The sequence below is a fragment of the Nipponia nippon genome, unplaced genomic scaffold, assembly GCF_047370975.1.
Source record: "Nipponia nippon isolate SJK-2023a ecotype South Korea unplaced genomic scaffold, ASM4737097v1 scaffold_2, whole genome shotgun sequence".
Classification (NCBI taxonomy): domain Eukaryota; kingdom Metazoa; phylum Chordata; class Aves; order Pelecaniformes; family Threskiornithidae; genus Nipponia; species Nipponia nippon.
The window spans coordinates 33,174,767-33,312,069 of record NW_028262336.1 but is presented as its reverse complement, the minus strand read 5'-3'; the positions used below and the strand labels follow the sequence as shown (position 1 = coordinate 33,312,069).

The window sequence follows — 137,303 nt, the reverse complement described above, 5'->3', positions numbered from 1 at the left end:
GAAACGCAATTTCGGATGCTAACGATTCTGAGGGCTTTGTCAGTGACTTGCTCTGAAACACCTAGAAGCAGCAAATGTTTAGAAATATCAGGAACTGAAGAGAAGAAAACACAGGAAAAGGACAAAAAGAAAAAGAAGAAAAAAGGACAGCATGTCTTCCCCCAGGATGATAAAAAAGGTACTTTGTTTTCTGGTGGTAGTATAATGAGACTCTCTTGAGAAATATAGCTGTTCCCTTTCTTTGGCATTTTTTCAGTAATTAGGAAGACAGAGGAAACAGTTTTTCAGTGACGAAAAATAATAAATCGTGTTTCAAACCCTAGGAAAGGGAGGGAAGAGAGAGAGAGATTTCTATTGTGTTATCCCACAATACTTGGCGATCCAAGAGGCAAGGGTAATCACCTAAGATATGGGAGCAACTTTGCAATCCTTATTCCTCAGTTTTAATCTGAGAATTTGAAAATGGCTCTCCCACATATACTGCAATTTCTGCTTTTGACCATGCATCACATAATGAGTCTGAAAAAGCCTTTCCTGAGGAAAGTTACTCAAAAATTACATGTCTGCACAAAAGTGTCAGTTTTGACAAAAAAAACCCATGTTTTGGCCAGCTTAGTCATGGTGTATCATGTAAAATTTAGTTTGTGCTTCGATGGAATGACCATATAGTACACATATGTTCCCTTTATGTAAATGTTAACAGTGAAGAATCTTTTCATGTCTGCATATTTTTATATCTAGATCCATACTTTCTTAAATCCCACCATGCCATGTCAAAAAATGAGTGTAAAACCAATAACCCTTTTCCTGCTGAGCTTCAAAATTTCATCTAGAGCTACCAAACCTACAAGATGCAAATCAACCCAAAAAAGGGAGTGGAACCACTGATTATCTCTTCTATTATATGAGTTACATGGTGCTGTCAAGAAGACATACTGGCATGAAACTAGCAGACCAGAAAGAATAACCACGTTTTAAAAATCTATTTAGCAGAAGAATCATTATTGGCTGCTAGCTGTGTTGGATATTTTAAGTGGTTACTTTTGCTTGTTCGTGGCTACTTGAAATGATCAGTTTCCCAGGAATGCAACTATAACCTGCAGTTTCACCCTGTATAGACATGTATAGATTTGACAGTATTTTTGTCAGCTTTTGCAGGAAGGTATTTTCCCATTTCTTTTACATCCTCTCATTCCGTTCTGGCAAAATGAAATAGTAAGGTAATGGTTGTTCTCATTTTGCAAATATTTGTGTGATGACGCTTATGGTCATATTATAGTCTTCCTGCAGTGGAATCGTATCACAGAGAACACGCAGGTGTGATGCTAGCGTACCTTCTATTTGCTTTGGTTTTTACCTCTGGTGAGTTTTTTTCACACCTGTTAACTTTGCTCACTGCAGAAGGTCTTGAATGTGTCTGACCTCAACTGACTGCTACAATTTCTTCTCTCTTTACTTGAACCTCTATGATAGTCCTTCTTAATCCATTTAAAACATACGTAAAAAAAAAATAACTGCCCTGCCCAAATCACAGTCACTCCTCCTTTTGATTCCTAATCTCGGATTCTTTCTATCTTTTCCTTTAGCTGTCACATCGAATTTGATAGTCTGTCGTCCCTATGTGGCTCTGTATGAGTAAGGTCCTACCAGCTTGCCCGCGCTTTCTCTCCTCTGTCAGCAGGGCCATCAGAACAAAGACCATCTGGTTTGCATCCTGAAACACCGGAGTACGTCGGGTGTTTCAGGAGCAAGAGCAAAGGACAGACAGCGTGGTCATTCTCCTCCATGCCATTCCAACTTCACTCCGTTATCACCAGTCTGCCCTGTTGTGCCCAGTTGTACAACTGACCCGCTTCATACTTCCCTCCAACTTTCTGCCTCGCAGACCAGGCACATGGGGGCCAGGGCCCAGGCCAGACTCCAGGCACTGCCGTGGGAAGGGAGCAGCAGAGCTGGGCTGAAGCTGTGGAGGACAGGGAGGGTGTTGCGGCTGCTGCCAGCAGGGAAGGGGAGAGAGGGGAACAGGTGCTGCTGTGGCAGGGAAGAACCCTTTCCCCACTGAAGCCACTGCCCCACGCATCTCTGTCTTCCGAGGTAGCTCTGTTTTCCTTTCCGTAGCTTTCTACTATTCTGGCTTAGGTCATGAAAGCAGCGAGGCCATGGTGTGGTGGTGCCCTAGGCAGTGTCCTGCTTTACTTTTCCTACCGCTGATTTGATGTTGCTTCCCGTCTGCAATGGGGGGTTCTGGTTAGGGCCTGCTCTTGTAAACACTTTGTGTGCAGAACACGCATTGAATTCAACAGAAGTGCTTGAAAAGATCTGTCCTTTTCCTCTGGTGTTTTTTAGATTAGGACCTTGCCTATTTTATCCATAAAATGTTACATGATCTATAAATTATTGTCATCAACGTCTAGCAAACTACTGCCTGAAATGTCTTGAGAGCTATAGTGAAACTGAATATATGCCTGAAAAAGGGGAATACACTCAGATTTACGGTCTTGACTATTTTCAAATTCTGATTATGTTTTAGGAAAGAAAATGAGAGTAATTCACTTAGAATGCTGGCCATAAAGAAAGGCAAATGGCAGTAATACACCTAGAATGCTAGCCCATAAAGATTTTTCTCAATTGCTGTATAGAAACAGTGTACACAACTGCGTAACTGTTCTATTCTAATAAGCATGTAAGGGTTCAAAATGTACTTCAGTTCAAAGCTGGCTTGAAAATTCTAGAAAGCTGGTTAGAAATCCTAGCTGCAGAAAAAATTGACCATCTGCTATTGTGAACACCTTAGCTTTTGAGTGCTTGCAGACCTGTAGATTACTATGTTGGGGTTTTTTTCTATCATGCCCCATTCAAAGTGTAGGTCCTCCCTCTTGGGAGTCTTTCTAGATGGTTGAATTTGGTTCTGCAGTCTCCAGATCATGCCTACATTAGTGAACTGCATGATTTACAGAGAGAGAATTTATTTCCATTGGTACTGGAGTAATATGTTAACATACTTTAGTAAGTTATTCCCAGAGTATTACTGCTGTTTGCCTCAGAAGACACCACCTACGTAGTTACCCTTACTAATGGAAAGTGAGCATGATGGCTGTTTCGAATGAAAATGGCTTCAGAGAATGAAAGGGGGAAACCTTGACCTCCTGTAGACCTAGGTAGCTATGGCCCAGTGCAGCCACATAAATGCACACACAGAGACATAAAATCTTTAATGGATTTATCTGTGAAATACTTGAACATTGGAGTCTTAGTATAGATCTTGGGCATTTTATCAAATGTACCACAGTTAAGTAGCTTGGATGAGCAGTATATGAGCTTATGTGAGCAGTGAAGACACACAGTGATTTTGCTGTCTCAAATCATTGCTATATATCAATGTCAGTTTACTTTGGTCTGAATGCAGGAGGAAAAAAATTTCCAGCTGAGAAGATAACACATCAGAATTCTTCATTTTTAAGCCCGTGGAGTAGTATGATTTCCCAGAAAAAAAATGCAGTGGCTCAGCGAGTATCATCAGCAAGACTTCACAAAATTAAAGAGCTGAAGAATGAAATATTTGATTTACAACACAAATTAGAAGCATCAAGCTTAGAAAACCATGTTTTGAAACAGCTTCAGTGTCGACACTCAAAAGCAATAGGTAGATATGAAAATTCAGAAAGTAATTTGCCAGATCTTTTAGCAAGTCATTATAAAGAGGTGAGAGCTTTAAGGAAACTCTTGAAGATGTCTCAGGAGGATGAGAGAAATACATCCAGGAAGCTCAGAAAAGTTGAAGCAGAGCTGCTAAAAGCTAAAGATGCTTTGCAGGCCTTGCATATGCTTTCAGAAGACAAAGCTCTTGCAGAGAGGGAGGAACTTGATCATGGATTATCAGTCCTTACAGAAAAAATGGAAGTGAATAATAAGAGAATACAGGTAATATGTGCATGTCATTGTATTTGTGGAACAGTACTAGAAGAGGTTTCTCTTGAAGAGTAGTGGAAAGTTTTTAGCTACTCCTTGTCACATTAATGATTCTGATACAATCCTGTAACATTGAACTTTCTTCTTAATCCAGAGCTGTCCTGAGTGTAAGGTACTAAAAATGGCAGTAGTATCTCCTTTCAATATTTTAAAATCTGAAAGAGATCTATGAGTGGATTAAGTTTGGCAATAAAGATGTTTTAGGAATTAAGTCATATGTCTTAACCCTGTTAGGTCAGAAGCATAGCATACAGCTGGAGAGCAATCTTCAGCAGAGCATCTACTCTTCTCCCTGCCAGCAGCATGGGGTGCCCAGGCTTGCTTGGGCCGTCTAGCCGCAATTGCACGGACCCTAATTTACCCTGGCAAAGCACAGGGTTAGTCATACATGGAGACCACCAGGCTGCTGCTGATCTGCTACCTTGAACAACCAAAGCTGGCTTATCTGGAACTAGCATGATTATTTTTATGTATGTGGTGCTGGTGGGCAGTAGGGACATACCTACATCTCCTGTTCACTAATTACTGTCACTCACTGTAGGGTGGCTGCTGAATTAGGCAGCAGTCGGGTGTCGTAGATTTTAGGGTGCGTTCTACTGTTGTTTTATTATGCAACTGTAGTAAAAGCCTGGTGGGAGTTTAAGGGGAGATAATTCAGCTTCTTTTAATATCTCATGCTTCTGTACTCTTATTGAACCTTTCACAGAAAGACAGAAATACAGTTTTTAATACAAAACTGGAAGAGTGAAATTTCCATTGTCCTCCGGGAATTAATTTCTATTTTCTATGGCGTACATTATGCATAGAATTAAATAAAGAGCCAGGTAATCATAGAAGCATTTCACCGTCTGAACAGCTAGGTCTGAAGCACATTTATTACATGAAAGAAAATGAAAATACAAACAGCTGAATTCAGACCCTCTTTTGAAAACTTTCTATTTAAAGAAGTCCTAGTGAGAAGCTATAAAAAGCTTGCAGGATTGGGCGTCCACCTTACAATTTTAGTAACTATAATTTCAGTGCATGGCACTGGGTTCTGATGATAAAGTACTCAATAAATTACCTGGTTTTCATTTACACTAAGCCTCCTTATGCTGCCACAGTTAATAGGTCTCAGTGTGAACAGAAATGTTGTCTTAACATTTCTCAAAGATTATTGTATTCATTAATCCATCAGAAAGGTAATGTACAGTCTTATTTTTCATGTTTAAATGCCAAATATACTTTTTTGTTTAGTAAAATCAGGTTTCAAACCAGGCTTTTCTCATTTTTGAAGTCATTTTTCAGGTACTTCATCAAAACTTCATGCATTGTTTAAAATAGAATATAATTATCAGAAGTTTACTTTTCATTATATTAGCATGCTTATTTTTTAGACCTGGTAAGAACTGAGATTTTCAACAGTCATAGCGAGTACATCCATGTTGTAAAATATATAATTTTTTTAAGAGCCTAGAAAAGCAGCTGAAGTTGAACAATAGCACCTTTAGTCGTCAGTTGGCAAATGAGAACAAAAAAGCTGTGGAAGCTGGGATAATTACAAAGAACTTGCAAATGGAAATTAACTCTCTTCACCAAAAAATTAAGGTATTCAAGCTTTTAAACGGGTTTCTGTTCCTACAAGAAAATTCAAATATCTGTTATCCATTCCTTCTGCCTCTTTTATATTATTTAGTAATGGAATTTTTGTTTCCTAGTTGAGTCTATAGTCTACCAAAAAAAGTCAAAATATAAAATTATGACATTATTGTAGGGTCTATTTGTCAAAAGTTCAAAGCGGTTCAATAACTAATCGAAACAGAGATTGATGCATCACAATTTGAACAAATAATCCCCACCAACTTGTTACCATTTTGATAGATCTAGGTCAATACATTCATCTACTAACTTTAAATGAGCTCCCTTGTAGAAACACTTTCAAATCAAAATGAGGCAAATATTACCATCTGCAAAACTGGAGTTTAACAAAAAGACTCATGTAAATGTTCCAATAGTTTGTTTCAAATAACAGCTTGGGTTTTAGATAAATATTTTTGGGACAAGTATGTCCAGTTGCTTGTAAAACAAACATGCAGGAAAACCTAAAAGTGGCACTAAATAGAAATAGAAACAAAACTGCCATGAATGGTATGTCATATGAGTTGTAAACAAGAAAAACAGAACACATTCCAGAAAACATTAAAATCCTTGTGGCTTTTTAATAATTTAAACTGTGTTTGTAACACAGTTAGTTAGAAATATACCTTTTTTATTTCTATATGAAGTGACCAGTCCATCTGTTGATTCCACTAGGGAGCTTCCTCTTTCTAAATGGAATCAAATGTCTGTGAAAGATGTTGTTTTGGGGAGTTTTCCCAGACATTGTGAAGGGCAGAACAGGCAACTACTGAGGATTCATGGAGATCTGCATTTCTGTACTGGGCACTGTCTGTCCCTCTTACCTATGGATCGGTTGCAGAAACTTTCCTCCTGATGCTTGGCAGCAGCCAGGCTGCCCAACTGCAAAAGCCCAGTGAGCTGTTGGGAAAGGGACAAAGTACAGTGCTCTTCCCAGGCACTGTATCAAAGGCCCCTGAGCGGCACTTGCGGTACTATTTCCCTGCCAGAGTCTGATCTTCTCCTATATGTGCAGATCTGGGAGATGGGAACAATTATAGTCCCAAGAATGCTAAGGTAAAACTGTTCCAAAATACAGATTATTCTAAAATACAGTTCTCACCTTAACGCTTCTCCAAAATATTTCTATTATTTCATGTGTTTTCCACTCAGTTTTCTATGTGTGTCCAGTTCTCTTAATGTTATATTTAGATTTAGAAAACCTTCTATTGTTTTATCACAAAGACCAGACATGCTTACTACTAACCTTATTTCTGTGCCAGAACAGAGTTGTCTTTTACACAGCCATAGTTTTGGGCACCTGGCTTAGTTAGACTATTCAAGGTATTCAGACACACAATTCCCTTTCAGATCAACCTGTATCTCCAAATTAAATGCAGCTCCTATTTTTCACACTAAAAATTGATATGATGAGAGTGTTACCGAAATCTCTCTTCTGTGTTTAAGATAGATTTCAGTAAGGAAAGAGGACTCTTGCTAAATAAATTTTTTAAGTGTGCCTCTGCTCCTCTCCCAAGCAATAGGTTGTAAACCAGAACTGAGCACATTGTAACCAAGGACACTGAGTAAATAAAAAAAATTAAAAAAGGGAGTAAAGCCAAAAATTACTTAGATCTGAAAAGAAACCCTAAAAGAACAACAAATGAAAAAATCATTAGAGAAGACTTCCTCTTTTGACCATTGCATTAGAAAAAGATCATGTAGGTGTGCTCTTAGCCTTAAAAAGGGAGAATTTTGATTTGACTCATGAAAGAAAATGACAGATTCCTATTTATGTAAATGACAAAGTCACCACATGGCCTGGCACAAAGCAAAATCACTGACAGTTTTCTCCCAATATGGGAAAATTAAGTTGGTAAAAAGTAATTCTTAATGCATATTAGAAGTTTAATAGTGTTTATTTTTTCTTAGGAAAAGGATCGGCAGCTTTATGTAAAAAATATCTATGCAAATCGGATGCCTAAAATCCCAAAAGACAAGGGTGATTCAGTACTTCATGAAAAAAGTACGTGTATATTCATTTTCCTTTGTTGTTTAATTATGTGAAACTTAGATTGTTTTAAAACTGGGACATATATTCCAAAATAAAAGCCAATATGATACTTTTATATGGGCTAAAAATATTCTGGCACGTATAATACAAAGAGAAGTCCTTGGTGTTTTGCTCATTTATTTTATGAATACAAATACATGACCTCTTTTTAATATTTAACCCAAATTCCACCATGAATAGTATTTCGTATACACAGTTTTAGTGTACTAACAGTGACACTGAAGTAGTGCTGGTATTTTAAGTGTCTATTTGCATCAAGAGCTGTTTGCTTATCTGTTTTTTAACAAGGTGAAGTTATCAGTCCGCAAAGCTTTTGCAGACTAATTCTTGCTCAGGCTGTTCCCTTTGACTTGGCCTAGAGAAGTGGCCACTCTAGACCTAGAATTCCCACAACATGGCTCACTAACTCAAAGCACCTCACAAACAACCCTCCTGTAGCAAGTTCCTAGTTTTAGTACAGACTTTCAAACTGCTTTTATATGAGCAAAAATAATGAATTTAATCGGGTTGTTAAAAACTGTTTTCTCATCTTTAAAATCCTTAGACCCTGTAACTTACAAATAGCAGAGATGCATCGACATCCATTATTGCAGCTTCTGCAACTTGCATTTTGTTGGAGTGAAAGGAGAGGAGAAGTTTTCAGATACAGCATTTAGGAAGTTTAAAGGCCAGTCTGATGATCATACTGTCAGCTTATCTGAGAGAAGAGAAGGTTTATCCTTAGTAGTCCTTCGGTTTTTAGCATAAGTAAATCTAAATGGGCAACCAGATATCGTAATAACCCAGTTATCCTATATCCTCTTGATTAATTCTTTCCAAAGAATTGATGTTATTTGGAGTAATATAGTAGAATGATAGAAAAGAACAATAAAAAGTTAATTGTATCAAGGAAGAAAGCGCTCTTTATTAAAGAGTATTTCTTTTACATGGATGCTCAGACAGGTATCGGAGGGAAATATCTATTATATGCAACTTTGTCTATCAACCATTCCAAGAGCAACTACCTTGTGTGGGATTCAGCTGCCTAATTATAGGCATCCAGTGCCATCTGAGATGCCCTTGCACATTCTGCCTGGCCCTGTGGTTGTTGTTCTAGAAGGACATGGGTGTCCCATCGGTCCTGTGTAATATCGGCCAGCCTTATGTGGATACCTTGAATACTCGAGGGCATCTCAAATAGCACTAGGCGCCTGTGTTCAGACAAGTGGATCCCACCCCTTGAACTGAGGGAGCAACAGCTAAAAACAATTACAGATCATACAGGACAAGAACTGTTACGTTGCCCATGTGCTCACTATATTTATCAGGGACAAAAATGTAATAGTTTTCATGAAGCACTTACAAATTTCTGATTGTCATATGCTTTAGATGTAGTATCTAGAATTTACTGATAAATGTGTTTCTTACAGAAACTAATAAACAGATTTCAAGTACTTTCCCCACATTGAAAGTAATATTTTGCCTCCTACTCAGGATCATAAACGTTCTGTCAATATTCTAAAGGAGAGCTTTCTGCACAACAAAATTACACCCTTAATTTTGGATAATGATCTGAAGATTGAGTTTCCTGGGTTCAGTACCTCTTTAAAATACTCATCAGATATTTCTGCTCCTAAACTGAAGGAGGAATTGGAACTTTCTTCATATGGGTACAGAAGAGCACTTAAAATTTACATGGTAGCAAACATATTTGCTGGAAATATTGCACATGCCCACAGAATTCTTTGAATTATAGTATCAGTACAAAGTCTTATCGTAGTCAGTTGCTTATTTCTTTCCTCTTTGTTGCCTTTGCAAATCCATTACTCTGCCCTAACTACAAGCGAACTACAGGGAAAAGGTGGGTAATTCAAGTTGTAAAATTAAGAAAGATGAATTCCTACTTCTCATTCCAAGTCAGACATGTTTTTTTTATGAAGGCCTGAATTCCAATTTTAGTTACATCACATAACCAGCTGTGTTTTTTTTTATTTTTACTGACATATGGATTCGTACAATATTGTTATTTAAATTACAGTACTTAAATCACTGTTTACTGTTTAAGTTCTTCTTTTCCTTAGGCAAGATAAGGGAGCTTAGTTGGAGAGAGATATTTTGTACTGAAAGTGTTCCAAGCAAAGTTGTCTGATCTTTTGGTATTTTTGGCCAATAAAGGTTTCATTCTCTGCCAGTTAATGCGAACAGATGATTTAGAAATCTAGGACTGGAATTACTGGCAATTGTTTTTCCTTTTCACTATTGACTTGAATTTTCCTATAACAGACTTAGAAAGACCGGCTTCTTCAAGTACTTATGTCCTGTTCTGCATTTGCAAAAATTTTTACGCAGCAGGAAAGAAAAAAAGAAATGTGGGGCTGCACTTTTTAACAGTCCTGATAAATAGCTGAAGGTAGGCTTGCTTAGGTTATCAGAGAGCTCTGTGTACATAAAGAAAATTGCTTTATTGAATGAAGCCATTAAATTCGTTGGCTCTCCCTGAGAGCAAAGGTTGCTCCGTTGTGGGAAGGTCCCAGCAGCTCATCTAGAGGTACAGCTCCCCCTAGTCCTGAATCTGAGGAACGCTCCGCTGATTGCTGCTGAAAAAGCTGCTGAAGTAACTGCTTGCTGGTTCCCTTTCAAAAGGGAAAACTAATTCCCTCCGCATCATCAGGGCCATTCCTTCAAGAGTAATCTTCAAATTAGTTATCAACATCCTTTTTACCACCAAACGGCAAACATTTGAAAATCACCATTTTTATGGATAGTCTTCCTCTGATTTCAGAGATCAAAACTGCGAATGAGGCCAAATGTTGATGTAGGTAAGATCACGTTTTTGCTGCTGTGCTAGCAACTTTCTCAGCTACTGTACTCATGTCAAAACGATTCTAAAATAGAATAAAAGGACAATATCATCACCTTCCCCATTCCATCCCATCTCCATTCAGCTATTTCTGTAAATGCCTCATTCAATCACTCCCTTCGAATCTCTTTTCAAAGACCATAGATATTTCAGTGTTAAGCATTTCTTCTGGAGAGTTTGGTTCCATAAAGCCCTACATAAGTGCTTAACTTCTTTGATAAATGTGAGTAACCAAGTCAGAAGGCATAAAAGCAAGCATGTTTATTGTACTCTGTAAGATCCGACTCCAGGAACCTGAAAACTGAGGCCTCATACCAGACCTCTTAAATTTACATCAGAATGTTACCACACAAATTAAGCCCACATGGGCTCTAGGGTATAGACACGCTTGTCTGACTTTGCATGTTCTATCTGAACAGGACTTTGTAGATCTAAAACTTAAGTATATTTATGATTTACTGATGTATGGATGAAAGCGCTTAAAAGTCCGGGTAGCTATGTTTGTGTTCCAGTTTCAGCACATAAATGCTCCAGATCAGGCAGAACAAAGAATTTCTTTATTAAAGGGCATTAAGACATGCAGCAAAAAAATGTTTAAAGCCTAGGCCATATACCAGTATTATCAGTCATCAAAGATATCTTTTGTTTATACCAACAATGTAATTCCAGAAACTACTGTATTACTAATAGTTGTCCTTTTTCAATAGGTCTTAGTGTAAACAGGTCAGTACAAGTAGATAAACAGAGGTTTAGATCACTGCTGCTGTCACAGTACCAAACTCAGGAAACAGAAAAAAGTCCAATTCAGCTAACAAAGGTACGAAAGATCTGGATCCAATCCCTTGTTTAAACTCTCAACTAAGCTGTATGTTATTCTGTAAGTTTCAGTAATATGCCTGAATAGCCTGATCCGTCATCTTAACTTTCTAGGACGTGGATTTTGTGTGAATGTAATTATATTACAGAAAATATGTAGGACAAATGTTGTGATACAAAATAAGAATATAATAGTAATGGAGATTACTAATCTTTTTATAAGTATTGCACTGCCTGTGTACTTTTAGAAGTCACTAAACAAGTATTCCCTCATTATTTTTACCTTTAATTGCCAATTATAGGAGAAAAAGTCTTCCGAAGATAAGAATCAAAAAGCTAAAGCAAATGAAGCATACACAGATGCCAAATGTAGAACAGAAAACCAATCAACCAAGAAAATACCAAAGCCAGAAACTTTTAATAGAACACACAGAGGTATATTTTAACATTTTTCTCAGAAATTCATTTGATCTTTTCAAAAGTTGAATGAACTGATGGTATTGGTAATTTACATAGGTCTGACAGCCATTAGCTGGCATCTGACTGACAGGAACTAGTTCAACAAAATAATATATTAAGGGTCACTGAAATCCAGCTGCTGGCAGTGCTGCACCGACAGCAGAGCAGCTCCACAGTATGAGGCATCTTCATACTGCTGTACTTCTAAAAGGAGTTCCTTTAAAAAGGCAGTGCTTTATCTGTAAAAGTGTACTTCAGTTAATAGTTTGTTCATTCCATACTAATCAAATACTGATCTCAAATTGTTGGTTGTGAGTCTTCATCATAGCTGATGTCAACATATACTTCTGACTCAGGATCTATTGCTGAGAAAGGAAAAGGACTTCTTCAAGGGCTGGGAGTATCTCCTCATCACAACGATCACTGTAAATAACTTTTATGTAAATCTTAGCCATTGATTGTGTTCTCCTGTAATGGTTATATGCAAGGGACTCATCCATAAACACCTTTATTTTGAAGAGATTCTATAGAACAGAAGAAACCTATGCATCCATTCCTTTATCTGAGTTTTTCTTTCTAAAAATATTCATGTTATTTTCATTATAGTGAGGCTTGTAGAAAGAACCAAGAACTGAATGCAATCATGCTAAATACTTCACAGATGGTAGGAGACATGATGTGACCTAAAGGCCACGCGTTTACAGAGGTGAAACAGGTTGTTGAGGTCACTTACTAGATCAGCAGCAGAGCTAGTAATCTGGAATGCATTAACTTCTCTATTTTGCACCCCGCCTTTTCAGCCTGCAGCCTTTCCAGATGCCACCAGATAACTGAAGTCACCATTTGTCTTTGAAATCTCCTTTTAAAATTGACAGAAAACACAGGTCTTCTGATTCTGCCTGTGAATCTCTCTCCTCACTATTTGCCAGACTCTCTTCTGGCTTTCTCACACTGCCAATATCAGACTTATTTATTAAAGTCTTATTTAGCTATTTTAATTATTGTAACTTCATACTTCTCCTTTAAGCTTGGGCTCCTGTCTCATTTTGGAGGCACTCTGAGTCTCTTCAAAGCACAGAACCTGTTATAATTTGTCCCCTGCAGCAGACAAATGTATTTATGTAGGCATTCAGTATACACACAGCTTTTTCTACTAAAAAGTGGACCCAACTCAGTTATAAGTTAGAGTTGCAGTATATTCTGTGCCATGCAACAAGCAACTGTGTTGTCAATTAAGAGAGAGAAAATCATACATATATTTAAGTTCCATTTAAAAGCAAGAAAATTACCATTAGAGATTAGATCTCATGTGGTTTCTCTGTTGCATTGTACGTGACTTTTCTGGCCCTGTATTTAGCCATTACTGATTATATTTGCATGCCAATTCATTTAATAAAATGAAACATAATGAATAAGGTAAAAATAAGGATTTTTACCTGGATTCAATGGCACAATGATCTTGTTTAAACCTCGCCCCATCCTGTTATACTTGTTAGTAAATAGCATTGTCATAACCCTCAAGACTGAAATACCATCAATAACAACTTAAGCAATGAAATAAGGAAGTAAAACTTGCTCTCATTAATGCTTCATGACTCTTTATGTTCCTAGGCACTTTAAGAACATTCCTAAAAAACACACTATTTCATTTTAGAGTATTTAAGGGAGGGCAGACTACAGCTAGAAGAATACACTTGCTTGGAATTTATGAAAGAAGAAGAAAAGGAGACAGACTTGCTTAAACAGGAGCTGAAAAAACTGATGAAAACTGAACAAACTCCTCTACGTGACAGTGTGAAAGAGAACAATAAAGAGGAAGATGCAGTGGAAGAATATGAAAAAGAAGAAAAAAAGCCAGAGGAACAGGTAAATAACAGCGAGAAGGCAGGGAGTAAATGGTCCAAGAAAAACCAAACTGCAGGTATAAGAAACCACACATTCATTAGGCTGAAAAAAACATACATATTCTCAGAAGCCACTGAGAATTTGCATCATGGGCTTCCTACATCAGATACAAAATCCAAAAAAGGCAGTCTTTGCAACCATAGACACGCAGGTCAGGACTGCAGCGAAACAGCTGCATCAAAAGTGAAAAATTCCTTTGGGCTATATGAACCGTCTTTTGGTAAAGTTACCGAAACACGGCGGAAGGACAGTTCCACTGAAGCGGAAGGCTGTGCTCCTGTGACATTTGCTGACAGGAAAAACAGTCTTATGAAAGAACTCTTTGGAGCAGGCTGTGTTTGAAGAGACAACCATTCAAGTTCTAACACGAGAAGAATGAAGAAAGAGAAGTGAAGGGATGCAGGATTACACAAGCCGAATTTCAAACCACCACTACTAACTAGTTCAAAATGTAAAGCATCTGACACTAATGAAATCGTCATGAGAATACACCAACTAATTATTTTATTTGATATTTAGTTAAGTATATCAACTTATCTTTACTCTAGAAATACGGATCATTTTTTAAAAAACCAATATTTTTACCTTCATTAAATGCATATTAAGTCTTACAAGTAGTGAGAATTTCTTTCAATGATTTTTCCAATCAGTTGTCACAAGAGACCATTCTTCTCTTCTTGGTCTGTGCACATGCATGTGCATCTTAGTAAGAGTGCCTTAACGATTACGACATTTTTACCTGTTATCAGGTGTTAGTTAGTTAACTATCAAGTTAGTCCTTGTTGTGTAATTTCCAGTTTTTTGCATTCTCTCTGCAGTTTGAATTTTGAAGGTGATTATTTGTTAGCTAGCTGAAGTGAGCAATCTGCTTTCATAAGGTTCATTATTGGGTTAGTACCAACAATGCAAGAAAAGAAAATAATTTTTTATTTTCTTCGCTCCTGAAATAACTTCCAGAATTCACACATAATAAAAATAATTTGCTATCACATTGTTTTCACTAGCGTTATAAAGCTCTAAAGCGTCATTCTTTTCCACTGTTAGAACTTATCAAAGCAGTTTGTCTGGCAACTTCCACAGCTGACATCCAAAGATGAATGTGCAAGAGTAAACTATTGTTTTGGAGAAGTCAGGCATATCCTGTTCTCAAAAAGCCTTTAAAAATCCTGTGTTTAAGGTTATGTAAGCGAGGGTAGGAGGATTACGTTTTGTTCCTCATAGTAATTCATGAAACGTTTGCTAGAATGTGAAGTTAGGGGAAACTATGTGTGTTCTATTAATTTTAAAAGACAGTAGCACTTAAAAAAAAACTTAAAAAAATTATACCGCAAAAGGTGATCAAGACATTTAGATCCGAACCTACTTGCAGCATATTTCTTTTCAAAATTTCGAAGGTTTTTCTTGAAGTAGTGCTTAAGCTGTACAGTGGACGGGTTTCAAAGAATGACTTTGTGCAGTCAGAAGAGTAGGCGTTTCTTCTCCATGAGGTATCAATGCTTCCACAACACCATTACTGCTGTCCCAAAGCTAAGAGCAAACAAGCGTACGTAACCCAGCACTCCTACTTGTGCTGACTAGATGGCCAAAACCCTTTCTGCCCTTACTCACCCCAATGTTTGACTACGGCAGCCAACAAAATGCATATTTGATGACCCCATGCTAAGCGTGGATAAACAGCAAATGCCATCGTGGAGATTTTAAATGATGCTGCTTTTCTTGACTTCACTGTGCTAAATTCCGTAACAAGCTAAGTAGAAATATCATTAGCCACATCTTCAGATTCAGAAATATGTCAATGTCATAGTTAAATAAACTGTTCCGAATACTTAAAAAAACACAATAAATTAGGCCTGTTGATTCTAACAGTATCTCTTTATGCAAGAACATGGTAGGGGGGTGTTGGTTGGGGTTTTGGGGGGTGGAGGCGTGGGTTTTTTTTAGGAAAACTGTAATTAACATTGAAAAACGGATTAGAAAACTTGAGATGGGTTGAAAAGCTTTATTTCATTAATAAAAACACAACTATACATAACATTCAATCACAACTTTTTTTTTCTTGATGATATTTAATGCATCTATTTTCATGTGGGCTAACTGTAATCCCTAATATAAAATCAATTTTTTTAAAATTAACATTTAAAAAAAAAAATGTTCACAAACAAAGCAACGTTTCATGCATATATATATATATATACACAGACACACGATGTATCATGACCTTTTGAACTGATTTCTAAATGCCGTGCTAATTATGGAGGGGCCCTAGCCCCTTCCGGCAGGAAGGCAAAGGACCCGAAGTAACAGAACAGATGCATTCCACTGTAGAGAGCGGGCAGCTGAGCCAGAATCGCCAAAGCCCAGCAGAAGAGGGAAAGGTGTCCCCTAGGGCTTTGTTCAGGCTCACGTCAAAAAACAAAAGGGGGTGTGGAACAAGAACTTTTTAAGCCACCCGTTTGTCTTGCGAGGCAGCAACGACAGGGTTGCAGATACCTCTGTAGCATGGAAGATAACGCAACTTTGTTGCTGTTGTACAGGCACTGTACTAGGAGGAATTCTGTCCGCCTTTAAATTCAAAATATTGTGGCTACTTCCTGTACCTAAATACAGCAAGAAGGATTTACTCCAAAAGAGAAAATTGTTTTCCCTCCTCCTCCTGCTTGCTACCATTCTGTTACTACTTTAGACATTTAAATCACTGATTTGCCTTTTTACATTTACATAGCCGTTTCAGGTTACCCTGGACTGTCAGTAATATATGCTAAAGCCCTTAGAAATGTAGTCCTCTGAAGGCACAGCACTGTCTTCTACTTTCCCTTTCTTAACACGGAGCTTGAGAAGGCTGGCCAGACCTTTCTTCCCAAAACATAGAAGGAAACAGTTTCAGTGATCCTCACTCAGTTTGGGAAGCAGAAAAAACATCAAGGAAGGACAGATCACTTATCAATAAAAGTAGGAAAAAATTCAAGGGTTCAATGACATTTTCTAAGACAGCCCAAGAACACACCAATTCTAGTGTAAAAAACAAGGAGGGAACTAATTCTGTTTTACCCTAAGCCAACGAAACCACCTACCTCTATCCTCTAGTACCACTTGTCACCAAATATAATCCCCACCTTTGGGTGAAACTGGCATATTATACAGCAAAGAAACAGCAAAGCTCCCAAATTAATTCCTAATGCCAGTGCATTTCCAGCTTAAAAATACAAATCCAACACTTTCAGATTTTGGCGAATATATGCCATGACAAAGTCTTACAGTTCTGCCACGAATCAGTGTTCATACTTGTCAAAATAGACACAAAATGAGGTTCTATAAACAGCAATGCTATTCTTTGAAAACTGACCACCAAACAGAAAAACAAACTAAGGAAACAGAAGATAAATCCAAAGGAATATTCACTGATATCCAAATGAAGTAACAAAGATTATCTCAGACCTAGTCTCATGAAAGACAACTGTTCCTTTTTGTTTTTTTTAATTAATTTAAAACGGTGATAATGAAAATGTAGTTGAGGACTCCATGGATTACTGGGATTCCTTCAGCTGAAAGGGTGTAGCATGATAGCTACAACTTTATTACAAACCACAAGCCAACATGTAATTCCAACACCACCTGAAAGAGATATAAAAGACGATTTAAATCATTGCATCAATAACCCTGAAGCACAAAAGCTTCTGAAAACAACTTTGGAAGTGTAAAAAACAAAACTTAAGAGTTATGAGGTGAAAAGGAACAAAACATCTTTCTTTTTATATACAAATATCTCTCTTCAAGGGATGGCAGCTAACTCCGTGCTGGTCCCGAGAAAACCTGAAGATTGTCTGGGGAAAAGAGTACCAAATAACACAAATATGAGCCAAAGTGCGGTATGTAGAACCCACAGCTTCTAAAAACATTTGCTATGTACCTAATGGAAAATGTCTAAGGCATGGCAAGTAACAGAATACTTTGCCAGAATCTAAATTCAAGATTTGAGATAGGTAAAAAGTAAATTTCCTCCGAAATTTACATCAGTCTTTTTAAAAGTATTAAATGCATACTTCTCTCCTTTCCCCTTGCTCCCCATACAGCTGTATAGAAAAAGGCTACTGAGACCTTTGCTACTGACCCGGGTGCCTTGCACCGCTGTTTTAAAGGGTCCTGCCATCCCAGCCAGCAGCACAGAAATCCCTATTGGTATGGTGGAATGGAGGGTGTGCCCTGACTGTCCTACAACACAGCACTTCCACCTTGCAGACTACATAGAATCATGCTACATAGTATCATGGAATACATAGCTATTCATAGCACACACGTGAAGAAACTACCTTTTTGGTGATTTTTAGACATTTTTGTGTTTATCACCTAGAATTCAAAAGTGATCTCTTTACTGTGATTATCAGCCAAGACAAAGAAAAGGAGATTTGAAGGCAGGCAGGGATGTGAACCTTTTAAAATCCCTTCAAATGCTATTTAAATAAATGTCTTCCGAGGGCTATTTCCCCACCCTGCACAGAAGCAGACTCTTCTCTTGTCCAGTGAGCTTGCTGGATACAAATCATTCTCTAGACAGCTATTAAAGACACAACAGCATACAATTCCAACAACATATTTTGCAATTCCTTCTAAGGCAGTTGGGACTTAGAAGCCTAACATGACAAGTCACCAGCAGCATTTTAGCTTGATGGTAAATTTCCACACCACATTGTCCTGTCATTCTGCCCATCTACCTTATGCTGTTAGCATAGACCCAGCACACTTGTCACTGAGAAACAGGTATCTACAAACTGTAGTATCGTTCTGATCATTAATTCGCTCAGCTGCCCAAAAGAAAAGGATTTAAGTAGGTAAAAATGCAACAGAAGTGCAATGGGAAAAAGGGTGGGAACAGACAAGACAAAATGCCAAGAGAGAGCATACCTTAAATTGTTTTGGAGTTACAGTACTATGAAACCCCAGCAATTTATAAGAAACGCATGTAAGTGATACAGACCTATGAAGTATTTGCCCATTTTTAAACCCAATTCTGCTATTTCAGTGGACTCCTTAATATAAAAATATTCCTGATTTGAAATCTTCTCCAGGGTCTATTGCATATAGATAAAGATAAAGCTGCTCTGTTTGAGAAGAAATAAAAATGACAAATAGCTCATTTCATTGTCAGTTAAATAAACAAGAATTGAATACATAGGAAACAGCTAATCAAATGTTTGAAACTCCTCCCTGTGTTAAGGGAGTTAGAAGAAACATACAGAAACAGTGCTTTTAATCTGTGCATGCTCTTCATCACCACATTGTTAGCATCCCCATGGGCTTGGGAAATGGATCTTTTCTACTGTATGGTCCTTACCTGCCACCCCCGTAGGAAAGGCTACCAAGCGCTCCAGCGGAGCAAGCCATTTGCTCGGAAGCACTGTAACTGGCTCAGAATAGTACTTCCAAATGAGACAGATCATCAAGGCAGCCTAGAATTGAAATTTTTATTAGTTTGGATAATAATACACATCAAAGTACATTTCCACGGCTATTTTGAAGCAGTAATTCACAAATTCTAATTAAAGGGAATAGTTTCTTTGTTATTTTACACTGTTCTTAAGCAAACTTAGTATGACCTTAACTTTATGCACAATATTAAGAGGTAGCAGTGAGACGTTGGAAAATACTGCTTTCTTTTGAGACCCTGGTTCAAGTCTAGCACAGACAAACACAGTAACAGTAACTGTTAAATTCTGGTGACTGTTTTTAGCCATAATCCTTGCCTGCTAGGAATCCAACTAGCTTTAACATTACCCTAAAAACATCTTCAGGTTGACCACTGTCATCCTTATTACCAGACAATTCTTTGGCACCAAGTCTGAACTACAGAGACAATCTGATGAGGCACTGTGGCAAAATGTGCAGCAGCTGCAAGTGGAGATTTGCATCCTCATCAAAAGCACGTTTTGTTTTCAAAAACATAAGCAAAATATATTTACAGGTATCAGAACCTTCTCGGTTCCAGTGCCGTATATAAATGAAAAAAAGAAACAGTGATGAAAGAGCTAAGACAAACTCCTACCTTGTCATCTCAAAACCAGAAACACAGGGCTGAAATGAAACTCAAACCTCCTTCCATCCACAACTACCAGACCTTACCAGCAACATCACTCCTTTCTGTTTCAAGAAACTGTTTCAGTTTGGCATGCACTGTGTCATTAGAACGTCAAACACCTGTGTGACTAATCATTGTCCAAAAAAATGCAGAGGAGAATGGTAACACTACTGGGGATTTGGTTTAGTAATTTGTATTCCTAATAAAATATGTACTTACTTGTAAGATGTAGAACACAATATTTATAACCCACTTTATTTTGGCTAATTGGGCAGTTCGTGCTTTCACTGTTAAAAAAAAAAAATTACTCTGCATTATTTATAATAGTGTATTAGACTTCCATAAAACTATTAATGTATTAATATTTCACTCTTCAAATCAGGACATTACAGTGTTTAAAAATCTCTTTCCAAATGACTCATAGCTATATGGAAAGTACCCTTCTGCAAGAAAGTGCTAGGTCCTTATCACACCGTAGTTTCTTATTAACACTATTATGAAAAGTTGCAAAACACTAATATCCTAGACAGAGAAATGTCACACGTAATCAAGAACACTATTCCCAAATGAGAACAGCCACTGTGGTTACTAACTTAAGAACTTGCTTCAGACGAAGCATAAAGTAAACTTTCCCCTCTCCTAAAAGGGGAGAACGATGGCTTTAGCAGATGTACTTTTTGCCTTATTCCATTCAGGACCACAGTTAAGACTATTCCTTCATTGAATGAACGTTGGTGAGGTTCAGTATTAAAACTTCCCATGCCTATTTTTCTTCTGTTGCAGTACCTCAAACCAATAGAGAGAAGCCCAGTGAAGAGAGCACATCTTCAAACATAACGGCGGCCTAAAGTTTTCTAAAACGATGTTGTTGGTTGCTAAGTAAACTACTCAAATCTAGTTTAACTGAAATTATTGGGTTAAGAATTACACTACTGAAAGCAATCCAAAACTGCCAGTTGTAAATATTGTCCTTTCTCCAAGCAAGGAGCCTATAAACATCCATCCATTCCGCTCAGAGGAGGCAGACAGAGCAAGTAGTCTCCTACCTTGTTAGGATCGGTTAGTGAGTTTGGGCAAAGACAAGAGCAAAAGCTCTGGTGCCAAAGGTTTACCTGTACTTTCTACCACGAGACGATGGACTATGCTACTCCCAATGGAGGCAAAGCACTACAGCTTTATCGCAAAAGCTGCTGCGTAAGATCAGACAGGATTGCAAATTGACAGGAAAGATCTCATCTGGTTACCTTATAGATCAACGTTTTCTCTCTAGCATTTTGTAGTACACCAACCAAATAGCCCCAGCCGAGCAATGCACCCTTTTGCAGTGAAGATACGCAGCGGAGGTCTTCCTCGACTTACTCAAAACATGATTCAGTGATGAGCATCACTGAGAAAGAGTAAATAATTACACAGTGAAGCCCAGGAAATTCTTTGTAACAAAAAATTTATATCTAAATCCCTCCCTTAGCAGTGTATGCAGAACTATGCACAATTGAAAGACAAAAGCAAGCTCTCCAAAAACTTTAAAGAAAAGAAAATGAAAGAAAGAAAAGAAGAAGGGAGAACTGGAAATGGATAAGAGAGGGAGGAAAAAAGTTGAAGGAGAAATATACTTAAAATTGAAAACACTCTTGACAAAATGTTTTTCAGAAACTAGAAAAGGGAGTAAACATTGCACTCTACCGTGAGTTTTAAGCTTGTCGGTCATTTTGTTAATCTTTCTTTCCAGACGGGCATATCTAGCAAACTCATCCATCATACTAATGGTTGAGAGTTCTTGCTTCATGTTCTGAATTTCAGCTCTCATTTGGGATTCCTGCTCTGCATCCTTTTGTAACAATCTGGATATCTAAGAAGTAAAGAAATAGTATCAGTTATTTATCCAGAATTCCACTGGTTTTCTTTAATATGTATAAAGTATGATCTCCTGTTTACATACTCCAAAGCCTCCCATAAAAAAGGCCCTTTCATCAAGACACGGGAAAACCTTGGCTTAACAGTTGCAACATGTTCTAAAAGCCAAAGAATTTTTACTCTCTTGTTCTGACTGAAGCAAACAAAAAAGGGTTTTACCGTCCCTGTAGGGCAGTGATTTTCAACTTGTCTAACTATGGTTAACTGCCTTTTCCTTCTCTATTTCTGTCTTCATCTCCTCATCTCCCCACTCTCGACGACGCTGCCTTCTGAGACCTTTCAAACCTCCCAGGCCCTGCCTGCCGCTGCGTCCTGAGCTGAACTGCTGTCTTCCCTCCTTGCAATTCTCATCATGCACGGCTTGGATGAGAAGCACCTGATACGCGCAGGAGAGGAAGGGCCGGGGAAGCACTCCTTTTCATCACTACTCTTTCCAGCTCCAGCAATGTCCCTTACTCATTCATCATTCCCTTTTCCAGCTCCAGCAGCTTCAGCAAGGGTTTAAACTAATTAATGTGGAAACTTTATTCACTGAAGCCCAGTTTTAGACCTCACCAGTAATGGATGGCTCACCCATCGGGAATCACTCCTCTAGATTACAGATTGCCTAGCCTGGGGGCTGTTAGAAACACAGGAATTGCCATACTGGCTGAGAGTTGTCATCCATCTAGTGCAGCATCTGACCGCTACCTCAAAACCAGAAACACAAATTTGCATTAGTTACTTTTCCTACATCTCACCTGTGTGTTTAAATATGGCTTTCTTATAACATCTTATTGGTTTCTTGGCTAAAATTATTTCCTACCAACGTAAATGTAAAAAAGTAATCACGCGTTGTGTTACCAAACGTTTTCTCCCCTTCTTTTACTTTTCTGCTTTCTTTTCATGAGGCACCACCTGCTTGTTGGTTCATGAACTCCCTTTACCATAGAAATGAAGACACAAAGAGCATAAATCCTTTTTCTTGCTGTTCCTTAGCAAATCTTTCTAGCTTTCTCATGACACGTGTAATTTTTTCCCCACAACTGATGTTCTCATTGACTACACTACTTTCTGTCAGGAACCACAGCAGAACATTGAGCAGAGATTTTCATTAGTCATCTTTAGTAACACTGAGTTCAGCGTCCCAAATTGCTAAGAGTAATTTATGTTTGCAGGATTTTTATCCATTATCAAACAGTGTGCACTGATCTGTGTGACAGTGAAGTTATTTACGCAAAAGAGCAGAATGATAGGCATTTCAGCGTGCTTGCTCGCATGTAAGTTTATTTGGCAGTCACAGAGTTTACTGGTCCATAATTCTGTTAGCCACACTTCCACAGGAATGCATAAGATCAGACCAGGGGCATCCCGCTTAGTGACTGTGGCTTAAGGTTTTCTCCCATGATGCCTGGCTCCTTAATCACAGTATCCACTGACCTCTCTTCTCAACAGCGTGGGACCGAGCAAAGCTGTCCTTTATGTTCCCTGCAACGTCCTACGGGCTGGAGCCTCATTTGGGACACTGGTAACTCATGACCCAGAACTTGGCCTCAAAGACCCGCTTAACCAAGGCTGCTGGAGGCAGCCGCTGTCACGGTGCCCGGTTTCACCGTCTCCAGTTCTTCCCGGCACCAGCCGCTCAAGCTTCTCCTCTCCTGAGGCAAGGAGCAGGGCCAGGCCCCGCTGGTGGCAGCCGGGGATGCGTTACGGGCACCGCCGGGCACCGGGAGCCCGCCGGGCACGGCGCCGCCTCCCCCGCCTCCCCACTTCGCCCCAGCTCTCGCCTGCGGGCGGGGGTGACGCCACCTCCGCAAGGGCCTCCGTAACGGCCTGCCTCACCCCCTCCTCCGACACCCCAGGGCCCGCTGCAGGCGCTCGGCCGCGGCCCCGGTTTAGTAACGGCCGCTCCCCCGCCCACCCCCCCCGCCTCCCCCGGCCGGCCCGGGGGCGGGGCGGGAGCGGTGACGTCACTCACGATGGCGGAGCAGGAGGGCAGGAGGATCTTGAGAGCGTTGCAGAGGAAGACGGAGCTGAGCACCAGCAGCCAGGCGCCGCTCTCCGCCATGCCGCGCGCCTCCGCGGGCGGGCACGCCCCTTCCCACCCCCCCGGCACTGAGGCGCCTCCCGGGCGGGCGGCACCGCGGCGGGGCCGGTGCCTGCCTGAGGGGAGACGGGGGACAGGTGCGGCCACGTGACGGGGGCCGGCCAATCAAGAGTCTCCCCCCTCCTGCGGCACGGGGAGGCGGTGGTTAGCGCAGATCCCGCCTGGCGCGAGGACCCGGCCGGCCCCGCCCCGCGGAGGCGCCCCTCGGGCGGGGAGGAGAGCGGGGAGCGCCCCCCCGCCGCCGTCGCCCCCTCCCGCCTCCCGCCCCCCCTCCAATCCGGCTGGATCCTGTTGCGGTGCCGCTGGCGCTGCTGGGATGGGGGGGGGCGGTTTCCCTGCGCAGCGGGGCTGGCTCGCAGGCAGGCGCAGCCGCTCGCCGTGAGGCACCCAGCGCGCGCAGCAGCCAGGCGGGAGCCGCCGCCGCCGCAGCTCCGGGAGTCGCGGGCGGGAGCCGCCGCCGCCGCGCAGGCTCGCCATGCCGAAGAGAAAGGTGAAGCGGGCGGGAGCGAGAGGAACCGCTGAGGGGGAAGCGCGCTGCCCGGGGCCGCCCCGCCGCGGGGACGGGCGCGGGGGGAGGGCGGCCTGACGGCGCGGGGACGGGGCTCGGAGGGAAGCGGCCGCTCCGCGGGCACCAGCGCGGCGGCCGCCAGCGCTCGCTTGACTGGGGCCGGCCCCTTCCCCTTGGCCGCTAGCTCCGCGCCCCCCCTGACGGAGGGCCCGCCGGGGGGCGGCGGTGTCTGGAAGGTTCGGCGGGGGCTCGCCGGGCGCCTCGCCGCGCCTCTCCGGGACTCGAAATCCGAAAGCGGCGGCGGGAAGGGGCGGGCGGCGGCGTCACGTGCCCGGCCGCCCTCCCGCCCCACCGCCGCCGGCGGCGGAGGCCTGAGGCGCCTGCGCCGCCTGACGCGGGCTGTTTGTGTTGGCAGGTGACGGTGGCGGACGGGGAGGCCCCCGAGGAGGTAGGTGTAGGGGCGGGGCGGAGCGGCGGGCCAGGGGGGCCCGCCCCGGGCCGCTCCCGGCCCGCCCGCCGCCCGCTCACGCCGTTTCCCTCTCTTTTCCCTGTCTGCAGCCGAAGAGGCGATCGGCGCGGCTGTCCGCCGTGAGTACCGGGGGGAGAGGGGGGTTTCCCTGCCGGGCTGGGCGGGGGTGTGCGTGCGCCGCCCTGCACCGAAGAGGGGATTACCGAGGGCCGAATCTCTCCCTTACTTGTTCTTTCTTCTCAGAAACCTGCTCCTGCCAAAGCAGAGCCGAAACCAAAAAAGTTAGCGGCAAAGGTGAGAGTCACTTGGGAAGAGGGGAGGGAGAGGAGGTGGTCGAGTTCGTTGTGCGTCCCGTCATCGCGTCGTGTCGGCGATGCACGGTGTCTGAACGTTCCGGCTCGTCTTCACACGTTCCTTGTGGGAACATTCATTTACCTGAAGTATCATTTTCAGGTGCTTCTGTCAGTATCTGCAGGTACATTCCACCACTGTTGGAGTAGGTCCTTGTTATTGCGTAGAAGTGTGGGCACCGATTCACGGGTGTTAGGTGGTAGTTTGGTACTGAGCGGAACTACTTGAATGTCGAAGCAACTGTACATAGGATTGTATCTCATCACTGTAACAAAACGGGATAAAATAAGCTCACAATTTAAAGCAGTGTGTTAGGACAGGAAAAAAAATATTTTAATCACTTAGGCAGCCACTGAAAAAGATCCGAGTCTCCATTCATGTAGTCTAGCTTTCAGGTCTTTGTGTGTATGTGTAAGTAAGCATGGTTTCGTATGATCTTTCAATTTTTCAGTATTTTTTCAGTATTACAGCCTTCGCAGTGCCAATAACTGAGGTGTAAAATTCTTCGTTTCTTGGGAGAAATAAAAAGGGCTGTGTAGCTGTTGGCTTGTTGGTATATGTGTTTTTAAGTGTTCCTTTGTGATTATAAGCTTTTCTTTTTAATGTATGGATTAAGAGCATTTCAAATACACTAATATAGAACTCTGCTTTGCAGACTTTCTGATGTTTTCATTTTACTAATCCTACTGAACAGTTACTAAGCAGTAATACACCTCCATTCCAGTGTTTTAAATATCTGTTCCCATTTTTGAAGTTGTAAACCTAAAGAATTTGAGGAAGCTTTCCAATTTTACTTCAGTTCTGGTTCTCTTTTTTTCCGGTGTCTTTGTATGGTGCATCTAATTCTTAATGCTGCTAGTTGATGCTGACTGATACGCATGATGCTGACTTGCTGCCTATAACTACTTCTAGAAAGAAATGTTTCCACAGTTCATAGCTGGGAACATGTTCATATAAACCAAGTACATCACAAACAATTGTCAGCTTAGAATATTAAGGAGAAGACCTTGCATGAGGCCCCCATGGAATGCTGCTGTAATGTGAATATGCGAATGATGGGTTTTTTTGTTTGGTTTTTTTTAAATCGCTGTTACCATTGACAATTCAAATAAATATGTAACTTGATTTCCATTTGATCCTCTTTGTTCTAAAACTCATGCTGTCACTAAAGTCTTTTGTCAGTTGGAAACTTTCTCATTGTTAATGTAAAAATCTCTTTTGTACTGATTGCGTTTTACTTCTCCAGCTTCAGTGCTTTCCTTCTCATTTTAGCTATCTCTGGACTTTCTTGAAATGGGTTGCAGAAATATTTCACTGTTATCTTATCCCAGTTTGATTCTCTCATTTTATTGACTATCTGAAACTGTGATTGTTTGTCTGTGTATAGTTTGGAAAACTTTTTGGCCGTTGAACTATCTATTAGCTCATTGGTTGTTGGTAGTAGCTCTTGCTGTTTAGCAAGTCCGTCTTGGTTTTGTGTGTTTTTTATTATTTTCAGAGTTTACCTAATAGGTCATAGGAATTTACTTACTGGAAATTTATTTCATTGTAGGATAAATCTGAGGACAGGAAGGCTCAATCAAAGGGGAAGAAGGGGCCCAAAGGAAAACAGACAGAAGAGACAAACCAAGAACAGACAAAGGACAACTTGCCTGCAGAAAATGGGGAAGCTAAAAGTGAGGAGGTAAAGTTGTCTGTATTCTTTGGCGCAAAGCCGTTGGATAACTTACTGTACTGGTTTATCCAAACATCTATCAGAAACATACGCAGTTCTTCATAATAGAATCTATTTCTGCCAAAAGGAAGATGTAGGCTATTGAAACATTAGTGGATGTACCTGGAAGATTCTAGTTGCCCCCAAAAGAGTTGCAGTGACATGTCCCTGCAATAACAGTCCCTGAAATTAAGGAAAAAGGTGAGAATTTTACCAAAGTTCCAATACAGGATAATGTCTTTCAGAGAGGGGCTGTTTTCCCTGCGGGTAGGTCTTGGCAAAATAACACATCCAGGGTGTACAGAGGGGATGTTGCTCGGGGTGGGGAGCGGTCTGTCTTCGGAGGGTTTGGTTTGTGTTTTAGTCTGCCTTTGCTGTTACTGGAAGACGGGTTCCTTCTTGCTACAAAACTTTTTTGACAAATGCAAAATTCATTTTCTTGGGACTGGAAACCATTTTCGCTGAAAATCCAAAGTTGAAATGATTTAACCAAAGCTGAGATAATATTCATAGGAGTCAGAGATACAGACACTGCTGGTAGACGGGACAGGTTGGTGCAGGGATGGAAGACAAAGTGCAAAAACTACTAATAGTTGTTGTTGCTGAAGAAAAGAACATGCCAAATCAGTCTTGGCTGTAATACTGTGCTAACATGGCCCTGTTGCTGAAGTTTTTGGAGTCACTGATCATCTAACTTAAAGCATCCTCCACACTGCATTCTTTTTCTGGAATGTGGACATAATTTAGCTTTAAATTTAGGACAAGATCTGTAGGGAGAAGCAGTGCCTTTTACTAGGGCAGCTGTTAACAACTGGATGAAACACAAGCTTTCGTGTGGTAACAGGCCTAGAATTCATCGCAGGTTTCTGCAATATTGAATGCCTCACTCATTTTAATTAGTTCAGTGGAGTTTGCTGATCAGATAGTCAGATGACTTTTTAATTTAATTCATGATTCATGCTTCCTGTCTGGTTGTTGCATTGAAAAGTAATTTTTTTTTAAATAGGAAAAAAAGTCTATCTGAATTTTGTCGCACTGGTCTATCTGTGCAGATAGATCTTCAAGCAGAGGAAAATAGTATTTGGTTTTTAGGTAGATGATGCATTTTGGTGGGTGAGGAAGGTACAGGATGGTACTTGAGTGTACAAGAAAACTTATTTCGGGGTAACCGTTTTTCATTTGCAAGCTTACGGTGTGATCTTAGTGAAAAAGTTGTGCTATAACTAGGAATTCTTTAGTTGGCTTAACTTTCTGTGTAGCTCTGGCTCTGTATTATTATCGCATAACTTGGTCTTTTCATTTGTGCATGTAGTATTTCAGCAATACCAGCGAAAGTTAAATTTGGCAATATTTCTCAGCCGAGGTGTATTTAGTACACTAGTGCGGAGATGATGCAAATTTACAAGGAACGGATGATGACTTCTGGGGCACATCTTCATGCTGGTCTCATGTTGGTCACACCAGCCAAAGTTCCAGGCTTAATGTAACACCAGAGCCTGGAAGAGGCAGAGGTATAGTCTGTCCTGTTGGACGTTCCTGTTTTCAGCTAGGACAACAGTGTCAGCAATGCTGCTGTTAATCCACGATCTGGTGAAGGGCCAGTCATGACTTCTGGTGACACTCACAGACGCCTGCGAATGGAAATGGCTTCCGTACTTCATCCTCCAAAAACTTCCCCCAGGCGGCAGTAAAGACCAAACAGGTGTTAGGGTTCCCGGTTGGGTACTACTGCGATTGAACAGTCTGTTCTGCTGGTGGTGCTGCAAAGCTTTCGAATAATTAAGTAAAATTTTTACGTCAAGAGATATGTTACATTCCTTTTTTTTAACCTACGTTGCAAATGCAGCGAGTTTTCCGATCTAAATGGAGTTGTAATTTTAATCGATTAAGTTTGTATTAACTTGTTCTGAAGTTGAGGGATGGCATATAGAGACTGGACTTGAAAACAGTATAGCTGTGCAGCTACAGTTCAGTTGCACTGGATGTATCTTTACAGAATTATGTTTAATGCATTACTGTGTTTCTCAGTCTTAGTTACTTAAACGTGGTAAGATTTGAGAATATGTTAACAGTGCTGCACTGAAATGTAAATGCATGAAGTGTATCTATAGTGTCTTTTCTAAACATGCTATATGCAGGGATTTTAGCTTAGTAGGTTAAAAAGCCCCCTTTTCCTGTCATAAAGGCAGTAATTGTTGAAATGGGCTTTCTTCTTTAAAAAAAAGAAAGCTGCCTTTGCAAGACAGCTTGGTTTTAGTAGGTCATTATCCAAGAGAAATAAGCAGACCATGACACCAGTTTATTAAGACTATAAAGCACGGTACGTAGAAGCAAGTCGTGGTTGTTCTGTATGTCAAGTTAGCTAACTTGTGCATTAAAAATACTACGAACTAGGAGGCTGAGTCACTTAGAAACTTTCTGCATTGAAGTGTTCTGTTTTTTTGTCTTGTTTTCAGACCCCAGCATCTGATGCAGCAGTAGAAAAAGAAGCTAAGCCCGAGTAACATCTGGTACCAAGTCTTTAATTGGTGGTCCTTATACCTTTCTTGTACAATTCAGAGGAATATTTTTATCAACTATTTTGTAAATGCAAGTTTTTTAGTAGTTCTAGAAAACACATTTTTAAAAAGGAGAGAATCCCAACTCAACCCTTTTTTTTACATATTTAGATAAGTCTAAATGCTTTTTTTAAGTGGTAAAATCATGTACTGGTTGTCTGTTTTCTATGAAACCAGAAATTAATGGCGTGTTACATTGAGGAGAAGGCTTTGAAGCCTTGATTAGGCTTCACGTTCCATGGGCTGTGAGGGACAGTTTTTCTATCCAATTAAACGAAGCATAACACAGATCAGACTTTGGAATTCATAATGATATGTTGAGAATGTCTTAACATTTTAGTTATTTATCTGTATCTATGGTTGTACCAGCAGTAGAATTGCTTATCTAATAAAACTGCTCCCTAGTGTTGGATTTCTTGCTGAGTGATGTATATCTGTGACAAAATTATTTTTGGTAGTTGCAGCTTTATTTTTTCCAACAACTTTGTAGCTGTGATGCGAAAGATTGGAAACTTCTATTATGACTTTAAATACGAAGTACAAGTTTCGGCTTGGTAGATGTAACTTGTTACGTTAGTATTCGAGATACTGGAACGTCACATTCAGTTTTAAAGGACAGCTTGTCTACAAAGATCAAACAAAAATATTTGAAATAGTCTTAGAAAAAAATCCAGAATTATACTTTTTAGATTTAAAAAAACTATGTGAATAAAAACAATTGTAAAATTGTTCATAGTGTCTGTGATCACCAAACAAAAGCCAAATAAATCTTGATTATGAAAGGATGTTTCTGTAGCTCCTGCATTGACTATGACAACTCACAATCTAAGTGGTGTAGTTTTTGATTCTTAACCATGTTCTTGATAGTGTTAAAAATGTACTTTTCAAGAGATAGGTGGTAATGCAGGGAGTGAGTAGCAAGTAGAAAACTGTAGTTCCAGTCTTAATCTGGACTTCCAGTTTGAAAACTGATAGCCTAGTGCTGCTTCTGTTACCTTAAAAAAAAAAAAAAAGTCAATAATTAGTAAGCATCAGATGTTTTCATCTGTTCGGCATCTAAGAGTTTGCATGTGCACTCGCGTGTAAATAACTGCTTTAAGGAAGATTCACAAAGCAGCCCTCTTGAATGTTAACTGATCAGGTGGTGTTGTGTTGGAACCGTATTGGAATTTCCCCAACTCCTGCCTTAAAATCAGTAAAGCTTCAGATGTCTGGGGAAAAATGAACCTAGGCTGTGAACTCTTCCCCCGGTAGCCGAGTTTACGTAAAGGAGGATTGCATCAAATGCCATCCATAGAGGATGAGCCGTGGGACAGCCTGGGCAGGAGCAGGGAGGGAAGCACAAGACAACTTCCCTTTTGGTGCTGATGAGCCGTTAGGTGAGCTTACTCTGCTGTGAGCAAGTGTACCCGCTCGATAAGGTTGCGGGTTGGCAGAGTGGCATTTCAAATAAAACATACCTGTGCGGAGAGGTAATTTGTGTAGTACAAAACTGTCCTGATTCTTCCTTGCTGGATTTGAGAAAATTAAATCAATCTTGCTCAAGATTTAACAGCCTTTCATCAGAAGGGGGCATATTAAGTATATATTACTTAACCTTAAAAAAATCAAATCTAGTACAGTATTACTTCAGTTTTCCCACAAAGCACGAGGTTGTTTTGGTTTGTTTTGCGTTTTTTTTCTCCCCCATTTCACATTATTTTGCTGAATTGCAGCAGGTAGTAGCCTGGTTTTATCTTACCAGTCTATTTGATGCCAGTCAGACAGGTGGCAACCTTGTCTTGGGAGGAGTCAAGATCAAAAAGTAACGTTCATTGTTTTTTTTTTTTTTTTTTCTCCCCCTTGACCAAGAACTTGTTTATGCTCTTAACACCTGCAAGCACAGTATCTGCTTCCTGTACATTTTTGGTGCCTTTTTCAAATCGCCATGTGGTTATTTCTAAAAAACACTTTAGTTTCACCTCTAACTTGTTTTCTTAAACAAAGCTTTCATTTGAAAAAGCATTTTACCATTTTTACCTCTTCAATATTTAAGCAACGTTTACCTTTTCTTTAGCTGATCTATAGGATGTGCTCCAACACCGGACCACGATATGCTTCTGGTCCAGTTCCACCACGGCTCTGTTCCTAGCAGAGCGCACCTGCCTTTGGCAGCGGCTTTGGCTTCAAGTTCTTGGATATTCCCAGACTGTAAATTTATGCCATTTTTTCTAACGGCCCCTGCCTTCCCCCCCAGTGCCCCTTCCAGCTACCTTATTTGTTGGTTTCATTTAGTAGTAGCCTGACATAGCTACACGACGTTCTTGACTTCCTGGTTTTAGCAGGTTAAAAACACCAGTTAAATGACTAATAAACTTGCAGGTAAAAAGCCCAAAATAACCTCTCTTACCTCCTTGTACTGAATGCCTACTTTTCATGTGTTTTGAGTCTCTGATGTTGAGATCCTGTTGACTTGCAACATCTCTCTTAGCGTCTATTATCCACTGTTTAAGTTATTGTAACTGCTCCCTAATATTTACTCTTGGGGACAAAAAGTTATTTCTTGCTTTATTATGGCAGTGAAAGGACTCAGCGAGGGTAAATCAGCGACAGCTGCTCTCTCGCAGGTTAGAGGAATTTTCACGCTGGAAGAAGGATGGGACGAGGTAGTCGCATCAGGAGCACAGGAGCCCTAGATCTGTTTTGAGCGGCGCAGCCCACTTGATGCAGTAAAGAATGAAATAGGCTTTCCTAATCACATAAAGGGCGCCTAGTAAATACGTAGGTGAATCAGCTATGAATTTGGATTGATTCTGCAGTAGACAGATACTATTGCCCTTCCCCGCAGAGCGTGACGTGCCAACACGTAACCATAAAAACCCACCAGTTTGGCTACTGGGAAAATGAGGAATTGTATATATTGGCACTAGATGTCAGTTCTGCCTGTGGAGAATTGGAGTGGAAGGCATTTTAGTTTGTCTGACAGGAATTTCCACGGGCATGCTTCAGAAAAAGCATTCTTTCCTGTACGATACCAGCTACATTTGCTCTCTGCGACTGAGGAATGGAGTGACATCTCGTGCGGATTTGCATGCAGCGCTACAGAATAGATACGTAACGGAGGACCATCCATTTCAAAATACACCATGAAGAGAACAAAACGTGTTTCTTTGAAGTTACTCAATCGTATTCGTATGCTGCTACGAGTTGTGCTGGTTACGAGAGCGCTGTTTCATACGTGTTCACGCTGCACCATTCTGGAATTCATTTTCGAGCATCGGGTAGATCACAGCTCTTTAAAACACGAACGCAGCCAGGACGCTGAAGTGCATCCAAGTTTAGCTAATGAATACTGATTTGTTTGGCAGGGAAATCTGGAGGAACACAGGTGGCCTTTAAGAATGATCCAGCTCAGGCTTGCCACAATACAGGAAGCAGAAAACCATGGATCTCTTTTGAAGAGAGATTTTTAATGGACGGGATACTGGGGTTTTTTGTTGTGTTTTTTTTTTTTTTTCTTTTTCTTCTTGTACCTGAGCTGTGATGCAGGGGCACTGCCCAGGCAGGTGGTGAGGAGCAGGGAGCGGAGGCAGCAGGCTGCCTTCTGGGATGCGTCCGGGGAAGCTGCCCGCGGCTGGGCCTGCACCTCAGGTGTGCAGCAGCTCTTTGTCAAAAGCTGAAAGCACGTCTGAGGTAGCGAGATTAGTAAAACACACGCATATTTCTACAATGATACGTGTAAGACTATTTTACTTCACAGGTTCTGAAAGTGCGTACCAAGCCACCGCAGGTGCAGAACGGGAAAATAAAGGAACAGCTCAGATTTAAAATACAGCTCGAGTGTAGCCATTGCTACATTTATGTTAGAATTCATGCTGGGCAGAAGTGAGAAACAACTGTAAGAAGGAAAAAAAAAAAATAAATCCGCCCCCAACAGGCTGCCGGAGCCGGGGTGGGGGGGGAGGGCCGTGGTGCTGGCACCAGTTTGCCGAGGCAGTGGGGGGCACTGGAGCAAAGCTGCTGGCGCCGGTCCCTGACCTGCCGTGTGGGGTGGCCGGGGTGCCCCCGGGCATCGCACCCGCGGAGCCCCGGTGCCGGAGGAGGGGACCGGTCGGCCCGAGGAGATCGGAGATCGCCTGAAGCGGCCAACAGGAGCCACAGGAGAACCGGCCCCGTGTACGAGCGCTGCCGCGCTGGCTGCAGGCGCGCTTGTGCCACTGCCCGAGCCGTTCCCCAGCGCCACCGGCCCGGGAGCGCACCGCTCTGCCCAGCTGCCCGGCGGAGCGTGCACGGCAGCCTGCCGTGGGGCGCGGGTCTGGGCGCGGGCCCCGCCGCGCACGCCGCCCGCAGGGCCCTGGGGAAGCGCCGGCCCCCGGCTAGCAACGGCAAACGAACGGCCGCACCGCGCGCACTGGCGCGCGCGCCCCGTGACACCTCCCCCCCGCCTCACAGGGCGGCCCCGCCCACCAGCGCTCCGTCACCAACCGCCTTCCTCGCTCAATCCTTCCGCGCCCGGGCCTCGCGTTCCCCCGCCGGCCGCCCTCTCCTCTCCTCTCCACTCCACTCCACTCCACTCCCCTCCCCTCCCCGCCGCCCGCCCCGCGCGTTCCCCTCGGCCGCACGCGCACCCTCTCCCCCGCCCCCCCCGCCGTCGCGCCCCGGCCCCCGGGCGCCCGTGCCGGGGACTACTTTTTCCCTCCGCCCTCCCTCCCCCGGGCGTGCCCGGCGCAGGTGTCGGCGGCGGCGCCGCGGCCCGTGGGGCGGCGGCGATGGCGGCGGCGCCGAGGCTGCGCTAGTGCCAGCGCAGGGGGGAGGAGGAGAGCCGGAGCGCGAGCGCGGCGTCCGGCGGGGGGCGGGGGCGGCTCGCTCCCGCGCGCGGAGGAGAGAGGAGGGGGGAGGGGGGGGCGGTTGGCTGGCGGTTGGCGGTGGGGGAGGGGCGGCGCTGACAGGGCTATGCCGAGCCGGGCCCTGCCCGCGCCAGGCGCTGCCTGAGCCCTAAGCCCTGCCCGGGCAGCAACGGTCGCCGCCAGCAGCGATTGTGCCGAGCGAGCGAGCGGCAGCCGCCGTGCCGGGGCCGCCATGGCTGAGCCCCCGGCCTCTTCCAACTCCGGCGGCGGCGTGTCCCTGCCGCTCATTGAATCAGGTAAAACCGCCGGGGCGCGGGCGGCCGCGGGCCAGGGCGAGGGCTATCGCCGGTGCCGCCGCCGCCGCTCCCTGCCGCCATCTTCCTGACCGTGATTATGAATTACAGTCACCCCGGGGGCTCCCCCCCCGCCCCAGCCAGCCCCGGACTCATCCCCCGTCTCTCCCCGTGTCTCTTGCAGAGCTCTACTTCCTCATAGCTCGGTTCCTGACCACCGGGCCCTGCAGGAGAGCGCTGAAGGTGAGTACAGGGGCGCCGCACACTCACCTGGGCGCAGAGGCTCAGACCCCTCGGCCATTCGCTGCCGCGGAGAGGACTGAAGGGGAGGTGTGAGCAGCCGGTCCCCCCACCCCCCTCCCCCGCCCGAGCCCTTTTGCGGCAGCGGCCGCTGGGGAAGCCAGAGGCTGGCTCGTCCCTAACACTGTGGTTTTTTCCCCTTTTCTTTGCAGGTGCTGGTGCAGGAGCTGGAGCAGCACCAGGTCTGTGTCGGCTCTGATGAAATCATCCCTCTTGCTGTAGTCAAAAGTTTCCTTTACTTTACAAGTCATTCAAGTTTCTTCCGCTCTACTGTCTTAACTTTTTCCCCTCAACGCACATTGTTTTGGATGTGATCTATCCCTCCTTCCCCTTTAACCACTCAGTTTTCCTCTTTTTTTTTTTTCCCTCCATTTAGTTGCTTCCTAAAAGGTTGGATTGGCAAGGAAATGAGCATTATAGAAGTTACGAAGAATTGGTGAGACTTTTTTTTTTTTTAAAAAGTTTTATGTGGGATGATAACATTGATATTAGACCCTTTACCTTTAAAAGCAGGCCCAAAGCTTTACCTTCCAGTTTCATTCCGGCTCTGTTAAGACATTGGAGTTATTTTGGAAAGGGCCTTTAATTTCTTTACATTAGACTAACAAAAACAGCAGTGGTGTTTTAAATTGCGGATATTGTTTACATAGCAGAGGTGGAGCTTGGCGTTGTGCATTGGTACATGCCACTGCCTACGTATAGGGAAGAACCAATCTGAAGCAAGGTTTCATTTCAGAGTTTCATGAGCAAGTTTGTTAGGCGCATTTTGATTTGACGGTATTTATTTTCTGGTTGGCTTCCTTCATCAGTCCCCTTCAACAGATTAGGAAATGAAGTCGCTGTTCAGAAATCAAGGCTTGGCAGTTCTGGTGCCTATGAGTGTGCTCGTTATCTCTGGCTACTCACTGGTCATAGCTTTGTTTCTAAATATTAGAAGGATGTGAGCAATCTCTTAACAGCGTGTACTTTATGCCTTCTACAGCTGATGTTGTTTGCTCTAAATGTTTTAACTTCTATCTGTTTCAGAATGGAAAGCTGTCTTTCTCTTGGTGTTTTATTTTACTGCTTCTTAAATGGCAAAGTATATTTGGCAGTTGAATCTTGTGAAGTGATGGCCTGGTGGTGCCCGCCCAGTGTGGTTTTATCCTACTTTATTGTAGTTGATCTGGTTTTCTTTAAACGGATGTTCACTCTCACTTTTTGTCCCCCTAAATTTCAGGCATTCCAGGTTAATTGACTCACTTCTCCTTTACCCATCAGTTTGTGTACTGTTATAGTTCTCCTTGTCCCTCTTGTGTAACACTTGAAGATCTTGGAATTGTATTTGCATAGAGAAGGAATGAAATTTTGTTTAAAGCATTTTCTTAATTACTTAAGTTCTGCTTAAAATGATAAACTGGCTTCCACTTCTTCCGCTTGTCAGCGTGGTCAGTTGAGCAAATGAGGTTTTAAATTAATGCTTTAAGTCACTAAAAAGCCTAGTCTTGCTGAACAGGAATACTTTCAAGCTCTGACTTGAATTTAGCAAACATGAAAGTAGTATTAAGTTTAAAAAGGATCGTTTGGGGTTTTTTTTGTTGGTTGGTTGGTTTTCTTGACCCCAGTTCTTCTGGCAAAAAGTGGTGGTCTTGGGAGATGCCATGTGTGGATTCTTCTGACTTAAGTGCAGTCTTTTTTAACTGTGTTTATTATGCATATACAGTTGTCAGATTAATGCTTTAATATGTGCTGCTTCTACCTCACTTTCCTACACAATTTAAAAGAAATCTCTGCATAGGCTAATAGTATTTCAGAATATCCAAATTAATCTTCTGAAGGTTTTAGTTTCTGCTTTTGAGGGGCTTTGGGAACCTCTTGTCCCACTGGTCTCACTCCGAATTTGCAGAGACCACAGACAAATGCAATCATGTGGTGCAATTATTTCTTTTCCTCTTTGTCCATCATGGAAATGGAGCAAGACTTTAACATAACTGTTCCTTCCAAAATCAGAGTAAAACTACTTTAAAAGGAAATTAATTGCAAGGTTTTGTATGCATACTTCTGTCAGGGATTGCATTTGGAATATATACTGCCTGATGATGGCATGCAAACAAAATGGTTTATAATGCTTGGCGTAAAGTATGCTGAGCTTTCTGTCCTGAATGTCATGGCTAGTACTGCTCTATAGCAATTCAAGAGGCAAAATTTATAAAGAATTGATGAAAAAGCGTATTTCTTAATCTTTGGAATACCAAATATATTTCTCTTAATCAACCTTAAGCGTCTGATGAGCTGATTCGCTTTGGATATATTTGGCTGTGTGGTAATATTAACTATTTCACTTATATTCCCCCCTCCCTGCCCCCCCCCCCCCCCCCCCCCCCCCGGAATACAACCTATACTCCTGCAAGCTTTATACATTGTTTGGTGTTTTATTATTAAAACAAGCATTAGGTTGTGGCTTAAATCTTACATTCTCAATACTCATGTCCATTTGGGCAACTTCTTGTTGAACAGATCTTACATGACAGCATGTGGTATTTTTATTCCCGCTGTTCCGATGACGAGATCAGCTTTGTCAGGACTTTCCTCATCTAAGTTCAGTTGGTAGGCTAAGGGAATAGCATCATAAGCATGAGCTAGTTTTGCCTGTGTTCTGAGCTACGTGGGCAAGAGGCCACATACCTGCGTTGGTGTGGCCCTCTGCCTCTCCTGGGTGTATTGGCTGGGAATAGTCTGGCTGCTGAAGTAGCAGTGTGGCTTCTGGGTCTAACTGGTTTTTATGAGGCCAGATCAGAGAGTGGAGTAAGCATGGGTGCCTGCTGATTCAGACCTCCCCAATAGTTTAAATTGATGATTCTGGTGGTTTGGTGTACTTGAGTCTCTGTAAACTCTACTTTGCATATTTAACCTCTTCATTATTGTGACTGACTTTATAGTTAGATAAGGATTTATTTTTTCATTGAACTCCCAGGAAGAAGAGGGGGAAAAATAATCAAAAACCACACACATCTGTTCTTGACTGAGACATCTGAGTGTGTGTGGTGGTGTATTTTTTTTAGATTGTTAGATGTAGATAGTATGGGATCCTTCCTGAATGGATGGATGACTGTTTTGATCCTTTCGGTTTAAGGAAGTAGGGCAGTCTTATGCTAGGTAGTACTGGTTCTTCAAGGAATCTATTTTCAGAGAGATTGTACTCAAACCTACTAGTTTGCAGTTTACCGAACAAGTACTGTGTGACTGAAGTACTAGTTGCATAAATTCTTGTGCTGGATTACAGCAAAATTCTCCATGATCTTGAGTTATGAGGGTTTGAATGATATTTTTTATTTTTAATAAAAATAATTGGGTGAATTGGGCAAAGACACTCATTGTAGGGTGCCACACAAATGGGTGCCATATGTGTGAATGCTACAGTCTTTCAGTAGTAAAATACTGATGTGCAGTAAGTAATTTTACTGCCGTTATTTTTACTACAGCTCTCCCATTCTTGGAGAGTACTTGTTGAATTTGTTAGATCAGAGCTTAACAGAATTGATTTTGTTTTGTAAGTTGAACTTAAAAATATTTAAACAATGTTTAATATACCTGTGAATATTCGATGGTTTTAGATTCATCTGTTCTGGATGTACCATATATATTTTTAAAACTTAAATTTCTGTCAGGTGCTGTCCAACAAACATGTGGCTCCAGACCATTTGTTACAAATTTGCAAGCGTATTGGCCCTATACTGGATAAGGAGATACCACCCAGCATTTCGAGAGTGAATTCCTTACTTGGTGCAGGGAGACAGTCATTGTTACGTACAGCAAAAGGTACGGTTTGTTTATTATTTGAAATGGGTATGATACATTTTCATAAGTGTATGGTGAAAACTTTTGGAATACTTAAGTGGTGAGCTTTCACCACAATTGGCCCCTACTTCTTCTGTACTGTGTTTAATCAACCAAAACACTAGCGATCTGTGTATTAATGGTATAACTATATATTGATTGTTGTGAAGAAAAGGTTTTAAGTTGCATCACAAGAATTATTGTTACTCCGAGTGCTGAGGCTGCTGAACATGGCCAGTTTTCAGTATTACTGTAATATAATGAATCATCAGGGCACAGGTGCTACTTCTCTAACATCTCCCGACGCTCCCAGTAGTATATTGGCCCGTGCTGGTTTTGAATGCGGTAGCTGTTGTACTCTGTTCAGTGCAAATGTGAGACAGTAACACCAGTTTTCTAAAAGTTTTCTTGGTTAATGCAAATGGCATCAGAATTAGTACTTGTGAGTTCTGTACATACACAGGAGAAAGTCCTTGCCCGTAACGTAAAGAGAATGGTTGGCAATGCATAAGCACATACTTTACTTGATAGAGTAGATTTTAGCTTTAGGCATATCTCTCTGAATGTTTCTCGGAGGGGGTGTTGATGTGTTTGTATGAAGTTCTGTTGGGTAGCTAGGTGCTGTGGTGTGGGACTGGTTTATGGGATACTATTGTGTTTTCAGTTGTCGGTCTTAACTGCTTTAAAGGATGCACACTGAATGACAGTGACTGTTCTATCCTGAAAATCACAATTGCAATTATTTCAGCATGAGTGTGCCAAAATAACTGTCAGCGTGGGAATTTTTTTTTTTTTTAAGAATTGCAGAATTGTCAGGTTGGAAGGGACTTCTTGAGATCATCTAGTTAAATAATTTCATACTAATAAATATTCAATAAGTATTTATATTTATGAATAAATATTCATGAAGATGTTAAAAATCTTAAATGCTTTGCACTGAGAATGAGTAGGAAAAAATTCAGTTAAAAGGTTAGTTTTGTGTGACGTGAACTTGCAGGGGCATCACCATTTAGGAGTAATTTCAAAGTTTGGTTGTTGGTTGTATTGGGGTTGTTTTTTTTCCTCCTTCTGTTACTGTATGAAATGGATTTTTCTCTCATCTGATGCTACACTGTTCCTGGAAAGTTTTGGGGCATTTGGTGTTCCTATTTTTTCAGTTGTTTCATTACTGTGTTTGAGACCGCCTATAGATACGTTCTTTACCATGTTTTGGAACTGCAGCTCTCTTGGCATTTTTAACATGTACTTATGATGAACTTCAACCAATTGGTTTTAAAGATTGCAGGAACACTGTTTGGAAGGGCTCTGCATTTGCTGCTCTTCACAGAGGAAGACCTCCTGAAATTCCTGTGAACTATGGCACACCACCAAATCTTGGTAAGCTCTTTTCAGCACTCATCACTGCTGCTGTGAGCATGCGATGTGTATCTTGATACTGGCCTTGTTACAACTTTGAAAATTGCACCTCAGAACTGGATCTGGAGGCTTATCTGGAGAACTTCTTTCAACTTCACTGGAGCTGTGTATTGGATACAAAGGTTTGCTCACAGCACTAGTGAGACAGTAGCCTCTAGATGACTTTTTTCTTTTATAAAGCCACTGTATTAAGTAGATAAACCTTCAGAAAATACAAATCCTTCTCCTTTGGATAGAAGGACTCTTGTATGATTTTAAGGTCTAGAAAGCCATGGGAAATTAAAGATAATGTTTAGCACTTCCTGTTTAGAGACTGAAGTTTTGATTGGAGCAAGTTTAAAATACTGTCTTGGTTTTATACCTAGAAAAAATTGCAAATACAAAAAAACCTGACTTTATGAAATCTGAAAGTCAATTCTAGTAAGTCCTGAAGTAATATATTAATGGAAGTTAAATAAAATCATGTTTTAGAATAGACCTGCTTTAAACATCAATACATTCATTCTCTGATTTCTTTGTGTTCTAGTGGAAGTACATCGAGCAAAACAATTAACTGGATATGCAAAGTTCAGTACTTCATTTCCAGGAAGTATGTATCAGCATGTCAAGATGCACAGACGGATTCTTGGCCATCTTTCTTCTGTATATTGTGTTGCATTCGATAGGACTGGACATAGAATATTTACTGTGAGTTGATGAAATAGATCCGAATCTGAATATAGTTCTAGATGAATGCAAGGAAGAGAACTCTGAAATGCATGTTACGCTAAAACTTCTGGAGGTGGATATTGGTAGAGTTAAAATGTAGCTGATTAGTTCCATGGACATGCTTAAGCAGAACAATTTGATGTAATTAAAGGTCGGAAGCATGTAAGAAATTGTTATACTTAATGTCTAGTCAGGTTGACACTGATGTAGGAGCTTTATTCAGTGATGCAGTTTGGTCATAGAATCATAGAACGGTTCGGGTTGGAAGGGACCTTAAAGATCATCTGATTCCAACCCCCCTGCCATGGTTAGGGACACCTTCCACTAGACCAGGTTGCTCAAAGCCCCATCCAACCTGGCTGTGAACACTTCCAGGGATGGGGCATCCACAACTTCTCTGGGCAACCTGTGCCAGTGCCTCACCACCCCCATGGTGAAGAATTTTCTTCCTTATATCTAATCTAAATCTACCCTCTTTCAGTTTAAAGCCATTGCCCCTTGTCCTATCACGATGTGCCCTTGTAAAAAGTCCCTCTCCAGATTTCTTGTGGGCCCCCTTTGGGTACTGGAAGGCTGCAATAAGGTCTCCCCAGAGCCTTCTCTTCTCCAGGCTGAACAACCCCAGCTCTCTCAGCCTGTCCTCATAGGAGAGGTGCTTCTGCCCACTGATCATCTTCATGGCCCTTCTCTGGACTTGCTCCAAGAGGTCCATGTACTTCTTATGTTGAGAGCCCCAGAGCTGGATGCAGTGCTCCAGGTGGGGCCTCACAAGAGCCAAAGAAGAGGGGGAGAATCACCTCCTTCGACCTGCTGGCCACGATTCTTTTGATGCAGCCCAGGACACAATTGGTCTTCTGGGCTGCAAGTGCACATTGTCAGGTCACGTTGAGCTTCTCATCAGCCAACACCCCCAAGTCCTTCTCCACAGGGCTGCTCTCAATCCATTCTCTGCCCAGCCTGTATTTGTGCTTGGGGTTGCCCCACCCCATGTGCAGGACCTTGCACTTGGCCTTGTTGAATTTCATGGGGTTCGCAGAGGCCCACCTCTCAAGCCTGTCAAGGTCGCTCCCGCATGTCGACAACACCACGCAGCTTGGTGTCGTCAGCAAACTTGCAGAGGGTGCACGCGATCCCACTGTCCACGTCGCCAACAAAGATGTTAAACAGCGCCGGTTCCAGTACCGATCCCTGAGCAATGCCACTCGTCACTGGTCTTCACTTGGACATCGAGCCATTGACCGCAACTCTTTGAGTGTGACCATCCAGCCAATTCCTTATCCACCGAGTGGTCCATCCGTCAAATTCATATCTCTCCAATTTAGAGACAAGGATGTCGTGCGGGACAGTGTCAAGTGATTTGCACAAGTCCAGGTAGATGACGTCAGTTGCTCTTCCCTTATCCACCAATGCTGTAACCCTGTCATAGGAGGCCACCAGATTTGTCAGGCACGATTTGCCCCTAGTGAAGCTATGTTGGCTGTCACCAATCACCTCCTTATTTTTCATGTGCCTTAGCATAGTTTCCAGGAGGATCTGCTCCATGATCTTGGTGGGTACAGAGGTGAGACTGACTGGCCTGTAGTTCCTCAGGTCTTCCTTTTTTCCCTTTTTTAAAATGGTGGTTATGTTTCCCCTTGTCCAGTCAGTGGGAACTTCACCAGACTGCCACGACTTCTCAAATATGAAGGATAGTGGCTTAGCAACTTCATCTGCCAGTTCCCTCAGGACCTGCGAATGCATCTCATCAGGTCCCGTGGAGTTGTGTTCCCTCAGCTCCCTTAGATGGTCTTGAACCTGATCTCCTACAGTGGGTGGTTCTTAATTCTCCGAGTCCCTGCCTTTGCCTTCTGTGACTTGGGCAGCATGGCTTGAGCACTTGCTGGTGAAGACTGAGGCAAAAAAGTCATTGACTACCTCAGCCTTCTCCATTGTAGGTCTCCCGTTTCCTTCTGGAGAGGGCCCACATTTTCCCTAGTCTTCCTTTTATCACTGATGTACCTATAGAAGCTTTTCTTGTTGCCCTTGACATCCCTGGCCATATTTAATTCTATCGGGGCTTTAGCTTTCCTAACCTGATCCCTGGCTGCTCGGACAATTTCTCTGTATTCCTCCCAGGCTCCTTGTCCTTGCTTCCACCCTCTGTAGGCTTCCTTTTTGAGTTTGAGTTTGTCCAGAAGCTCCTTGTTCATCCATGCAGGCCTGCCATTTTTGCCTGACTTCTGCTTTGTTGGGATGCATTGCTCCTAAGCTTGGAGGAGGTGATCCTTGAATATTAACCAGCTTTCTTGGGCCCCTCTTCCCTTCAGGGCTTTATCCCATGGTACGCTACCAAGCAGATCCCTGAAGAGGCTGAAGTCTGCTCTCCTGAAGTCCAGGGTAGTGAGCTTGCTGTGTGCCTTCCTCGGTGCGCTAAGGATCTTGAACTCCACCATTTCACGGTCACTGCAGCCAAGGCTGCCCTTATGACTTTCTTTCAGCTTAAGTAGCGTACATAGTTTTAAATAAAGTGTAGTGGAAAAACATCGTTAGGTTCTTTAAAAGAAACCTAAAACTTTTATCCTGAATGTCTTTGAAAATCCTTGCCGAGCATAATAAATATTTCTTTCTAGGGCTCAGATGACTGCTTGGTAAAGATTTGGTCAACTCATAATGGCAGGTTATTTGCCACATTACGAGGACATTCAGCAGAGATTTCCGATATGGCTGTCAATTATGAAAACACTATGATTGCAGCTGGAAGCTGTGATAAAATGATCAGAGTGTGGTGTCTGCGAACTTGTGCACCAGTTGCGGTCCTCCATGGACATACAGGGTCCATTACCTCGTTACAGGTATGTTTTTTTTAAGTGTTTCTACATATTGAAGCACAAATAACGTAGGTAGATTGTAAGAAGCAGCCAGTCCATGAAACGCGAAGATAAGTTTCACTTCACAGCATGGCATGGAAAGCTTGAAGGTATTTTAATCAAATAATAGAAACAAGAAACAATTTGGGGAAAAAAAAAAAAAAAGATGCTCTTGCACATGATTTAAAAAGTTAAGAGTCTGCTTTAGTAGTAGGATTTAGACTGATGGTGTACCCTGAGATTAGCTAGCTATCATATTGGTAAGAAATAACCAATTTCCTTGGTTGCTTACTGAAATCAAGAAATGGTTACACGAATGCTCTACACCAATAGAGCCTTCTATCTTTGCGTTAAACTTCTTGAAAAGCAAGATCAGTACCTCATTTTCTGTTTGTGGAGAAAAGCACTTTGTGGTTGCTGTTACTAGGTTAAGAAGTAACTTGCCAAGTGTACATCTTACTTTTTCATGTCCAAGTGCAAGGAACTGATGTTCTGTTTCCCATGAAGGCTGGCACGTGAATGGCAAATAACTTTCACTGTGCTTGTCACTGTGGTTAAAATGACTGAATTCAATTTCATGACTGAAATTATTTCTCTGTGACTGCCTGTGGGAATAGTAAAATCTGAACATTTAAATATTGATGTCAAAAATTAGTCAAAACCACAGGAGAAACCTACTTTAAAAAAAAATTCCTTGCTTCCCTGATATTCCTGAATATTTAACTGAAGATAATGACAGGAATCCTTCTTCACTTAAAAAAGATCACTATCTGTAGTATTTGAGCTGTTGGAACGAAAGAGAATTTCTGGGAAATATCGTGTCCTCCTATTGTCTGTTACTGGAGATGTGATATGCTGGTTTATGTGGGTGAGCGTACTGATCCAGTATGTGATTCTTACAACTTCTCTGATAGGGGTATTTGTCTTAATCTCAAAAATATAAGTTATTTCAAAAGTGCAAGGATGTGTGGTGTAATATGTTGTGCATTTAAATTTGAAGGTGGTGTGAGACTTTGTGCTATTGGTAGTCCTTTAGATTCAGCCTCGTTTTGGCATTTGTAATTCCTTATTTAACAGATAAACTAGTAGCTCATTATCCAGATTTGCTGTGTTTTCCAATGAGACAAACAGGCCTGTGTTGAGAGGTGAAGAGTGGCTACCTGCCAGCTTGTGAAGTTCAGTACAAAAAATAATTTTGCAGTTTTCTCAAAAATGCTGCCTCTGAGAGTAATCTTCATATTTGCAGAGTTTCTGTGGCGTTCATTGCATTTTTTTGTTTGTTTGGTTTTTAATGGCAATGCACTTATTCGTGGTGTTTCTTTTATTGTAGTATGGTGGATTTTTTTTTTGTTTACAGGTTCTTAATAATACTATAATGGCAATATGTACAATTTATATGGCCATTGCCAAAGGTGGTAGTAGTAATTGATGAACAATTTAATCAACTTGTGTTCTGTAAAGCTTTCTGGAGGGTAGCTCTGTGCATAGCAATAAATCCATGTCTTATAGAAGTATGTGTGAGGACTTCCTCTAAATTCATATGTGATGCTGGGTTACATACTCAGACTATCTCATAACTGATGCTCTGCTTAATTATAGAATTTTAAAAGTAAGCCTGTCTAGTGAAACTTCCTTCCATTTTTTTCTTTTTTCAGTCTGCTCTGCTCGTTACTTCATTCATTGACAAAATTTTTTGTGAATGGTTGTGGTTAGTTAAGACTTCAAAAACAAAGCAGTGAATAAATTGGTTTTATGTAATGCAATAATTGAAACATAGACCACAAGCTTACTTTAAAGTATAGGAGATATATTATTTTGTAAACTTTAAAAATGGCAGTTATCAACAACTGCTTTAGCAGTTTTAGTTGAAAAATCCAAAGTAAATCAAGGTTTTACATTAATGTTTTTAAAAGTTCATAAACAGTTTTAAAATATCTCTTTGTATGTGTCTGATTTTATTTTCTTCTCTTTAGTTTAGTCCAATGGTGAAAGGCTCTATGCGATACATGGTCTCTACTGGTGCAGATGGAACTGTTTGCTTTTGGCAATGGGATACAGATTCCATGAAATTCAAGTATGTAACTGCGTTGCTGATTAACTCTATGCCATACTATGCTTGATTGAAATAGGTCAAGTGCTTTTAACTAGTTAAAAAATTTTCGTTTTTTTGTGATAATAAAAATGTTGTGGAAATAATCTATTACATAATTATTTTAAAGCACCATCACTAACTATATCCTTTACAAATTTATGTTATTCTGTTGTCGTGGGAGATTAGTCAGGAAATACATTAACTTTTTACTACTCTCAAAGTACAAATGTAGGACAACTAGAATTGCTGCAAACGTAAATATGTTGGAACAATATAATAAAGCTTTTTGTTTGTGTTGAGTTTTCAATAGTCCTGTAGTTTTAGGATGTCTCTTACAGAACTTGCATGCAGAGTATGTTCAGGATAGTTCTTAAATGTTCTGTATGTGATTGCTGTTTATTTGTACAAAAAAAAATTATTACGGGAAAGAAGGGATCTGGGATGATCAGTCTGTATCTAGTATTGTGCCGTATAATGGTAGTTGGTATAAAGTGATCCATTTTACGTTACAGCAGCGATTTTAAAAACAAAAAGAATCAGTACTTTAGAAAGCAGAAGGTTATTTTGCTTTTTAATTCAAACTTGTGATCTTAAAGTAGTAGAATCGCAGCAAAAACCATCAAAGGCGTAGTTTCATCTGAAGAATCTTTTAGGGCTTCAAGTTATAGGAGGAGAGTGTTTAAACTGGATCCTTAATTATTCTCTTTCTAAAATGAATTTAGACGACTGTATGAGCTGTAAACATTGTTTAAATTAGTTTAAGCATGGACTTAAATTGGTTTAAGCGTTGGTAGGTCTCAAAGCAGCATTCTTAGGATTTGAATCTCTGTACTGTGTATCATACAAACATGAGAAATACTCTTACACTGAAGGTCTCAGCATTTCCTTTGATAAACAGAAAACACTTCAACAAAAAAGCAGTAGAATAGTGAGCAAAAACCTATAATACTTGTAAGTGGCATAGCTTGCTGCGTTTCTCCTTAATGTAGTTCTTAGTAGCTACTTTCTGTGAGATTATGGCCGTGTCAGCTGGAAGAGTGTGTACATGACTTGGAGAACAGGAAACTAGTCTTTTAAATCACCATGTGCCTGGTGTTGCAAAACTTTTATTTACTTCTGTAAAATTTTATGGTTTTGCACAGCATTCTGCAGTAATGGTATTTAGTAGGCCTTATTTCATGTACTGTTGGTGGTTTGTAATGTGAGGGCAAGAGTTCAGTACTTTGTGGATATGTTATGGAGGGGGTAAATCATACTTACTGAAGGATGAGAGAGAATAAACATTCTTTGGCATGTCATATTATCCTTGCTAGGTAATAGCATCTTGCAGAAAAAGTTATAAGCTGTGTGGGCTTCAAATGTCATTTGTGTATGGGTGTACAGTAATTTTGAAAAGTAAACCTTATTGCTTATCTTTCTGCACAAGATTTACAGATGTTACTGTATGTATTTAGGAAGTACCTGTTATGTAGATGTTTGAAGAAACATACCTTTATGTTTTGAAACGTTGATAAAAGCCAAGTTTTGTGTGGCATGTCCTGTTTCAAGCATCTTTTCTTTTTAAGCAATCGGCCAGTGAAATTCACAGAGAAACCTAGACCAGGGGTTCAGATGCTTTGTTCTTCATTCAGTGTAGGTAAGTCATGTACAGATTGAGTTTAGCATTGTGATTTCTCTTCTTTCCTCGTAAGTAGTTATAATACTCTGATTGTGATGGCTTTAAAATATACAAACCCAACAGCTGTGTAGTAAGTAATTGTATGTATGTGTATTGTTAGCCTATGAGATAATTAAATATTGTGACTTGCCTTAGCTAACAGTGAAAGACTGTTGAACTAAGTGATAGTATTTTTCTTTTGCCATTGGTGATCTTACAGAAGTAAAAGTCACCTGATGGTTGTTTGCTTTTTATCGATCTTTACTGGATTTTTATTTTTGTTTAATCCCTTAGCATAATGTCAGGGATTTTCAGAATTAGTTCTCTAACATACCACAGTCAACAGTAGTGGAAGTGGTTACTGCCAATAGTAGGAGCTCCTGTTTCTGTGCCAGTTGTATGCAGGGAGAGTCATAAAGATCCCTTCTTTCTCAAGAATCCACAAATGTATCTATAAATGTGCTTCACTCCTGGCTTGTAATCTTCTTTCATTCTAATCATGTGGGTGACTTGTGGGAAGGCTTACTGGTACCAGACAGCATGAACATCAGGAGAAACTTGGGAATTTCAGAAATAAAATACAAATCAAAGTGTAGTTTGTTAACGTTTTCAGGATGTAGTCCTGGGTTGGGTTTGGGTTTGGGTTTTTTTGAGGTTTTGTTTGGGGGTTTTTTTGACAGCACTTACAGGTGCCAAGAGGCAGATCTTCGTATTATTGCCACCACAGCTAAATACTGGAGTACTTATACTGGTTTACTTATGCTTCTAGCCAGTTTTGAAGCAATTCGCATGCCACAAATGGGACACATGCTACAGTGAAAGAGTCGTCTAGATAATTCTGATGATAACTAACCATATTCCCAATAATCAAAGGCTTCTGTGTGCAATTAGTAGTGTTAGATGTTTCAGCATTCCCCTAGTTATATATTTTTAAAATCTTTGTAACACTGAGTGTGACCATTTATTTTTTTACTGTGGCTGAGAGTTTTCTGGGGCAAGAGGGGGATTTCCTTCCACATTTGTATGTCAGTGGAAGAGCATAAAAAACGTGACACTCTTCAGGTTTGTTTTTTTTTTTTTAAACTAGGCATCTGAGAAATGTTGGTGATCTGTTTTAGTTTCTTATACAGTAGCTTAATTATTGCTTGATTTTTACAGGTGGTATGTTTTTAGCAACTGGCAGCACTGACCATGTCATCAGGATGTATTTTTTTGGCTCTGAAACACCTGAGAAAATAGCTGAATTGGAAAGTCATGCTGTAAGTAAGATTATTAAATCTAATAATTAGTTGCTTCAAGCAGTATTGAAGTTACAAGTTAATGTCATTAGTGGGTTTGTAGCAATGTTCTTCTACTGAATATTTTTAGAACTTATGCAGAATTTCAGCCAGTCATCTCAATGTGACTTGACCATTTTAAAGGCTGGAATGTATCAAGACGATATTTAGAATTCTGTCTTTTCAGCTGGATGTCATACATTTCTCTAATTTTAAAGTGTGTGGTTTGCTCGGTTGCTTCCCTCTGCAAGTGTGCCCAGCCACCCACGTATTGCATGCTGTATACAGGAAGTAGTTAGGCTGAGAATGTGGATTTCATTTCTCAAGTTATTTACCATTTGATACATTTTGTGTTAAATCTTTAAATGGGATTGAGTTTCCAGAATTTTACTTCCATTCATCTTGACCTTTATTCATGTCTTCAGTGGCTGTGCAAGTTACTTTATACTTCCTAAGTAATGAGTCAGCTTGCTCATTTAGCGTTGTTTCCCCATGTGCTTTATGTAATCTCTGCTGTCTGTCTTTACTTGCTTTCTTGATATAACTGATACCTGTTAGGAAAAGAACTTCTTAGATAAAATACTGTCATTTTTTTATTTGTTTATCTTAGTTTAGTGGATTCTAAGGAGCCTAAGGGAAACTTGGCTTACGTTTGTGTGCTGAAGGTTGAGTCTTTTTTTTTCAGCACTTGATGCACAAAGAATCTGTAGTTTTACCGCAGAGAATTTAAATTTAGTTGAACCCTTAAAGCTTGTTCAAGGGCAGCTCTTAAAATACTCATCTTCTTCGTTTTGTTTGCCTTGATATATTTTCTCCAATACTGAATCTAACTTTAACCATTGATGTTATAGTGATAAGGCTCGATCAATATGTATTTTGTATGTAGAGAAGACTTTCAGCTCTGAAGATAAACTGATCTGAGTGTGCTATCTACTTTTCTTGTAGTTTTTATTGTGATAAAAATGAATAACTAATTGTATATTTCTTTAAGGGATGTGTGAGTGGGAACAATGGATTCCTCTTGATTGTAGTTGGCTTAGGATATTGGAAATATATATTCAAATATGAGTTAATTGGCTGCCAAGTTATTAATGGACAGTTATTTCATCTGTCAATCCTTCATATTTAATGGAGACATTTTTTAAAAAACTTGCATTTTAAATGCATTAATAGTTAGTGAATTCTGGTAAGTATTTGTGGGACTTGGTTCATCTTGCAGTTAAAACTCTTAGAAATTATACAATATGCAGTTTTTTCATTGTTTCAGATATTACTAAGCTCAGATTTGTCAAAACCATATTTCCTGTTTAAAAATGTAATTTCTAACGAACTGTACTTTTTCTTACAGGACAAAGTTGACAGCATTCAGTTTTCTAACAGTGGTGATAGGTATGTTGAAAGATGCTCAAATGTGAACAAACAATACATTATTTTGGAATTAAGAATGTATTATTGTTCTCACCTGGAGGTTTCCAGTAAGAAAATTCTACTTATTTAGAACTCAAAGGGGAAATTTGGACTAATCCAGGAGAGCATAGTTAAGTTTCAGCTGTCTGTCTCAGCATGCTATTGATCTTTGTTAGACATTGTGTTTGGACTGGCTGGGTTTTTATTTACCTGGAGGAATGTTACCACTTTTTAAGATACCTGATGTATTCGTGGCTTCATAAACCTCCTTTTCCCCCTCCTTTCCTTTTGGTTTCAGGAAGTATTGGATCAAAACAGGAAATGGGAAAATGCAATGCAAATGGTCTAAAATAAATTTTAATCCTTTTAACTTCTTTCTAGCCTTCTATTATTTTTTTACGGAAATGAATTTTACAGAATTCTACAGCTGCTTTGGCGGGGGGGAAAGCGTTGTGTAAATTCCGTTTGTAAAACTTCACCCATACTTCAAGTACAGAATGGAGTCAAAATTGATCTCTGATTGGCCTTTCACTAATGAGGATGTGGATTTTAGCCTTCAGGGTAGACTTAAATCTACAACCATAAGTTGCAGCTTTATTTTCATTTTTTTTTTTTTCTCGAAAGCCAGGTAACTAAGAACGCTAATAATCTGCCTTCAGTTTGGAAGTTGTAGTTGTCTTCCTTTTTAGGTGTGTTTTTTTGCAGTTATACTTGTCTTTGGGGCCATCATGTTGCACTGGTCCATCCATGTTACCTGCATGGATTACTTTTCAAGGCAGTACCAAAAAAAAAAAAAAAAAAAAAAAAACCAAACAAACAAAACGAAACCAAACACAAAACTGCTCTTTTGCTTGGTGACACCTTCTATGGAAGATGTTTAAGTTTTATAATTATTATTAAAATGAATCATAGCAAATAAGAGCACAGTCATGATATACCTAGCACGCAAACTTTTTTCTGTGGGAGGTATGTCAACTGTCTTTCTCAGGGTTGTGATTCATGGACTAGGGAGACTATCTTTGCATGTCTTCCAATGTTTCAGTTCTTCTCTTCAGGAATTTCCATTCTGCTGCAGTGATGGTTCAGCGGTTCATGAAATGGAACCCTGAACTGCCATGGTTTACACTTTGGTATCTTAAAGTAAACCACTGGTGGTCTTCTCGTTTGTGCACAGTTGTGGGTGGGAACATCTCAGGTTTTGCTGTGCTGATGTGTTCTTGCCTCTACTTCAGTATCTGATACTCTACAAATTCAGAATGGATTACATAAAATACTTCATTAAACTATTGTAATTGAGAAGGAGTCGAGGATGAAGGTGTGAATTAAGTTTAACTTTGGAACTTGCTTCTCTGTTCGACATGTTTTGACAACTTTGTTCAGTTTTTCAGTTCAGAAAAACTCTCTTTCCTGGGCTTCTGGAAAGAAAGTTAATGGCCAGGTAACAGTAAAGAATTCTCTTGCGCACAAATTGAAGATTTCACTTCTATCAGTCTTTCATTGTAATGTTTTAAATTGTGGTGGTGTGTAATTCTGAATATACTTTAAAGCAAATTCTTTTGGAGATGCATTAACTGTCTTTTAAAACTTCTTCTTCAAGGTTCATAAGTGGCAGTAGAGATGGAACAGCTCGAATCTGGCGTTTTGAGCAAGCAGAATGGAGGAGTATTTTGTTGGATATGTCTGATCGATTACCAGGGTAGGTGAAGTGTTGTCTTTTTATCTGTTGTGTGAGGTCAGAAAGCTTGAATAACTCTTCAAGCACACTTACTTACAGTCAAACTAGAGCAAGCCTTAGCAATATTGTGATCAAGTGGTGTGGTCTTTGGGGGGGTGAAATGAGTGTTCTGGTGATGTAATAACTTGCTAAATTTTAGGCTGTGCTTGAATAAATGCATAAATATTTATATAGCTTTCAAATGTACACTGTGCCAAAATAATTACACTTCCTTTGTTAAAGAAAAAAGTTGACAGAAAGTGTGATATATCTTCTCTATCTAGATTTCAGTCAGACACCTGCCAGGTCACAGGAGAAACATTTTCTAGATTAGTAAAAATAAGGTAGATGATAACCTCTTTCCAGGAGAGGTCATGACAGGTAATAGGTGGGTTTCATCAAGGACTGATCTTGCTGACTATTTTCATTGATTTTTTTTTTTTTTTGTACTTTTTAAAAGTGTATTAATGAAATATGCTGGTGGCACACAGTTTGAATAGTGTCATTACAGATGAAGATCAGGATGTTACATGGCATTGGATAAACCTGAAGAGTGGATGATTTACAGTAGTACAGAATGCTCAGTCAACTTTTATAGGCACTAAGCAGAAATGAATTTGTAGGTGATTAAATGGGACAGGGGGGACACACACAAACACAAAAACCAAACCTTGGGTATACTAGTTGATTGGAGGGTGATTGCAAGCTCTTCTTGTAATGCAGCCATGGAAAAAGAAAAAGTGGTTTTACTAAAAAAAGGAGGAGGTATTAATAGTTGAGATTTGACTGTGGCATTTTTCTGGGTTAATATGTACAATTGTAGTTGTGTATAACTGAGAGAGAGTCTTTGTAAGAGAGGCTACTAGTTGACGTGGAATATAAATAATACTGTGTGAAGGTATGTTTCAAAGAAAGCTTGTTCCTTCAGTTGACTAAGATGCTGAGAGGGAGTGTTATAGTATCCTATAAATGTATTTTGGGGAAAGAAATGAGGAAATAGATTGAGGTTAATACAAATTATTATCTTTAATACAAAATATTATCTTTAATATATTTATGTTGGGAATCAAAAAAAAAATTCTTAGTTAACATAGAGGTTAGCTTCTGAAACAGAGTTAGTTGGAAAGCTCTTGACTGTAAAAAGTCCAAATTTTTAAAGGAATTATGTTAGGACTCTAATTGTAGAAGAAACAAGACTCCATGAAAAAGGAAAGTCTTTTGCCTTGCATCTCAAATGGGAGAGAGGTTATCATGTCCTATGAAATAAGTATGCTAGAAATCCAGATTTGTTTTATAGTTGATTTGCTTCAAAAAGAATGAAATTTAGGGACAAAAGTTTCTGAACAAATTTAACCCCTTCCCTTCCCTTCCCTTCCCTTCCCTTCCCTTCCCTTCCCTTCCCTTCCCTTCCCTTCCCTTCCCTTCCCTTCCCTTCCCTTCCCTTCCCTTCCTTCCCTTCCTTCCTTCCCTTCCCTTCCCTTCCCTTCCCTTCCCTTCCCTTCCCTTCCCTTCCCTTCCCTTCCCTTCCCTTCCTTCCTTCCCTTCCCTTCCCTTCCCTTCCCTTCCCTTCCCTTCCTTCCTTCCCTTCCCTTCCCTTCCCTTCCCTTCCCTTCCCTTCCCTTCCCTTCCCTTCCTTCCCTTCCCTTCCCTTCCCTTCCTTCCCTTCCTTCCTTCCCTTCCCTTCCCTTCCCTTCCCTTCCCTTCCCTTCCCTTCCCTTCCCTTCCCTTCCCTTCCCTTCCCTTCCCTTCCCTTCCCTTCCCTTCCCTTCCCTTCCCTTCCCTTCCCTTCCCTTCCCTTCCCTTCCCTTCCCTTCCCTTCCCTTCCCTTCCCTTCCCTTCCCTTCCCCATTATTAACATGGGAAAACAGGTTCTTTTTCTGTATTTTGATATTGGATTGTAATGGGCTAATTAAAATATCTTATACCTGTTCAATTCTCTAAAATAGTGACATGTGTTCAGAAGAAGACAAATTTATGAAGCCTAAAGTAACCATGATAGCTTGGAACCAAAATGATAACTATGTCGTTACGGCTGTGAATAATCATCTGCTCAAAGTTTGGAATTCCTGTACAGGGCAATTGCTTCATGACTTGGTGGTATGTAATTTTACTTGCTTTTTGAAGTAGATGGTCTTCCTGCAATGACATGTGCATGCTGAGTTCATAGTTAGATCTGATTTGTCTTGAAAGCTCTGTATGAATGATAAAGCAAGTGTAGTGTTTCTTGGATATTTTTAACCAAAACTAGCTGCTTCCTCCTGCATTTGAACAATCCTTTTCCTAGCTGCTTTGTTGAGCTTGCCTCTCCTGTGGAATAAGTGAAAGTTGCTGTGCAGTAACGTACTTGCCTATTGAATAGCTCACTGTCCTTTGGCAAAAGCTCCAGATTTCTAGAGTTCTTGCATGAATCTAGAAAATTACTAAATTTAGAATGATGACGTTTTTCTGGCTGCCTGCGGTTTTCCCCTGCTTATGTGCCACAGGTAGCAGTCCAGATAGATACACTGTGGAATTTGTAAAAGTCCATATATTTTTGGAGACAGCTTGTAGGGGTCTAATTTTACAAAAGTATGAGTGTGAGGAGAGGGTAGTACAGTGCTTTAGACTCTACTGTAAATATTGTATTGATGTGGATTTATGCCCTCTTGTTTGCACGTCATGTGCAATTTTAAATTCTAGGGGCATGCGGATGAAGTGTTTGTCTTGGAGACCCATCCTTTTGATTCCAGGATAATGCTGTCTGCGGGTCATGATGGCAACATCTTTATATGGGACATTACCAAAGGCACGAAAACAAAGCATTATTTTAACATGGTAAGACCTTTTTAAACTCCATTTTTTTTCAAAACACAGCAGTGTGTTCACATACTAGTTTAAGGAATTGTCGCGCACACCCCCTGCACCTTTTGGGAAAAAAAAAAACCAAAACCAAAAAAACACCAGAAAACAAACAACCAAAACCCACCAAAAAAATCAAAACTGACAAAATTTGAGTTCGTTTTTTTTCTCTAGAGCTTTTACCTTTGAATTTCTTGGTTATTGTAATGGTAGGTACAAAGTGACCAGGAGCCAGTTTTAACAGTTTAATGTGGCAGAAAAGGAGGGCTGGGATTGCCTCCATTGTCTGCTCCCAGCTGCCTGCTTCCATTCTCTACCTTGAATCAGGTGCCTCTCACTGGACTTTTTACTCAGCTGAGTCAGATCACTGACCTTCTGCAAAAGTACTCCCCCCTTCCTTCCACTGCTGCTTTCCTGTAGAGCTTCTGACTTGAATTTAGTCAGGGAGATCTTGATAAGCTTCTGAGACAAGGAAGATAAATTGTGAGAATTTGCAGTTGGGTGTGAGGAATGTGAGGTATGGGGGAGCAGAGCAGGACTTTACTTTCATCACAGTCAGTGTCTGAGCTCTTCAGCCTTCACCTGTTGATGAGGACTTCTCGGGCTGTGAGGTGTTATGAACAGTTAACACCAGGGCTTTTCCACCCTGTAGTAATAAAGATCTTCTTGCACCGGATTAGTGGTCACTATTTTCTTTAATTGAGATGAGGTGCCATCTAAAAGACTGAAAGGTCCTGTTTTAGACCATCATTTCAAGAGTCTTATGGACAAATACTTGTATTCTCAACTGTCTTAAAAATGATAATATTACCATAAGCATTAGTGGATTGGCACAGTTCTCCTTGAGAGCTCCCATGACATTCACTCCATTTGACAGCTCATGATTAACACTTTAAAATAGGTTATTTTCTCTGAGACTTAAGTTATGATCCAATGTTCATATTATTTTTTTAATCTTTTTTTTTCTGGTTACAGTCAATAGTGAAGTGATTTTTTTTTTTCTTTAGCTTTAGGATTCCCTGTGCTTTTCTTGAAAGTGGTTTAACAAAATCAGTATATATTAGCTGCAGTTTACTTTTAAGCAGTATAGTAACAGCTAAAAAGCCTCAGAGTGCTTTTCCTCCCCCCCCCCCCTTAACAGTAAGTTTCCATACCCTTTAGTGCATCTTTTAAAATTGAGTGCATTTTTTAAAACTGTATGATTCAGGACTTCAATTCACAAGTCAAGGGGAAAAGAAATAAACTGAAGTTACGAGATTATTTGTGCTTTAATGGGGGTATTTAAGAGGTGCATGACTGCTTTTGATAGTGATTAATTTTTGATGCTGCATTATTGTTAGCTCAAAAAAAAAATTGGTCAAATAGTCTCGAGTTTCTTCCCTTCAATCTAGATTGAAGGCCAAGGACACGGTGCTGTGTTTGACTGTAAATTTTCACCAGATGGGCAGCATTTTGCATGTACAGATTCTCATGGGCATCTATTGATATTTGGTTTTGGCTGTAGCCGGTCTTATGAAAAGGTAAGTTCAGCTTTTTATTAGAACTGTTTATTCAAGATTCTAACTGAAATTAGATCAGTTACGTTCGTTCCTCTAAAATATCATATGTAAAAAAGAGTTTTGTATGGGTACAGGCTCTAAATAGAACAGGTTCTTTGATGTCCGAGTTCTCTTGTACGTATGGTCCTGGCACAGCAGAAACAACCAGTATCTTAATGTTCCCTTGGGAGTAGCTCCCAGGAACTTTTCTGGAATACATTTTCATCTTCTGGCCAGCTAATTTGCATGTTATTTGTTGAGCCTCAAAATTACTTTCATTTCTAATTTCTGAAAATAGCTTAATGTTTAAAGATTGGAATGTATCACAAATTTTGTTGCACTGCTACCTAATTAACAAAAAGCAGACTGTTTGTATGTTAAGAATAATTTGCAGGTTAATTTCAGTTATTAGAACTTGCAGTTCTTTAGGCCTTTCCTTACTCAAACCCAAATTCACTGTAGTAGTTGGATGAATATTTCCTTTTGCTTCTTTTAATCAAGCGCTGTGGATTTTGAAATGTTAAAAAATGTGCATGGGATAAATGTTTTGCTTTTTTGAATCTATCGGCCTGTTTACTTTTTGTTTTGATGAAGACGTGTTTCTGTTTTTTTGAAATAGCTCTCAAAAGTGCAGTTCTGGCCTATACTTTTCTTCACTTCCCTCTCAATTTTTTTAAAGTTGCCATGGTAATTCCATGTTTGTCATTTTAAAGAATTATTTTTTTCTTGCTCTACATTCTTAGCTGAAATTGAAAGTTATTCTCTTCATCTTGCTCATCATTGCTAGGAGCAAAGATTCTGACTGTGATCTAATACTTGTGTAACTGTTTTCCTTCAGCTGCATGGATTTAACAGACTGTTTCAGTTGCAGAAAAAATTTCTGGTGGACATTGCATGATTAAAAAAGAACTTTACTTTGAGAGCTTACGCTGAACTTTAGACAATGATTTCCTTGCATGAAAACCAAGAAAACTTTTCTAATTATGTGGGGGAAAAATAGCACGAGATGTAAAATATTTTTAATTTTAAGTGTAAAGCAGTGCTTCTGCTTTAAGTTACCTCAGTTTATTGTTTTCTAAAAGCATTTTGTTGCCTGCAAAAGCACTATCAAAAATGAGAGTACTGCAACACCCATACAGGTTAATTGTAGCTATGCATAATTCTTCTTATCAGGAACTTGCCCTTTCTTTTAGCTTTAAGGAGATTTTAGATATTTTAGTGTCACTTATTCTTCTCTGTTCTTTAGCATATTCTTTTTTTCAAATTGGTAACATAAAAACTTCGGTTTTTTTCTAGATTCCTGATCAGATGTTCTTCCACACTGACTACCGGCCACTTATTCGAGACTCTAACAATTATGTCCTAGATGAGCAGACTCAACAGGCTCCTCATCTCATGCCCCCTCCCTTCTTAGTAGATGTGGATGGAAACCCTCATCCAACAAAATATCAAAGATTGGTGCCAGGAAGAGAGAACTGTGCAGATGAACATTTGATTCCTCAACTTGGATACGTAGCAACAAGTAAGACCTACATCCAGAAGTTAGAGTTACTGTAGTAATTCTGAATCGGAACAGAGTAGATATGACATAGGTGATTTAAAAATACCTTTTTTTTCTCACATGCTGACTGTCGTGTATTTATGTTCACTAAAGATGCTGAAAGGTCCCACAGTGAATAGAATTTTAAACAAGCAAAAAAAAAAATAGGTTGTTCAAATGGATGTCTTAATTATTTTCTTTTGTGCAGGCACTGACGTGCACAAACTGCGTTTGAGTTGTAGACTTTGTAAAGGTCTCATTCAGAATAAGCAATTGGAATCATTTCAAGAACTGTTTTCATTGTGTTTAGTTGTAGAACATGTCTCACTGTGATGTGAACAATGAGATCAAATCATTTGCTGTAGTCAGTTAAATGAACCCATTCATTTTATTTTTATTACACTTGCAAGGTGATGGAGAAGTGGTTGAACAAGTTATAGGCCAACAGACAGTTGATCAGGATGAACAAGGCTTGGAGCCCAGCATTCTTGATGGCATGATTAGACAATTACAACTACAACAAGATCAAAGAACTGGAGCTGATCAAGAATCTGCTTCAAGTGGTCCACAAAATGGGGAAGGAACACCTAGAAGAGGTTAGTACTTGCTGATAAATTCTTAGGTAATTGTTCTATCTCCATTTTTATTAACACTATGTGAAATATTTCAAACAGGTTTTAACTTTAATGTCGTTTTGGGGACTAAGATTCCCTTAACATAGTGATAACTAGTTAAGATCTTTTTAGTCATTAAAACACTGCTACTCCTGTGATTAAATTAAAACCCAAAGTGTTTTGCTTTTCCTTTTAAAGAGCATTAATTGTATTTCTTGTAGAGTGCTACATATTTAATAATATTTGTAGAGTACTCAAATAACATTTATAGGAGCTACATTTATTCTCCTCTAAAGTTTGCAAAATAAGTATTTTACCATTATTCAAACTGGGTTCCCCTCTCCCTTCTTTACAGATTTAAACCAGACACTCTTCTGATCTGTGTCCTTGTAGTTTTAATTATGTAAGCTCAGGTCCAGGAAAAGTGCTTTTTAGAACCTCACTAGCCTCAGAGCTGCCTCAAATAGTTCAGAAAAACACCTCTGTCACATTATACTTCCTTTCACTATATTAAAATAGTAGTAGAAATAACCATTTTAAAAGTGTATGTGTAATCTCACTGTATTTTCTACAAGACAGATAATTTCCTGAAGGTGATAACTAGTCATATACTTATGGTCACGGAGATAAGAATAAGTAAAGTGTTAATTTTTTATCTTGTAGTAAGAAGAAACAAGGTTCTAATTCTGTGTAGTCTGGAAAAAATGTTTTTGTTTGTATATTTTAGCTTTCAGAAGACCAAGTTTCGATATCCAGTCTCCTCCCAATATTGGACTGCGACGTAGTGGGCAAGTTGAAGGTGTGCGTCAGATGCATCAGAACGCTCCACGAAGTCAGATGGCTACTGAGCGAGACCTTCAGGCTTGGAGACGAAGAGTTGTTGTACCAGAAATACCACCAAGCTTACTCAGGTCTGTAGACAGCTTACTGGGCTGCAGATATGACTAGAGAGAACGCATCATGTTGTTTTTTCTAAATCTAGTGCTATTAGACCTAAGCTAAAACAGATAACGTGGTACAAATTGAAATAGTTCAGTGTTATGGTCAGCTGTGCTTAAAAACTTTTGATTGTAAAGTCCATTCAACAAAAATAAATGGAAGTTTCTCTCGCTTGATAGAGAATGATTCTCCCATATTTCAATATTCTAAGTCATCTTAAAGGGCAGCCAGATTACCTAGATTCTTGCTTTTTCCAAAGTAAAGGGATATAGGTTAAATTCACTTACATAAAAGAGTTCGGAGAGATTGTGCTTTTGTGAGACTTCGTGGAGGTGATGTGTTATGACCAGAGAAGCAGCACTGAGCACTTGAAATGCTAAAACAGCTGCTTTCAAAAGTACTATCAGTATGCATCTGTGAAAAGGAGAATTAATATCGATAGCTAAATATTTCTTTTTAGTGGTACAGCCATATGTGCTGCCACATCTCTGAAGTTTTTAAAAAGCTTTCCCAGTGTTGGGAGGTAGAACAATTGCAAAGGGAAAAATGTGTATTAAAAATCGCATTGACAAAGTTTATTATATTCTGATATTTGCAAGGAAGACTTTCTTAATATCCATCTTCTTTATCTGGAAATGAAAGGACATATGTTATAGGTGTTTGAGCAATAATAACATCTGAAATCAATAATGTAATGGAATTAGGTGTTAGGGTTTTTTAGATAGATCCTTTAAAGAGAACGGATCATTTAACTTTTCAGCATTGTCAAAACAGATGTAGAATTGGATTTTCATTACTTTCTTGTAGGAAGCAGGAAGAATATCGAATTGCAAAAGGGGAAGAAGAGAGAGATCTTTATGCAACAGAGAAGAAAAAGTCATTCGAGTCATTGGAAAAGGTATGCAGCAGCTTCTAGGAAAATGGGCATTCTGTGCCCAGGGACAAGTCATGGTTTAAAAAATGAAAGCAGACATTTCTGAAGGTATGGTCTTCAAAGGTTCCTGCTGATTCAGCTTCCATTTATTGCTGGACAAGGTTTGATTTATTTCTATGAATATGTAGAATTCTTTTTTCTTTCAGTGTTGTCTCCTTCCATCTAAGGTATTTGGTAGTAATTTTTAAAGGCAGGCTTGATTTCAGGCCGTTCCGGTTTTACTGCAGTTACAGTTTCAAAGACAATTGTTGCAGGTCCATGCTAAAGCACTGAGGTGTAAGTGGGAATGTTCAAGGTCCTATATTTGAAGAATTATAACCTATATTGCTATGCCCTTGTCATTTTACTTTAGATGACAGTGTTTTGTGTATGGGGCAACTTTTTCAGACTTGCCCCATTTTGAATGATATTTTTGTTATCTATTTTTTGGAAGAGATCAGTAAGAGGAAAAATCGGTTATTGTACTGTTTTTATGAGACAGTGGCCTGGTTCACTGTGTCTTGCAGTACAAAACAATTTGACGCAAGAGTTCTAGTGCATGATTCCCTCAACTGGGGGGAGTTGAGGATTTCTTAGAATTGCGTGTTGTAGGCAGTTAATGTCTTGGTTCTGTAAATATATTTATCAGGTAATGTGAATGGACCTGTCACAGTAGTTTACAAAGAGCAATTTCTTAGAACAACTACTAAATCTTAAGTTGGGAACAGCAAATTTAAAAGTATTGGTTTACAGAATAATTATTTCTTGTGAAAAGGAGTTTTGACGTGATCAGGGTATTTCAGTTTTCACATTCAGCAGTGCTTTTAGCCACCCTTTCACCCCCATAAAAGTTTGTCACATACATACTTTTATGTAACTTCTTTTTTTTCGCTTCCTATGTAAATTAGAGTGACTCTGAGTCTTCATTAATACAATCTAAGCGTAGACTGCATAGACGGAAATATTCCAATTACCGAACACGGAATAACATTGAACAACTGGAGTCTTCTGATGAGGAAAGAGATAGCTGCTTTGGCTTGATAGAGCAGGTAAGTTCTGTATTGAACGTTAAATCTTATTTTCCTTTTTTTTTTTTTTTTTTGCTTGGCAACCTATACCTTGACATATGAGCAATGCATTATATTTAGTCATTTCAGTTATGGAAAACACATTTAAAACATGAAGTTAATGCAGATAAATTGTTCAACAACAATCAGGAAATGACTTAAGTTGTGATACATTTTGATGTATCTTGACCATTTAGTTTTGCATTTAAATACATGCATGAATGCACCCAGTTAGTACTTGGTCCATCAGTTGATAGTAAAATCAGAAAAATCACCTGATTCTAACTTGCATAACTAATGAAAAAAAAAAAAATCATAGAAGTGCTACTCCTGTAACAGAATATGCCCATGTTGTGTGCTGATGGGAGATGTGATAGTTTTCCTTGATTTGCTCCTTTTGCACTCTTGAAATTCTTGCTTTGCATTCTAATGAGCTAGATTTTATGGTGTACTTTACATGACCTAATTGGAGCATCATGAGTCTGGAATTTCCAGGAATCAAAATCGCCCGCCACTTTGTTCTGATAAATGATGTGAACTTATTCTTAGACTAGAAAAAAATAGAACCATCATATGGTAGGGGAACAGAAGTGTTGCTTCATGAAGAGTTCCTACAGCATGTGGATCCGCATGTGGATCCACATGTGGCTAATAAAATGTGAGTGAATATACAGAAGTTGATGATTAATAATGCACTCCTGAGGTTAATAGGGTAAGTTGAAATCAGCTACAAAAAAAGAACTACTTTCATTTCCATTTTGACAACTGTTTTTACCAAATTTCTTTCTAACTTGATAACTACGCAGACACGAATGGAGAATGTGGTTTATATTTCAAACCCTTAAAACATGTGCTGTGAGAAGGTTTTGGATTGACTCTGCATATTTTTAAATTCAGGAAGCTGAAGAAAGTGAGGGCTCTGGCTCATCTGATGAAGAGGAAGAGTGGAGAAGTGACAAGAAAAGCAACAGTAATAGTTCTAGGTAAAATTGAACAAACAAATCCCAGCTTTTACTGTAATGGGTTTTACTTGAATTTTGGCAAGTTAAAAGTTGTATGGAAGTTCTGTTGTGCTTCGTATGTAATAATATTTTGTAGGGTACTGCTGTACTGACACATTGCATTGTTACTTAGTGTTCCATTTCACCAAAACATTTCTGTCTTTTAATGTAGTTTCAAATCCGTTTACTTTTTTGCTAGATGGCAAGGAGAAAGAAGATAGTCTGGAATGTTTTTTATAGTGTGTTTCGTTCTTTTGGGTTTTTGAGGGGTGGGTTTTTTGTTTGGTTCGGGGGTTTGTTTTGTTTTGTTTTTTTAATAATGCCACAACAGTTAGTTGCTTGCTCTTACAAAAATGTTTGGGGAAAAAAAAAAATCTTAATTTTGATAAGGTTATAATTTTATTTCGAGTTGAAGTTATGGATAACTTTAAGCACATTACCATGGCCTTTTAATCACTTTACTATAGCTGTTTTAGATATTCTTTCTAGAATGCTATAGTAGTAGAACTAGAAAATATTGAGAGATATTAAAAAGGCAAATATGTTCCTGTGAGATTTGTATAACTGTCTTTAAAGAATTTAAGTAGTGTTTGGCTAGTGTGTTTCTTACGGAGAGCTCTTAACTAGTCCAGAATTTCATTGCACAACTTTCTTGAATTCTAAAATCAGTAATTTTTTATTGACCAGACTTGAGTTTGGTTTGTTGGGGTTTTTTTTGTTTTGGTTTTTTTTTTTTTTTTTAAAACATGCTTTGAATTACTGTGGTCCCAAAAAATTGTCAAACATCAAGTGAAGTAGTTGTTAAAACAGGTCAAAGTAATTTTAGTACTTTTGATAGTGCTTTCAACAGCAATCTATATCTGCAAATATTTGTCTAAGAGAATTTAGCATTCTGAAATATTAACAACTTCGTTCTATGTTTGTATTTTGCCTGACCCCATCCACTATGGACAGTGATTCTTCAAGTAGATACTCTGACTGGATTGCTGATGCAGGGATTAACCTACAACCTCCCGTACGGACTTCTCGACGGAAAGCTATCAGATATTGCAGTACTTCAGAAGATGAAGTATCAGCAGAGAAATCATCTCCTCCAAAGAGAAGAAGAAGAAAAAGGAGAAAAAAGCCCAAACCAAAAAAGCAGGAGGAGGTATACAGTTAATTTCATCTACTCACTCTTCTAATAAATTTCTCTCTTAGGTTTTTAGATCTCTTTGCTGGAAACTTTTAAAAGTAATTGTTATTGCCATTGGACAAGGATATTGGTATCACTACATACAGTGTACCCTTAATTAATTTGAGACCATTCCAAATGCAAGGCATCTGATGATTTGTATGGAAGAATCTGCATTCCAAGTGAAGTCATTTTCACTTTTCAAATAAAAAGAGTTCTCAAGGTTGCTGCTATCAAAATGAAAATGTGATTATTAAATAACTGTATGGAATATTAGACTAAAACCCTGTTAAACTGTCTGGTTTTAAGCAATGTGTCTTGTTGAAAACTTAGGGAATATAGTCACTGTATTTATGCTGGCCATTTATACTTGGGTTGAATTTTTAATTTTTGGTAAGTTACAATAATTACTCTTCAAGTTACCGAAATTTTAAAGTTAACTTAAATAATTATCCTTTTTTAAGTTACAATAGCTGCTATTTGCTGTTTTCTACCATAAAGGAGCAAACAGATTTTTTTTTTAATGCTTGGGGTAATTTTGGTATGTTTTTCTCTCCATCCTTTCAGTGCTCAAAATGATATTTTTGCAACTGTTTTAATATGGATATTTACTGTGCAATATCTCTCATAATTTTCATCTTCAAATAGTTTCTTGCAGCTTGATAGATTTTTAATTGGCCACTGAGACTGCCATCTAAATTATAAAACTTTGTTTCTCTTAAGACCTGCATAATAGTAATCTTGCTCACTCAAATCTTCATATAGGAAAGGAATGCTTAGTATTAGCACTACAAATACAGTTACAACTTGAGCAAAGCCTTGGAGGAATTTTGCGAATAGGTTTTGGAAATGTACATTAGTCTTTTATAAGTTAAGCTTTTGTCTGCCAAATTAAAATGGGATGAATTGTTTTGATGTCAGCAATATGTCCATTATGTCTAATTTTGCTTTCTATTAAATGTGAAGGCTAATGCTCCAACACAACCAGTAAACTTGGAATTCTCATATGATTGGCATCCTCCCATTTGGATAACAGACACAGCTCTTCGAAGATCCCCTTTTGTTCCTCAGATGGGTGATGAGGTAGGAATATTGATTAAAATCTTTCAATGCTTGTGTTAACTAACATTATTATAGTTACTAAATATAGGATAACGTTTACTGTTTGGGTTTTTTTTGTTTTGTTTTCATTATTTGGTGGTGGGTTTTTTTTTTTTAGGTAATATATTTCCGACAAGGACATGAAGCTTACATTGAAGCAGTTAGAAGAAATAACATTTATGAACTGAATCCACACAAAGAGCCATGGAGAAAAGTGGCCCTTAGGGTAGGTGTGCATTGAAGATACTGTGAGTACTGGTAGTCTGTGAACGAAGAGTTGTATTACACTGTTTGCAAAACATTGATTTGTGAGGTTATGCCATTGCCCTATGGAAACAATAGGGAAAAGTTTGTTCAGTTACCAGAGTAGCTTCAGAGTTAACTGTCGGAAGCCTGAATATAAATGGCTCTGTTAAAATTGCCAAGTCTGACAGACTGTTTGTTCTTACCTGTAGGATCAGGAATTGGTAAAAATAGTTGGAATTAGATATGAAGTTGGTCCTCCCACGTTGTGTTGCCTCAAGCTTGCCTTTATAGATCATGCCACTGGAAAACATACAGACAAATCATTTTCCATCAGGTGGGTGCATCTTTATTTTTCTGAAAAGTATTTAAAAGTACGTTTCTTTTTAAGCTTCTTCCTAAAGCCCTAAGGCACCCACATGAAAGGATTTTTTTTTTATCTAGATACCATGATATGCCAGATGTTATCGACTTCCTTATATTACGTCAGTTCTATGACGAAGCACGGCAAAGGAACTGGCAAGCTTGTAAGTGTGTTTTCTAAGTATTTGACTAAACAATTTTGAAATCAAAAATTTGTCCTTGGCTAATTGCTGAATATGCTAGATGCTACTTGTTTGTAACTTCAGAGGGCTCTCCGGTAGGTAAGGTCCCTTTCCCCATTAGAAATTTGAGCCTACTAACTGCTGTACTAAGCACTTTGGAGCGACTACCATAGTCTTCAAAACACGTATTGAGACTCTAGTGTTCCTTTTTCTTATTTCCTAGCTAAGTAACAAACTTATTTAGATTTTAGCACTTGTATTTTTTTGGTATAATAAGTTGTCTTATCTTTTATTGAATTTCAGTGGGTTTAGAACTTTAAACTGAAATACATTCATCAAAAGTTTTTCTAATTGCATGTAAAAGAAGCATAGCTAAATAACTTGTCTTAATAGAATATCTGAGCAGGCTTTTTTTGCTCTAGCTGATAGGTTCCGATCCATTATTGATGATGCATGGTGGTTTGGAACGGTGTTGGGTCAAGAACCCTATCAGCCTCAATATCCAGATAGTCACTTTCAGTGTTACAGTGTTAAGTAAGTATAAAAAGATTTTACACCTCTAATGTTAGTAGCGTGGGTTGCCTCTTACATAGCTGGCTTATTGGTATGAGAATGTATAAATTGTTCAAATGATTTTACTGGTTGTATATCACTTCTTAATGGTTTCAAGTTGCTAATCTAACACAACATGAATATGTAATAACTTGTGGCAACTTTTTAGTGAACAGTAATATGGAAAAAGAAGTTATTGACCTCTTTCACATTTGCGAATCATTTTCTGTGATGTCTAGTGCTGAATCTCTTCCACGAATCCACGAAGCAAGTAATGCAATTTCCAGTGTACACTAATTATTATTCTTCATTGATAATTGATTTTGGATGGAGCATGCTGAATCTCTTCTGTCATTGCTGACATCATGATCCTTATGCTTCAAGTTCTCGCACTTGTCTTTCATGTTATAGTCCACAGGAGCAAGTATACGTATAAGATGATCTCATGCTATCACTTGAGACTCCTGTAGAGGATGTTTCCAGACATTACTCTCTCTTCATGCTTGACACATGAATGTGAAGACAGAACTTGAGTCTCTTCACTGCCTAGTGGTATCCTGCCATATTCCCTATTGTGTAGGTCTCACTTACAGTTTCGCCTTTTGATTTCCTCTTTGGGTGATATTTAGCTAGGTAACTGGCAGATAGTGTAACCCTGCGTTACAGGTAACAGACAAAGCCCTTTGACTGGTCTATTTGTCAGGAGATACAGTACTGCCTAGATGAAGGTATATAATATCAAGTGCATTGTTCAAAACATGGCAAATTGAGCAAATCAAGGGTATCGGAGTAGAGAAAAACAACTGCTTAAACAGGAAAGGCCAGCAACATCCGAGTCAAACTGGTAACAAATAGTTGGATGCATACCTTCCTTACCAAGGTGTGTTCTGAAAAATTACTCCCTACTATCCCCCCGTGATGATTTGACATTGGTGGTATTCCTGTGCACCTTCTTTCATACTGACAAAGAGGTCCTTCACACAAAGGAGAAGAAAGGTGAACAAAGATAACTCTGGACCTCAGTGTTCAGAATCAGGATATTGTCCTTGTCCTGCCTTGTCCAAGTTGTCTGGAATGGTTCTGGGATCTTGCTTGCTTCTGTAAGGAGAATAATCAGTGAATACATAATATTCCTATTCCTGTCATGACCAGAGATTCTTCCCATGTCTTTTACAGTATATTTGATGTACAGAGTGCCATTGTTAGAGGGCTTTTTAGTTTTTTTCACTCGAGGCTTTTGAACCTGCCACTTATCCCAAGGAAAGGAAGTACTTGTAGCTAAGACAATTCTGTGAGACTGCCAAGATTGTGTTACATATTTTAGTTCCTTGTCTCGTCTACTTTACTTGTCATCTATCCCGTTGATTTTCCTTAGTGGGAATATGTAAGTAACTTCCAGATTGAAGTTCTTGCCTGTATGCTTTTGGCAAGTGAATTTTCACTTTTGCTGCTACAGCTACAGTTAGCAAATTGGCACTCTTGATGTGCCATAAATAAAAGTGGCATCAATTTCAAGTCTCTACAACATCATCTGACCATAAAGAATTTCTTCATGTTCCTGTCAGTGATAAAGCAAAGACTGCTCCACGTACAAAGTATCTGTCAGTATGTGCGAATACTTTTTTCTTTCTGACAGTTGCTTAATCACCCGCAATGAGAAAGTACATGCAGATGAAAAACTGAAACCCAGACGTTGATTTCTTGCCCTCATTTCATTCTTCAGACTCTTCTCTTACCTAAAGAGAGGATCTTGACAAACTAAAATGGTGCTGGATGCTTACTGAACATCTTACTCGTGTCCGAGGCATGAGGGATAGTACACTTGAAGCATATCTCCTGCAGGTGATGCAGGGGTAAAAATAATTCAAGTTACTGGCTAGTATATTTTCCCTTGTTTTGTAAAATGATGTACAGAGTAAAAATCCACTGAGTCTAGATACCAGTATGAAAATACAACTAAATGTTGTTTCAAAGTACTAGATAGCTCAAACCCTTTGATATGCTACCGTGGGGAATATGTTACTTTCCGTATGTTACACCTTTCATATGTTTTGTTGTGTTACCACAGTTGCTCCTTAAGAGTAAGTTTAGATGGGGTTTTTGGTTGTTTCTTGGCCAGTTCAAAATCAAGTTTCCAGTCATGAAAAAGAGCTTATAGCCAGTTTCCTAGACTCCTTTCTTCTGTGAACACTAAAGGATATTTCAGTATTTTAATGTACTAGCCTTTAAGGGAGGAAAGTCTAGAGCTGCTTTGAAGTTTGCTTAATTGAATAGGGAAGGAATGTAGTGCTCTTTAAAGAGCACTTTCAAAAGAGAGCTTTTTAAAGATTTGTGCTGCTTTTGTACAGAATGTGACTCTGTCCTACCTTGACTCACAAACGACTCTTCTAGGGAAGATTCCTAAGATAGATAGATAAATATGGAAATGTCTGGAGCGTTTTGCAGGTGTAGTTAGGTTTTGCGACTTGACTGGGTGCTTAGCTCTTTCTGTAAATACGGTCCTTTGTTCAAGAATCTTAGTCTTGTCTATCTAAGAATCTGCATGTGGTTCAGCAGCAGTAGCTTCCTAATTTGCATTCATATGCTTTATACATTGGATGCAAGAAGATTTTTAAATACATTCATTTTACATCTGTTTAAACAGGAAAAAACAACCTAAACACAAATGGCTGTGACTCTGTCTTGGAAAAACTGCAATATGCAGTTGCTCTTCTTCACTCAGGGTTTGAGTTATGGTGCTTTTTTAGATGGTAGAATTTTTCTAATCCAACTGAGTTTGAGCATCTGTAGTTGTTCTTCACCACTTCTGAGGCAAAGAGCCTTATTGGAATAGAAGTGCTTTTTATTTTATACCAGAAACAACCTTTTAAAGTTGGCTTCAAAACACTCAATGATGGAGAGTGTGGGGAAACCACATTTGAATGAGATGAAGGGGGTAATTGCCACGTAACTTAATTGAAAGTCTTATCGGTAACCAGGTTGTCACACACTTGGGAATCATCTCAAATTATCACCATCACTGTTGTATAGATAACAAATAAATAAAAGATGTGTAATTTGAATGTTTTGTTATTTTATTGGCCAGACAAAAATAGGTATTTGTGTAGAAGCAACTTTATAGATTATTAAGTTGCATTACCTGGATGAATGGAGCTTAAGCAGAACTGAATGGGGCTTAAGCTGTATTAAGCTGTATTGATACAGTCTTCCATGCAATATTATGAAGTAATATATACATTCATGAATACCAACAACTTCTGAAGTGTTGTGCATTACCTGGGAAGGAGAACTTCATAGGTGAACCTTCAGAGCCTCTAGATCTCTGTGAGTTCATAAACATCAAACAGGCTGAGTGTGGATGGATCAAAGTTTTCCTAAGTCAATGGGTCATCCAAAATACTGGAGAGGTACTCTTGCCTGAGCAGAGTTTTAGTTGTAAAATATAATAAGGATGATCATGGCAATTTTCAGTTCATTTGAAATAAATACACAGGAGGTATTAAACCAAATATCTTAAGTTTATTAAGTCATAAGAAGTAGACGGCATTCACTCGGGCATTTGAAGAACTCTGATATGAAACTCCTGGCAAGGCTGCAAGCTGTCCTACAGTTGGACCCTATCCTAGAGGACTGGCAGATTGCTATTGTAACTCCTGCCAACCGAAAAGGCTCTGGAGGGAAATTTGTGAACTGCAGACTGATATATTTGACTTCAGTTTCTGGTACATGCCTCTAATAAAGAATAACACTGTTGAGCGTAAGGGTAAACCCAGCTGTAGGGAAGAGCCAGCGCTGCATCTGTATGGGAAGTTCTGCCTCTCTACCGCTTTTGAAGTTCTGTGACTTTGTTAGTAAACGTATGAATAAAGTGGACAATGGACAGCATATATTTGGGGTTTTTTTTTTAAGAAGGCCCTGACAGGGTTTCTCTTCAAGAGATGTTAAAGAAACGAAGATGACGTGGTATTGGAGCAAATACTTCCATGTGTTGAAAATTGGTTAAATGATAGGGTGCGAAAGAGTGGTTCTTAATCATATTTCAGGCTGGAGTAGTGGGCTCCCCCAGGAATTGGGGACTAATAACCAGCATTAGTCAGTGTCCTTCTAAGCCTCTTGGAGGGCGTGCACGGTGAAATATGCAAGGTCTGTAAATATCGCAGGTCATTTCGGGTAGTGGTCAAATATCACCCTAAAGGTGAGGACTTCCAGAAAGACCTCATAAAACTGACTGGGTAAAAACTGCCAGGTAATTTTCAGTGCAGATGTATCTTAGGTAGGACATCTGAGGGAACAGTGGTCTTATTTATGCTTCTATGATGGTCAGCTCATTAGTAGATTCAGCTGAAGACAGAAATGTTGAGGTACTCATTGACAGTTCTCAAAACATCAGCTGTGTGTGCAGCGGCAGCTACAAAAACCAGCAAGGTGTTAGCCACCATCAGAAAGGATATCAAGGACAAAATAGTATTGCTCGTGGCTTTCTAGCACTGTGGTATGCTGATGTCTTGATGCATTTTGGGTCTCGGGATCTAAAGGAAGATGTAATGACTTTGGGAAAGGTACAAAGAAGGGCAACTAAAATGATTAAGAGTATGTACCAGATGCTTTGTGGGTTAAGACTAAAAAAAAAAAGTGACTCTTCAGATGGAAGAGAAGGGTGAAAGGGGTGCGTTCATAGTTCACAAAATCATAAAGGTGATAAGCAAGGTGAATAGAGAATTATTATTCACCAAATTCTGTAATGACAGAACTAGAGGTTCATGTTGAAATCTGTAGGGAATTTGTTTAAAAGACTTTGGGTTTGGGTTGTTTTTTGTTTGGGGTTTTTTTTTTTCATTGGGGTAGCGAACTTTGGAAATACATTTACACAGTAGACTGTGGAAACAGTATTAGCAGGTTAAAAAAGGTATTGGACAAAAATCAACAGATACTAAAGGAAATAAGTTGGGATGTATTCACAAGCGTGCGTAAAGGAATACAGTGATCATGAATGCTGGAAGTATGAGTAGAATGGATTGTACCAGGATCATATGGTCTCTGTAAATAGCATCTCCCAGTAATAGTTTCAAAGACACAAATTACTGGTCTAGCTGGACCAGTAGGGTGTTAAGCTGATCCAGTCGGGCATTTCTTATAAATTTGTTGGTATTTTTTGTGTTGTTAAAAACATGTAAAAATCTTCCCAAATGTGTCCAACAAATGATATTCATACCTAATAGTCAAGTTGCAGAGTGAATATACAGATACACTATCAATATCAACTGTGCTTGCCTTTGCTTCCTCTTGGTCCTTACTTAACTTTAGTTTCTTCTTTTTATACTTACTCTTTTCTTTGTCTTAATGTGGTATGCCTTATGAAATGAAATGTCAATATACTGAATACCTCACTTATTGTTCTTCCTTTCTCTGAAACATTCCATGGACTTGAACAGCTACTGTTTTGGTTAGCAAAAAAATCCTCTCTCCTGTGTGTTTTTTCTTATATCTTCCCCTTGATGTTGTTATCTCATTTTTCCAAGTGTACGGCTTATTTTTCTTCTGCAACTTCCTGATACAGGCTTTATAAAATTGATTTTTATGTTGGGTAAGTTGCATATAGCCAAAATCAGGAGCATAATTTTAATTTGAAATTCATTATGAAGAATGTTTCTTTTTTGCACTGTGATAGCTGATTGCTAGCTAATTCTTTTTTTTTATATATGCATGTTTATACAGTACATTTTATTAATACCTAAAAATAGCTGTGATTTAAATATGCTTGGAGGGAATACTTCTGAGTCAAGATAACTTTAAATTATTATTCTTTTTTATAACTTGGTGAATCAGATGGGACAATGGTGAAATTGAAAAGCTTAGCCCGTGGGACATGGAACCAGTTCCTGATAATGGTAAGCAGAAACTCACTTAATAAAACAGTTTAATGTGCTTCTCCCTCCTTCCAGTTCCTTTGTTTCATGCAGATAGTGGACCTTAGATGATTCCCTTCTTTCTTGTGACTCTTGCCACTAAGTCATCCGAGTACAGTATCCATTGTGCATATCTACTTAACAGGTGGAACTGATATGGTAATAGTTATCCTTTAAATTATAGAGAATGCCACCAAGGTGGTTTTGTGCGTTTAGGCAAGAAAGTTCTTAAAGACAATCTTGCTTCAGATTTGGTGAAGTACCTTGAACATACCTATATTTTTTCCCTTTGCATCTTCCAGAACAATTTTGAAGGAAACACTTTGAACGTGTAGCTCTGACTTATGCAATAAAACCTGCTACTTCCAAATGTCAAGTTTCAAAAACATCTCAAGTTTCAAAAAAACTAGTTTGTTGTAATACATTATAGTATAAGGGGGTGGGGGAAGAATATGTACAAAATAATTTCCAGTCAGCAAAACCAGCAATTTGTAAAGTTTGCTGGTCAAATCCAAATGAACTGTAAATGCAACAGTTGGATTCCTGGTTTGTCATATTCAATTCAGTTTTCCAGTGCTTGTCAGTACAAGCTGGGGGGAGGGAGGAGAGTCTGTGAAGTACTGAGAGCGTAGTTACTGAATAAGCTGTAAAAAAGATACTAATTTTCTTAATAACCTTTGCTAGGAGTTAGGTTGTTTCCCAGATACCAGAAAGGATTACACTGTATTTTTTTCTTAAATATGAGTATATGGTACACATGTGGATGTTCTCGGTAGCCACCTGACTGTCTAATCTTTGAAGTGTTAGCTGGCTGCTTTAGTCATATCTTGTGATGACAAATTCTGCAAAACAGTCTGAAATCAAAACGTGCAATTGAAATCTTTGTATGTTTCAGTTTATAGAAAACAAGTAATCAGTAGGATTTCGATTTTACACACACACAGAGATTTAATTGAAACATTCCATTTTCTCATAACTAACATCTGTCTCCTCCTAACATATAGAAGCTTTTTCTTATTCATCGTGAACTGATTAATGCTTCCCTTATGTCACTGAGAGACAGTCATATTGTTAGAGGCTCACAAGCCTTACCTGTGAACTTAAGTCGGGATTTATTTTGTTAACAGGACAAATTGTGTCAATTTCTTCTGAACGCTGTATACTATGGTTTAAGTTGCTGTTTATATCAGTGTATTAGTTATCACTTCTTCCTCCTATGGATTGAAATATAGAGTAGTGTTCTCAACCCTGTAAGTTTGATAGCATAAAGGAATTACAATTCTTGAAATTGCCACACTGACAACGTAATGACAGAGACATCCTACAGACGCTAATTTAAATATGGATAGTATTATGTGTGTAAGTCATCATATACTGGCTATATCAGAGGCAAATTGTAACTTCTTTCTTTGATCTAATAAGTTGTTACTTTGCCATGTTAAGAGCTTAAGGTTTGATTGATCTGAGGAGCTATGACTTCACCATAGGAAAACTGGGAAGGGACACACAAAAAAAAGCTAAAAGCTAGTGTCTCTCTTGTGGACAAGGTCAAAGAATTGAGAAGAACATCCTCTGAACAGGTCAAGGATAAGTACCAGAGCAGGCACTAGGCTAGAGGAAGAGAAAAAATTGTCTGAAGACAATCCGGAACTCCTTATTTTCTACCTTTCTTTCCAGGCAGAAAATGGTACTCTGTAGGGAAGTAAAGCTCTTACAAAAAGGTTTTGTGCATGTATAGAAAGCATTATTATGTTAACAATATAGTATAAAACAGAGGTTAAACCCCTTCTTTACTTTCTCTTCCTTTCTTCAATTGAATGACTTACAGATCAAATTGAAATTGTACCTCGCATTTGCCACTCTTCTCTCAAAATATTTCTTTTTCATTCAGTTTACTAAGATAGATGTATGGGAGAAGAACAGCACTGAAGTTGGACTAACTAGCAGGTCACAACTTTAATTTGTTACCTTTTGTATCCTGCAAGCATAAGTTTTGTCTTATATTATCAAGATACAGTATCAGATGTCAAACTGTTGTCTTGTCAGGGACAATGCTGTCAAGACCAGGACAAGCTGGTGCATATGGACCTGAAAGTTCAGTTTTCAGCAGCCTGCTTACTAAACCACTATCAGTGTGGACTGGCTGTTGTATATATTGTCTGTATCTGCACTGTAAGCACTGCAACCCTCCTTCTGGGGGTTCAGCTTTCTGTGACCCATTTACTCCTGAAGTGTAGACCATATGGTCATACTAAATATATATATATATAAAAAAAATATATATATATGGTCATACTATACATATATACACACACATATAAATAAAAACATGCCAGGAGTTATGATAAGTCTTCTGTGTCACATGTACCAGGATGCTGCAAAGAACACAAAGCAGAGATCTTTACATGCTTGTTGAGAAGGACAGAGTTTTGTTTTAGTCTGTCATTCTGCTTTAGTTGTTACTCCTGCAGGAGAGAATCCCTCTTGAGTGCTTATGCAATGGAGTACCAGATACCATGTTGAGTTCTTCTTGATACAACCCTATGTAAGTGTAGAAGCATTACCTGCTGCTTTCTCTGTGTTGTCTTCAGGAAGCTTGGTTGCAGAATTTGTTTCAGCTCAAAGATGAGTTAGAAGGATCATCTAAGTGAGTCACCTCTGCCCCTTCAGCTTTTCCTAGCACCTTTTTGTATTTTATCCATTTGTTTGCTGAAGAACTTCTTCATCTTTAGTACTATTTCAGTGGGTAACAAATACTGTTAGGGCTCCGTCAATACAGTAATTAACAAAGAACTAAAACGACTTTGGGTTATTGAGACTAACCCTGTACAGCTGAAGGAAAAAACAGTCCTTTTTGTAAACTTAGAAGATCCCCCAATAAAGCTTGGGTTTTTTTTTCTCTACAGTAGTTGTAGTTGAAATGTGTTTTAGAATTTGTATGCAACATATTCATGGATTACAGTCATCGTAACACTGACAAGGACCCTATCCTATTTCTTGCTTTCGTCTTTAATGGACAGACTCTCAGATGCTAATGGAAGTTCTTACTGTTAGTCTCTAGCTATAAGCCTACACGCTTTATACTGTTGAATTTATCTGCTAAATAAAAATAATTTATCTGCTAATTCCAGTTGTCCTAATCAGTACAAAGAAGTGATCTTGCCTACCCACAGTGTCTGACGGGAACCTTCCTATGCTTGTTCTCTTCAGGTGCTCAAATGAAATGAGGAACTTAGCTTTTCAAAAACAGTGAAAGTGCAGAAACTCCAGATGTACTAAAAATAATCTGTGGAGTTGAGGGGGAAAGATATCCAAGGATAATACATTATCTACTCAATCATTCTGCATTGGCCAGATTGCATTAGTTTTCGGAAGCGTGACTCTCTCCACAAAACCATACACCACAGCTTTATGTTTCTACTAGTTCTTACTGCTTTGAAACGATTAATCTGCCATGTTCAAAACAAATATTTCTAAAAATGTCAAAAAGATCGTAAGTTGTTAATGCCAGGAAGGATGTCACAAAATAATATTGCCTATCTAGCACATGTTCAAAGGCTGGGGGCACAAATGGACTTACTAAACTAAGTTACGATCTTGTGAAGTTTAGGGTGTGCATTTAAAACAAAAGCATCTAAACAACTCTTCTGAGTTTAAGTCCTCTTAAGTGTAGTGCTTAGATGAAGAGAGGAAAGTGTCTTCTGGAAATTCAGAACTGCAGAAAAGGCAAGTAAAGGATATCTTTGCTGTTGTATACATTTTATGTACTTCTTTTCCTCATAGTCTTAGCATCAAACTCCACTTTAAGGCAAGAATTATTTTGTCAGTTATGAGCATATGAGTATTTAATAAGCATGAGTACTCAACAATTTAGTTTGTTGTTTTGTGTTCTCACTTCTTATCCTTTCCTATTTGCTATCACTCTTCAGTCGATCAGCCTGAAGAATTAGGAGCTAGTGTTTCCGTGACTTTTGAAGAGGTGGAGAAGCTACTATACAAACCCCAAGAAGGGGAGTGGGGGATGAGATCTCGTGATGAAGCATGTGAACGGATTATCAGTGGTATTGATCAGCTTCTGACTCTTGGTGAGCATGTAATCTAAGCTTTAGGTAGTTTTCTCCTAACATTACTTTTATAAACAGGTCCCTGGAATATCCATGGCATCCTTTAAAAACTCCCTATGATTAAGTACTGTAAATGTTCATACATTTTTATGTGTAGTTTTTTCTGTTTGTTTGTACTGAGATTTTTTTATATTTTTATACATCATTGGTTTTATGAAGAACACCTGGCTCAATTGTCATGCATACAAGCCTTACAATAGTTTGTTTAATCTTGCTGTTTCTCAACAGAAATTTCAGCAGCTTTTGCTGGTCCAGTTGACCTGTGTACATATCCCAAGTACTGTACCGTGATTGCTTATCCAACAGACCTGAACACTATTCGGACAAGACTGGCTAACCGGTTTTACAGGTTAGTACTAGCAGTAGAAACAACGGACGATGTAGCCTTGAGTTTGTCTGGTGTGAGGAGACTAAGCTTCTCTTAGTAAGAAGAGCAATTCTTCTTTTTACAAACATTCTGAAAACCAATAGTCCAGTACCTGAATTCAGCATTACTAGTGTTTTTTAGCAGGGCTCTTCTGCTTGATAACTGCAACATTATATTCATTTTTATTAAGTTTCTTAGTTCTGTAGGAAATTGATTTCAGCCTATATTGGTACTGTTTATAGAGTTACCATAAACACTGACGTTCTTTCTTTGAAAAACTTGCTATTTGAAATTAGTAAATATTAAAACAATTGAAGTTACTTCAGTGCTGAAGACTTAATTCAGATTTTGAAGTGCTGTACTTCAGTTACTTTGAACTTGAAAAGGGTTAAGCTCTTAAGCTCTTATTACTTTCAAAATGGGCTTAAACACAGAGGTGAAATGTTGAATATTACCACCAGGGTTTTAAATGATGAAAACTTCTGGTAGAGAAAGAGCAAAGAAACTGAAATGTAGTGATGATAAAGTTCTGATTTGCTGGGTGTGCTGGGTGTCCATAGCTCTAAAGGAAATTTAACGGTGTTCTTCATCTGGACTTGCATTCAGTGTGTCTGTAAATACAGTGAGGAGACATTAATTGTTGTTTTCCTCTGACAGAAGACTGAAATGTCTTGGGAAATAGTTTGAAATTCTGTAGGTGAAGAGCTGCATACTTGGGGTATCTCTGCTTCACAGTTCTAAGGAATCGGAAAAATGAATGATAAAAATGAAATTACACAGTTATGCTAGCTCATTTCTGTCAAGTTACAATTTTAATTTGTAGCAGTTTATATAAATCTGTCGTCTTACAGAGGACGCCGCTTTGACTGGTCAGTTGGCCTCAAAGCAAGGTATTTGAGGGAAGACAGAAAACATCATCATAGCTGAGATGTCTTTAAAATGCAGTTAGACTAAGCTTCTTGTCACTGTCTCTTTTAATTGCTTGTGCCTTGTGTTCGTTAGTTAAGAATTACTAAGATACTACACAATTTATGTTCCATTTGACAGGGCTTTGTGACAAGCAACTTCTGATGTTTCCAGAATAAATGTTATAATTTACAGTGGTGGTTAAATAGTACTTTGTTTCCCTCCTTTTTGAATAAGGTCAAATGTAAGCTTTTTAAAAAATGCATGCATTTTTAAAGAATCCAGGGAATCCACAATCCTCAGTACTATTTCAGTGATATTTTATAATTTAGTGGTAACAAATGCTAGTGCTTACTTGGCTAGTTGTATGAACTGAATTTTAAGAATGAAACCAAAGCACGCTAGAATTTCACAAACTTTCTGAAGATTAATTATCAATAATGAGTTGGAAAATGGGTGAGCAAAGATGTGCATTGTTGGTTTTGCTTCCTTGAGCGATTGTGTGTTGATCTAATGTGGACAGAAAATTACTAAGATATAATTTTTGCAGTTTTTAAGCTTTTCAGCTTAGTATTAAAGGCGCAATGTTTTTTAATTTTAAGGAGAATCTCTGCATTGGTTTGGGAAGTAAGATATATTGAAAGCAATGCTAGGACCTTCAATGAACCTGGGAGTGCTATTGCAAGAGCTGCAAAAAAGATCACTACCCAGCTCTTAAAGTTTATCAAGTAAGTGGCATTTTAATCTAAATAGTGCTTGAATACTCGTACTCTGAAACAGTGGAAGAGTATAAGCATCTTAATACCCCTTGGCTGTGAATCCTGCTTCTTTTGATTTCTTACTATTTTTTCAGTACACTGCAGGACAGTTGTATAATTCTTTTTGAGCATTATCTTAACCTGGGAAATACTTCAATGTTCAGCATAGAGGCATTTTAACTTTTTTGCTCAGTGGCTTTCACTGGTATTTATTGTATCAAATTGTCACTTGATGTGAAAGTAGCTCAACCTGTAACATAAGTTCTATGCTGTCTAGCACATGTGTAGAAGCTCCTGTTGCAGCTTGTCTGATTTAGTTCAGTTGAGAGGTTTATTTTTGAAAGAAGTTAGTATAAGCAGTCTTCCTGCAGGTAGACCAGACATGAAGGCCCCTTTCAAATCCCTAGTGCTAATTTCACCCTCTTCCCTTCGCTTCTTCTGAAATGTGCAATATAGCAGTTTTTCAGACATAACATTACTTTGTTAATATTATAATCATCTTGTGATTTGTATATTTCATTTAATTCTTAGTTACTGTCTTCCAGATTATGAGTAGCTTTTGGTTGTGGCTGGGTTTAATCTAGGAAATGATAGCTATGTTTTTGCTATTCCAGTAACAGAAATGTAATTGCATTACAGTGATCAGGACTGTACAAACATTTTTGAACTATGTAGCACAACAGATGATGAACAGGATTGTCTTGATGCTGATCTGGTAAGCTTTTTTTGTGGACAATTCCAATTATGTATGGTGGTGAGAAAATACCACCAGCCTTGAAATATTTTTGGTAAAATTGCTCAGTTATTGTTATAGACATGTTTGTGTGTATGTATACCTTGTCGTAGCTAATATAAACATGGAATATGTTATGAATGTGGGGAGTGATGTAAGGAGATGCTTTATTAAAATAATCTTGAGTTGTCAATATTCGTTCAGAAGTATAACAAGTATGCATTTTGTACTATGACTGTGTACCATCAACTAGAACAATTCGTCTGTTTTGTGAGTAGCACTGTATTTCTGAAGTATGTTAATGTGCAGTAATGTAATATAAATATTTCCAGAGCACATGAATAGCTATCTTTCATTGTATTTTTAATTATATGCATCTGGCTATTACTGAGGTCAAAATTGTCATTCATATGGTCATCAGTGCTAAAAGCTGACAAGTTGTGTAACTATTGCACTGATGCTTTGCCTCTCAGTTTCTCTGTATACCACAATATGACTCATGCATCAGATTTGCATGCCTCATTGAGAATTTAATAAAACACATTTCTCTTAAATCTGATAAAGGTAAATATACACTTGTTAGGCAGTGAATGCTATCTGCAGTGCTGTATGTTTATTAATAGTATACCCAAAACTGCCCAAACCGATGTCTTTTTCGCATTTTGATTTCTAATTTGGCATTTACTAACAAGACTTCATAAAGTTGCAAAGTAGCGGCTCTCCCTTGCAGGTTAATATGTAGGAAAGAAATTATGTTGAGTCGTTTTATTCTTTATCTCGCTACTTCAGCATCACCTTAGTACTTCCACATTGTAAGGTTTTTCTTTTTACCAAAAGTAACTTGATCACAAGATGCCTTTTCCTAAATTCAGGACAAGCAAAAATTAGAAAGTTTTATGACATTTATTATCAGTGAATTGAATTACTGATAATCTTCAGTCGTTGAGGTTCAAAGCTGATGGGTATCTTCTCATTGCAATTTCTGGTGGTGGCTTTTCCTTTGTATTAAGGACAAGAGTTGGAGTTAGGAATCTTCGGTGGTGGTATCTAGGATCGTGCTTTCCAAGTCTCTCAAATGCTGTGTTGTATTTTTTGATATGCTCATCTTCTGTCTTATTGAGAGAAATTGGAATGAAAATCTATTTTTACTACAGTATTAAATCTAATGACGCTTTGAGCACTCATTACCTATTTTTTCATACATAATTTTTAAGATGGTTGATTTTATTTTGTGCAGGATGATGAAAAATGTGTTCCAAGAACATCATATAGAAGAAGAAAAGTGAGTTGGCTAATCTTTACCATATATAGCCACATCAAGTCTGGCAGGAAGAATTGGTAACAGACTGTATTGAAATTCTGTGGGAGTGATGCTTGGTTTTATAACAATCATAGAACAGAATTTTTCCGATGGTATTAAGGAAGTAAAAGCTTTGCTTAAATAGGTCTTTGCTGTTCTAATGCTTCTATACACATTCTATATAGTTGTCTAGGAAAATCTTATGAGTTTGATACCAGTGCTGGTCAGTGTAACAGTTTTCAGTTATCTGTATGATACTGAAATAAAAGCATTATTCAGCTGAGATGCTTGGAAAAAAATATTTTGAGTGGTGGATATTATTTACATCTTTTGAGAATAATTTAGTATCAGAAGGTGTATTTTTGTGTGCCTTAGTTACTTAGTATTAAAAAAAAAACTTGAAAGATGGTAAAAGAAAATTGTGTAATTTGTCAGATTAGGAAAAAAATCTGCTAGTAGTATAGTGCCCTTTTTGTTATAAAACAATATGTTTGGAAGTGTACTTTTCTGCTACAGAAATAATTCCAGACAGATTATCAGGTTTAGTTTTTCTTGCTGTATTTCAGTAATGATTTTTTCTAACTTTTTTCCAAGGGACGGGGCTTAAAAAAAGGAAAAAGCATGAAAACTGGCTATGATGAAAACTGTTGGAAGAAGCAGTGTATGGAACTGGTGAATTTAATTTTCCAGTGTGAAGATTCTGAGCCTTTCAGGCAGCCGGTTGATTTGGATCAATATCCTGTAAGTTGTTCTTATTAACCTTGTAAGATATAAATATTATTGATTTTTTTTTTTTCCTCTTAGCATTTGGTACCATAATAAGATCTCCACATTCTTCTTGGAGCTATTTGTTCCCTTTACAGCTTTAGTCCCAAACCATTGAAAGAAATTTGCTTTGCTCTGTGCTTAGAACTATGAGCTGTATGCTCTACTGCATCAAGATAACATCCATCAAAGTATTGACACAGAACACAAAAAAAATTGTAGAGCAATGGTGGTGTCTACAAATATCCTGGTACCTTAAATATGGTTTGAAACCCCTCACAATCTTTTTTTTTGCTTGCTTTCTTACTGTCCCTTGTAGGGAAATAATTTTTGATAAATCTATGTTCTTAATTAAAACTAGTTTCTTGAGGGACGATCTGCAAAACCTGTGTACTGAGTCTGAGCTATGAACTTGATTTTTTCCTTCTTTTTCTCTTAGCTGTTTATGGTATTCTTGCTAACTCTTTGGTCTCTTTTTGTCTAAAAACCCAACAAACCTTCAAGGAAAAAACTTCTTAACAAGCATGCAACTGTTTTCCTGTGGACTTCACCTCTTGAGTTTGGGTCTCACTTCAGATTTTAAAAACATCTTGAGGTTCTCTAAAACTCATTAACAGGAGAGAGAAAGATAGAGGTGTTTTGATTTGTTGGGGATTTTGTTGGTGGTGTGTTGGTTTTTGTTTTTTTAAACCAGATCAGTTTGCTTTTCATAGTAGAATGCATCAGGGAAAGGATTATATGATGATTTACAGCAGTCTTGTTTCTCATTTTGATTAACAATAAAAACATTGACTTGCATGATATTGTTACTGGGTAGTTTTTATTGAGGAAACTCAGGAGAATTGAAACTGGAAATGTGCATGTGCAAGCATGTGACATTGTATCAACTCATGATCCTTCAGAAATTCTGCAGACGGCCTTGAAAATGAACACGAGTTTATATGGGATAATGTAGTGGAGACTTTAAATCAACTATTCTCAGCAAAACTTTTGCTGTCTTGCTGTGGTAGGTGCTTCTGTTTTCAGCTGATGGTTTAGATAATCTGTGGTCATCTTAGCTACCCTTAAATTACAGAAATAAAACTCAAAAGTGTTGTTTTCCTTTATACCTTCTTGAATCCTTTTTCATATGTTTTATCTAGGATTACAGACATATTATAGACACTCCAATGGATTTTGGTACAGTGAAAGAAACTCTGGAAGCTGGAAATTATGACACTCCAATGGAACTGTGCAAAGATATAAGACTAATATTTAGTAATGCAAAATCTTATACTCCAAACAAAAAGTCAAAGGTAGCTGTTACTACTGGGGGTTTTATGCTTGTCTTAATGAAATAAGGTGGTATTTTGGAATTAGTTTGTTTATCAGTCCTTCTGATAAAGCTGCTGGTTGGATAGATAGTGGGGAGAAGATGACAAATGTTTAATATGTTCATTTCTTGTTATCTAGTGTTACACAGGATTGTGTGCCATGCTTTTTCTATTTCTTTGCTGTACAGTTTTTATTTTAGAAATGTTATTCTTGGGTGAAAGGTTCTATTTTTAATATAAGCCACTTCCTTACCTAGATTTATAGTATGACCTTGAGATTGTCAGCACTATTTGAAGAGAAAATAAGAAGAATTGTTTCAGATTTTAAAAATGGTCAGAAACAGAACGAAAAATTACGAAGAAACCAGAGGTATACTAGAAGATTGCAAAATCAAAGCTCGGTGCAGCATCCTACCAAAATGCTCAGGTAACCATATTACGAAGATGTAGAGATATATCACAGCTGACTAATACTCATATTGACTGTCATAGTCTATGAAGAAGAGAACAGTTGGTTTATTAAATGGTTAGCTAGCTCCAGTGAGACTTATTATAATTACTTCTCTTGCAGTAGGAAAGACATGCAAAAAACCACAGGTTTTTTGTAGTATAAAACTGGCTGTGAAACCATGAAGGGACTGAAGAGTAGAAAAGGTTGGGTTTTTTCTTTTTTTCTTTTTTGTAAATATTTCAGTCAGGAAATCAATATTTAATCTGACTGAAATAATGAGGAATGAAACAAAGATTTACTTGCTGTATATATTACAAAGATTATGAAGCTGCATATATTACGTGTTTTACCACATACAGATGAAAGTCAGTCCTATGGAATTTATAGAAATTTTTGCTTACTGTAGCATTCTGTTGGTAGCCAGATATGCCTTTTCTCTTTTGAAGAAAAACAAGCTTTTGACACAACTGCTACTTGACATGATTAACTCATGTATTTTTAATTTGCATATGGGATGAAGTAAAACAAAATACAAAAGCTAAACATGGTAAATCATTGAAACTGAGCACATACCTTTCTGCTACTGTCCAGCCTTTTTTCTCTGGCAGCGAAAGGATAGGAGTAAGAGTTTTAAGAAAACAAACAAAAAAAAAATTTAAGAATTCATTTCTTTGCCATGTTTGGCTTTCTTCTCTTAAAATTTCAGTGGATTACTTCTACGTTTTCAAATTCTGTTATGCACACGTGTTAGATAACACTACAGTCATACCTGGCAATGAGCTTTAAGCTTTACTGGGAGTCTTCCTTGGGTTCTCATTTCTTCCCAGAGAAATAAAGAAGCACACATCAAGATAGTCAGAAGTTTTCCTCTGAAACAACACTCTGCTCGTATCTGCAGAGTTGTATGTGACTTTTTTACAAGTCAGTGGTGCTCAGCATGACTGAGGTTTGCGACTATTTGGGAGAGTGTTCAGATAGCAAAAAGAGCACATACATCTTGTGTGCCTAGATGAATATCTGAAAACCTGTGACTGTAAGGAAGCAACTGACAAAATAATAGTTCTAAATGTGAAAATAAGTGACTTACCAGGACTGTGTGTAGCACTCTAGCATGTATAGTAAGGAAGAATCAAATCAGTGAGTTTCTCTACAAACATGCATTTTATTTTAGACAGTAAACTTTCTCTAAAGATACACCTTCTTTGTGTCTTTGGAACTCAGTTTGTTGTGGAATAATGTAAGGATAGCACTTAATTTGAGGCTTATGTGCAATTAACAAGAGACTGGGAATTAAACAGAAATTGAGTCTGCTGTTGCAATTTCCTGGTAAACAATAAGAAGACATTGCTGTCTAGAAGGCAGTATTAACTTCTTTGTTTCTCAGAGCGAAGAAAGAATGTCTCTTCTTGTATAACTTCACTAGGAGTGTAGACTATTATTTTAATCAAAGTACTTAATGCTTGTCCTTGTCAAAGTTAAAATTGCCATGTTAGCTCACGAGTCTAAATACCCTTCCATAAATCTAAAATCGTATGGCATATGGTTAGTTAAGCTTTTAGAGAGAAGTATTGTTAAAATATATAATTGCCACTATTTCTCATAGTTCTACAACCTGTGTTGCTTTTACTTCTTTCCCCTTTCACTAGAAATTTGAAGCAGAAACCATTGAAGTCTCAGGCAAAAATTGAATCTGAGCAGGAAGATTCGTTTACTCAGCCTACCTCAAGCAGAGCCGCCTGTGTTGCAAGCCATAAAACGAATGCTAGCAATTACAACCGTAGTTCTTCTGGTGAATCCTCTGATTCTGCATGTGTGGCATCCTTTGAAAGGAATGGAAAAGCTAGATCCACAACACTAACAAATTGTTCTGCATTATCATCAGGTCAGAAATGGAATCTGTTTCAAATGAGGATTTTCATCTTGGTCTTATCTGAATTGACTGCTAATGTTTCCTTTCTTTTCTAATTGCCATAATTTGCAATTGCATTCTAAATTGTTAAATGAGGTTTGCATTTTTAATCTGAATTTTTTTAGACAAGATTTCTATGCAGTTTGTTTTTTGTGTAATATAGAATTTTGCATATTTTAATGAATTTTGGCCACTTACTACTTTATTGAATGTTGTAAAAAGATCTGTGTACTAAACATAGAAATTTCTGCTTTAAAATCCCATAGAGTGGAGTAAGTTTACTTAACTTTTGTTAATGAAAATGCTTGCACCCAAGCGGAAATCTGTGGATAGGATGGTTTGCGTCTTAGAGGCAGTGTTGTCTTGGTTGTATACCTATTTTGCAGTCAAGTGGGTGGTATTTTTTTTTTTTCAGCTTTTATATGGTGATTCACAACAAAGCTGAATTGAGTAATATTGATGATAAGAAAAAGTTGACCTGCTAACTACATGGTTACTTGATGCTCTTAAGTCTTACCAAATAGAATAATAGAATTTCTTCATTTCAAGCAGCTGTTCTAGGAGAGTGGTTGTAGTGAATAGATGTCTTATTTGAGAGGAAAATGTAGTGTATTTGATAAATGGTACTATATAAAATAGAGGTTATACACCCATATATGTTACATACAAATTGTCATCCAAAATTAGCAAATGACAAAAGTTCCCCAAGACATAAAAACCTTCCTGTCTTTTCCCTCTTCCCCTACACCTCATCTTGACAAAAATTCAGGTTCTTTCAAAGAATAAGAATGCAAGTCCTCGTAAAAGAGATCTATCAGAATGTTTTGTGTTGTTTTTTAACATCCTTTTCTCTTAATTCTGTTATGTGGAAACAGCTGTGTTATTGTACTTGAAACCTAAATACAGATTAAAGAAGCTTCCTATCACTGAACATTGTATAAATATGGAGTGGTATATTTTGTAGAGCTATCAGTTTCATGCATGTAAGACATTAAGGCATGATAGTGTATTGTAAGATAATATCATGAGGAAATTTTGAAGATTTCCTGTATCAGCAAAATGTAGCTCTTAACTGGAAGCTAACTGTATGTTTAGAATTCTAATTGACAATTTTTTTTTTTAAACAGAAAGTGAAATAGAAGGTTCCTTGGTTTCTTCATCTACTTCCTCTTCATCTTCATCCTCTACAAGTAGCTCAGAAGACAGCAAAGAAAGCTCTGTGGCTCTTGTGTCACCTCCACTACACAATGGTGTATGTAGAAGAAAGAACAGCAATCGTAGGATAACTAGAAATCGAGCTGCTCAGAGAAAGCAAATAGGTAAGATTTGAGTAGTTTTCTTGTGAATGGCGAACAGCAGAAGTGTGTATATATATAACTAAATGTAATTAGTATTTTTTAAATTGTTGTATATGTAAGATACTAACTTTTTGTTTGGTGGTAGTTCTGAAGCTCTCAAAATACTACACTCAACTTCTAAAAAGATTTTTTTTCTGTCCCTAGGGGAGGAGGGCAGAAACCAAGAGCCTAGTGAGAAGGAATGGCTTGCAACATTTTGTATCTTAATGAAAGCAAAAGCAATAATTCGTAAAGAAGTTCTAATTTTCACAAAACTAGAATGAATCTGAAACTTATGACATAGCTAAATAATTTCTCTTGGCAGACAACAAAAGCACATAACTATTAGTAGGCGTATATTTCATTTGTCATGTGTGTGGGTTGAACCTATTCCAGATTTGACAAGACTTAAGAAGTTGCTGTTTTTATATTTTAAGATATTAATCTCTCCTTTCCTTTACAGGAACACTTCTTCAGGAGAATGGGAATACAAGGAAAACTGTCAGGAAAAAGTTATATGGAAGTGACTCTGAAAATACTTCGGTGGTGACATCTGAGTCACTCAGTAATAGTACTGCTAGACAGAGAAAAACTCCACGCAGAAGTGCTGCTGTGGCTGCTAATAAGTTAAGGCTAATGAGCGATGTGGAGGAAGAGGTTTCAAGCTCAGAAAGTATTGGCATTGGATGCAAGAATAGAAAACTGCCGCACCGAAATGCCTCAGCTGCAGCCAGGCGAATGTTACTGGAGGGGTCTGAGGATGATGTTGGCTTAAAGTCTGAAAGTGAAAAAGAAATAGAAGAGCAGCTTACCAAGAGGAAAATTCTTTCTCAAGCTGGTTCATCTGCTGCACGAAGAAAATTTGTTAGTGAATCTGAAAATGGAACTTCAGATTCTGAGACAGACACACAGATGAAGCAGAAAAACTGGCAAACCAATGGTCATAAACAGTTACGTGGGACAGTCCATTCTGTATCTCCCAAAATGAAAAGTCCCACCCTAGACTTTTCAGAGGACGACTCCAAAAGCCATAACTCAGAGGATGGGAGCAGTCAAAAAGTTTCTGACCAGTCAACATCTGCACATAATAAGCCTGCAGTGAGCAACTCTGAGGAAGAAGTGGATTCTGAATCTGATATATGGAACAGCAGAAAAGCAACTGGTCTGCAGCTTGCTGCTCCTTTAAAAAAAGCAAAAGTCTTGAGTGATTTAGAGGACACAGCAGAATCTGAAACAGAAGACAGAGAGGATGGGAGAAGTTTTGTCTTGGAGAGCTTGGTGCCAACTAGAATTGCAGGGAGTTCAAAATCTGGACCTGGTGCCGGCTTCAATCACTCTTCTGATACAGAATCTGAGACAGATTCCAATAACAGTAACTATTGTGAAACTTCTTCAAAAACAAAAAAGAGGAAGAGAAAAGGAAAAACAAAAATCGTTAGAAAAGGTAAAATTTTTAAAGCTAATGCATCTAACTCTTGATACTGACTAGATGAAGGAGACAACATAAGATTAATGACTGGGAGGATTTGGACTATATGAAGTGTAATAGTGCTCTTTGTTCTAAAATAACTCTAAATGGAGGAAGGAGAGCTATAAGGTATGATGATGATAACAGTGTCTAGAAGTCTAGACAGGGTTACCAAACGCAGCACTGAGAGAAAACTATTACAGTTTGGTGCAGTTCTGTGGTATTTAGAATTCAGACTGAACGCTGACCATTCTCGTGCAATTCAGGCAATATATTTCTCTATGAAAACCTTGTGATTGAATCATGATTGTTCTTTCCATATTTAACTTGCACTTGCTTATCCATGTAGCAGTATATAGAAACTAATACTAAAATACCTATTCTGAAGTAATGTTGCTGTGCGTGCATGTTGATTGTTAAATTTGAGAAACGCTGGCTTCCAGGTTGTTGGCACAAAACTAAGCAATATTCTAGAGGGTGCTGTGAACAAGTTCTCTGGTATGCAGCTCAAGGTAGCAGAAAATCTCAAAAGGAGCAGTGCAGTATCTTTCTTTGGCCTGCTCCTTGTTTTGAGAATGTCAGTAATGAAAACCCTTGTGACTTGTAGTCCTGTTACCTTGAGTTTGTGGGTAAAGTAATAGTTCTTACTTTAGATTATCTTAATTTTCTGTTGAAATTTTCTGCGCTAAAGCAGACTTACAACCATTATTTTCAGTTGAAGTAACTTTATTTATAGTCTTTCAAAATGAATTTGATTGAAAGGTGTTTTAATTATTCTTACTTCCATGGCGTACACTGGAACCTCTAACTTGATTTGACTTTTGGATTTTATTCTGTCAGTGATGTGTAGTGTCCTTAAGACAGAGATGCTCTTTGAGGCTGCATTGGTAGTGTTTTGATGCGTGTTTGGCTTCTCCCGGATTAACATACGAGGGTTTGGGTGGTTTTGGGGGGGAGGCTGTGTGTGGGGGAGGGTGCTGTTACCGATCCAGTGGTGATCCTCCTACTCCTTGCTTGCTTTAGTTTTTGTAGGTTCAGGGGTGTCTAAGCAGTGTTGTATCTAGTTGAAGCATCATGTCACTGCTCTAACTACATTATCATACTGATAAGATATTACATGAGAAGATTGCTGTAAAGCAGTTAACAACAGCCAACTGAACGGCAGAAATTCCAGATAGCTGCAGTAGCAAGATTTACCATTTCACTTGTTTCCAAAAGTTTAGTTCTTTGCTTTTTGTTTTTTTCTATAACTTTGTCTGTCACTCAAATGCTTGTGTGTTCTGGCTGACACGTTATGATTTGGAGACTTGTTTTTTGGGTTTTTTTTAAGCTTATCAGAATGATGCTAAGATGCATTGAAACAAGTTCTGCGTATTATGCGTCTTCATATTGTTAGTTGATTGGTCCTGACTTAAAATTTGAAAGACTGTTCAGAGGTTGGTGTTTGGTCTAATCCTTCCAAACCTGTCACTGAATCACAGAGACCAGATTATGAACCTCTAAAAACTCCTTAGGAATTTTAACTGTGGGTGGGGTTTTTTGGGTTTTTTTTTGTTTTGGTTTTTTTTTTTTGCTTGTTCTGTTTTGTTTTCCCAAAAGAATTTATGGAAGATCTTAAGTGCTCTTAAGACTTAACTTGAGAGAGTACCCATTAGTGGCCATAGACATAATTGCTTTTTCTATATCTTTCTTCAAGTGCAAGTTGTCAGAACGCTTTACAGTGAGTAAAGCAAATTTTTCAGGCTTTGTGAGCGCTCATGACTTGTAGTAATCCTCAAAAGGAAAATGAATATGTTCAGTGTACAGGACTGTATTGTGTGAACTGTTGCACATGCTTTTACATAGCATGCTTGGTGCTGACTGGGGCTAAACCACAACACTTCATTATACAGCTTTTGTTTTATTATTATGGTGCAAAGACTAGTCTTTCCCAGCGGTCTTCCTGTTGCGGATCCTGATTTAGAATCCTGTCAACTATGCCAATTTGTCACAGATGAGTGGAATGCACCTCACTCAAAAGAGAGAAGTGGCGATATGTTTTATTGAGGTAAAATAATAATTTGGCAGAGTTCAGTAAATTCAATGGAATTTAACAAAGTTTGACAGTAGTTTACTAAGTTTGATGGCAAGGTTCACCTTATTAATTACTGCATGGAAGAAACATACAAAGGAAAACTGAGTTAGTGAAACTTACAAAGTTTAACAAGCTATTGGTCACTTACCGAAGATCTGTTGCAGCAAGGAATCTCTCAGTGTTGAGGAGTAAGGGATCTTTCTGCCTCAGGCAAGGAAGGATCTCTGAACCTCAGGTGAGGAATCTTAAATCTTGAGAGGCGTCCCTGCTCCAAGGGGAGAGTCACCTGGCGGCAGTCTAGCTGCAACTCAGGAGGAACTCAAATCAGGCTCGTCCAACAATCTGCTGTTGGTAAAAGGTCTCTCTGCCTTGAAGAGCAATCTTGAGAGGTGTCCCAGCTGAAGGGGAGATCACCGCCATGCAGCCACACTGCCTAGCAGGGAGAGCTCAAAGAAGGCTTATTTAGGCTGTCATATTTGTGGGATAAAGTGGTTGCCTCATAGTCAAATCACATGCGATGGAAAGGTAGGCATGAGACTCCTTGTACCCACAACTTTGTTTTTGATGAATGAGTTTTGGAAAAGACACGTGTTATTTATGTGTTCATCACATGATCAGTGTTCCAAACCCTTATGTATTGAAGTTTACTGCATCACTCTGTTCCTTTGTGGGTTTTCGGAGAACGGGTTGAAACTAGAGTTGTTCTTGGCCCATCTACAGCTGAGGCCTTTACCTCCTTTGGAGCCTGTACCGAAGTACCGCTAGTTTGGTTACGGGGTTGAGCGCATCCGTCACACTTCCTCACCCACCTCCCTCAAACAAAGCAGTCTGCATTGTTTAGTCTTAACACGTGGGTTTACAGAAATTTAGTGCCCCGCAAATAGTTATCAAAAGGCTTTAAGGGAATTAAAGAAAAAAAGGTACTCAAGCTCAAGGGGGTTGGTTGGTTGTTTTCCATACCAAGCATACAAAACAGAATTGATCTTTTCTGGTTCACATAATGATCAGAGTTGAAGACTGTCATGTTTTGGAGCAAAAATTCCTACCAGTGTTTTCAGTTACTTCCTTACTTAATTACTGTTACTTAATTTGGCAATTGAGAAAGGAAAGAGCTATCTTCAGTAACTGCATTATAAAAGAGTAAAGTCTTCCTGTGTTCAAGCTGCTTCATTTCCAGTGTTCAGTGACAACTGAATGCTGCCTTGCCAAAAAATAAGGTGGGGAAAAGGATTATTTTTGACAGCATATAATTATTTTTTTTTCTTCCAGACTGAGTAAATTTTTAACAGCCTTGTAAGTTGGATTGTTTCACATTTTTGTGCCCTCTCAGGTAGTGGCTTTGATGCACACTTGTAATGGAGCGGTTTAAGACTCTTGGGAAGAACATGATTGTCTCTTAAGATGAATCTGTCTTGACAGTTTTCCACAAGGAGTACTTATTTCTTTTGTACTAAAAATATCTTAGTACTTATAGCTGCTAAATGTACTGAAAACGTTTCTTAATATTTTAACATTAGGAATGTGAAAGGATGCCAGATGGACCTGAGGAGCAGCAATAAAGAGCTGCTGAGTTCTGGAACTGGCTACTGAACTCTAGGCTTGTCAGAACTATGTTGCCATAGTCACATTCTAAAACTAAAGAAAATTGGGGGGAGGGGGAAATCTTTTAATAGCTTTATAGAACTGAAAAATCTTACTTGAATGTGCTTCATGTGTCAAAACGCCTGAGTCAAATGTAAAACTTTTGAGGTTTTTTTTGGAGACTTGTACCATTACTTTGAGAATATTTAAAGAGACTTAATATGTCAAAAAGGGAAGGTATTTCTACAAATTCTTCATCTAGTGGGAATCTGTAGCTTTTGGAGGAGGCAACTGGTAACATTTCCCTTACCAAGCTTGTCTTAACACCTCATTTTTAAGGGGAAAACAAGACTGGTTAATTTTAAAAACTTTCCTTACACTTTTTGTGTAAACATTTCCTGTGAAATACCTAGAAGTTGTCACACTGGGTAGCCGACACTGAGCTTTTGGTCTTTCTAGCTTGTCCTTTGAATGTAATGTGGATGTTTTAACTGTTTATATTGTAGTGTTTTAAAGCTTGATGAAAATCTGGTTTCTCTTCTTGCCAATTCTTTAACACTCTGGTTAAACTGCAGCTTCTGCTGTATTGTACCCTTTATGCCCATGGGTGTGAAATGATAATTTGTCTTCCAGCTCTAACTTGGAGCAGATCTCCTCTTACTCACATTTTCTCTCTTAAACTTTTGGGATTATTTCTTTTTTTTTTTTTTTTTTTTTTTTGTTAATTCTCATCCTTTTACTTTGGCCATAGCTTCTTTAGTAATCAGTGTTCATCCACTAGGTAAAACTGCCAATCGTAAAAGCAAATTCAGCATTGTTTTCCACGTGCAGTTGGTGCCAAACATTGGCAACTATCAATATGTATTATCAGTTAGTGGCCAAGGGCTGCATTTGCTTAATGATCACAATAACATTACCAGAGGTTTTAATGAGAATCCGTAAGAAAATAAAACAGTGTATTTTTTACTTTTTGCTTTAAGGGGGGCTCATTTGTTATGGAACAGTCTCACTTTGTACAAAATGCTTAACATCCCCTGCCCTGTATAACTACCCAAACATTGAGGTGCACGCACAGCAGAATGTCAGTTTGTTGTTTTACCAAAATTTTTAAGCTGATGCCCTTTTAAAACTCTTAAATCAAGTGAAGAGACCTCATCTAAAGGAAATCCTTACGGTAAGTATGGGCAAGAGCGAGTATCACTAAATTTCTATAATACCATGACATATGCTCTTTAAAAGTCAATCAGGATAAAATACAGTAAGGAATACTTGCATCATTTGGGTCTCATTGCACAGTCATCTGCCAAGAGGGCTCAGTATGCTGTTAACTTAGTAAAAAAATTAATGTTTGTTTCAAAGTATGTACAGAACCAGGATAGTTAAAGACATAGGGCCAAGGCTGGGACTTCTTTCATGTGAAAGGGGAACATATCATTGTCCTATACAGTGTTCCTTATAGGCAAGTAACTTTGGGTCATTTTGTTTTCTTTACATTGTGAGTTATTCCCGCTGCTGTTTTGTTGAAACATTAGTTGTCCTGTACATGAACCGATAGCTAGCTTTAGACAATGTTTCTGTAAAACACAATATTTATTTTCCATTTCAGTTTACCTAATCTTTAATCTAATTTGGGATATTACTGCAGGTAGTCACATAATTATTTTTAAATTAGCAGCTGCCCTTTCTAGCTCATTTTTCTCCTCAACAGTCAATAGATGCAACAACAGATGTCCCATTAGCACAGCCTAGTTTACCGTGGTTTGCCAAACTGATGCATGTATTGCTCTTTTCTAAAGAGGCTGATAGTTAACTGTAAATAGGAAGCTAAACTTGTTTGTCCTTCTAAAAGTTATTGTTAGGTACTGCTGGAGTATGTGCATGCTTTTATTTAAATACATATGTATAGGCACATATGTATTTATATAATATCTATTTTTAAGTAAATATATATTCTATATATATATAACTATATATATATACTATGCAGTTAACCAGCTAAGCAATTTATGTGGAAACTTTGGTTATTTTTTATATATATATAAAATATTTATACACTAAATATATAGTATATTTTAATATATAAAAAATAGTATAGATAGTACTGTAATGTATATTATATTTTATATATTATAGATAAACGGGATATAGCATGGTTTTGTATATATTTAAAAAAAAAAAAAAGGCCAAAGCAAAGTTTTCACATAAATTGTGTAGCTGGTCAATAGGGGTTGGGGAAATACTTGGTGGACTGTAGTACACCCTGCAGATTAGCTGGCTGGAGGTATGGCTGGATATTTCTACCCAGTATTGCAGCCTGGACTTCCAGGTTTGGAGTTTGATGGCATGAACTCCAGGACAGCTTGTCACAGTGGTACACTTGATGGACAAGGCCTTCATATCTTGGTGCTTTTCTTTTAAATGCTCTCCCAGTTTTTGTGGGTAGTGGAGTTTGTTTAATCCCCTCTATTCTTGCCTGTGCAATCTGTTTGTACTTTTCCAGCATTTAATTCAGGATGTTTGTTCTGTAGTTTCATTAAGCATTAATTAAAGCTTTAATTAAAAAATAAGATCACTTTATACAAATTTGCTCCCCATTTAAGATTTTGTATGCAAAGTATAGATATAATATTCTGGTAGTGTGTTGCAGAAAGGCTGGACTCCTTTATCTAGTTTTGCATTCCATCTTAGGAATTAGCTGCTGAAACTTTGAAAATACACATAATCTGTTTATTGTGATAAAGGCACTTTTTTTTTTCCCCAAAAACATGCATCTATGAACACCTAAGCACCTACCTCTGAAAAATGGGCTAAAAATCATTGTATGCATTCTTTTTTCTTTTTTTTTTTTTTTTTTAGCTGCCTTTCTTGGAATAGCTGCAGGTGATGTCTTCAAGTTTTTTAAACATTTTATTTTTTCAGATGGCCAAAGGGGTTTAAGTTGGCACTCAGCATTAAGGCTGGGCAGTCTTTACATAGAATCATAGAATCATTAAGGTTGGAAAAGACCTCTGAGATCATTGAGTCCAACTGTTAACCTAACTGCCAGGTCTACCTCTAAACCGTGTCCCTAAGCACCACATCCACACGTTTTTTGAACACTTCCAGGGACTGTGATTGCCCCACTTCCCTGGGCAGTCTGTTCCAATGCCTAACTACTCTCTCCGTGAAGAAGTTTTTCCTAATATCCAACCTAAACTTCCCCTGGCACAGCTTGAGGCCGTTTCCTCTCGTCCTATCACTGGGTACTTGGGGGAAGAGACCGACTCCCCCCTCACTACAGCCTCCTTTGAGGTAGTTTGTAGAGAGCAATAAGGTCTCCCCTCAGCCTCCTCTTCCCCAGGCTAAACAACCCCAAGTTCACTTAGCCGCTCCTCATAAGACTTGTGCTCTAGACCCTTCACCAGGTTCATTGCCCTCCTCTGGACACGCTCCAGCACCTCGATGTCCTTCTTGTAGTGAGGGGCCCAAAACTGAACACAGTACTCGAGGTGCAGCCTCACCAGTGCCAAGTACAGGGGCACTATCACCCCCCTGGTCCTGCTGGCCACACTAGTTCTGATACAAGCCAGGATGCCATTGGCCCTCTTGGCCACTTGAGTGTGCAGCTGGCTCATGTTCAGGCAGCTGTCAACCAACACCCCCAGGTGCTTTTCTGCCAGGCAGCTCTCCAGCCACTCCTCCCCCAGCCTGTAGCGTTGCATGGGGTTGTTGTGACCCAAGTGCAGGACCTGGCACTTGGCCTTGTTGAACCTCATACAGTTGGCCCTGGCCCATCGATCCAGCCTGTCCAGATCCCTCTGTAGGGCCTTCCTACTCTCCAGCAGATCGACACTTCCACCCAACTTGGTGTCATCTGCAAACTTACTTGAGGGTGCACTCAATCTCCTCAGCAATATCATTAATAAAGATACTGAACAGAACCGGCCCCAGAACCGAGCCCTGAGGAACACTACTCATGACTGGTTGCCAACTGGATTTGACTCCATTCACCACCGCTCTCTGGGCTTGGCCATCCAGCCAGTTTTTTACCCAGCGCAGAGTGCACTTATCCAAGCCGTGAGCAACCAGCTTCTCCAGGAGAATGCTGTGGGAGACAGGACTTTAGTAAAGCCTTTGATGCTTTCCAGCTTTCCAAACTGCCCTTCTAGAATGTGAGTGTAGCTCAAAGCAGATGAAGGGGAATCTTAATCCTAGGGTTGGGTTATACATTTCCACACTTACTAACTGGTCAAAATGTCTCTTTGTATCAGTAGCTTGTGTGCTGTTATTTGCCACCACTACTATGTTATGATGTATCGTTACATTTACTTACAGTATTTTCCTGTTTCAAGTGTAATTTACCATGTTAAAGCTCACTCTTCCTGCCTGGTCAAGCTTAACTCATAACAGCCATGAGCAGCAGCCATATGTTGTGTACGTGTCTACTTGATAATATTGGAGGACAGTGTAGAATTTAAGCTCTAGCTCTTCATTTCCTTAATCTGTGAATTAGTTCACCTTTTATACAGCATTATGCGGTATTCAGGAGAAATGTGCTATGTTTTGGCCATGAAATCACACAGTACAAATATTAATAGTAGTAGTGCTCATGTGTAATTTCTGGAAACTGTTAGAAAAGACAGTAAATTAATTATCCCCTGGAAATGTAAAAATAGGAATATACTTCAGTAGTACATAAAAGGATTTACATTGAAATAATGACCAGATTTGATATCTGAAGAGATTTTTAATATTGGTACTCAAGCTGGACATTTGCAGTTGTCCCATAACTTTTTTTTTTTTTACTTTCTGTAATACATCTTCACTGCATTTATTCTTGTCAGAATTTAGGGAAAATGTTGCCCTGTCCTTACCCCACAGGTGAGGAATCGAGGAACAAGAGTGCGCAAATGACTTGCAGTGTTAACACTTCTGGTTAAGCTGGCCAGAAGGAGCAAGGAACTGAACCTTACTCCATTTTAAGTCTCAGGCGAGTGTTCCCATGTCTGGGTGGCTGTTATTCTCAGAAGGCATTTGGCCATTAGCAGTTCAGACACTTGAAACAAAGTTAGCAAGACAAGCTTGTTTCATCCCTCTGTAAAGGAAGATGAGCAAGCATGCCTTCTATAAACTCCTCGTTTCCCTAAACTTCTACTTGAAAATATATTTAGTTGCCTAGCATTCTGCAAATATACAGCAGCTGCCATGCTTTTTCCCTCTGTTTACCGAGTACAGGTAGAGAATCACCAAAAGGAGTTTAAGCTAGAACAAAATTGACTGTTATCAGGAGATAATAGGCTAATATAATGTAGGGGCTTTAATGGAGCACATGATTATCCATTTTGCTCATAAAATCAGTAACAGCTGCAAAGAAATATGAGATGGACAACCATCTTGGGGAAACTAACTTTGCAAAACACATTTCTGCTAAAATAGCACAATTTTGTTGTTTTTTTAGTCAAGTCTTTGAAAATACATTTACTTCAAGAACTTCTGCTTTTAATTTTTATTGATACCTATGAGGAATTCTGTTTCATTTAGAAAGTAAAAGTTTAAACCATTGATCTCCGTAGCATCATTCACATTATTTACAGATTGAATATTTGTCTTAAAACCCAACATAAGAAACAAGTGTTACATTAAAAATGAAAATACTGAATGGAAGATTCACTGTTAGAAGCAATCTTACTGTTTAAGTCGCTAAGGAACTGAACGGTTTAAATTTTCTATGTATATGAAACAATTCTAAAATTGTGAAATCCATCCAGGGCTTGTGTCTACATAAAATATTACAATCTCTTTTTTAGAATAAAAAGGTCCAAAATGTGTAATAATTCATTTTGAAAGTTCATTCTAGTAAGAAAATGACAGCTTCTAAGGATAGAAGTATTAGTAATACGAAAGCATTTGTTTTCTAAGTTAGGTAATCTGTAATTTCTAAGATAATTACTAGAGTGATGCTAAAGAATGTTACTGCTGAACCCTTTCGTTATCTCAAAGCAAAAGAGTAATACTGAGAGTTAAAAGTATGCCTGGGACTGGCTGACTGTATTTTTAGTAAAGGCTTAAGGTAAATTCCACGTAACGGTTGAAATTTAAAAGAAAAAAATGCTTTTGTGTATTTTATTAAAGATGGTAGTGTTTGTGCTTAATAAACTAATTATTTCAGGAATGTAAGTTATTAAAAAGAACTTTTAAATCTTTATTTTGTAGACTCAACATCGGAGGAGACTGGACAAAGCGCCAAAGTGCTCAGGAGCAGGACATGTATCATTAACTACAAGAAACACATAAAGCTGTCTAATATGACTGAGAAGAAAAATCCACGCAGATGTGCCACTTTGGCAGCTAATAAGATTAAGATAATGAGCGATACAAAGGAAGAATTATCAAGCTCAGAAAGTGTTTACACAGTAAAAAAGAACAGAAGGCAGCTTCATGGCAGTGTTTCTGCAGCATCCAGGAAGAAACTGATCGGCAACTCAGAGGTAGATGCTTGCTTAAAGTCTGAAAATGAGAAAGAACAGATTTCTGGCAGAAAAAAACTTTCCTGCCCCGAATCATCTGCTCCTAAAAGAAAATACATTAGTGAGTCTGAGAATGAAAAAACAGAATCTGAGGCAGAGATAAAAGTGACTCAGAAGCAAAATGATGATAACCACAAGCAGGCACACAAAACAGTCTGTGCTGCAGCTCTTAAAAATTTTGAATGCGACTCTTCAGAAGAGAATTCCACAAACCACAAGATGGAAAATGGGAGAAACTGGGGAAGTTCTAGTCAGTCGACTTCAGCTCACAACCATCGTACGAGCAACTCCGAAGAGGAGGTAGATTCTGATTTAGCTAAACACGAAACTAAAAATGTCAGAGAAGTATCAAATAAAAAATCTAGAGCTTCTTTCAAAAGATCAAAATTATTGGATGACTTCAAAGAAACAGCAGAATCTGAAACAGGGGGGAAGAAAGATGAAAAAAGCTCAGTATCAGAGAATGTGGAAGCACCTGGGACTGCAAGAAGTTCAAAAGCCAGTTTCAATTGTTCTTCTGATTCAGACTCTGGAACTGATAACAGTATCTGTAGTGATGCCACAGAAACAAGAAAGAGGAAAAGGAAATCAGAAATCGTTAGAAAAGAAATTAGCAATTCCAACTCACCTAAGCCTTCCAGAAGACCCCAGCGAAGGAAACGTTGGAAACCTAACCAAGAAAATGACTCTGAAGATTTGGATTACACCAAATACAGAAGAGCTAATCGACGTTCTAAGATAAGAACTCGGAACGGCGGTAGACGGACTGTGAGATACGACGATTGTGATGACGACGACGATGACAGAGGTTTAGATGATGTAGATTGCGAAACGTAACCTTAAAAGGAAAAGCCAGCCCACTTTTTTTTTTATGGTAATAGCACTAGAACTGATGATGGATGCTGGCTCTTCTTTGTCCTACATTTCAGGGAATATATTTATATTTTTCTATGAAAAAGTTATGAATGTGATTAGATGATGACTTTCTCCTTTTCATATTTTGACTTGCACTTGCCTGCCCATGTAGCAGCATTTAGCACAGATGCCAAAATGTGCCTCATTATAGGGGCAATTTTTTGTCTTTACTGGTATTTTATTACATATAATGAGTTAAAAAATGTTAAAACACTGCGCAACAGGTTAATAGCAGTATGTTGAGTATTATTGTTATGGGTGCTGCAATGGAATACTACCTAGGTCATACAACATTCAAGAACAGATTTCAAACATCTCTAATGCTGTATGAAATCATATACAATAGTAACAGGCTTATAAATAATACTGTACACTATAAAAATCTGGCAGATGCTAGCATTGCATCAAAAAAGTAATGAACGGTCACTAGGCTAATAACTTTACAACTTGTATTAGTACAGATGTTAAATGTTCTGTACTTCCATTATTGATAACATGCAACTAGAACCAGTTACCAGTGAAAAAGCATATTTGCCAATTAAACAGGCATATTGGTGCTGGTGAAGAGAGGGTTTATGCTGACAGGTAGTACTATCATTAATGTGACTTCTATACTGTAAACTTAAGAATATGAAATGCAGGTGAACTCTTGGGCCTAAGGGTTTTTGTGTGTTTTCTTTATAAAATAGAAAAACAAACAAAACACTTGTTCTGTTTTCTTTATGCGTGAAAAGCTTGAGGTGCAGGATTCTTACATTCCAGACCTTTTTGCTATGTTTCTGTTGTTCTTCCATATTTAAACTTAAGTGCTTTAATGTTAGACTTCTCATTGATTAAACCTTATCAGTTTCCGATTATTGCAGTACATCTTCTATTTTTGAAATGTTTGAGGTGGCTGTTGTTGACAAGAACTAATTCTTGCGTAGAGGAAAGGAGAAAATTTCTCCAGGAAAAGCGTGTAAATTCTTGGTTGGCCACATATCCACTCCGAGAACGCATACCACTGCTTGGCTCTTCCCTTGCTTTTCCCTGGAGCTGGGCTGGCGGGAGCCCCACCGTCGCTGCCTTCAGTCCCACACCGGGCGCTTGGTGACCTCCGCTCCTTCCCCACTCTCCACGATAGGTTTCCTCCCTCCGCTCTGCTGGTTCCCTTTCTCATGCTTAGTAAGACTTAGTGATTCCTGCTCTTTGTCGTTCAATAGGAGATATATTAGAATAGTAGATTGAGGTATCCTAACCCAGCTCATTTTAACTGAAATAGCAAGTTTGTGAATTAGTTTTCCAGCAGATCGGACTGGTAGTAGCATATGGAAGGGTTTTTTTGGGGGGGAAAAAAAAAAGAAGTTAGTGCAGCTGCATCATCACAGTCATTAATGCCAGAACTGCTTGTACAAATGGAAGGGAAGCAATGGAAAAGGGAGTCCCGCAGGCTGCCTGCCCGTGGTCAATGAGAACCACTTCTCCAACAGCGTCGCTGACGTGATGTGCCAAAAGGGGTGTTTACCGTCACATCATTTTGGTGTCTAGAATGTGATCTCAGTATAGAGAAATACTTTTTTTTTTTTTTCCTTAAAACTTCTATATGAAGTCCAAAAATAACCTAGTTTATATTATTCTTGCCCCAGGAATTTTCTTTTAGAGCATAGTCCTTAATGAGATACCGTAGAATTTTGTAAATTCAAGATACGTGTTTATCTGAATTCTTCAAGTTGGTTTCTAAAATATGAACACAGTTGTGTTTAGTGATGAAACTTCGAGGTAGCTTTGTGTATCTTACCTGTTAGGGGCAACTTTGTTAAAAAGACAGTAAGTCAACTGGTATTTTTATATTACCCATAAACTGAATGCATTGTTCAGCAGCTGCTTATGATCAATGTTCTGTGGAGCATAACCTCCAGTATAGGAATAAATACCGGTATAATAGCTCTTAAGTGAATGTCAGTTTTTATTAATCTTAAGTTTAAACAGCTAAAATGGGGCTGGTAGATTTGTATTTCTAATTCAGGCTTAGATTTGAAAAGACGCTTTTCTTTCTCGCCCTTTTTCAGGCGCTGTATTCTCTGTCATACCGCACTCATGCACTACCTGTTCACGGTGGTCCCTGAAAGCCAGGAGAAGGTTCTGGCCTCTGTATTTATACATCCGAGAGGGAATTACTGGCTTAGGGATTGTAACACTTTATTTATAAGCAAAGCAAATGCTGTTTTTGCATTTCCTAATTTTATACATACAGACAGGTTCCAAAGAGCCAGGAGGAGGAGAAATGATTAAACTGGAAAGGGACTTTTAGTCGTTCACCCTCTAAGAGCTTGAATAGTTTGTTGTTTGGTATGGGTTTTTTTTAATTATTATTTATTTAAATGAGCATGCTTACTTGTATCAGAACTGGCTGTTTTAAGCCTTGCAGAAAGCAGTTCTTTCATCTTCCTGATAACTTCAATTCTTCAGCATTCTTTCTTTGGTCTAGCTGTACTCAGGGTAAGTCAAGTGATTTAGTAGAGCTGTAAAAGTAGTGTTTATTGGAAGCTGCTTAATGCGATTTGTAAGCTGCTTTGTTTTTTGCGTTGGTTCGGGTGGGGGGGGTCGAGGAGGGCGTTTTCGGTTGTTTTTTTGTTTTTTGTTTTTTGTTTTTAAAGCAGGACCTGCATCTGGGCTAGTGAACGGGCTCGAGGGCAGCACGGAGAGAGGAAAGTACTGAAAGCACAGGGCAGAAGCGTAGGAGACGCAAGTTGTTTAACACGAAAGACTTTCATGAGGGGTACACGTAGAAGCGGACCAGAGTAAAGCTATACGTAAACCCGCGGCCTCACTGTACGCGTTTGTGCGTCTGCCTGTGCGGGGGTTCCTGGCCCCGGCCCCGGGCCTCCCTGCCCCGCACCGCAGCCGGGGGCCGGGAGCGGCGCTGCCCCGGCCTCCGCCACTCTCAGCGGGGCGGAAAAGCGCGGGCAGGCGGTGCCGCCTCGGGCCTCCCTGCTGGGGGGCCCCCGCCTTCACCCCGCTCTCGCTCCGAGGCCTCGTCGCTGCCCCGTCCAGGGGAACGTCCCGCCGCCGCGGCGGTACGAGGCCTGCTGTGAGGCCGGGGGCAGGCGCCCAGCGGGCGGCCGGGCCGCGGTAGCCGCCGCCGGCGCGCCGCTCTATGGTCTGCGGGGCCAGAGCGTCACCAGGCGGAGCGGAACTCTGTGGTGCCGGCGAGCCAGAGTGTCTGAGCGCGCAGGCGCGCTGCCCGGCGGGGCGAGGGGCGGGGCGGCGGCGATGGCGACCTTCTTCGGAGAGGTGGTGGTGGCGCCGTCCCGCGCCGGCGTGGACGATGAGGAGGAGTCGGCGGAGGAGGCCCGCGAGGAGACGCCCGAGGACCGGGAGATCCGCAGGGAGCTGGAGAAGAAGAGGTAGCGCTGCGGTGCGGCCTCCGCCACGTCCCCCGCCGCCGACCTCCAGGGGTGGCTTGGGCCGGGGCGGCGGCCTGGGCCCGGGCCGGCCCGGGCAGGGGGAGCGCGGCTCCACTTCCCTCCGCCTCTTTTGCCAGGGAGATCGACGTCTTCTGGACCTTGAAGTCGGACGCGTCTGCGGGCAGCTCTGCCGACGAGCCGTTCGTGTGCTCTAAATTTATAGTAGCGATAGGACATAACGCTGCAGGTGGGTGATGCAGACCGCAAAAACCAACCGCCTGAGACCCTGAAATGCTGCTGTTCTTTTGCTGTTGGCTAAATTTGAGAAGGCAGGAGGTTGGAAGAAAGTGTAAGTGTGCCAGGACGCTCCCTTTGCCGTAGTCTGTTTTAACGTTGGTCTCTGCTGTAAGAATGGTCCTTAAGGGTGTCAGCTCTTCACTTAGGGAGCAGAGTTTTAACCCTGAGGCAGCTGAGCTGTGCAGAGAAAGCCAGAGTTAATCTGTACGTGTAAAACAGTTTTTGTTACAGCTCCTTATTCCCTCTGTCAAATCAGGGTAAAATGATCTATTTTCAGTTGAAGGGCAGAAGCAAAATACGTTTTGGTTTTGGATTTTAGTTGGGACAACCCCCCTTTTCCTTTGTCTGACTTTTGTTTGGTAGACTCTTCTGGATTGTTTGTTAATTGGCAAACGTTTCCTTCTAATAGTAGCAAGTTGCTCAGTTGCAGTCTAGTGTTTTGAAATAGGGATCTGTCAAAGATGTAAAATTATGGGTCAATAAGCTGTAATTTCTTCAATGAACAGTGATTTTTTTTTTTTACTTTTTTTTCTTGATTAGTCAGTCCCTTTTTCACATTCAAATTCTGCACTTGTTCAAAATGTTCTCTTTTGAGGTGATTGTTTACTCATTAGGCCTAGAGTCTTGAAACACCCTTTTGCCTTCCCACACACACTTGTCAAGGTCTTGGCATTTTTTAATAGCTGTGTCACTGTAAATATAAAGAAGTTTTAAGTCTTCCTTACATTTAGGTCATATCTAGATTACATTTAGATGATATATAAGTTAACTTTGCTGACTTGTTTTTTCTTTGTTCAGATTTTTCTTTGAAAAATAGTTACAGATATTTTAGATGTGTTTTATGTTTAACAGTAACTTTTGACAGGAATTTGGTTTATCAACATTTGATTTAGGATCTCTTTTTGCCACTAACTCATGCATACTCTTGTCTCTGCTTCCTAGAGCCAGTGTAATAATTCTGCCTTGCTGGATCAGTGTTTGGGTTTTTTTGGTTTGGTTTTGGTTTGTTTTTTTTTTTTTTGAGAAATCTGTTATATCTGATATGTCAAGCAGTATTAGAGACTTAATATTTACATCCTTCATGTATACTAAAGGAATCAAAGTTGACCATAGTAATATAATTCCTAAGAATACGTGGTTTTGATGTTAGGGATCTCTACGTGTAGAACTGCTCTTTAAGTCTTGATACAGTGAGGTTACTCTGGATCTTTGCTGGATTTGGTCAATAAACGTAGGTTGATAAAAACAAGTTGTTAGATTTTTTTTAACTTGAGATTGCAAAGAAATAATCTAATTCAGTTTGGGTATTTATTTGTAGAACAGAGATTTAATTTTTTAGAAATTAACAGTATTTATTGGCTTTTGCAGCTTTCCTGTCTTCTTTTATTTTGGATTCTGTCTGTTGGGAAGTAGTTGGAGTTGCGAAGCTGTGGAATGAGTGGTGTCGAACATCCAACACAACAAATGTCCTCCCGACAGATTCTTTCTGTTTGTTCTACCGATTAATATCAGATCCGACAGTAAGTGACTTATGCATGAATTCCTCTATATTTTAGCTTTCTGAAAAAGAGAGCAACCTTCATCCACCCGCTACCCTGCCCAGCACAAATAAAGCATTAAGGCTGCAGGATTCTGGATTAATCTCATCAAAAACCTGAAGGGTCATTATGCTCACTAAAACTATTTGAAGTTCTGGCATATGAAGTTCAGTACAAAGAAAACGTACGACAACCTGATTGCTTCACATCAGTTGTGAATGAAAAATTCTTGTTGAAATAAGAGTTGGAGAAGCCCAAGAAAACTGAACAAGTTGTTGGCTGCAGTCACATCATCTTTACACATGATTGTGAGCTGCTGTTGTGCTCTTTAAACCACTTGCTTACGCAACTTTTTTTTTTTTTTTAAGGTTTTTTTGTGCCAGTGTAGTTGCTACGTTGCTGAGGATCAACAGTTCCAGTGGCTTGAAAAGGTAAAACTGGCAGGACAACAAATTGAGCAATGATATCTTAGGGGTGGGGATCTTCAGCTTAGTGTAAGTGCCTCTGCCACTCTGATATTCTAAACATTGACAGCATTGTAAATAACTGTTTTCCCTGTGGCTTTCTTTTCTTAAATATTCAACAAATGAACAAATTTACTATCTGCAGATTCTGTGAAAATCCTTTCTAGACGCTGCCAGTTGTATCTGCTGTAACTTACCAACTTTGTGCACTTACTTCTTTTGGACAGTTTCAATTTTGTTGCCCGTAATTACTTTCCAAACCTTTTTCCTGTTTGGCATAAATTTTCTATGGCTTATTTCAACTGTATTTCAGCTCTGGGAGAATCCTTCCTTAAAAAATCACAACATAAATGCATTTGTACGGCTGCCAAAGGATTGCCAGGCAAACCTGTCGTGAAACTCATGATGGATGGTATCTTTACTAATGGGTGTGTTCTGTTCCTTGTTCCTTTCACATGGAGGAGCTCTAAAGGAAGGTGCTTCCAAAGCATTATCTGTCCCATTTGTTCATAAACTTAGTATGCGAAGTGCCTTACTGCAGCATCATTCAGGTACACCAATGCTGCTGGGTCATTCAGGTCCCTCCAGGTATCATGTTGATGTTAATAAGATAAAGCTAGGGTGGGGGGTGGGGAACGTTCTGGCTGTTGATTTTCTTTATGGATTTGGGTCGCTGCTTAGCCTCAAGGAAGAACGGCTTATTCTGTCTTGCTGTCTGTCTGGTAACCTGCCTTCCTTCAAATCTCTGCTGATCTGATGAACAAGCAGAGATTCTAAAGCTATTATGTTACGCTGAAGTTGTGCAAGGCTGTGGCTAGAGATCCAAAGAGTGAGATAAAACGCGGTGTGTCCGCTGAGAGCAAGTCCTCAGCCTGAGCTGAGTGATACCTGCTCAGTCTGGGCTGCTAGCTGGCCCAGCCAGCGCATGAGAAGGATTACTTGGTTGCGAGGGAGAACCATGCAAGCATCTCAGTGTGAGGGAGCCAGAGAGATTATGGGAAGGCAAAGAGGATGGAAAACCGAGGTAACTTCGCTGATTGATACAGGGTTTTCAGACCCAAGCTTGTGGAAAACTAGCCTTCTGTGGTTCCTTGGCTTGTTGAAGAGTTTAATTCATTTTGGTGGGGGGTAATGGTTCACTTTGAAGTTTAGAAACCGTAAGACCTAAACCGGTTTGGTTTTGCTGTATTCCATGCATTCTTGCACTTCATTTAAACTTGGATTACAAAAGAAAGATGATTGTGGTTTTGCTGTCTTCCCCATTTGTGTTTTTCCAGCTGTTTGCGCGTATGTGTTATTTCAAATGTGGGTGTTCATGAACAGTAGGAGTGTACAGTTTTACCAAGTCAATGTTCTCGAGTATTTTTAGACTTTATGGTTATTGGTATTTTTTAAATGTACAACAGAAATGTTGTGCTGGTAGTCTTTTGCTTTTAGTGTGAGTTACAGACCTGTTCTGTATGCTTCATAAATTCTGATTCACTGAGCATCTTCACAGTCTCCACGAGTCAGATTTTTACTTCTGTGTGTGTTTTCTCAGTAAGTGATCACTGATAAAATGAGAACATACAGACTAAAGTTTCGCAGTAATGCATACCAGCCAGTGTTTCCAACAAAGTAAATTGAAAATATGTGTGCTTCTGAAAAGTTGTATCAGTTTTATATTACAGTGGTAACACACTGATGTGAGGGGAACAGTCAGCTTCCCTTCTGTGATTGGTACCATATACAGAAACATGTGAGTTTCTGTAATGTTTAACGAATTCCCTATTTCCTTATCGATCATAAATCTGAAGAGGACAGTGTAAAGGGAAGGTGCAGGTTTATCATGTTTCTGCTCATTTTGACATGTGTTCTTTAAAAACAATGGAACACTGCATGTACATGTTGGTGTTTTGTGATGGCATGCAATGGATACAAAAGTATGTTTTGTACAATGTTTTTTAAACTCTCTTCTTTGAGGAAGACTGTGGAAAAATTAAGGTTCTTGTTCTCAATTCAACTTGAATATAATTAAATAAAATCTGAGTATTTAAAATGAAGACTCTTTTTAAGTACTGTAGAACATCTGGGGTGCACAATTTCAATTTCGGATGTCTTGCAGCTTAGCCAGCTGCCTTGCTGTCACAAGCAGCCTGTTTTTATTTGGAGTCCTTTTTCTTTCTACAGTCACCATTAGTAAAAATAGTAAGTCTTAATATATTTGCAGGTGAATAGAAAGTGCAGAAAACGTAAAGCCTCTCAAGAAAATCAGTAGACTTGATAAATACATTATCTGTTCTTTTGGGTTTTTTATCTCCATCCCAAGAGCAATGCATGTGAAATTTGTACTTGAAGGTTGTGATTCAGATTTTAGTTAGTCCTTCAAACCTGAATTAAACTGCCGTTTGCCATCTGCGCTGAAACTGAAATGAATCTTTGTGTTTTTACGCTGTTATTGTGAGAAGATAAATTCTGCTTATGTATTAACATTTTTATTTCAGGTTTTCGGCTGTATGCGAAAGGAGGGCTTGCAAGTAACCATTCTTTCAACGTGTCCTGTAGCTGATTACAAAACTCAGGAATCCACTTTAACGCTTCCATCTCCATTTCTGAAAGCCTTGAAGACAAAAGAATTCAAAGAGCAGGTCTGCTGCCCACTGCTGGAACAGCCTAACATTGTGCGAGATCTTCCTGCTGCTGGTATTTTGCAATTCCAGTTATTTACAAGGCTGCTGGTGGCAACACAAAATTCACTTTTAAGAGCATCCCATTGCAATTACAATTTTTACTTAATTGTGTGAACTGGTTACAAGTTAGCTTTTTGAAAATTAATTCCTAACAGTTTGACAGCTTACATGTTGCCTTGTAAAATAGGGCCAAATTTCAAAACTACCCACAAATCCTTTTATCCCTTATGTGTGGAACCTAAGTACTAGCAAATTCTTCAGTATAGCCTCACAAAGTGTATTGTATATTGGGGTTTTTGGACATTTTACTTATGAACTAAATATGTTTTATTAAGAGTTATTTTCATCTGAGCATCCAAACTGAGGCTCATAAAGTCCTTTCTGCATATTACAGGTAAAGTAGGTTTCATAGTGCTACTGATCAACCTCATGTAAAAGTTAGATTCAGTTTTAGTATGTAATGTAATAAAACCCCAAGGCTTTTCATTATAGAGTACCCTCTGACAGGAGCTAAAAGTGGATGATTTTTCTAGAAAAAGTTGATCTTGCTTGCACTTCGTTTTGAGTTTTTATGTTTGCTTGGTTTTGGGGGTTTTGTTTCTTTTTTTTTTTCTTTTTTTTACATAAGCTCATATTTTTTTTGTTTACCGATAATCTACCGTTTCCAGTTAAGGTATTTGTCAGGAAGAAATACCAACTGCATATTAATAATTTTTGGTGGTTTATTTTCTTGTGTACCTGAGGAATGGGGGATGGCTGGTCTAGCAGTCAGGATCCCGAGTAGTTAATTTATAAACTTCCGTGCTTTTGAAGTTCTGGCCAGAACAAATGCGATTTTATACACAGAACTGAGATTCCTTCTCTACTCAGTGTAACACGTGTTTTCTTTTGATTTGTATTTAGTTTTGAGTTACTGTCAAGTATGGCAGATTCCTGCAGTGTTATATCAGTGCTACACTGATGTCATCAAACTGGACACAGTTACGATTGAAGCGTTCAAGCCTCTGCTTTCTTCTAAAATCCTGAAGAGTTTAGTCAAGGTAAAATTTCATATTTAAATATTAATGGGAGGTTTGGTCTATTTTGGTCTGTTATTCATCTCTTGCATTCTGCTGTTGATGTGCCCCTGAAAAGGCCGATGTGTGTAATGTACAGAAATGTACAGACTTTATTGGCAGAGGACAATGTTTTCTGATATAGTACCTGCTGTAACTATTTACATGTGCTTATAAGTTGCTTAGAAATAATGTGCAGCTTCCCTCAAAGCTTCTTTTGACTTTTCAGACTCTTGTAGTGGTATTAGTATATCAGGGAGTAATTTCTTGTGATTGTTTAAGCTGCAGTTTTTTTTGGAGGTGTCTTGTGTTAAAACCTTGAAGTGTATATATATATTTTAACATTCTGTATTCGCAAGATGCCTCTGTTCTAGCTCTGTATCTACCTGTCCTGTGCAATACATGGAAGCTTCTTAATAAGTTTATTTTGACCAACAACTTCTTTCTGGAATTAAAAGACTAAATTTCTAAAGATTATTCTTAACAGTTTTGCACTATACAAGCAGCTCTGAAATCATGGCATTATAGCTACTGAAGTGAATGTTTTTCTTCTTTCTGAAACGTTTTTAATTGAAGTATAGTTGGTTCAAAACACCCCCCTCAGTTTTGCCAGTTGAACTTACATTTAAATACTTCAGTACACACAAACCTCTTCTGTCATTTATTTCACCTTTAAACATGGGAATTGCGAGTTAGTTTTCATTACAGCTTATACTGGTCTGCTAAACAAATCTTAACAGACTAGTACGTAAATGTTTAAACTCTGAAGGAAAACAACAGCAAATATGCAGGCTCTTCCTCTCATACACAAGCGAGGAGGAATGCCAATTAGCAAAGCCTGTTCTATGGTTGATCTGCAAATTCATTTGGAGCCTTTAGCAGATCTCTGGATACCTTCATTCAGAAGACCTGAGTTTTGCTCACAGTTAACATTTTAATCAAACTGATATTCAGAGTAATAAAAATTGGAATAGGGGACAGTGAGGCTGTTTTGTTTTGTTTTGTTACCAGCGATGTAGCTAATGCTGATCATCTCTTCCTTTTCCTAGGATGTATCTGAAAGCACAAAGATTTTGAAGAAGTTACTGACAACCAATGAAACTCACAATAATATCTATATCTAAAGAGGACATTTATGACGCAGACTGCACTTTCGTAAACTCCCGTTTCTTCTGTAGAAGACCTTTTGGAATTGTAGTTGTTTCCTCAAAAGTGGAATAAATTCCAGTAGATTTTTACTCCTGCACTCATTTTTGTTACTTTCAAATTAATCACTACAAACACATATATTTCTTCCGCGTGGCTTGGGAGACTTTCTTCTGGAGCGATTTTAGGAAAGATACCTTGAGTATGAAAAGCAACGTGTTTTTCTCCTCCTGAAGGGATTGTGTTATCTAAATACATACCTTTTAAATGTAAAAGAGGAAATGCAGTTAATGAATTCTGTCTATATCTAATGAGACCACCTATTTTTTTTACTTTGTTTTGAGACACAAAAGTTTTCCTAATATTTGATCCTCTTGAAAGATTTGTCTGTGATGTAGAAAATACACTCCGCATCTTTTTACATACATACATATATATATATAATTTCGTGTGTCTGTATGTATGAATGATACATAGATATGTATGTGTGTATATACATTTTTTTTATGTATGTGTTGATACAAAATATAGTAAGTAAAGTATGGTAAATACCTTTAAAAGACTTACTAGTGGAAAATAAACGTAAGCTTGTTTTACAAATTAGTAGGAGGCAGGAATGTGGAGCTGTTTTGAACTGCGTGGGAGGGCTGTGACTTGGATTCAGTGAGTAGATAGTCACAGGTGTTTAGGATGCTGCTGCCTGCAGATCTGGCAGGGAGAGATGTGCCCACATTTCAGATGCTGCAGCTCCCATTTGCAGTGCCTTGCTAAGAGCTCGCCTTTGTTGGCGGTTTCAGCTTCAGACCATGGAGGCGGAGGAGCGTTCCCTGCTGTCAGATCTCTCACAGTGGTGGGAACCTCTCCCAGTGAAACAGGGTGGTAGGCTCGCAAGCTGCTTCAGCTGGATTTGCCAGGGCAAACTGATGTAATCTATCTGCTTTAAAACTCCGCATCACTGGCAACAGTAGGAATAGTACAAGATCTCTTATGCAGAGTATGTAATTTTTAGAGGAAAGTAAAAGTTCAAGTTTTAAAGTGTCTCAAAAAATTCTCTGAAAGCTGGTAACGATTTCAGCAGTGTATTTAAAATATTTATTAGGATTGGCATGCAGTTCTGACTTGTATATATCCTCTGTTTAATTTAACATTTTGTTTAAGAAAATGTTGCTAAAGATACATTTCTGTTGCTACCAGGTAATTCGCTGCTGGTGTCACTGCACAGAGATCTTTAAATTGCATGTAGCTTATCCTTTTGGAACAAAAGGATGATGGCTTCAAAGTTCTACTAAGTTTAACGTGACTTATACTGGATGCCCGGTGGGCATTTTTGAACAGTGTATTCCCTTAACAGAACTGTCATCCCTTCAGGTTTGAAAGTGGTTGGCTTAGTCAACATCCACTGATCCAAGTGAACCCTGGCTTCAGCAGGCCCACTACAGCTTCTGGTTTTGGAAATGCACACTGTATCACAGTTTCAGCAGTTATTCTTGATGTGGATATCAAGTTGTGCATCCGTTAAGACATTGATTTAAATTTCTGTTAATATAATTACAGATAAGCAAGCAACTGTTGCTTTAAGCAGTACTGTATTTTGGAACAAACTGAAGCATGAAGTGCAGGACATGGTTTCTTCTGGTTTTTTGGTTGGGTTTTTTTTTTTTCCATTTCTGTGCGGCATTTTAATTAAAACCTATTTGTGTGCATGATCTGAGGTGAGAATTCTGTTGCTCTGGAAGAAGTTGCATGTTGGCTGCACCATTTTCTTACTTGTGTACTGAACATGTTTGATTCATAATAAAGTACATAACAAGAAATATCTTTAATAATAAATATGCAGGCTCTTACAGGAACTGTAAATATACTTCTAGTATTGGTTTTGTCACCCATGCAGTTTGCAATGTTTCAAAACAGTTATCCATTGAAGTATAATTCAGTTTTTACTACCTGGGTTTATGCTGAGGTGCGAGAATACTCTTAAACACCTTGAATAAAAGTGGCAAACAAAACACTCTGGCAACTTGGAAGATGAAATTAGAAAGACTGAAACGTGGTGTATTGGCAAAATGCTCCAAAGGCTAATTATTCTCGCTTCAAAGGGTGTGATAGCTTTCCATAGCTGGAAATGTTTATGTAGGACGTGGTGCTTTTTCTGTTGGATACTATCGAGCTGGTGGTTTCACCCTGTGTATCCAGGTAGGATCCGCATTACAGATGAGGTCAAGCTTTGTGCACTAGTAGTTCTCTCTGGCGTGAAACCAGATAGGCCAGGGCACGTGCACACCATATAGTCAGTAAGACTCTCTCATATCAGCGTCAGCTGGATTGTGCTGTATAAATTTGAAATGTCAGCCTTTTCTAGTACACAGTAAGTACTACAGGGCAGTGAAAGAAGATATTTTAATTTAAAATTCTGTCTATCTTTTTCCATAATTTGACATATGAAGTAGCTCATATTCCCCACTTAAAACAAATAGTTCTGGAAGCATCAGAACTAATGATGTCTGAGTATCTCATAAAATGTGAGCGTTGGCTGAAGATTTTTTTCATATTTGAACATTGCTAAGTTGTTGTTTGTTTTTTTTTTTTTTCTTCTGTGCTCTCCAGTAAGAGCCTGCAATAAGGATTTCTTTGTTTCTAACAGCTGCTGGTTTTGTAGTACTTGTAGGAGCCTATCAACTTAAAACTCTTTGGCCAAATGTGGCAGATGGCTTCAAAAGCTTTGGGGGAAGAAGTGCATTCTTGCCTGCATGTCTGAAATGTGATTGTGTAAGTCTTGTTACCTTAAAGTATCGGGCTAAATGCAAATAATGAAACCAGGTACAGTAAACTATTAGACTGAAAGTTTTCTTTTTCCAGTTTTCAAATCATCTAAGCCACGTGCTACTCATTTTTGTTTGTTTTTTCAGAAAACACAGAGCTGTCTTCCACTGAAGAATGTTGTCTTTCAAACCAAGGACACAGCCTCTTCTCAGGTCTAATCTGCCTTATCATGCTGCAGAATATATTTGGTAGGCAGATGTGTTCTCTCTTTCCTTGAAGGCTCTGACTCAAAGGTGATGTGCCTGACATAATTCTTACGGCCTGGAATCGTGGTGCTCTTTAATGAGACTCCTTAGCTTTTGGCTTGTAACATGTTGGTGTCTGTGCAGTTCAGGTCACGGGTGTATGTGTACAGGACTGTACAGACTTAGAAGGTAATGTCCAAGCCAGGAAATTTGGGTTTTATTTGAATTTGTTACAAAACCCCCATGTTTGAATGCCCAAAACAGCAATATTGATGCTATTCTGCTTTCATTTGCCCTATGATGGTTGTTGTCACATACGTACTGGAACCAGTGACTCTCCAGTAATAAAACTCTTGCAGTCTTTTGAAAATCCAGCAAGAAAACGTTATGCCCTGCTGTGCTTCCTGAGCACTTCTCTATCCCATTGTGTTCCTTCTGGATTTTACATGATGTACCAGTTCTCTTCCCTGTACAATTTCTCCTTCCCACGTGCCGTCAGCAGAAACACTGGTACTGTGCGCAAAAGCACGAGCCCGAACGTTCCTGTTGGAGCCCAAGCCTTTTGTGGCACTAAAGCAGGGGATGTTGGAGCTCGTGTCCTGAGGGTTGCTGTCAGTGACTGCCTGCCTCCCTCCTATCCAGTAACGTGCTCCCTGAACCTTATTCATGTACCTCTGTGTTCCCACTGCACAACAGAGATGAGGTAGAAAAGAGCTTTATTCTTTCATCGATGCGTCCTTGATGTCAATGCGTGATGCACGTCTCTTCCCCCTTCCCATGTGAAGGTCTCTTCATCTTACTGCATGGCTTTAGCAAACAATTTAAGTCTTCCTAGACTCCAGCCTTCTCATACTGGCAGCAAGTATCTTAGGCTCCATGCTGCAAATTGCTTTGTTGCCAAAGCCTCAGAGGAAGAACCTCACTTACGACATGTAATTTTACAATTTCTATGCCAAAAACTGTATTAAAACATTTGGGAAGTCTCGTAGGCAAAATTTAGGAAAATCCTGGAAGTTTGCCCTGCAAACTTTAATTCAGTCCCTACCCAATGCCTGAAGACATTTGCATCTTTAATTACAACTTTCGGTGCTTTTTCCCTGATAAAGCTACCCTGCTAAAGGGCAGTGTTCAGTTACCACCACGTGGAGGGGAGGAAGCGCAGGATGAGATTGCTGGTTTCATTTCTCCTCTGTGTTGGAGAGTGTGATAACTGTGGCAAGTGAGTACTCTTAATGGCCCATAGAGGAGTGTGTTTCTACGTCAACTTCAGGCAAGAGTTTCTTCAGTAATGCTAGGCAACCCCTGTAAATGACAATTTGACATGCAGCTGGCATCTGTGTATTTTGTGGGTACATAAGCTGAGGTACCTGGAACCTGACTTGCTGACATGTTGAGCACTCACAAGATGAGTTGTAAGAACAAAGCTGAATCAGGATGCTGAAAGCAGAAATAGAATTATTATAGTGAAACTTGAAAATGTTTGAAATGTTGCAAGTAATGGAAAAGATTTTTTAAAAAGACAAGCATTTTGTCCAACCTCAGATGTTCTTTCTCATTTTTTAAAATCTGTTTTGTGTCTAGAACATTGAAAAATCTAAATGAGCTAGGAATGAAATTAAAGTAGGAGAGTTTCATAATTTTTTTCAGTGCAATCGGATCTGCATTTTTTTTCCCTTTAAATATTTTAGATTAAAAGTTTTGACAGCTGCTGCACATAACAGCAACCAACATTAATGGGCATCTCTATCTAGCCGAGTGAGATCAGAGCTTTGAGGTAAGACTTTCTTACTTTATAGGAAACACTGAGATGCTGTTGATAGGTATCGTAGAATAGTTGATGAGCAAAAGTACTTGAGAATTCCATACAATAAATACTGTGGGAAACCATTAACTCGTAGGGATAAAAATCCAAAGCACTTGTTTCACTTTGATAGCAAGGTATCCTGAGACATCTTCAATGAAGGAAGAAAGTTAAAGGCTGAATGGCAGGCTTTAGTCTCAAGTTTTTCGCTTTAAATAATTGTATAACCAAATGTTTAAATGTTCTTTGTATGGGATGTCATGTACTTGCCTGGGTAATTGCTTTAAAGTAGAAAATGTTTTGTATGAATGGTGATGTACCTTCAAAGGGCAGTTTCTTAACATAAGCATTTAGTGAAAAGACCATGGCTTTTTGCCCTGTGTTTTAATCAGAGGATTACAGTGTGCTGTCATACACTAAACCTACTATATTTCTTATGTTCAGGATTGATATTTGAATTCTTCTGTTCGGTCTGATTTGGACTTGGATCCCTTTTCATGGTCTACTGAAATGAAAGCCATCCTTTTTCTATCAGCTCTATAGACTTTAAAGCCAATCTGCTGCTTCATAGTGAATTTACAAAAGGGAGAATGATCATAATAGAGTCACGATCACTAAAGGCAGCAATTTGATTACTGAAACAGATGAATGGTGAATGTACAGCCTGGCTTAAAAAAAATAAATAAAACCTGTGGGTAGAAAGGTTGTAGCTGGAAGGTTGTATGAGAACAGAGGCAGCCAGTATGGAAAAGTGAGAGCACAGCAGAGAAAACCTTAGCATTGACCATCCTATAAAATTAGGGTTTGAGACAGTTGTTGTGAAACAGAAGTAGGTTCTAGGGTGGGTTAGCCATTCCCTACTGGCCTGAGTAGCATTCTCGCAGGTCACAAAGAATGCCTTTGTGCTGCTCTGCTTAACTCGCTTCCACATTGGATTGAAAAAGGTATTTTTTTGTGCAGAATAAGCACAGCGGGCAAGTACAAAATACTGTGCCTGGTGATTTCCACCCTTAAACCCTGGAGGACATTTGCAAGAAACCCTGCCAATGCTGTCAGAAACAAGCAGTTCTTTTGTTCATTACTTAGAAAGTGCTGGTGCAAAACTCTTCAACCTGAAACTAGAATTAAGAGTCCTTGACGTAGCTCCGTCAGGTTGCTGGGTTTTTTTTTTCCAAGTGGCAGGAAGCAAGCATATGTGAGATAACCTTGTAGTGCCATGTGTGAGGAGATGCTCTGCAACAGTGGATTCAGCAGAAAAGGCAATCAAGCACCTGCCCTTACAGTTTTCACTTTTTTATGTTCTTCCACTTCTCTGTGAGCTGTATGAGAGTGTATGTGAGGAATATTTACTTTTAACAACTATTGAAATTTGGTGGTTTTTTTTTAACAAAAAATAATTCCATCTGTGGGGTTTTTATAACTAGACTTATATCCAGGTGTTGTGGTAAGCACATTTTCTATCTTTATGAACATGAACTTCATCTTCTACAAGGCTTGTTGCAGAGATCTTGTGAGTAAAAACCACATATGAATCCCCACAGTTCCCAGCTGACACCCTGTCTGGCAAGTGAAGAAATTCTGGATGGTGCAGGTTTGTCTAGCATAATTTTCATTGAAGGTTTTGTTGGCTCTAACTGCGAATGCTCTGTTTCGTGTCCTATTGGACAATGATCCTATTATTTGCTTTTCTGAGCATCCCAATATGGAGGTGACTGAGTGGTCAGATAATTGAAACTGCAAGCTGGTTTGTTCTGTGGTGCTCATTCATGGCGACACTGCTTTTTAAGGCTCATGTAAATTTTAGTTTTTCACTAACTTTTTCAATTCATTTAATAACCATCTTAAAAAAAAAAAAAACTGGACGGAAATATTTCTACAAGTCAATGCTGGAGATCAAATTTCATATTGGCTCAGTTCTGAGGTGGTTTTTGACTCTCTTCTGATTCAGGCTCAGCTGTGTCTGGTGTTATTCTACTTCAAGCAGTAAGAGTCCCGTGCGTGATGGGGTTACCCTGAATGTGCTCAAAATTATGTGTGTTGGGAAATAAAAACGTTTGTGAAGGGGATGGCTCACAGCAGGTGGGCCTGCAGCATGAGGCTCCCCCTTCACTCAGTATCATCCCAGCTCCCCTTCGCACGTGTGCTATTCCCTTTCCCAATTGTGGATCATGTTTTTGCAGGGATTGCCTGGAAGCAGAAAGACCTACACCGGCTCTTAGGAAGTAAAACAGCGGATGTGCTAGCTGACATCTCAGACCCAAGGAGCTCAGGTGGTGCTGCAGGGTGCTTCTCGTCGTAACGGCATCCACTTCTACGCTGTGGGACAGAGGGAATCGAGTAAGGCAACTCTTTTCTGTTGCAGCAGTATAGCTAGTGCTTCCCCCAAAGAAGGCACAAAAGTTCTGCACTAAAAACCACTTTCTGTGGTCTTCAGAGCAGCCCAGTAAAACCACAGGCTGCAGAAGTGGGTTTCCGTGTTGCACATGCTGGTGTGAATCATGTACTTCCTTCCAGCCAGGACCCAAACTCCCCAGCCGCGTCCCCAGAGCTCTGCACCACGTCAGTGCATCAGGCAAGAGGTTCCTGTTCATTCATTAAGAAGCAACTCACTCAAAACAGGAATAAATACTGAGTCTTAGTAAGAGTAAGTAGGGCTCTTTAATATCGCATTTATTTAGCTTTCCCTCATTAAGCTTTCACAGTACTTTATGAACAAAGAAACAGGATCAAAAGCAGTTGTTTGACTTTGTATGTCTCAGTTTTCATTCCACATTACACTTGCACTGTGCACTTCAAGTTAGACGTTAAAATTAAGATCAGTTGGTAAAGGTCTTGACTTAATCAGTACGGGGTAGAGAAAGTTATGCTCATAGAAATGGTCACTTGTCTGAAAGGAAAGTAGCTTGCCTTAACTTTTTACATCACCTCTACTTAGGGGGTGCTGCTAAGTGTTTCTGCAGAGCAGCCTGCTGCCACGGCTGTGATGCTGCGTAGCAAGTCTAATGTTTTGAAAGTGGCCTTTAATGTTTGAACTTCCAGCAAGCCAGCCTTGTGTTTTCTAGTGTTGACATGTGGCTTCCAGACTTTAAAATCCAATACATGCTATGAAAATGCATGAGTGTTGAATTTAAACCATATTTTAATAATTTGGCCACCTGTACAATATCCTAATAATCTTAAAATAGAGAACTTGAGATCCTCTGTAAAATTATTTGTAGCAGATGTTAAATCTTTGGTGTATTCTACACATTTACACGCTGGGGGACAGATATCAAACATTACCCTTACAAAAATAACCCAAAACATATTTATTTCAAAGAATTAGAAGGGTTCATACCAGGAAGTGGATGCAGGAAGCTTCGTCCATTGTTGTGGTTTGTTTTAAAGGTGTGCTCAAAATGAGATGAAAAAAAGTTTCAGTCATTACTGCAGTTGGACAAAATTATTTGAGTGTTTGAAAGATAAAAAGCCTGTTTTTATATTTCGTTCCAGCAACTTCCTCAGCTGTTATTTTTCTAGCCCAGCTTTCTTTTTTATTATTTTTTTTAGTACACTTCAACTCTCTGACCTTAAAGACATAATTATGGGGCACTAAATCCTATGTGTCAAACCCATTCTCTGATGATTGAAAAATTACCCTTTTGCTTAGAACTTGAGAGCCAGAAATGAAAAACTTGCTGGCAAGAGGCAAACTGTGCTGGTTTTGGCTGGGATAGAGTTAAATTTCTTCATAGTAGCTAGTATGGGGCTATGTTTTGGAATTGTGCTGAAAACAGTGTTGATAACGCAGAGATGTTTTAGTTATTGCTGAGCAGTGCTTACACAGAGTCAAGGCCTTTTCTGCTTCTCACACCACCCCACCAGTGAGGAGGCTGGGGGTGCACAAGAAGCTGGGAGGGGACACGGCTGGGACAGCTGACCCCAACTGACCAAAGGGATATTCCGTACCGTATGATGTCATGCTCGGCATATAAAGCTGGGGGAAGAAGAAGGAAAGGGGGATGTTTGGAGTGATGGTGTTTGTCTTCCCACATAACCGTTATGCGTGATGGAGCCCTGCTTTCCTGGAGATGGCTGAACACCTGCCTGCCCATGGGAAGTAGTGAATGAATTCCTTGTTTTGCTTTGCTTGTGTGCACAGCTTTTGCTTTATCTATTAAGCTGTCTTTATCTCAACCCATGAATTTTCTCACTTTTCTGATTCTCTCCTGCATCCCACCAGAGGAGAGTGAGAAAGTGGCTGTGTGGTGCTTAGTTGCTGGCTGGGGTTAAACCATGACACAAATGTGATAGTCTGATGTGACTGGGTAACAAGTCTCTTTAGTAGGAAAGTGAAGTGCTGCTTTTAAAGATAAAGATGTTGTTGACAAGTGAACGTGTACATAGATTCTTTGTTGGTGTAGCTAACTCCAAGTGTGCAAACTCTGAATAGGCTTCAGAAACCATGCCACTTCTAAAATCTGAGTACGTTCTGGGTTGTTTTTATTTGCCTCCTGAGGTTTTGAGTTTACTCTATAACTATGAGGGCTAGACTTTTTTTTTTTTTTCTCCTTTCTTTCTTTGCCAAAACCTTAACTTTCATCACAAAGTCGCATGTTTCCAGGAGCTAGGACTTTCAGAAAATCGGTAAGTGTGTCTAACCCAGCAATAAAAGGATGGCAATCCCCTACCCACTCCCTCAGCTACTGCCTCTTTCTCTGTAGGAAACACCACCTCTGGCTTCTTCAGATAAATATCACTTTATACACTTGCCCAACTCTTCCACTTTCCCTTCTCCAGTTGTTTCGCTTGTCCGCCTCCCAGCCTGCCTGCTTTTTGCTGGCATCCTCCTTCCTCCCCTCCCATCCTTGCATTTTGGATGTTTTCCAGCCTCAGGTGTAGGGGTAAACTCTAGGCTATGCTATTCTGTGGGAAGACTCCCAGCCTTTCCCCTGGTGCTGCCGAGTTTATTTGTGCTGGCAGCAATGGAAGTAAGGGCAAATTCTGGAAAGAAAAAGTTGATGGAGGAGGGCTGTTAAATGCAAAGATTAAATGCTAGATTGGCAGCAACTGGTAGGGCAGACCAAGGGGTGTTGCTGCAGGCTTTCTCTGAGCATCTGTTCTTTCTTTCCCTCATCATCTGCCATCAGCTGCTGTGATATGGGGTGCTGACTGGGACCTCTTCTTGACCAGCTTCAGCTCCTTTGATGTTCCCAATGATGTGGAGCCGGAGGAGTAAGTGGTGGGCACCACCTCTGAGGTGGGAGCTGAGCAGTGCTGTCCCTGCCCCATTGCAGCCTGTTACTAGTATTTCCCACAGTAGGAAAGCATGGTAGAGTCACAGAAATTACGTTGTGGCTGTCAGCCTGAGATCCTAACAGGGTTAGGAAAAAGAATCAAATTTTAGAGAGAGACCACTGGTTGTAGGGGCTCCAGGTTTGCGTATATTTGTCCAAAGACAATTTGGCCGTAACTTCTGTAAGAACAGAGCGTGCACGGGTCGAACTGGGTTGTGTCACCTCCATCAACCTCAAGGAGCGAATCCAGGGTAAGGAATGAAAAGGCAGGTGCTCAGTCTTGGGCCAGAGTTGATGTGTTTTGCTTAAAGAGCAGAGTGGAATACTCTAGAGGCTGTTGACTAGTTAAAACTAGAAATTTTGCTACATTTTCTGAGCTCACAAAACAAATAAGAGCATCAGTCAGTGAACTGTGCTGACTGGTGTGTTTAGGGGTTGCCATTGAAAATCTGTCTTAGGGAGTGAAAAGTATGAGTGCCACTGCTGCTGGAGCTCATAGATACGTCTGGTTGGCCTTTCCTGCAGCAGGTGTAGTGTCAGCCTGGACGTGACCTTTTTGCTTCTGGAGCAGACCAGAGCATGGGTGTTACACACGCAAAAAAGTGTCTGCAGCTGGAGACAGGGACAGGGCAAACTTCTCCTCTTTTATAAATCAGTGCAAAACTTTTTTCATGATTAGAATAAAAACGCATCGTGCTGTAGCTTTATGGTGCCTGAGGTGATGTTGAAATATGTGCTAACCTCTGCTTTATCTTGAAATAAGCTAAAACTCATCCCAAAGGCTTTTTTTGGTTCTAAATTATAGTGAACCAGAACATATATGTGTATATATGGACTTACATATTCAGTTATGGACTTTTGACATGTAAACATTAATTTACAGTTGCTGAGATTGTATTGAGAGGCCTTTGGACACTTACAGCTTCTGATTTTGGACTTAAATTAGTGTTGTTTTTCTTTCGAAGGCTGGGTTATTTAACAAACAACTGATGACTGAGACCTCTGTTTTGATTTCTTGGCTCTGTAGTTTAGCATCGAAGATGCCTGTTAGGGCTTGATAAATGGGAGCTGTAATGGCAACTGATGAGCTTCAAGTCACTACTGTGTGTAACCCACTTCCCTCAGCTCCAGAGCACCAGCTAACCAACCCTAACAGCAATTATAAAGGAAAAAAAGCAAAGGTCCAAGGAAACAGCACACAGACAAGGCCGGTAAATGCACGGGACTATTACTCATTTAAAATGAAAGGACGAAAAAAGGGAAACTGGGTGATTCAAGCATCAATTCCTGTCACTGACCGAGAATTGCCTGGCTTCTGCCTGGTTCAGTCAGGATTCAGGAATTACCTTAACTTAGTCTTGGATCTCTGATGGATGTGTGGCATGCCTGGGTTTCTCTGGACATCTCTCTTAACCTCTTGGCCTTTGATGTTTCTTGAATGTTTTGGATTTGGCACTTACGCTCAAACCCTCCGAGCAGGACACACGCAGGCACCTGTATCCAGACAATCATGGACCCAGAAGGTCAGAGCCTGAAGTTCACCAACTCTACATAGAATCATAGAATCATTAAGGTTGGAAAAGACCCTTAAGATCATCGAGTCCAACCGTTAACCTAGCACTGCCAAGTCCACCACTAAATCATGTCCTCGAGCACCACATCTCTCCGTCTTTTAAATACCTCCAGGGATGGAGACTCAACCACTTCCCTGGGCAGCCTGTTCCAATGCCTGGCTACCCTTTCGGTGAAGAAGTTTTTCCTAATATCCAACCTAAACTTCCCCTGGCACAGCTTCAGGCCGTTTCCTCTCGTCCTGTCGCTTGTTACTGGGGGGAAGAGACCAACCTCCACCTCGCTACAACCTCCTTTCAGGTAGTTGTAGAGAGCGATAAGGTCCCCCCTCAGCCTCCTTTTCTCCAGTGGGTTAAGACAGTGTTGTTAGGGACTTTGTGTTTCAAGCAGCGCCAGCCCCAGTATTAGCGGTAGGAAGGTGCGCAGGGTGGGAGCACGCAGGAGTCTTCCTCCAAGGGTCTTCCAGGAAGAGTCAACGGAGTGTTTGGGGCTAGTCAAAGCTGTAATGAAATATATTATTCTCCCAAGAGGGTTTTTTTCAGAGTCAGTGTAAATGCCATTGATTTCTGTGGGCTTTGGAACAGTCTTCCTTGTGTGTAAATCATACATGAATTTAATAAACACAAAATCACTGCTTTGGTCTTTAATATTACTGAAGACATTAACTGAATATGTAGAAATACACAGAACCGGTGAAACAGTTCCTGAACTGTCACTGGCAAAAAGGAAAGCTATAAATCTTGAAGAGTTAATGCGGCAAAGCTAATACCTTTTCCACAGACAAAGGTTTAAAAATACCTGTTCCCTATGTCTTTAAAATCATAAAATTAAGAAATGAAAAATCGGTTAGTAGCTCATGAGAGGAGGGAGAGAACAGGGGCTCTTGCTCCTAAAAGACCATAGTGGCATAACCTGTACATAGTTCTGTGCTTCAGCTCTCTGGATGCTGCTTCTGCACAAAATGCTTCTGTCCTGGAAACGTTTCAGCTGCTGAGCAGCAGTATGAAATGTGGCCGTGGCGACTGTCAGGTTGCTGGATGGGCCGCGCTTCAGCGTGTTCAATTGTTTCCTCCTTCTTTTGCCCTCGGAGTTGAAAGTGTGAATATTTCTGCTTTGCTGATTTACTGACTCAAGCAAATAACCTTGGAAAAGTTACTATTTTGGGTCTACAAAAAGCATGACAAAATTCTGCTCTCTCAAAAAAATGAAGAGAGAAAAGGAATTTGAAGTTGGAGGTTTTTTTAATTGAAAAGTTTCATTTGGTTAGAGATTAAGTATTCATTTTCAGTGGGGTTTTTTAGTTTTGTTGTTTAAATCCAGGCAAATTTGGCCTTATTTTTTGTTTTAAAAGAAGAAAATAGTAAAGGTATGAAAGCAGCCCAGGTTAAACTGTGCCAGAGGTGGGGGAGAGGGTTGATTCCTCCTCGTCCTTCTGTCAACACGATGATTACGTTCGTGCCAGTTTCAGGGAATCCTTTCGATTTCATTCCCGCGTTCAGCTCCCGCCAAACGCCCGGGGGGGCGGGGGCGGGGCCCCGGGGGGCGGGGCCACCGAGCGGGGGGCGGTGCGGCCGCGCGGGGGCGCTGTGGGCCGCGGCCGGGCCGTTGGAGGCCGCGGGCCGTTGGGGGAGCGCGGCCCCGGGCCCCTGCGCGGAGGCCGCCGGGGTAGGGGGCGGCGGGGCTTCGCCGGCACCGGCCAGGGCTGCGGCCGACAGCGGGGCGTGCTCCCGCAGCGACGGGTCGCCCCGTTTCGCCGCAGGACGGTGTGCCCGGCCGCGGGGCCTCAGCCGGCGCCGGCGCTGGCGCTGGGGCCGCGGTTCGGCCCCGCGTAGGGCCCGGGCGCTGCGGGCCTCGGGGTTGTTTTCCCCAAATGTGAATATCTGCGCTTGCGGCTGGTTTTATGTGACTGCTCTCAGGAGAGAAAACGATGGCAGGTTTCTTTAACAAGGTCACAGCCGTTTGGGATTTTTTTCCCCTTTTTCAGGGTTATGGGGGCCCTCGGTGTTGTGGGACCGAGTGCAGCGCTGAACCCGCAGAGCTCTGCAAAGCCATCCGGCTCGTAATGCCGGCCGGCACCCTGCCGCCCTCCCGAGCGCGCCTCCTGTGCGCGTTTTCCCTCTCCAGCTCCTGCAGTATTTTATCTAAAACCTGCTGGTATGTTAACTATTTTAGTTATTTATCAGCTCCGTCCATCAGCAATTTGCTGTTGTGATTGGCACCGATTTTACAGCGCTCTGCTTTTTCTGCGGCCGTGATAACATATATTGTGCCATGTTTTTAGATCCTGGCCCATTTCCCCATATGGTTTCCATATGGGAACATGCTGCTCTTGTTAGCCACCTTCGAAGCGGCCCGTCAGCCAGGTCCCCGCTCAGAAACAAATAAATTGTCTAGTGTCTACTGTATTTCCTTTCAGGCCGCACTCTCCACTTTAAACTTGGCAGCGTTTCAGAACAATCAAAATCCAATCAGCGGCCGTGCTAACTCCATATGTTTTATTTCCAGACTGTGCGAGGCGGAGGAAGCAGAAACTATTTTCAGCGTGTAGCAATGTTTAGGGTGACATGCCACAGATCGCACTGCGCGTTTTCCGCTGACTGTTACCCGGAGCCCCATTCAGCGAAGAGAAGCGCTCAGGTTTCGTGCAGAAAGCTGTGGCTGGCCGAGTGCTGCAGATTAAATTAGTTTTCCTGGAAAGTGGAGCACCTCTAATAGAGAGTGAAACGAATGTAAACTACAATTAGTTCGATGTGTTGGAAATACGCCGGAGTCCTCTGGGGCTGAGCCTTACACCATAAGCAAACTTGACAGGTTACCTTTCTTTAAATGGTGTTTTAAGCGCGGTGCTTACCCCTGTCACAGGTCTGTTGGCGTGTTTTGTTGGTCTGTGTGCTGGAGTCCATCAGTCGGTCTCCTTCTGCCTCTAAAAACGGTGCAGCCTGCGTCTGGATGTAAAATAGCATGTCAGGAGGCATGCATGTGCACGAGCAACAGCAGTTGCCCGGCATCCCGTCCGGGATCAGGCTTCTCTCCGTGAGTTTGAGCCGTGTCTGTTTATTTTGCCCTGATGTGTACTAAAGTAGTTGGCAGGTAGCAACGGCGGTGCCTGACCTGTGTTGGCAGGATCGCCCACCTTCGCGGCAGCTCACCTGCCCGTGCTTTATGGAGGTGGAAGCTGGACGTGACAGGGTCAGGTTAGTGCCTGCCATCTTGCAGCACCCCGCATCAGAGGTGGGTTTGGTCCTATGCAAGGCGCCAGACGCAGCGGCAGGCAGAGAAGAGGGACGTGGAACTGAGGAAGGATCTTGCTTAAAAGCAGACAGGAGGTACAAGGCGGTGTTGGGACTTGTCCTTGCATCTCTGGAGCGCAGACACCAGGAACCAGCTCTCAGAACAAATTGTTCCTGCTCGGAGAAGTGCTCATCTTACGGTGCATCGGGGGAAAAAGTCAAGCAAACATGAGGAAGACTCACCTCGCACACAGGAAAACCAGTCCCTGTCCCAAAGGGATCACAGTTCTCGCTTAGGGGCATGCAAGGAGGAGAGTGAGAAGGTAAGGTTTGGGTTGATAGCAACTCAAGCACGTGTTTTTCCCTGGGCCAGCCATGTAAGTGAAGAGTTGCAGACTGATTTCACAGAGGCTGAAAAGCAGCAGCAGTCTCATCCCCCAGCCTGTGGTCCTGTTGCATTGCTCCATTTCCCTCTGGCTGCGTGTTGCGAGTCTGGCATAACGCAAGCAAAGCCCTCCATTTTGAGATTTTTCCTGAAAGAGAGCTGTAGCCCGTTCCACGAGCATGTGACAGAGTGGGGAGAGCTCGCTGCCAAAGTGCAGGAAGCACCAGCAGAGCTGTTGAATGTTAATCCAATATTTAATGTTCAGTGGGTTGCCAGTAGTTATAAAACCGTTCATATGGTTTGATGGCTGTATACAGCTTTCCGTGGTTACTTTACATCTGGCTTCAAGAGTGATGGATTTGAGAATACCACTAAGATGTCTGTTAGGAAACACTGTGAGGCCTTAGGAAAGGCAATAAACCAAGATTTGTCATTGTCAGGGAGCTGGCTTGAAGGATGCTTTGAAAAAGCACTCTGCGTGACCTTTGAGTGCAGAACAAAGTCAAGCTCCCAGGCATCAAAGTAATGCCACATGTCGGGAAAACCTGACACATATGGAAAGCCTAGAAGGTGATAGCCAGCATGAGGCAAATGTGCAGATCAATGCTAATTAAGTGAGTAGTAATGTTCGAGTGAAAATAGCTGTCGGACCATTCAGCTGTGATGTTCGACGACGCAAAATGCCGGCAAGCGTGGGGGAAGCAACACACAAGTGAAACTCCTGGACCCCATCCTCTTCCCTAGCCTCTCTGGAAGGAAAATATGGTGCTGCACATGCAGCTCTCCCATCAGGAGAGGGGAGACCGACCGGCACAGGGCTGAGAGGTGTCGGTGATGCCTGTGCGGCGCTCCTGGAGAGCCTGCGCTTGGCAGGGGCTGCGTGCTGCACCAGCGGAGAGCGCAGCTGTGTTGATTCCTGAGCGTGCTCACAACCAAAAAAAGCTTTGTTCAGGTCAACAGCAAGGGAGGGTAAAGGAGATACGGGAGAGAGTGCTCGAGTGTGTAGTCTGGGTATCCACAAACCGGCAATGTTTTGGGTTCAATTCAGAAAACTGTAAGGGCTTTGGGGCGACAAAGTAGGCAAGACTAGTGCCTACATCGCTTTTTCTGTTTTTTTTCTCCCTTTGGAAGCAGAAAAATCCTTCCTAAGGCGTACAGCACACAGACAATTTGTACCGGGTAAACCTTTGCCTTTTAAGTGTGAACGTTTACGTGACAACTGAGGGGAGTGCAAAGCCAGCTTTGCGCTCTCGAAGGAGGACAGAAGTGCAGGGGAGTTTGGGACACATGAACACCAGGGGCTCAGATTTGTCAGCAGCAGCAGTGCCCAGTTCTACAAGAACTCGGAAATAAAAGAGAGGGGTGTTTTTTCTTCGTAAATCTCCTCTTTCTCATTTTGTTACTCGGTCTTGTTCACCTCCTGGGTTCAATAAGTCTTTTCAAGCTTTTTTTCCCTGCATCTTTTGAGGCTTTCCAATCTTTTCTAAATCCCGACCCACGTCCTCTCTTTGTGAAGCATTTTCTGTTCCTTCCTCATTACCGCTGTTATTTGTTTTTCACAATTGCCTTGCAAGCTGTTCCTTCCTTCCCTCCAGTTTTCTTGGTTTATTTGCACATCCTCACTTGGTTTTGTTTCTGGAAGGAAAAAATGCAGAGGCTCACGTGAAGTATTACACAAAATAAAAGGTACAGTTTCCATCATTGTTTTCCTTTACGGTAGTTAACTGCTTCATCATACGCTTAAATTAACCCTTCGAGTCGTCCTGTTCATGTGCTCGGGCTTCACCAGAGTCCTGGAGCAGCGCTAGTGGCTACAGCTGGCTGCAGGGCCCGTCCTTGTGCCACGCGGGGAGCGGGACCTGTCCTCTCTTCTTTTCCTTGCTTTCCTCAGTAGGATGTTTGCTCTGTTGGCCTATAGAGGATGGCTGTTTCAATAGGAGCGGATAGGAACAGGTCATAGGGATTAATATCTTTAATTGCATTTTAATTTAATTAATTTTTAAAATTTTAATCTGGCCAGGGTTAGAGTATTGCATCTTTCCCTCCCTGCCATCACCCGAACACTGAATGCAGAAAGAGCAGGATTAGTTTAATACAACTCAACAACCTATTTCCCCCATTTTCTAACCTTTTCCATTGCGTATAACCTAGCGAAGAGAACAGATAGAAACCATTTTCAATTCTCAGATGAATTAATTATAATTTTATTTTTTGTTGTAAATTCAATTATAAAGCATTAAGCTGAGTTCTAAAGCCTGAAGCTGAACCCAGAAAGCAAACCAGTGGATTTTGAGATGATTTTTACAGCTGTGTGTATTTTCCCTGAGAAAATCAAGAAATTAAAGTTCTGGGCTTTTATTAACCTCTTTTCCCTAGCGAGATGTGTCTTTGCTGCCTGCAGAAAGAGATTTGAATAGACTGGAGGAAAAGCAGAAGTCGCTCAATGATTTTGTGGTGGGAGAAACTGCCCGGGACGTCTCTTGGCCCAAGGTATGTTGAATATGAGAAAAGGGCAGGAATCACTAGGAAGCAGGAGGGCAGTGTTGCCACATCGTATGAGTTCAGTGTCTGGCACTTGCTGCTTTACTTTAAACCCCTACATCTCTCTAAGTGGCGATATTTAATGCGATGGAGCCCCGTGTCAGGGCAACCACGCTGCTGAGCGAAGCCCCAGTGTTTACTCCCTGTTTCTCTGCTGTAAGTTCAGCTTTGGGTCCCTGCCAGGACATTTGCTTTGTGAAATGCAATCATCGTTTACAACACACATCCACGAGTCAAAGTTTTTCTTTCTGGCAGCATTTGAAAACGGAGCCGTATTTTGTTTTCCTCTATAGTACAGAATGATGTTTTACAAACAACTTTGTTCACATTGGATTTTTAGTTTTATAGGTTATGCTTTTGAGCAACACTGCTGTTAGCATAAGTGCACTATTTCTGATTGTGCCCCAAATTAATCTGGTAGGTTCCTGCAGAAAATACATTTAAAATATAGAAAAAAAAGTGAAATAGGACCTACTTCATTTATATGCTTTTGCCAGAGGTTTCATTTGGGGGGGGGGGGGGGGGGGAGAGAATAAATAACCTGCCGTTCAGTGACAGCATGTTAACTCATGGTAAAAAGAATATATGAATTCAAATAGCCAGCCTCCAGCCTGTGTGCAAGTGTATACCTAAGCATGCTTGTGCATACCTATTATGATAAGGCATATTAGGCTGCTTTATATAATTATTTTGTTATTTTTTGCTTGCTGCGAAGTGTCAATTTTACAGTGATTCACATCCCAGAGAAACAGAAAGCCAATATTTGAAATTATTGTTGCTGTCTTCCTGCTTGAACTCCCTCCAGTATCAGTGAAATCAGTAAGAACTTTGTGTTTGACCAAATGATCTAGGGTTGGGCACTCAAGGTCACATTGACTCTAGCTATAATTTTCCTTTTTCAAACTGGTCCTTGATATATTTGATATTTAACCCGGATGTCCCACAAATTTAGATGCAGAGCAAAATACACATGCAAATGGGGTAATGGTAAAACCTGGGAAACACTTACAGCTTATTTAGTGCCTCCAAGTGTGTAAGGTGCACACCGTGTAGAAATTTAAAACTAACAAGCAAACCTTCTTGGGGCCCAGACCTGTGATAGGATGCATCTTGATGCTTGAGGATGCCTCACACCACACAGGCAGACCAGTCCTGCACCTGGAGAGTGCATTTTGTGGTGAGCACGAAGAATGAACTCTGAGTTGAAGTGGCAAAAGGTAATTTTCAGCACCAGCCTTTCCCCCCGCGGGTGCTGTCCTTCTGGGCTTGGTGGGGTGTTGGTTGCCTGAGTTCAGGACTTCTGGTTGTTGCTTTTCCAGGTGTGGTGAGAACTTAGGACTGACTAGCCTGGCAGCCAGGGGCTGTTAGCAGAGACCACTGAAGGTTGTGGCAGAATGTAGCTGTCTGGGGAACTGGGAAATTTATACGCAGGATATATATAGAGAGAGGCCAGAAGTCCATTAAATGACAGGGTCCAGGCAGAGTGGAGGAGAGAGGGGGAGAGCCAGCCATAGCAGTTGGGTTTTCTGGCCAGGACGTCTCAAGCCAGAAGAAGGTCTAATGGGAAGGGCAGGATCAGCGGGTGAGCTTCAGCCTTTGTTGACTGGGCACTTGTGCTGTACGTACCGCCTTTCCCTACAGACAAGATGGTTTATCTTAATTTTCCCCTGATTGTGTCCTCCTGTTTTTAAAAGCACAGTCTTCGTGGTAACCCCATGGTTCCTTGCTCCCCTAGGGTCCCTCCATCTCCCCCCGTCTCCCCTGGCTGCTATTTGATATAAGCGCAGTCCGAATGCTTTGCTGAGCTGGGACCTCGCTGTGGTGAAGATGAGGTGTGGCTCCACCGAGCTGAAGGAGCGACTCTTGCAAGAAAGGCTCTGGTCTGAGGTATGGCAGGTGGCACTCTGCGTTTGTGTAGCCCTTCCTTACTCCGCACACTGGAGCACAGCGCAAGTCGCGTGCCTCCTTCCCGTGAGGGCCTAGCCAACAACAAATAACGTGAGCATGAACAAGGGCGAGGGAAGGAAAGTGACTCAGGGTCGCCTGTCCTTGGATATAAGGATGTAGCAGTTGCAGTTACTGGTAGTGAACCCAGACTATAAGAAACAGGTGAGTCAGTCGCACAGTTGTTGAATTGGTCCTTCTAACATTTGCAAGTGAGTGAAAAGTTTTGGAAAATCGGGGAGGGCTCGCTCTTGTCTTTTGGGCATCTGCAGGAAGCATCTAAGGGGTTCGGCACCCTTGGGAGAAGGTAGACCTGATCCTGGAAGTTCCTCGGTGGAAGCATTTGAAGGGGATCCTTAAGAACACAAACTGTTTTCAGAAACCAGGAGGAAGGCATCTGTGGGCGTCTCAGCAGAGAAGATGTGTTTGATAGCCTGTCCTGACAGGGAAGAAGAGCTGAACTCGCTCAGAGGGGCTTGATGTTCAGCACCTTCCTTGTCCTTGTCTCTGTGAGACAAGGACAGGAGAAATCATAAGGAGAAAATGGTTCTGAACCTATTTTTACAAAGTTTTGGTTTGTTCTTGGTTGTGTTTCTGTGGCTTCTTGTCACAGCACCTCCTTACACAAGTTAAAGTGATGTATGAGCCAGATCTGCTTTAAAATAAAAATGCTGTTAAGGATCTTTTTTTTCTGAAGGATTTTCAGCTGCTAGGACAGACGGACAAACAGCACCAAGGGATCCTAGTAGATTGTATCACACCAGATATCGTTACATACTGTCTCCCGTGCAGCCATTTACGCCACTGCCAAGTGAGCGGCAGAGGCTGGGTGTCCCTGGCGCCACTGAAAACGAGTGGGGATGCCTGGCCGCTTTCCAGAGCCCCAGCAGGGCTGCGGTAGGGTGGATGCTGGGAGCAGTGAGTGTCCGTGGGGCCCCGAAGGAGGCAGCTGGGGGGCTTGTGGATGCGGCTCTGGTGACCGGCAGAGCTGGCCTCCTCTGATGGCGCATGGCTGGGCTCGCTGGGGAGGCTGCCAGTGGTGCGCTGGTGGTTGCCATCTGACGTCGATGGACCCCTGGGGAGCTGTGGGATAATTTTAAGAAGTAACTTGTGAAGAGTGACTAAGAAAAGGAAGCCCTGTGTTCACTGAATGACCGAATGAATGAACAAATAAATGAGTGAATGAAAGAAGAGGGGTGCGTAGGGGCTGCAGCCACAGGGGTCTGAGCCTGATCTGTGAAAACTGATCCAGTCCCTGCTGCCTGGACTGAATACTTTAGCAGTGACCTGGTGGAAAGCTATGGCCAAACTACCTCAGAAATACTATCCCCAAAGTTTTGGGGTGTTAGAGAGGCTTGCTAAGGAATCGCTTGGCCTTTTGTAGTCTGCACCCATGTGGTTTAGAGAGGAGAGGGCAGAGCCAAGAGGACGCATGCAGCAGAGAGATGCTTTTGTCTGCGCAGCTTTGTGAGCAGCCACCAGCTTTGAGGATGCTGCCAGGGCGAGGAGTAGGCATTCAAGCGAGGGTGTGGACTCCCAGCCCCAGAAAAGGTTACGCCGGCATTGTCAGCCCTCCGCCCTCACCCCAGAAAGGGGGAGGCCAGCAGTGCAGGCGTCAGCTTGTGCCCCTTGCACCCTTCTAGGGTAGAGAGACACCTGGCAGTGGGAATGAGGTGGCTCTGGAGGCAGGAGGGTGTGTGGCCCTGCCTGCCACAGGGTACGGGCCTCCTCTCGGTGACACTGCTGGCCACCTTTTTCCCCATCCCCTCCTTGGTTCCCCGTGATATTCCCAATCCTTACAGCTGCCCTTTTTGTCTTGTCTTTTTCAGCCCTGCTGCAAAGCCTGGGGAATGGGGGTGCTTGCCCGGTCTCCTCTCCAGAGCCCAGGCTCCCCTGCAGGGCTGCTAGGGGCTTACAGCCTCTCTGATGGTTTTGCTGCATTTTTGTGCATGTCCTATTTGGTGTGAGCAGCACTGGGCCCATGGGCTGTAAAAAAATTTTAATGGAAAGAATGTGTTCCACACTGTTGGTTATTATTATGTTTTAGTGCCTAACATATGCTATTTTGAATAGCAGCAATATTTTTGAAAGTGTGTGTAAAGCGGGGCGGAGAGACATCTCTCTTTAGTGCTGTAAATTTGTCTTTCTGTATAGAGAGAAGAACAAACAGCAAAACTCTTCACCGGTTTAAATCAGTGCAACTTTTTGGCATCTGTGTCAACTCTTCTTCCACCAGAATTTGTACTACAGCCCTAGGAGTAAATACAGCAGCAGAGGACAGGCGTAGCATGAAGCATGTGTATTCGACACAGCAAGTACTGAGGCTTAGCTGAATAGCGCTCAATGTATTGTTTGGGTGGCTTTCAACATCCCAACCAAAAATACACATCAGTCGTGCTTCTCTCTTTGCTGCGTTGAAAAGCAGCCTATAAAAAAAACCCCAACACTTGCCATCCTGTATGGTTGTGGCACACGACCTGCGAGTCGGAGACGCTACCTCATGGTACAGGGTTCAGTGACAGTAAATCTGCCGGAGACGTGATGAGTGATGGCTGCGAAGGGAGAGCGATCTGGCTGCCCCAACCCTGGCGGCCGGCGGGCTTTGCTAGCAGGGCCACAGCCGTGCCAGCCCATGGCAGCCAAGCATGGCCAGCCTGGAGCCAAGTCCCTCAGGCTGGCACAGGAGGATGGCCGGGGGGCTCTACCTTGCAGCAACAGAGGAGAGTGGAGGTGGCAGCTCCGGAGCAGGAGGAGGACGGGATGTGGTTTGCAGCGAGGTGTGGACTGATGCCATGCGGCCGGATGGGGGAACACGGGGAAGGAGGGGTGAGGAGCCCTGCAGCTGGCAGGGTTTGCGAGTGCTGCTGCATGGTGCTTGGTGTTTTCACTCTGGCTCGAGGACTGTGCATGGCGTTTTGCTGCCTCGGTGTTCCCAGCGAGTGTGGTGGGACTGGTCACACAGACCACTACTCATCTGTGATGAGCCCTTTCTGTGCTTTTGGGCACTTTCCTAGGACATGGACAGCATTCCAAAGGGATTTGTTGCTCAGACAAAATTCAGAAACAGAAGAAACACACAATAAGAAACTGAAAGAAGAAACCAGGAGTGTGGTGTTGTTACATTGTTTTATGAATATGAAGCATCAATCATAAAATCACTGAGGCCGATGGATGGTTTTTAACCACGCAGAATCACTGTCCCAAAATTCAGTATGTGCTTTTGACAGCAAAGGAGCATTTTATACTTTACAGGTAGATCTTGTCACTCATGAATTTCAAAGGCCCTACGCTGAACCCAGGTGAGGGATTGAGCTATATCTTTTCGTAATTGCCACTCTTCTCAGTTACGTAGTCATTTACTGGGCGTTGTTAAAACTCCGATCCTGATTCTCAGTTCTTCTAAGGCCTGACCTTATCTTATGCTTCTGCGGAGTCACAGAAGCAGCATAAAATTGTTCCCAACTCTTTCAAAATCAGGCTCCAAAGGGGACACCACATCTGTGTGACAAGAATAAGGTTGTGCCCCCAACCCTCCTGCCTTTTAATTGTTAATGGATTACTTTTTCACAGGTTATTTTAGGAGACTCAGCATTGGGGTATATGATGGAAGAACAAAAGTCACAATAAAAGTATAAATGCTCAGGGAGAGAAAATAACATGTTGTAGACTGGTTGATTGTTTGTCACATAAGCAATCTGTATTTAGAGAGTTACATAGAAAATATAGTTTCCATAGGGAAAAGTGAGAACACCCACCAGTGTTAGGCAGTTGGGAACAACCAGTTTATATGCAAGCTGGAAGGAGGAGAAACATAAAGAGTATCCTTCAGCTTTGCTAACCGCTGTTTTACTTGGACCGCAAGGTACACTAAATGTTGCCTAGAAAACTTAAAACTTTCTCCAACGTGCTCAAGAATTCAGATCCACCTCTTTCATTGTCACTGGCTGAGTGCACATATTTACTTGTAGGGCACTTTTAATACAGTGTGATCGAGACATTAAGCTTCAGCCTGGTCTAGTGTTCTGAAAATAACTTACCATTTGGGAGGAGAATAAAGGGTGTTAATCTCAGCTCCTTGGCTGAAATTCCTAGTAAAGTTTTTACTTCTTCATTCCCAAGAATAGGCGCAGTGTTCCTCAAGAAATAATTCATATTCAGAGTGTTACTCTGTATATAAAATTTCAGTGCACCAGTGCACAACTAATCCTTAGAAGGAAAAGTTGCCCTCAAAAATCTAGCCAACTCTGCAATACTTAATGTATATGGACTTGAATGATAGGCAAAATGTTGAAAGCATTAAGTTAAATGTATTTCAGGGGGAAAAAAAACATTAGGAAAACTCTTGGGCAAATCTTTTACAGATGGTAGACAGTTTAATTGCTGTGGTAAACTTGTCTGACATTTTTGGAAAAAATTTGGGTGCTACAGTAATCTGTAGAACCCAGTGGGCCCAGGTTTAAATGGCTTGGAATAAAGACATGCACATCTTCATCTTAGCTGTGTTGCTAAAGTTTCACTCAGGGTTTGGGGAGTGAGAACTTTTCCTTCTTTTATTTTTTTCCAATTAACTCCTTTTCACCAATTTAAAAGTTGTACACGTATTATTTGGATGGCAAAGCAGCAGAGGCCTTAAATGAAGTGAATGAGGCTACAGTATTCCTCTGTACCAAATGTCTTACTGGAAAGTTTTATGCTGTACACAGCTGGACAAACTTTAGGAAAAAAATTTTTTTTTTTTTTTTGCATGGAGCATTGTGCAGGACACAACACTAACAGAGGAGCACAGCCTCTGGCTGTTGGTGGAAGCATAAGGGCTCAGGTGTGATTTCTTGCTCCACGCTCCCCAGTCCGGTGACCGAATCGGCATCCAATGCCAGCATGTAACACAGCTGCTTCTCTCCTGTCTCGCTGAATGCCTCCTTCTTCTGCAGTTCACAAGCACACACATCGCTCACCCTTTTTTTCGTACATTACCACCGTATGTCTAAACTGAAGTGCCCGTGTTGAGCTAAATTGTAATATTTTCCTTATTTGCCAGTGAGCAGGTGTGAAGAGAGAGACATAAATCAGTGTGATACTCAGCTCTTATCTTTTCCACTACACCTACTTTCTTTATCATCAAGGTACAGCTGAAAGATAAGCTCTTATCTTCTTCTACAAAATCAGTCCATGCTTCCCTTTCTTGAGAAGCTATTTCTTCTAGCACTCTTTTTTTTAATACAAATAGCAAAATTTCATGTCATTCCCATAATTTGAATGGGAATTAGAATAAAATAGAATTATTATTCAATTATATCCCTTTTTATTTAAAGCCTACATTATCTCGTATGCATGTTTGATTTTTTGTTGTCTCTGCTTTTTCTTCGTCTTTCAACTTCTTACTAGGCAAATCCCATGCTCTCCTTGGATCTGGGCTCACCGTATGGCCTGGGACTGGGATGCCCTGCGTGCGCCATACCATACACATGCCGAAGGGAGTGCAAGTGTGCCCCGTGCCGGCTGCAGACCTCCCCGTGCGTGGCTCATCTGATGGCCTGGCGCTTTGAGGGTCTGTCCTAGGCACTATCCATTACTGGTGTGATGGGAGCGGGGTTTGCATGGACCTCCTGAGACCAGTGGTGATTTTGGCATCTGTCACTCATTGTATAGCTGAGGATTTCTTCCTTTCTTCCATTCTTCTGCTTCTCTGTTTTGTTTGCCATGTCCTGTCTTTGCCTTAGCAACTTTCTTTAATAAACTTTCCCCTACAGAGAAGATATTTGTCATAATAATGGGCAGCAGAAAACAATTCCCACATCTCTCAAAGCATACAGCCATCGTGAAAGCTCATCTGTCAGGGGTACGATGCTGGGATGCTCTGTGATGTAGTGTTACGCATTACAAGTGTTGTGTTTCAGTGTGTGACATCTAATAATATACTTGTTTTACACTGGATAATTTACGCACATAATATTTTGCATTTGCTGGAAACTTTGAGTGAGACTTGCACCAAATCAAGTTACTGGTGTGCAAGCGTTTGCAGGTTTAGAGGTAGAGGAGTCTATTTGTGGTCTGGGTTTATACCTTTTTGGATGCTTTCTGCAAAAGCATTAGCCAGGCTGACTTAATTGTTGCTCAGTTCTTCTAGCTCTTAAAAAAAATAAAAAAGTATTTTATTTTTTGTTTCTCTCAAATGTGTTGCTTTTAAAGGCTGATAAAGTGTGTGTATACTGTTCCTCTAAGGGTGGGTCTGGGTCTGGTCTGTCTCACTGCGCATTTCTCTCCTTTAAGGACAATCTTCATGGGAGTGAGCGATCCCCAAAAGGATAATAAGATTTCAAGATGAAAATATACCTGGCAGGGAAGTGGGATCAGAATTATACAGTAGTGTCATTCCTCAAAAATCACAGTATTTAAAAAAAAATTTCCCTGACTATTTCATTCACTGCCTAGGTTGACCCCCTAAGAGGTGGCATTTTCAGGGTTTTCCTCTGCAAGGTGAGCGACTGGCACTGCTTGTTTGCAGTCAGTGCCTCCATGGGCTGTTGAACCACAGGAGTTTTCAGCATCCAAGGCAGGCGCTGTGTCCCAGCAAGGGGGGACCGATGCTGGGGCACCCCAGGAAAGGGTCTGTGCTACTTTGTGGTTTCTTTAACGAAGCTTTGCAGAAGCCCCAGGGGTTACAGCCACAGCGACGGGACTGGACAGGCTGTGTGGGGTCACCGGGGAGGAGACCTGGGTGGTGGAGAGAGGGCAGCAGAGCCAGCTGGAGGAGTGCTGGGGGAAATCCCATTATCTTAGGGGCAAGGCAGTGGGAAACCCCACCCTGATGTGGGCTGGGGAGCTTTGGGAGTTTAGGCTGAGGAGGGGTAAGGGCTGCCTGCAGGGACCCTGCACTGGGGGTGTGTACCGTGGGCTGGGGAGAGGTCAGCATGGGCAGGATTTCCAGAGGAGACGGAGGTGGGTCGCCCTCCCCACCAGCCTGGCAGAAGCCCCATGTACATTGCAGCGTGTGAGGGACTAAACTGCCAGAGGCAAGCCGGGGAAATGGGTCCCCCAACGCCGGTGCTGGGGAGGGCCTCTTCCCCACAGGTTTGATGATTGCCCTGGTGAAGTCCCTCCAAGGTGCTGCTGCTTTGGTTGTGGTGCAGTCCAAGCTCTGCTGACGTGCCCATGACACCTTTCATTAAAAAGCAAAGCAAACAAGGAAAAAAAAAAAAAAGCAGGTTCAGGACAGGTGCTGCTACCAGTTGGTTTCTGGTTGAACTGGGAGGTGTTTTTTCTGTCTCTCCTCTTTGCCTGTCTCTGCACACATACTCTGCTGCTCCTTTGGGCTTCCCCACATGCTGCGGTGTGCTGCGTGTTTTGGTTTCCCCGCAGAGTGTGGCATGGTGCACCTGGAGGAGGCAGAGGATGGTGTTTGACGTGTTCAGTGCAGCGCACTGGCTTCAGGAGTGGAGTTATTTTTTTTCTTTATGAACAATCTCAAATAACCAGCACCTTTCTGGATGTGTTTTTTAAATATCTTAACAGCCTGCTGTTACATCTGCTAATGTGTTTTCAAATGCTCCTTGCAAGGCTGGCTGTCCCTGCTAATGAGCTACAGCTTCTGTGAGGAGAACAGCCCTGGGGATTTGTGTGGTCCTGCAGGAAACAGGTGCTTCTGTTTGAATATGCTTTTTTTTTTTTTCCCTGAATACAAAGCATAAGCTTCTGCAAAGCGGCTGACAGAGCCATCTGAGCTTGGGCACCTGGAATATCCCACCTGTGACCCTGTTCCTGCTGGAATTTTCCCACTGCCTTACTGGAGGAAGGTGTCAGCTTTCCAGAAGAAACAGGGATTCCTGCATGGATCTTCTGGTTAACTGCAACCCTATCCCTAAACACCTGAAAAATGCAGCAAGTGCAGGCTGTGTGAATGGAGTAAGCGTTCCTTGTAGTCCTCTTGCTTTTCTTCCAGCAGCATCTCTACCCAATGGTAGAGGAACTCTTCTGGTTGGCATTTCTCTCTCTTCCCTGCACGCTGAAAGACAGCACTGTCGCTGAGCTCATGGGTGATGCGAGCACCCAACAGCCTGCCTAGAAAGGAAGGCCTGGGGAGAGTGGGATGGGAAGTGCAGATTATACCCATAAAAGGATGAGGAAAGTGGCTCTTTGGCCATCGGGTTGCGGGGGAACCGCTTGATGCGCAACTCTTTGACTTAGCTGGCGCCCTGCAGGATTTCCTGCAGAAGTGCGGCCATCCAGCCCTCCTTCAGGACCGGCTGTGACAAAAACCCACCGTTTCCCTGGCAACACTGGGTGAAACCCTCTAGTCGCTGCAGCAACTGGGTGTGTTGGTAGTGTCTTGAATGGGACTGTGCTGTGGCAACCAAAGGCTGCTGTTTACTATGATGCCTCACATGAAACCCCCTCTCTAGTCAATGGGGAGAGCCAGGAACTTCCCGAGAGTGATTAATCCCAGCTATTTTAGACACTGACTTCAGGATGGGGTGGTTCATTTGCTACAATTTGTTTATCTCCTTCCATTGAAGGCTCTGCCGTCAAGATCTCCAGTTTACATGAGATGAGATGAGATAGATTGGTTGCTTTATTATGTGGGACCAGAAAGATCTCATTCCCTCTATGAGGTAGTTTTATGTCTTGTTTTATGTCAAGGTTGTAATTTGCTCAGTGGGACATACAATGGAAGGATTATTGTCTCCTCAAGGGAATCTGGTCCTATGTTTGTGGAATAAGTAACAAAATCTTAATAACTGGCTTTGTTGATCATTCTTCCTGAAAACAGAGACAGCAGGTACCTCCAGAATGGTGCATTTGGGTTTAAAATGGGTAACAAATCGAGTCCATTACAGGA

At 40.3% G+C, this 137,303-nt stretch overlaps 5 protein-coding genes across 11 annotated transcripts; 4 read left to right on the top strand and 1 right to left on the bottom strand.

The window, feature by feature from the left end:
• The first annotated feature begins 3,426 nt into the window (after nt 1-3,426).
• On the top strand, nt 3,427-14,665 carry LCA5L (lebercilin LCA5 like). 2 transcript variants are annotated; one of them, XM_009473572.2, is made up of 6 exons: nt 3,427-3,921; nt 5,419-5,556; nt 7,498-7,591; nt 11,186-11,295; nt 11,597-11,729; nt 13,408-14,665. In XM_009473572.2, exons 1-6 carry the CDS (start codon nt 3,475-3,477, stop codon nt 13,998-14,000), a joined length of 1,515 nt encoding a protein of 504 aa, XP_009471847.2. In that variant the 5' UTR covers nt 3,427-3,474; the 3' UTR covers nt 14,001-14,665. The 2 variants fall into 2 exon arrangements, with proteins under 2 accessions (XP_009471847.2, XP_087614262.1); XM_087758136.1 differs by lacking the exon at nt 5,419-5,556 and having other exon boundaries at nt 3,451-3,921.
• A 978-nt stretch (nt 14,666-15,643) lies between these two features.
• Nucleotides 15,644-23,731, bottom strand: GET1 (guided entry of tail-anchored proteins factor 1). The gene is made up of 5 exons (XM_087758031.1): nt 23,600-23,731; nt 21,412-21,577; nt 19,948-20,015; nt 18,988-19,102; nt 15,644-17,270 (listed from the first exon to the last, which is right to left on the bottom strand). The coding sequence occupies exons 1-5, from the start codon at nt 23,687-23,689 to the stop codon at nt 17,197-17,199; spliced, it is 513 nt and encodes a 170-aa protein (XP_087614157.1). The 5' UTR covers nt 23,690-23,731; the 3' UTR covers nt 15,644-17,196.
• A 194-nt stretch (nt 23,732-23,925) lies between these two features.
• HMGN1 (high mobility group nucleosome binding domain 1) lies at nt 23,926-30,113 on the top strand. The gene is made up of 6 exons (XM_087758032.1): nt 23,926-24,218; nt 24,652-24,684; nt 24,795-24,824; nt 24,949-24,999; nt 26,609-26,740; nt 29,227-30,113. The coding sequence occupies exons 1-6, from the start codon at nt 24,204-24,206 to the stop codon at nt 29,272-29,274; spliced, it is 309 nt and encodes a 102-aa protein (XP_087614158.1). The 5' UTR covers nt 23,926-24,203; the 3' UTR covers nt 29,275-30,113.
• Nucleotides 30,114-33,837: 3,724 nt separating this feature from the next.
• Nucleotides 33,838-101,098, top strand: BRWD1 (bromodomain and WD repeat domain containing 1). 6 transcript variants are annotated; one of them, XM_087758021.1, is made up of 42 exons: nt 33,838-34,450; nt 34,632-34,690; nt 34,900-34,929; nt 35,124-35,183; nt 38,395-38,545; nt 39,842-39,940; nt 40,506-40,666; nt 43,297-43,518; nt 45,507-45,607; nt 47,191-47,261; nt 48,441-48,541; nt 49,908-49,948; nt 51,564-51,662; nt 53,627-53,777; nt 54,360-54,494; nt 55,910-56,038; nt 57,353-57,578; nt 58,007-58,192; nt 58,938-59,121; nt 59,957-60,047; nt 60,971-61,111; nt 62,027-62,112; nt 63,085-63,280; nt 64,271-64,387; nt 64,524-64,631; nt 64,861-64,985; nt 65,093-65,175; nt 65,616-65,727; nt 71,572-71,633; nt 75,581-75,736; nt 76,004-76,124; nt 77,651-77,776; nt 78,446-78,521; nt 79,777-79,821; nt 80,434-80,580; nt 81,747-81,899; nt 82,175-82,344; nt 84,015-84,250; nt 85,405-85,596; nt 86,078-87,058; nt 96,930-98,117; nt 100,798-101,098. In XM_087758021.1, exons 1-41 carry the CDS (start codon nt 34,387-34,389, stop codon nt 98,078-98,080), a joined length of 6,945 nt encoding a protein of 2,314 aa, XP_087614147.1. In that variant the 5' UTR covers nt 33,838-34,386; the 3' UTR covers nt 98,081-98,117; nt 100,798-101,098. The 6 variants fall into 6 exon arrangements, with proteins under 6 accessions (XP_087614147.1, XP_087614148.1, XP_087614146.1 ...); XM_087758022.1 differs by having other exon boundaries at nt 100,795-101,098; XM_087758020.1 differs by lacking the exon at nt 100,798-101,098 and having other exon boundaries at nt 96,930-99,015.
• Nucleotides 101,099-101,260: 162 nt separating this feature from the next.
• PSMG1 (proteasome assembly chaperone 1) lies at nt 101,261-108,805 on the top strand. The gene is made up of 7 exons (XM_009473569.2): nt 101,261-101,544; nt 101,682-101,791; nt 103,210-103,361; nt 103,748-103,810; nt 106,327-106,525; nt 107,416-107,552; nt 108,617-108,805. The coding sequence occupies exons 1-7, from the start codon at nt 101,411-101,413 to the stop codon at nt 108,689-108,691; spliced, it is 870 nt and encodes a 289-aa protein (XP_009471844.2). The 5' UTR covers nt 101,261-101,410; the 3' UTR covers nt 108,692-108,805.
• Nucleotides 108,806-137,303: the final 28,498 nt, after the last annotated feature.

What these genes read in the sequence shown, in the direction of transcription:
- LCA5L (XM_009473572.2), top strand. Translation starts at nt 3,475, where the DNA reads ATGATTTCCCAGAAAAAAAATGCAGTGGCTCAGCGAGTATCATCAGCA. An exon ending in TTCAGTACTTCATGAAAAAA is followed by an intron (nt 7,592 to 11,185) that starts GTACGTGTATAT and finishes CTTTTTCAATAG; the next exon opens with GTCTTAGTGTAAACAGGTCA. An exon ending in GTCCAATTCAGCTAACAAAG is followed by an intron (nt 11,296 to 11,596) that starts GTACGAAAGATC and finishes TGCCAATTATAG; the next exon opens with GAGAAAAAGTCTTCCGAAGA.
- BRWD1 (XM_087758021.1), top strand. Translation starts at nt 34,387, where the DNA reads ATGGCTGAGCCCCCGGCCTCTTCCAACTCCGGCGGCGGCGTGTCCCTG. An exon ending in AGGAGCTGGAGCAGCACCAG is followed by an intron (nt 34,930 to 35,123) that starts GTCTGTGTCGGC and finishes CCCTCCATTTAG; the next exon opens with TTGCTTCCTAAAAGGTTGGA. An exon ending in AGCAACAGTAATAGTTCTAG is followed by an intron (nt 62,113 to 63,084) that starts GTAAAATTGAAC and finishes CACTATGGACAG; the next exon opens with TGATTCTTCAAGTAGATACT.
- GET1 (XM_087758031.1), bottom strand. Translation starts at nt 23,689, where the DNA reads ATGGCGGAGAGCGGCGCCTGGCTGCTGGTGCTCAGCTCCGTCTTCCTC. An exon ending in TGCCCTCCTGCTCCGCCATC is followed by an intron (nt 21,578 to 23,599) that starts GTGAGTGACGTC and finishes TTTACTTCTTAG; the next exon opens with ATATCCAGATTGTTACAAAA. An exon ending in CTTTCCTACGGGGGTGGCAG is followed by an intron (nt 17,271 to 18,987) that starts GTAAGGACCATA and finishes TATCTCTTTCAG; the next exon opens with GTGGTGTTGGAATTACATGT.
- PSMG1 (XM_009473569.2), top strand. Translation starts at nt 101,411, where the DNA reads ATGGCGACCTTCTTCGGAGAGGTGGTGGTGGCGCCGTCCCGCGCCGGC. An exon ending in AGGGAGCTGGAGAAGAAGAG is followed by an intron (nt 101,545 to 101,681) that starts GTAGCGCTGCGG and finishes CTCTTTTGCCAG; the next exon opens with GGAGATCGACGTCTTCTGGA. An exon ending in GATAGGACATAACGCTGCAG is followed by an intron (nt 101,792 to 103,209) that starts GTGGGTGATGCA and finishes TGGCTTTTGCAG; the next exon opens with CTTTCCTGTCTTCTTTTATT.
- HMGN1 (XM_087758032.1), top strand. An exon ending in GATCGGCGCGGCTGTCCGCC is followed by an intron (nt 24,825 to 24,948) that starts GTGAGTACCGGG and finishes CTTTCTTCTCAG; the next exon opens with AAACCTGCTCCTGCCAAAGC. An exon ending in GGGAAGCTAAAAGTGAGGAG is followed by an intron (nt 26,741 to 29,226) that starts GTAAAGTTGTCT and finishes TCTTGTTTTCAG; the next exon opens with ACCCCAGCATCTGATGCAGC.